We start from the raw sequence: 125465 nt of genomic DNA on the forward strand, positions 1-125465 counted from the left end.
CACCGTTACTAGATTTAGAGAACTTAGTCTACTTTTGGTAATGATGTTAAGAATACCCAACAAGCATTTTTTGGCGCCGTTGCCGGGGAAGGTTGATTAATAATCAGGAATAGAATAAAAGATTTTGAGTTATCATTCGCATCACTAATATGATTGAGCTTATCTATTCTCTCATACAGTTTTACCCCGATATTTTTCTATTTTATCTTATGCAGGGGAATGTATGAATAGAAGACATCTTTCAGGAAATTTTGTTGACAATCCCGAAGCATTATTCAAGAAGACGAGAGCAAAGCTCAAGAAAAGATCATCAACACTTCAGCAAGAAGCTTCATCCAATCAAGAAGATCACCGGAACTTGTCTTCAGAGTTCGAGGCCATGGCGAACAAATCAATCCGCGAGTTCTCAGCTCCCACTACGGACAACATCCACACTGGACCTGCTGCAGAGATCGATGGCAACTTTGAGCTCAAACCTGGACTTATCAACATGGTGCAATCCAACCAGTTCTGTGGGAAGGCACATGAAGATGCTAGTGCTCATTTACAACACTTCCTGGAGATTTACAACACATTCACCATATCAGGAGTTTCCAAAGATGCTATACTACTTCGCCTCTTCCCATTCTCACTGTTAGGGAGAGCGAAGCAGTGGTTCAACGCTACAAAGGAGAAGAATACTACGTGGGCACTCTGCTCAACAAACTTCCTGGCAAAGTTCTTTCCCATGGGCAAGACCAATGCTCTCCGTGGGAAGATTACAAGTTTTCAGCAACAAAATGATGAATCTGTTCCAGAAGCATGGGAGCGCTTTCAAGACTACATCCTAGAATGTCCCCATCATGGAATGGAGAGTTGGCTATTGATGCAGATGTTTTATCATAGGCTCGGCAACAGTGCCCGAGAGACCATGGATGCTGCAGCTGGAGGAGCATTCTTATCACTTACTATACCACAAGCCACAGCTCTTGTGGAGAAGATGGCGTCCAATCAAAGCTGGAATGAAGAGAGGACCCAGACACGCAAGAGAGGTGGAGGTAGCATCAGCTGAAGGAGGTAGACATGCTGTCTGCAAAGCTAGACCTGCTCATGAAGAAGCTCGATGATAGAGTTGGAGACAAGAAAGAAGTTATGCACATCTACGACTCTCACATGACTTGTGAGGAGTGTGGAGACACTGGACACTCAGGCAACCACTGCCCTGAGATACTTGAGGATGTGAACTACATCAACAACAACAACTACTACTACAACCATCCTCAACAAAATCAAGGTTGGAATCAACAGAGGCCTAACTACTCAGGTAATTATCAAGGTAACAATTCTTACAACAATAATAATAATTTTCCACCTTTGAGAGAGTTAGTGTCTAATCAAGGAAAGCTAATAGATAACCTATCTAAGAAATTGGTATCTAATGATAAAATGCTAGAAAATATAAATAATAGAATAGATAATTTCTCTACTGCCATCAAGAATCAAATTAGCTTTAATAAAATGATTGAATCTCAGTTAAATCAAATAGCTGCTGCTGTTCCTACTACTAACCCCGGTATACCATCACAAAAGGAAGGATTAGAATCTGCAAATCTTGTAGACATGTTTGATGCAGGTAATTGGAGTAACCCCGTCACTGAATTCTCTACTGACCTTCTGCCGATCAAGAAAGGCGATCCAGGACGCCCCGTCATCCCGATCTCCATCGGCATGGTGGACGTTCCAGAAGCACTCTGCGACTTTGGCTCTAGTGTCAACATTATACCCAGGGTACTCTATGAAAAATTCTTTACATATCCTTTATTAGAGACAACCATGTGTTTGCAGTTTGCAGATCAGACGATAACTTTTCCAAAAGGAATATTGAAGAACCTTTGCATCCGAGTTGGTATCTTATATGCCCCAGCAGACTTCGTAGTGGTAGAGACTGGAAATGATGAGAGACCACCCATCATCTTAGGGAGGCCATTCTTAAACACCACGGGAGCTATCATCTACGCTAGTGCTGCCAAGATCAGTTTCTACGTCAAAGGGAGGAAGGAGACATTTTTCTTCAAGAGCAAGACTACACAAATTCCAGATCAATCCAGACGTGAATCAAGGAAGAGGACCAACAGGAGGAACAGGAACAAGCAAGTATGGACCGAGTCAGCTAAGATGGTCACTGTAGTTCATGGAGGCCAAGATCACCAACTTAAGTCACCGCTTTTGACCAAGAAGGATGACCCAGGAATGCCAAGCATCTACTGCTCCATAAATGGATACAACTTCTACAAGACGACTTGTGACACCGGATCAGGCGTCAACATAATGGCCGCAGTCACCTATCGGCTCTTGTTCGGAACCATGCCACTAAGACCAACATACATTCAACTCCAGATGGCAGATCAGACATTTCGAGAAGTCAAAGGAATAGTAACTGATGTCCCAGTTAAAATAGACGATCACTTTGTCTACACAGACTTTCAAGTTGTTGACATAGAAGAAGACGAGTATGATCCACCCATCATCCTTGGAAGACCGTTCCTCAGCACCGTTAAAGCAATTATCTACATTGGAACTGGAGAAGTCCATATGCACTTCCCCTCAGAGAAGGTACGCCGTTATTTTACTGACCCTAACTATATCGTTGACGAATCTAAGCAGGTCAGAAAGAGACGCAACCGCAACTAGAGGAGGCAGATCATCAAGGACGGATGGGCAGACTATGAAGGAGAAGTTGTAAGGTCAGAAGACGTAGAGTTTAAACAGAATTATCCAGAGGAGATCGAAGCACCAAGTCAGGTGTGGAAAATGAAGATAACTATACATGAAGAGGAGGCGCTGCCAGAAGTACCGACTACGCCACCCAACGAACCTCAGGACGATTGAGAAAATGGAGAGTCCCGTTCGGAGGACTTAAAAACACCGAACGCCTTGCCAAGAGGTAAACTTGGTAGTTATCCTTTCCCTTTCAATTATTTTCAAATAGTTTATTTAGTTAATCATGTTCATGCTATCTTAAAAAGAAAATAAAAATGTGAAAAACAGTAAGCCCCATGTGAGTAGACGAGTGGCATAAAACCCATAAGTACATTCACTGTGGTGACATAAAAATAAAATAAGTATTTCTTTTCTGCTTTATAAAAATGAAAATATAAAAACAGGGAGTAATAATTATTAAGGAGTCTCAACATGATAAAGGCTAGATATTTATGCTAACACTTAATCAGTTCCACAAGCTTTGTTGTCTATTTGAGCTCCATAGAATTTAAGAATCAAGAAGACTGGCAGACGGAGGACATTCTAATCGCTGTCAGAATGCTGCTGACTTTTAAATACACCTCTGCCACCTGCTAGCTACATCAAGAGAAATTACGTCAAAATTCAGCTTGGGGGAGAGCACCCCCATTTATCTCGATAAGTATTTCTATCTATCTTTATACTTATATTATTTTAGAATATAAATACACATAAACTATGGAAAACCAAATAAAGATTTTATGCTTATATATATATATATATATCTTTTGCTTGGTGTGTTTAATAAATAAATAAAGTGGCTATGCTAATCTGTATCTAAATAAAACTCAAGCATGGATATGATGAATAGTTGCTCTGTCTAATTTGCACATTTTAATTTCTCTCTCAAGTTTAGACATAACTGTTATAATTTAAAGCTTGCTCTAGACCTAAACTTGTGGGATGAAAACTTGATCTGAAGTCTAAGTTGTTAACGGATACGATATGGGAAGGTTGGGCTGCTATTTATCTGTTCCTAGAGATGCTAGAATTCTGGAGAATTTTATCTTTAAAAATCTTTAAAATGTTGCATGATGAGTTCCTTTATGATGAGAGTTTAAATTCCTACCACAGCCATATATACATGCTTGCTAGACTTTGAGCCACACATTTACTATTTACTGCTTATGAGCATTGAGTGTGGTCAAGCTGTGTAGACCCTTAGGAGCTTGTCATGTGGTTAAATCAAGATTCACTTGCACGTTCACTCATATATGCTACTTCAACTCCGGAAGTACAATCCACATATATCCATCCATTTCCATCTCCAGAATCACCCAAAAATATTCTACTCCTAATTTGGGAGAGAATAACCAAAAATATTTCTGTTTTCCCTTGTGAAATAAATGCTCAAGTTATCTTGTTACTACCATTTGCTATATTATCTCAAGAGATGAGTGCTCTAATAAAAAAAAAGAAGAAAAAAAAATATATACGAGGAAATAAAAAGGAGCAAGTGCTCGGAACCTCGAAAGAAAAGAAAAAGTGAGACGAGAGGTAAAAATGGACAAGTGTCCGACAGTAGAATTAGGGGTACAAGATACCCACCTGAGAGAAAAGAAAAGAAAAAGAAGAGCATCTCATTCTCCTCACAAAGTTTCAAAAAGCAAGAAAGGTATGTATCCCCTCAAAGAGCAAAAGTAGAATTAGACTTCCACCATTGTTATCACCATCATCACCATACACCATTCATTCGCCACACATGCACATCTTGATTTGGCTTATTGATTTGTTTCTTTGGATCCATGGTTTGACTATGCAATACATGTCTTGTAAGTATGTATACTTTATCTCCCACCTATGAGCTCCAGATATTAAAGCCTTATTAGAGTAGGGTGAGAGAGAAGACAATGTCATTATGCTTCATACCATAAATACCACATATCTTCAGAGAAGGCATATACCATCACTGCCTTGGTAAGGATCCAGAAATACCACAAAAGAGAGATCTGAGAGAGTCATACAAGGAATCTCTGAGTTTTATTTGAAAATCTGCAAAAACCCCAGAGCTATAGCTGATCAAGAATAAGAGACATGGCACTTGGCTAGATTGTTCTATCTTTTAACCACTCAAGACAGAAGTGACAGTTACAAGTCCCACGGTGAAGGTAAAGTAAGTAAGTTTTAAGTCTTGACAGTTTACTCTAACTCAGAGATGAGATCTTATTTAAAAAGCATGTGTACCGTCAATTTTTAAAAATATTGCAACAACTTATGATCCATAGCTGAGTCTATCCTTGCTCAGGGACGAGCAAGAGGTAAGCTTGGGGGAGTTTGTTGACGGTCCTTAAGTATCAAATTTAATTATCAAATAAATAAAGAAAAGGATCCAAATGAAATCAAGATCTAGACTTAGGGTTTTATCTGACAGAATTCCACGAGTTTTGGTGTTTGTCTATTTCTGCAGGGTGTTATCAGGAAATACGGAAGAAAGGCCCACACGTCGGGATTACATGGAGATATTAACGTGCCGCGCAATTATCTTACATCTAGAAGACTCCAGAAGCCACGAGACCGAAGCGGAGGCGAAACGGGGCCAGAGGCAGGGCGCCCGCCCTCCTGCCCTGGGCGCCCGCCCCCTCCCTGAGTCCAATCAGGACTCTGCTTCGTGGGAGATCTCCACCGACCTAAAGGATGAATCTAAACCATACAATCTATGTCGGTTTGATCCAATGGCCCATATTCACTTGGAGGGACTATAAAACCAGACCCCCTGGCCCCTGGAGGAGAGAGCCTCTCAACCCTAATTCATTGTTCTTCAAGGGAGAAGAAGCCTCTGATCAAGATTAGAGCCACCACATCAATTAGATATCTAGATTAGCATAGCTACATAGGATTAGAACTAGAAGGAGTCAATCTTCGATTGGTTTCCGGATCTGTCAAGAGGATTCTTGGTAATTCTCTAATTGTACTTCTAATTGCTTTCTAATTATCTTTGTTCTTCAATATTATGAATATGACTTTGTTCTACTTCAATATATTGCTTATGACTTTGCTCTACTTGCTTATATTCAAGATTATATTGTTCTTAGTTTATCATAGTTATGTACTTGGCTTAGTTAGATTCGATCTATATACATGCTTAGGATCGTATAGCGTTTATCCATCGGATCCATGGGTAAATGATAGATATTGTGTAGGCGTGGTGCTTATACCATATTTATCTGCGATTGTACCCAATATGCCAGATCGTGGGGTGGTTCGTGATAGTGACAGCTTCATTGATTCTTATATAGTCCCCCTCTCGTGTATTGGGCTGGCAGAGCAACATTATTACAGGGGAGTGATTGCTATGTTTCTCATATTCCTTGCTAATATCACTATGCATGGGCGTAGTCTTGTCTCACAATGATTGCTAAGTATGCTTGCACTAACTATGATATGCTAAACTATATAGTTGAGAATAACTTAGGGAATATTCTTGTAGTTCGTTCTAATACCATGCTAATGACTTTCTAGAGTATCTAATTGAGGTGCTTATCATATTTATTATGTGGCTAGATCAGACTAATTATCTTTGTCACTATTATTATTTCATATATCTTTTATGTGACACTTATCCCTGTATGAAGAGTTAGATATAATGTCCTCAATTATACATGTAATGATAGATGCTCAATCTCATATTCTATTCTGTAATCAATAGTGATGATTGCTAATCCCTTCCCAGTGGTAAAAATATAAATAACGATACCTGAAATACTTCCCGATTAAAATGCTACATCGGTATTAATCTGTGCGCTTGCAGATCCCATTCATTATTCATTTAGAAGAGCAATTGCATATTTCAATACCGCGTCTCTTATATCATGCTGGGGATGACAACTTGGCTTAAGTGGTGTGAGGGATAGGTTTGGCATTTTTGGCACCGTTACTAGATTTAGAGAACTTAGTCTACTTTTGGTAATGATGTTAAGAATACCCAACAATGTACCAGATGGGAATGCAACAAAAAAGGTGGCTATCGCTGTTGTCAACCCTATCGACCGAACGAGAACTCCAAGAATCCATAATCGACCAGTACCTGGTGGATATGCTAGTGTCTCGGTTGATAGGGTTGAGAAAGGTTGTGGCAATGTGCCTCTAGACATAGAAGGGGGAGATGGAGAGAAGACCTTAGGTGAAGCTGAGAAGACATTTATTTGTTGGCGCAAGCGCTTCATATTATTCCTCAACATAGGTTTGTGTGTGATTTTACTTCTTATATTATTTATTATGTATTGAAATTAAAAAAAGTTTGCTCACAAAACTTGTAATTGTTTTCTTTGCAGGGACTCCTCCAACCTAAGTCCAGTTCTCTCCCCAGCGTATCATAGTGCTGCGGGAGGTGACAATGCTGGATCTCCTCCAACACCTGCGGCGGCCACACCGACCCCGCCACCGCCTCTACCACGGTCTCCACCTCCTCCACCGAGGTCTCCAACTCCTCCACCGCGTTCTCCAACACCGAAAAGATCGGCCCCACCACCTCCACCGCCTGCACCGCCCTCTCCAAAGAGTGCACGGTCGGTCCCCTCGCCTCCAAAGCGAGGTAGTCAGAAGCGGTCAGCCCAAGAACGACTGAAGTCATCGGTCCCACCTCCAAAGAAGGCTGTTTCAGCAAAGAGAGCTAAGACACCAAAAAAATTACCTTACGAAAAGAGTGAAGAGGAGGTAATTGCTGCATCCAAAGCTGAGGTGAAACAATTTTTTGATAAATTGAAGGAGGATAGAAAAAAACGGCTAAACCTAGAAAAACCGTACTTTTATGTGAAGCCATCGGAAGTGAGGCAGAAGGTGGCGGACCAGCAAAAGAAGCAACGCGAAGCTCAGAAAAAGCCAGCACTTTCGGACTATGAGCGGTCTCTGGTCAAGTCTTCATAGCTTAGAAAGAGAGTAGGAAAGGGGGTCCCACAGCTCGGAGAAGTATCAAAACTGGTGCCCCCTTTGATTGTGCCAAATCAATACGGATCAAATGAAGACTTGATGCCAAAGAAATCCTTAGCGTTGTCTGAGCTAGACTCGCTTGAGCGTTACTTTGGACAGAGCGGTTTAAATATGGAAGAGATTGCCACCATTCATGGATGCCAAACATTTGAAAAAGCTGAGGTAGTTGATCAATGGAGGGCAAGATATGAACCGGGCAGAAGTCTATTCGACCCTCAGCGTTTACATGAGCTCGGCACACAAATGTTTGCAATAAACAAATGGTGCATTGAGGCGTCTAAAAGGGGAGAGAATTGGATTTCTGTTCGTATTAGACAACATCACTACTTTCGTGGAGATGACCTCATATACGTGCAGTTCGAAGAATTGCACCAATTATGTCACCTCGACGCTCTCGACAAATCTCTTGTCAGCTGCTTTTATCTGTAAGTATATTTTTCTTTTTAATATACTTCTAACTTCTTTAATTACATGTATATAATCCTTACACACTTAGGATTTGTATGTATATATACAGACACCAAATGAGAGAGCTCAGAATCAGAAATGACAATAGTATTGGGTTCGTTGACCCTTATATTGTTTTTAAAGCTCCGCAGGCAGTGTGGACAGCAGCTCATGAGACAGAAGTCTGCACCAATCTTATGAGGTTCTTTGTGAACCAAAAAGAAAAACAAAAAATACTCTTCCCCTTCAACTCGAGTGAGTTATATAGTTATTAAGTGCATGCATATTTTATTTTAATAATTATTACTCGAGATAAGTTTTATATAGTTATATATAGGCCTGACTATATATATGTGTAAACAGCTTTCACTGGATACTCATGGTCATTGAAATTCCCAAGAACCAGTTGGTAATCTTTGACTCAATGAGAAAACCACAAGAAAATTATCAACAAATGGTAAACATTATTCAAAGGTACGTAATGTCGATCTCAGCTAGAAGAATATCATAATATGACTCTGTAATTATTAGTTCACGATCCACAATGGATGTGTGTAGGGTTTGGGAAAGATTCATTGACCGTGAACATCTCAGTGGATGTAAAGCGCCGCTTAACATAATACATCCACAAGTAAGTTCTACTAGCTAGCAAACTTTCGCTAACTTTTAGCCTTCTTATTGTCGTGGTCGTGAATATTATATATATCGTACAATGGTGTTTAAGACAAGAAGGGGGAACAATCTATGTGCATATTATGTGTGCAAATTCATGATGGCACAAGTCAATCAAACACCCACAGAGAAGCTCAGAGTACGTTACATGTCTCTTTTCATTATCTCCTGAATTATATTGAATAACTTAGATAACTAATACCTTTTTTATTTATTTCAAATTAAAGACGGAATGGTTGAGGGAAAAGGTCATACAAAAAGACCGAATCAAAGCTATCCAAGAGACGATAGCAGGATTTCTCCGCGAGCAAGTGATCAATCCAAACGGCGAGTTTCACTTCAACGGCAACGAAACTCTTATTCCAAACAACGATGATCATTTGTATCGTTTGTAGACATTGGGAGAAAAAACTCTACGTATATATGTGTTACGAATTTTGTACATATAAAACTATATATATATAAAGCTTTTTACATATCTATTTAATTTTTGATGTGGCCTATTTATTTTATTATAGACAAAGCTTAATGATTAAGCTAAGCCTATAATTTTCATTTATATATGCTTAATATGCGTGTAATATAAATATATTATTGTATCAGCAAAAACATGTATTGAAAAACATATTATTATTATATAAAAACAATAAACAGAACCGAAGAAGTGAACCAAAAAAAAAAAAGAAACCCTTTAACACCGTCCTGCAACGTGGCAGCCCTGGCAGGATACCAACCGGTGTTAAAGGGAGGGGCTTTAGCCCCGGTTCCCTGAATCGGGACTAAAGGGTGGGCCTTTATTTCCGGAAGGGCAGCACCAGCTCGGGAACTGGGGTAACAGGCCGTTCTGGACCGGTGCTAATGCCTAATCCTGCTGCAGTGTTTGATGTATGCATCAGAACCTAAAAGGAGCAAATTAACTAAGACTACTGACGTACATATATAGTATATATATTATCATGGCCAGCATAGGCGCCCTATATACTCAAAAAGATCCTCGACTATACAGAACAAACTTGCAAGATCCAACAACACAAACAAAATAGGATAACAGATTATATATTAGCTGTTCGCAACCGAAGCATTATATTAATTAGTCATTGACAACATATATAGGTGCCATTTGTCAAAAGGCAACTACACATACGTACTCTCAGTGAATTTGGTCCAAGAACATTGCACACATATATGGAATTTTTTGGTACCCCTCCGCGCGCGTAACATAATCATTGATATAAACCATGATATATATGAACGAGCTTAATATTATTTTATACCTAATATAATTGTATGATCGATGCTCTATCCTGCATGTTTTTTCTTCGTGAATGTGCCCTAACACATGCATGTTTCATTAAGAGAAAGATTTGTACAACGTGACTACAAGAAAATCCTCGAACCCTTGCAGCTCATGTTACAGGCCACCAAGAGAGTGGTAAACAAGATTTGTAGGATATTTTCAGGGGACCTACTGCATCAGGTTTTGGTAGTCTCACTGTAGTCTATTAAGTCATCTATATATAGTTTTAGCAGTCAGTTTCAACAGAGAAAGAGAGGAGATCACATGAGAGAATAATGGCTAACAATATGCATGCATGGTCATGAGTAGGTAGTTGCATCCACTACTGAAACCATTTATGAGTAGACACTTAATTGCATGTAGGAGCAGAAGAAGTGGATGATGATGTGCGTGGCGCAATGAGGTGCAAGAGAATTAGTTTAGTGTGGTTTATCTTTATAGGATATATAGATGGGTAAGACCATTGAGACAATCGCGATGGAAGTATTTGCTAGACATGGCTAGAGTTTTAGTAATAGAATTGCTCTCTAGTACCGGTTTGTTTTTTAGTTCTTCTTTAACGCTATGGCACAAAACTTTATTTTTGAGATATCCTAGACTTTTCTTCTGTTTGTAATAACGAACAACCATATGCATTAATCGATGCAGAAGTAGCTAAGATAACAATTTATTCCGTTTTCTAAAAAAAGAGAGTGGTAAACACGAGGGCAGCAGAGTCCATTGTCAAATATATCTTCCATTTTTCATCTCATACCAATATATATACAAAGAAGACCTCACCATGCACATACATATGAATGCGAGAGGAAGAAGTTAGCGGCGAAATCGTCATAGTATATTTTCCCTAGCTAGCTTCTATGAGATACGATGTTTGAAAAGTATAGAATAATGGAAGTAATCCGTTCTATGGTTCGTCCTTTACATGCAAATCTTGTCAAGACTCGGCAAACAGGATCTGAGCTGCCAAACACATCAGATGGAGGCGACAAGCTACGGTTGCTTGCATCAGTCCAAACGAATGGCACGACGAGAACCATCCATGCAGGAGCGGAGTCAATTTTAACCGGTAAAAAACTAAAAGAAGCTACCCTCCTTCCACAAAAGAATATAACTACAACATCCGTGCCGATCAAATTAGCTTAATTTTGACTAAGTTTATATAGTATTATCTTTTACATTTTCAAATAAATTTATTACAAAAATATATTTTATATAGCTAATTTAATGTTACCTATTTTGTATCAAGAATGTTATAGCACCTTTTTACGTAACTTCAGTCAAATTTCAAACGATTTGATTTTTTGATAAACGAGAATTGCATTTTTCCTTGGACGACGGGGCAAGTACGGCAAATGAAAAGAGGAAAAATGAAGGAAGTAAAGTAACAAATCAAACCATGAAACCAAATGCAACTTACTCTGGCTGCAAAAATGCTTGAAGAGAAGAATATGAGGAACTAAGCTACACACTTACCCTCTAATAATATGCATGCGTTATGCTGCTCCCGATCTTTAAACAATGTCAAATTAATTCCTCCCAAATTTCTAATTTAAAAAATAAACATCCTGATCTTTAGCTTCTCCGATCCCTACATACTTACGCCCCTGGAAAAAACCTAAGTAATGTGGTAAACAGTGCTAAGATCGATCCATCCTCCAATTAATAAGTGAATAAAATAAAATAAAGCACGCTACCTTCTTCTGCTCCTAGTACGTGTTGCCGCCACTCACACGATCAATGCAAGTGATGCCATGCATGCGCTATGCTGCGAGCTAGCTAGAGCATACATGTCGATGATCGAGCACCATCTGATCCATGCATGAAGATCGATCATGGCCTCCACGCACTCGTCCACACCACCGGCTGCTCCTTCCATGCCAGGAACACCCCGGCCGCCACGCCGTCGTCTGCACCTGGCTCTCGCAAGGTCCATCCCTCCCGATACCGGCGCAGCAACGACCGCATGTCGTCGGCCACGTCGTCGCTGAACGCCACGGGGGAGAAGCCGGCTGACCGCATGCGCCGCGCCCACGACGCCCCCGTCTCCCGCCTCTCGACGGACTCCGACGCCGGGCAGGACACGAGGTCCACAATGGCACGCCCCGCCGCCCTCTCCAGCGCCAGCCTCTCGTTGCTCGCCTTCGGGAAGCTCTCCTCCAGGGAGTCCATGTACGCCGAGAAGAAGCGGAGGCCCTCGGTGAACACCTTCATGAACGCCGCCTCTGCTTCCTCGGCCGCCGCCGCCGACGACGACGACGACGACTCGTCGGATGCCGCCACGAGGTCGGCGTCCTCCTCCACGACGGTGACCACGCGCGGCTCGAGCCGGCGGAGCGAGGCCACGAACGCGTCGCGCCGCCGCGCGCCTCCCGGCGCGACCCCGCGCAGCGCGTTGACGCAGTTGATCGCGAGCGCCGTGGTGGCGCCGCCCTCGCCCTCGCGGCGGAGGTCGAGGCCGTCGAGGTCGAGCTCCGCGAGGTCCCCCGCGTGGTGCACGGCGCGGAAGGTGAAGGGCACGCCCATGAGGCGCGCGAACTTCTCGAGGCGCTGCGCGATCTCCCGCATGACGCGCTGCGCGGCCGCGGACCCCGGCGCGGCGGTGGGCACCACGGTGGTGATGGACAGGTGAGGCGTGTCGTCCGACGACCTCGTGGCCAGCGCCTCCAGCAGCGTCGGCCACTGCGTGCAGAAGGTGTTGCTCAGGTCCAGGATGTGCAGCCGCGGCGGCTGCTGCTGCTGCGAGGACGACGACGAGGTGGAAGAGGACGCCGCCGCTGCCCCAGCCGCCGACGCCTCGAGGAACGCCTCGAGTATGGCCCCGTTGGCGGCCACGTGACCGAAGGACGCCCATGGGCTCAGCTCCTGGAACCTGAGGGCGGTGCGTCGCGTGGACTCGAACGACGTGTTCCGGTCGGACGCGGCGGCGAGCGTGCGCAGCGTGCGCGGGCCGGAGGTGGTGAGGCGCGCGAAGAGGCCCTGGAGGAAGTAGGACGCCAGCTTCTGGTCCACGTCGCCGTACGGCGACGCCAGCTCGTTGAGCATCCACATGAGCTGCTGCACGCGCTGGCTGTCGCGGGCGGCCACGGCGCGGGCGCACTCCAGCAGCAGCTGCGCGGCCCACCGCCCGGCGGCGCCGCCGCCGCCCGAGGACGACGAGGCGGCGGCGGCGCCCGCGCCGGAGGACGACGCGGGGGAGCTGAAGTCGAGGTCGATATCCACCTGCGGGAACGAGAAGTCTGCCGCCTCGAACAGGTGGCCGCCACCACCGGCGGCGGCGCCGGACGACGTGGACGCGGGCTGCTGGTGCGGTGGCGTGGGCGCGGGAGACGACGAGGGCGGCGGCTGCGCGGGCGGGGCCCCGCGCGGCTGGAAGTGGCGGGACGAGGACGAGGAGGAGAAGTCTTCATCCATGTAAAAGCGGTGGTCGTTGCCGCATTCTTCTTGGTACGGCGCCGCCGCCGGCTGGTGGTGGTGGTGGTGGTGGTCGTAGTAGTAGCCGCCGCCGGAGCCTCCTCCTCCTCCTCCACCGCTGCCGCTGCCGCTGCCACTGCCGGCGGGGTTGTCGTAGTAGTAGCCGGCGGCCTGGCTGCTGCTGTAGTAGGAGTGGGAGTGGGAGTGGGAGTTGGAGTGGTGGTTGTGGGTGTGGTAGGAGGAAGGGGAGGAGCGTGAGCCGGTGGAGGTGGTGCTGCTGCGGGACGTGGTGGAGCGGGAGCTGTAGGGGGACTGGTGGTGGTGCTGGTCCGGCGAGGAGGACGCTGCTCCTGCTGCTGCTTGTTGGTGCTGGTGATGCTGGTGGAGGCTAACCAACCTAAACAGTGTATCCATCTAAACCACCACCGGCGCGCCAGGAGCCAACATGCATATGGGGTGTGGTGGTAGTGGCAGGGTGCAAATGGGCTTGTGCTGTTGTTGCTACACAGTTGGCCCTTCTTGCTACACAAACACACAACAATGGTGGTGGTGGCCTTGTGTGTGTTTGTGGGTTATAACCTGCAAAAAGGAGGAGGGGATTGCTACCATACCATACCACCACCACCACCACTTTTCTTTTTACTATTGCTACTACCACTGTTCTTGGATAGATAGATAAGGTAAAATTTTGGGTGCTTTTTTGTGCGATCGATGAGATGACTGAGGTGCGTGAGGGGAGAAACTAAAGCGCATGCATGCGTGCTTGCTTGCTCATCTTCATCGGATTGGAGGACGGGGGTTCTCTTCTTTCTTGGACCTTTTTATTTACCGGATGATGAGGTGGAGTAGTAGTGGCTCATCAGCTTTTTTTTTTTTACTTATTATCCTGCCTTTAGTTTGGGGGGGGTGTTGATCAGCTTTAATTTGGCCAAGTAAAGGGGGCCGGCTAAAGTGGGCGTGACAGTAGGATCGATTGTGCACAAAAGGCAGGCCGCAGGCGGATGCAGATAGCGACGACTGGATGCATTTGAAAAATTCCCCCCTGGCCCACCCGACAGCCGTGTCTTTATCCCAACACCGTTATTGCATTTGCAAAGAATATAGTACCAGTACACGCACGATTAAAGCTGCCACCGGGAAATTACGGTGCTTATTATTGTTAACAACTGATATATGGGATATGACCGCACGGGTGAAAAGTCACAGGGATTGGCCAATGGGCCAACCACAACGTTCCGTTCAGCTCTGAGTAGACGACAGACAGAGCGAGAGCGAGTGCAAGGGTCAAATGTTGTACATCGTCCTGCAGCTGTTACCTTCCAAGTTCCAACCTACTTCATTGGCCTTATAGAAGAACTGCTCCATTAGGTACACAACAACCTGCCAATTAACACTTGGTCATCAGCAGCTAGCTAGTGCTGTTTTCTACTAACTGCAAACAAGAATAGGAAAATCACTGTATGTCCTCTCCTCTGTACTTAACCATGCATTCCGAGTCCAGATTTGGGACCCACACGTCATTAGGAGAAACTATCCACATTTTCGTTTGTTTCTTTTGCTATATATGTACTTTGATGTGATATGATTTCATGTGATATTTACAACAACATTTGAATAGTGAATATGAAGTTGAGCATGCGACTTTTCAATATACTTTTTCAGATAAAGATAGAACAGCATGTTGGGAAAAGGCATGCCAAGGCGCGTGGGTTGATCTAAGTTTCAGATAATAAATCAATAAAATAAGTGGTCGTTTGAGTTCGCATTCATATGCATCCTCTCTCTTCTTTTGAAAACTTGAAGAATCAATCTATGAAGGATAATAGAGAATCAATGTATGAAGGATGATGATCTTCAAATTGCCTTTCAGATTAGGAAATTAACCATTCAGGATCACTTCGGAATGTACAAATAGAAATAAAACGGTGTAATAGCAAAAACATACTGTAGATAGCACATTACTACATGTTCATATGCATGACTATCGCAATCAGATTCGACAGAGGAAAATTGAAAGTGATGGATTTTCCCTATCAGATTAGTTAAAAGATTATAAATTTTGACTCTTATTGACTTAGTGAAATCCTTTATAAGATAGATTCTAAACAATCCCAAATAAAGAAGGCGTTAACTGAAAAGTTATAGATCTTATCGAGTACTACATATTTAATGGTGACTTTGTCAACACTCAAATCCGATTCGGGAACCTATATTGAATATATGGACATATAAACCATTTCAAATTAATTTAAAAGTTGTTAATTACAAGTTTTAGGTCTCTTTAAACTTTACAATTTTGGTATAAAGTTTATTTTGATTTGACTTAATATGGAAAATAAATGAAAACCTACCCATCATTGTCGATTTTTTGATATAACTGATAATGAGTGATTGCCTATTGTGCAGTAGTGGAAACAAGATATGAATTATAGTTCATACAAATTGAAATGCAGGAATCTTAATTAAATAGTAGGCATTTGGAAGTAATGCAAAGTACAAATCAGAGGTTGGTGCTCATGGTAAAAATCTTCCTGGATGGCTAGGTATGGAGCATATATAGCTCCCCCAAATGCCAAAGAATAGAAGAATAAGCTATACTATAGAAATTTTATTACATTATATAGAAGCATACCCTATGCGTTGCTACAAGGATCGCAAATGAATTTTAGTGGACGGTGGGTGTGTTGTGTTAGTGGATGATATGACGTACTGACAAGGATATGTTACAAGAATAGATATGTGCTATAATTGCATACGGTACTCAGCTGCGGGTGTGAATGACTTGCATGTGGAGATAGAATCCTAACCGGGTTTAGGATTATAAGATGTACAGACACATATATAGATATAGATAAGAAAATACATGCTTTCTATCTTTGCAAGACATTTTATCACCTACTTTGTATAATTATTCCATAATTAATTTTTACCATTTGATTGAAATCCAAACAATTCAAACATAAGGTTTTAAATATCCCACTATAGTTGTCTCTCTATCTCCAGATATAGCTATTTGTAGAGGATTAAGCTATTTGCTCCTATGTACAATTTAGCCTGCTATTAGCTGTTTGAGGAGGGCACCCCCTAAATGGCTTAGCATGTAATTTAAAACACTGGTTCAAAATCATCCTTGCAAGATAGAAAAGGTGGGATAAACTGTAAACGATTTTCCAAAACACTTTGTTGATTCCCTACTTAAAAACATTTTATTTCACTGCTGGAACATTTTGTTTTCTTGATAGGAACATTGCAAATCTGATAGTCGGCTGTCAGTCTTTGGAATGTTTTTATTTCACTGCCAGAAAATACGTCTTTATCTATTTTTTTCTTAGATGGAAATATAAACAGTCAATAGATCAATTACTATAACCAGAATTTTTAGAGATGTATGTAAATAGTTCGTAGAGGCAGATGTTCTAGCGTCTCTAGCAAGCCAGCGTGTATTTAGCCACCTTTAGAAATCAATTTCTAGAGGCAAGCTAGATCTTATAGCCATCTCTAGAGATCGATTTCTAGAGTCAATCCAAATCCATCCACTTCTAAAAATGGTTTTTCCAAGATTTGTAAATCGAGCAAAAAAAAAGTAAAAAGATTGTTTTAACCTGGAAAGTTCCACTATCCATCCGTGTGTTGCAAGGCACAAATTGCATAATTTCCATGCGCGTGCGAACAGGGGGGGGGGGTCAACACAAGGCATCAAATGCACAACCTTTGGTCTCACACGTTACTTCCTTAACCACTATGCCGTAAGGTTATTTGTGACTAAGTATTTGATACATTTTGATTTATTCACTTTAGTGAAAATTTGAAATACATATTTGAGATCCTAAATAAACTCAAATTTAAAATTATAAATTAAATATTTTATTTTTTTGTACTATAACTTTGGTTTAGTTTGTTTTTCTTGTCTTTTCAAAAATTGGAAAAAAATTGTTAACCTTAAAAAAAGAATTTTTAGGCCTTTAATGATTTTAAGTGAAAATGAATCATCAACTACGAACTTTCATATCTCTTCAAGTACTATAACTTTAGTTAGCTCATTTATCCATCTGAGTCACTTTGAAAATTAAAAAAAAAACTGAAAATTTAAAATAGAGTTTCTAAGCTATAAGTAATTTCAAATAAAAAAGTTGTCAACTATAAAATTGTAGATCCCTTATAGTACTTCAGTTTTTCTTTTGGTCTTTTCTTCATCTGAGGGTATTTGAAAATTTTAAAAATACATTTAAAGTTTTAAAAACTTTAAATATATTTTTTGTGCACAAAATAAATTTATATGAAAAACTTGTCAACTACAAAGTTTTTCATACCTATGTCTACTACAACTTTTGATATAAAATTTATATTCATCTAACTTGATTTTAAAAAGTTATGAACTTTGCTATGTGTCACCTATTTTTTAGAGACATGCCAAATTGCCAATGGGCTATAGAAATGGAGATATTTTCTAGAGGCACCTGGAATATATACGTGACATTCTTGCTCTTGGGCCACAGTTGGCCAAATTGCCTAGATGGTACTCTCTCCATTCCATAATAAGGGCGTCCACAACAACAGCACAAAGTTCGCTAGCTACGGAAACAATAAAAAAAACGTGAGTGCAGAAAACGCTACTTGGCATTTCATCTAGACTAGAGACGCTGTAAGTGACATTTTAGGATTTAATTATTTTCCTATTATATGCGGCATTTAAAAAATTGTCCTACAATACATGGCATTTTTGCTCTTGGCCCACCTAGGGTCTGTTTGATCCCCTGCTAAATTTTAGTCAGCTAAAACTATTTTACCTACTCACAAGTTTTTATAAAGTAACATGCATCGTCTTTATGTAACACTAAGGATGTCTTCAATGGTTCTCAAATAGCTAATTTAGGAGAAATTATATTAGCTATCAATGACAATTTACAAATAGCTAACTAGATAAGACATACAGATAAGAATAAATAAACACTTTAGTGGAGAGTTATGTGAGAGAGGTATTTCTAGAAGATCGTGCTAGATTAGTTATTTACAAGTCGCTAGCTATTTGATCTCTCTCCTTGATAGCCAATAGAAGTGCTACTTTTTTTTTAATCATTTTTATACCTCATCTAGCTAGCTATTTGTAAATTGTCATTAAAGATATATTATGACCAATAAAATTTCTTCTAAACTAGCTGTTTAACTGCCATTGCGAATAGCCTAATTTTTCTAGTCTAGAGAATCGTAAAATACGACTTATGGGATGGATGGAGTACATGCATGGGACTCTTTGTTAGCAATGAAAATCTGCAAAGACGAAGAGGAAAAATTAATGTCCAGGTGGACGTTGGAAAATGTCCAGGTGGAGTACATGCGGTCGACGGAGTATGTTTTTCCCGTACGACGATGATGAAATCAACAAATGGCAAATCTGAAGTGAAATTCCCATCAGTGCATGCGCTTGTGCCCAGAATCCAGCTGCTTTATACAAAATCGTATATAACAGCAGGATCAAAATCAGCCGATCCTCCTCAACGTAACGTAACTTTCCCTAGCTAGCTAGTAGACAAAAGAAATCCTTTTTGTACACGCCCTAGTAAAGGTACAACGATGATCTTTTCTTTTTTCAGTAGACGAGACGAGACGAGACCGAGCATGGATTTGGCAGTTTGGGTCTTTTGGGATGACACGGGAAGAGGCATGCATGGTGGCCGGCACGCACGCAGACGCATGAGCAGGAGCCAGGAGGCGTCGAGATCGTCGATGTTGGAGTGGAGATTCCCATTATTCCGAGGCAGCAGTCGGGAGGAGGCATAGCGCGACAAAAGCTGGCGCAGCCCGCGCACGCGGGCGGGGGGGCGTCCAACCCGGTCAGCCCGGGGCATCATCACATTCTTCACCTCCTCGCGCTCGGCCGCCTGCGCCTTTTGTCTGGTGCGGTGCAGGCAGGCGGCTGCCGAGCCGGCCCGGTGCCGGCCGGACTGACAGCGCACTGGAGGATGTTGTTGCCATGCCACCTGCTGCTGCTGCTGCTGATTCTTCTTTGCAGCTCCGGCCGCCTGCTTCCTTCTCGATCGGTCTCTGTTGACCACCCACTCGGCCTCTCGTCTCTGAGCTGATTGCCAGCTCCAACACCAAGGGAATTCAACAAGTAATCTGTACTAGAAAATATGATTTCTATGTCAAATCTTTAACCTTTTTTATTAAAAGGGAAACGATAGGTAACTTTTGGATCCCATCAATTGACCGATCACGAATCAATACATACTACACAGAAACAAGGATGAGTGAAGAGAGCTAATTTTGCTTTTATATATATTGTGCTATTGTGTGTACTACTTTGCGCCGGCTGATGATTTGTTGATCAACATGTGCTTGTTACCAGCTTCTTTGGTGCCTTCCATGGTGGAGGGCATGTTTTTTTTTTTTTTCCTTCTTTAGGCCCATTTGGCTCGCGGAGTCACGAGTTTTTCCTCCAGTCCTAGGTTCATCTCAAGTTCTGAACCATGCATGCTTCAATTCCATGACCTCGTCGAATCCATAGCTACCTCGCCACCACCAAGTTTTGCTTTCACTGTCGTTTAAAATTTAATTTGTTCCACTCAGCACAAGAACCGGGCCCTAACGTAGACGAAGTACGGCGGGTCTATTCCCATTTGTGTTTGGGAGCCGAGAAAAAAAAAAGTACTCTCTCCGTTCCAAATTATAAGTCATTCCAAAAATCTTGGAGAGTCAAAGCATTTTCAAGTTTGACAAAAAATATAGAGAGAAATATAAAAATTTATGTCATAAAATAGGTATATTATGAAAATATAACTAACAAAGAATCTAATGATACTTGGTTGGTACCAAAAATGTTATTATTTTGCTATAAAAATTTGGTCAAACTTGAAAAACTTTGACTCTCCAAGATTCTTAGAACGACTTATAATTTAGGACGGAGGAAGTAGTAATAGTAGTAAAGTAAGCGGCTCGAGCTTCCAATCATGAAGAGAATCTCCAAAGTGGATTTACGCGGGCATCCGGGAATTGGCCACATTCTGTCCATAGCCAAATGATGCTATCCATCCTATTCCTCCAGTCCGTCATCCGGGCCATCGCTAGCGCTAGCAGCCGCTCCTTTCCTTTCCCTTTCCTTTGAATCCAAGCAAGGGCCTGCCTGCTAGCAGCTTCACTGCTGCTTTTACTAGTCTTCTATTGTTTAGTTCGCAAAAATTTTTGTTTTTGGCTACTGTAGCATTTCGTTTTTATTTGACAAACATTGTCCAATCACGGAGTAATTAGGCTCAAAAGGTTCATCTCACAAATTACAGGTAAACTGTGCAGTTAGTTTTTATTTTCGTCTATATTTAATGCTCCATGCATGCGACCAAAGATTCGATGTGACGGGGAATCTTGAAAATTTTTGCAAACTAAACCAGCCCACCCATCGCCATCATCATGTTTTGTCTCGTGCTATGCGCGGAACCATCTGCTTTAACCACTAGTACTACACAATTTCTTTTACGTGGTGTTACCATTTTCTAACCATCTACTAGCTTTAACTAGTACACAATTTCTTTTACGTGGTGTTACCATTTTCTAATTGAAGATGAGCACATCTCCCAACCACCTCCATTGTTCCGAGATAGGTTACCCTCTCAAAGGTCCGTCTCATCCATTAACCATCGATTAACCATGAATAATAATAACTGCATTTGTCAAATCCATTAGCAGAAGTGGTTGTCATTAATGTCTATTAATGGAGACGGTTACCTTATGACGCCAGCCTCTGTTAAGTTTTTAATGGAGGCATACAGGGGCAACCGCCTCCATTAAGTTACAATTAACCGTGACCTATCATTGAAGCCGGTTGCCCTAGCTCACCTCCATTAACGAAAAACGACCACCTCCAATAAAAAAATTGGTTATGCTAACGTACATAATAATTGGTATTGCCCTTCTCTTCGCCCTTTCTCCTTCTCTCTCTCTCTCTCTCTCTCTCTCTCTCTTATTTTTACCAAACATCTAATTTAAATCTGAGATTTTTATGGGTGATAGATGTAGCTACTATAGAAAAGATTAAATTAGTAGATTAATTACTACAATAAAAATAGGGTTTAATTGTAAGAAAGCATGTTATGCAAAGATAAATCTAAAGCTCAACATTTTCTGTAACAACATGGTGATATTAGGGTTCACAATGCATAACAACAACATCAGAAGGCAATGGAACCACATTTTTCATTCTTATACCTTTTTAAGCTATTTATTAACTATTAAACAAACATAAACCTAGTTAAATCAATAACTCAGTCATACATGCTTCATTGAAACTAAAATTGTTATCATAGCTCAACTATACAATTACTAGTCTACCATAAAAATTTCACCACAATTGGAACAAAGGAGTTGGAGTTATGAATGAAATATAGAAACACATAGATCTACAACTACAACAAAAACTTTAAACTAAAGCATGCTATATTATATATTTATTGCATAGATCTACTTATGTTAAGTCTAACAAAATTGTTCTTTTCATTTTTATGATTTTCTATGATTTCATACCAATTTTCAAAGTTTCTGTCAGTTTATGGAAAAAAAGAGCTCAGTGGCCACGTAGGCAGATGAGTCCTATGTGGTCTGTTTTAGATGGTAGCTAAGACAGAGACAAGTTAATGGACCAATGAGTGAAAAAAGGTTATGGACTTAGACGAGAAGTGAGGAAAAGTTTAAGAACCTGACAACGCAATTCAGTTTTACGTTTAAATTAACGTATTTACCATAAATGTCATAGATGTTTGCATGTGGATGGACATATTGCTTACATTTTTTTTAAAAACACTGTTGTTATTTCTAGAATAAATCCAAAACTACAAACACATTCGACAAGTCTAGAAATCAAATACAAGTACTTTCAATATCCAAATGGGTTATACATATACCATACGACCACATTGCTATCCAAATCCAAATGACATATTATAAGCTAATATTTGGATAGCTTAGCCTTAGGTCTTGTTTTATATGAATATGACCAGGCCCGTATATTAGCATGTGCAAAGTGTGTGACTGTCAGGGCCTCTAAAATTATAGGGCCTCTAAATTTACACATTACACTAAGTAGTAAGTAACAATTAATTAATTATACAGTTTACCTGTAATTTATGAGACGAATCTTTTAAGCTAGTTAGTCTATGATTGGATAATATTTGTCAAATACAAATGAAAGTGCTACAGTTTCCATTTTGCAAAATGTTTTGGAACTAAACAAAGCCTAAACTCAAGTTATTGAAGTCCTACATAAGATGTACAATGACACAAGAAAGACTCAATAGGTTGGCAATAATAGCACTTGAAAATGATATCTTAATGATCAAGTATGAAGATATAATTGAAGATTTCATTTCAAAGAATACTAAAAATTATTATTAACGTATATTTGAAGCTTTATAATAAAGTAAAAGTATGCTTTATTATATTATTTTTTAATAAATTTTAGGGCCACATCACGTGTTTTGTTCAGGGTCTTCCAAATCGTAGGTACGGGCCTGATATGACTAATTATTAGCAATCTAATTTTTAGTCCTAGTACATTTAAGCAGGAAGATAACATGAGTTCATTGTCTAGCTAAGCCTTTGACCAGTTATTAGCCAACTAGGTAGCCAACTTCATGTAATTTAGGCTATTTAATAGCACCAACTAATTACTAATAACCTTAGCTGATCCTTATAAGCTCTTAACATAGCCATTTGGATTTCCTCAAGAAAACATAGCCATTTGGCCAGCTCTTGTCTCGACAAATGTTGTTCAATGAATCTAGCTAGGGACCTACTTGGTTATTTGCATGTTCTAGCCTATCTCACATCAATCCAGTGAGGCTCCACTGAGTTAGGTCGGGCATATGCAATAGGTAACTGTTTAGTTGGATTGAAAAAAGATGATGCTCGATTACCTATACAAATATGTTATATGAGATAAAAATATTTACAAAATTATGGCCACAATTATTTTGTGCTAGAGTATTCTTAAAGTCGTTATTTATCTTATTATGCATTAAGGTTCTTTGAAATGCATCAATATTAATTACTTGATACGTATTAAACATACACTAATAACATCATTAGTTAAGTTAAGTAAGCGTATGCATCTAGCGAGTCCGGTTTTAGAGAAATGTTCATCAACGTTCGCTGGTCTGAAAAAGTCATGACTGAAATTATTATTGGCTGATTTATTGTAAAAAAAAAACACTACTGACTGACAGAAAAAGTACAGCGGATAAGAGAAGCGTGAGCATATTCGTTTCTACTTTTTCTGCCGGAGCACGGCATGATTGGTTCCTGTCCCACGAATTATATCCCACGAATTTAGCTAGACATATACAACCAACCAATTACACCGTAGAATGCACAAAATGACAGAAGAAACGTAGTTTGGTAGTACACCGTAGAATACGCAGAAAGGGTAGTTTGGTAATAGTGACGGACACAATAGCTGTGCGTCCAAGTTTAGTAAGGAACTCAGTGTCAACAAAATAGCTGTGCTAGTCAAAGTGTCAAACCCTCCTCGTGTCCTTCCAGGTCCTCCGATTCCGCCTCCGTCCCCCAGGTGCTCGACGGGATGCCGAAGAGAGCATTCAGATACGCCGTGGTCTGTCGCAAAGCTCTCTATCACCAACTAGCTGTCTAGCTCGCTCCATTTCTTTTACCATGTTGATCTGTCTCTCCAGGTTGATGCCTTCACGGATGAGCCGTTCAAGGGCAACTCCGCGGCCGTCTGCCTCTTGGAGGACGACGACGACGCTGGCGCCGCAAGAGACCATCTGGACGAGCGGTGGATGCAGTCGGTGGCAGCAGAGTTCAACACCCCCATCACCGCGTTCCTGGTCCGTTTCGGTGCCGCCGGTGCCGGTACGGATGCTGCAGGGGATGGTGTTACGGCGTTGACTCCCCAGTTCCGTATCCGCTGGTTCACTCCGGTTCGTGAGGTGATTTGTTTCCGTCGCAAATCTTCCACTTTCTTGTCTTAGAGAACCTGCTAACATTGGAATCACGGTGAGCCGTATCACGAGCCACAAAGAACTAATATGGCAGGCATTTCGCTTAGGCACAGAGTTCTAGTTAATCGCAACACTACGCCATATTTATGTTGTCCGATTAGTTTATGATGCTACTCATTGTGCAACACTGAATTGTTGATGGTTCACTTTAGTGTCGTGTGCCAAATTTCAATGTAGCATATTTAGGAAATATAATCCATTCTTTTTGCAAAGGGCGGCCTTCATAAGATGTTATGGATGCGCATATGTTTATTTGCTTCTTTCAAAGAAGAACTTTGTTGATTTCTGACTGATATACGGTATGGTATTTTAGTGTTATAAATAAGTAGGTGTACTGTTGCAACTTTTATCATGCCATTATGTTTCCATGCAACTTCTGATATCCCTTTAGTTGCTTGTAACTACTGAAGAGATTTTCTCACTATGGTCATTTATCCCCTTCAGATAACAGGAAGTGAGGCTTTCTTTTCTTGGCACTTGAATAATTTAAAATTCGAGACCACTTACACAATAATGCTGTAGTTCCTGGTGCCATCTAAAGTTGCATCAAGCATCCACCATAATCCTGTACACCAGTGTTCTTTTCATGAAACAGAATTTCCTTCTGGTACTTCTGTAGAAGCAGTCTTGTTGTTATTATTATATACTCTTGATCTGACGCTATTGGAGAAATCGTATTTGACTTTATTAATTGTGCAGAGTGAACTTTGTGGCCATGGGACGTTAGCTGCTGCGCACTACCTAATCTCATCTGGCCTTGTGGAGTGTGACGCTATAGAGTTTGTGGCAAAATCTGGACGTCTAACAGCTAAGAAAGTTGTTGGGTCGAAGGGTAGAAACAATTTATATTCTCCTGCACAGCATACCTGCTCAAAGTTCTTTGTAGAATTGGATTTTCCTGTTATCCCGGTGGTAAAATGCAATTCTGCAGAGGTGTTTTCGCTTCCTGATACTCTAAATGGTGCTTCTGTCATTAATGAGCTGCAAGCCGTCTCTGCTTTTTCTGATCTCATTGTAATTCCTTTCATCCTTCTCTCCACTAATCCAATCTCCATTTCATTTCATAATCAAAACTCTTGTTTTAACTGCAACCTCTCCAAGTTTATTTCTTTTATTCTAATAGTTGGCTGCACTTTTTGAACTCTTCAGGTGGAAGTTAGTTCATGTGATGAAGTTGAAAATGTTTGTCCTAACGTTGCTGAACTAGTCCAGTGCCCTGTAAGAGGCGTTGCCATTACAGGTCCAGCTCGTGAAGGATCTAGCTATGATTTTGTCACTCGTTTCTTCAGCCCAAAATATGGAATAAATGAGGTAATAATGCAATATAAACATGTGTTCCATCATACTAAGATAATCTCTCTTACAGTTGGTAACAAATCTTCCATCTCTCCTCAAAAGGTATGTTGAAATTAGGAATCTTACATCAACAGTTTCTGGTCAACTGATCCATTAATAACCATATTATCATCCTGAGTTAAACTTAAGTGTTTCATGAATAGCCACAACCATTTTCTCTATCGGCAGTGAGATGTATGAACAAACTCTGTATCAGCATGAGATGTACTCTTGGGGAACGAACTCAGTTCCGAGTTCCCACTTATTAAGTTGCAATGGCATCGCTTCTTCAAAAAAAAGTTGCAATGGCATCAAAGAATCGATGATAACATCTTCCTGCACTGTGTATGCTTTGAAGATTACATAAGGCATTGATGAAAAGGAAAGCTTTTTCGTAACGTCCCATTTTCTCCCTTTTTCTTTGTCAGGACCCGGTCTGTGCTAGCGTACACTGCTCCTTGGCACCTTACTGGGGTCAGAAGCTGGGGAAACATAACATGACAGCTTTCATGGTATTGAGCACAAGCTTTGGAAGTATTTGATCCATTGATAGCATCCTCCAGATTGCAACTTGTCATGATCATATACATCTTGTCTGTACGTTGTCACTTGTCAGGCCTCTCCAAGGAGTGGAACACTATATCTGCAGTGGGATGAGGAAACTCAGAGGGTCCGAATCCGTGGAGAAGCTATAACTGTCATGGTTGGCACACTTCATGCCTAGAGTAAGTTACTTCGTGATTGTTGGCAAAAAGAATGTGTAACTGTGCCCAGGAATAATAGGTACTCTGTTTGGTGGGGAAATGTTTGACTCCCCTGCCCAACAATTGAATCTAGATAATTCAAGGTACAATATGGCCTATCCTGTCCATGCAAGGATATATACTGAATAGAAGGTAATTTTCCTAGAGCTTTATTTTCTTTTGCTTTTGAAATAAATGGCAGGAGTGTTGTCTGATCCATTGGGATGATGGAGTACATAATCAAGTACAACTCTATTTATCAATAGCATAGAAGGTTAAATGGTTCACAACTTCACAATAGTACATTTGTATATGTGTAACTTGGATTTGCCATTTTAGTAACTCGTCCTTCTAAATTGCATGTTGCCTTGTTCATGTCCCTGTATGTATGAAGATGTTTTCCATTGGTAGAGTGACAGCAGATTCTATATATCTCAATCTCATTACTCGTTGCCCTGTTGATGTCCCTGTATGCACGTTGCCTTATTTTCAAAGAGAAGAGGCCTTGTTTTCCAGTATCATGGATAGGCAGTTGGGCCATAAGCAGCATTTGACAGTGTGAAAAAACTTCGACAGGAGCAGAACTACATATAATTCGGAAGTATGGAGGCATCGATGGCTGTTTGCTTCGTGGTGGTCATGATCCTTGAGGTAAATGTGGGTCACATGCACGGCAGGGCGAGATCGGGAGTGCCTTCTCTAAAGAAGAATGGGGAAGGAGAGAAGAACACAAGGTTTTTGGAGGTAGTAGATTAGTTCATCTTTCATCATCCATACTGTCTACACAGCAGCCAAGAGTATATATGAACACAGTTAAAGGCACGCAGGCCCAAACCACAACCGATTCCCTAAAGCTATTACAGGCCCAGGGCCAGGTCGTGACAGCGGTCTGAGAATTTTCTGGCCCAAGCAACTGATCTCAGGCATTCATTTTGCTCTGGATGTGGCCAACGTTGCTGCCTGGCATCTATCAGTATATTCCTCGTGGGTTTGTTGTAAGATATACAGAGGAATTTTAATTCTAGTCCGTTTATATGTATGTTCTTATCAAAACTCTTAGACCTTGGTAGAGCTATATATAGAGAGCTTTATGTTGTAATCACCAATATTCATAGGGATAAAGAATAATCTCTGTATCTAGTGTCATGTCTATTTGTTCTTTATTTTCATATACCGTGTTGATCATGAGAGATAAAGAAGTAAGGGTCCTATCCGTTGACAACATATTTTACAACAGGGCTCTATACGTCCAGGACTTCTTTGGAAGTATGGGCAGAAGGGCTATCAGTCCTTCTAGAAGGATTGTGAGTATTGGAACCCAAACTTATAAATTAATAAATAATATTTTCAGTCGTGGCTTTTCAGACTAGCAAACAGGCTCTCGCTCATATGAGAACTATACATCTAGCTCAGAGCTTCCAATATGCGGTTCTCCCTATGCAATTAGCATGTGAAGAAAACTTGTGTTGCGTCTTAGACTCCTAGTGCCTAGGAGTGAGATTGGAGACAAGTTAGAGTAACTCTAGAAGGGCACCCAAATTACTTTTGATTTGTGTGCTCATCCTATTTTTGTTGGGCTAATATTTTGGTTCCACTCTAGCAGTAGCACTTGAACAAAAGCTCCCTAAATCTTTATCAGAAGATAGTGACATGAGTGACCTCCTCATCATTGGGCAAACCTTTATTCCTCACATCCTCCACACAGACCATGGAGCGGGCGAGCGGTGGGTAGGCATGGTCGGGGAGCTGCGCTCGTGCCAAGAGTGGCAAACTGTTCTCGCGCCACAGCTTGGTGGCACTGCCACCTTTGTCGCCTGTGGCCCCTCTGCCGAGCCACAGCAACACCATGTGGCCCATGAAATGGATGCACCACAATAGAGGGGATTCGCCATAGGAGGGGAAGGAATTGGCCAGGGAGGGGAGGGAGGAAGGGAGCCAACCATGGGATCCACCAGCTGCCGAGCCCTCCATCCCTGTTCTCCATGGATCTAGTCACTAGAGAGGGAGCGGCGCATAGGGAGCCCACATGACGAAGAGGGGTAGGGTTCTCCATCGATGGCTTGCTTTCGTCCCACTAATAGTACATCGTTGTCCGCCTCTAGAATGCCAGCATGGCCTAATGTGATCCCACGGTGACACCAGGTTATGCTAGGGCTAAGATGTTTACAGATGATGGCTCTCTAGTCGCTAGTCGGAATACAGGAGTCGTGGAAGCATCCTCTTCATAGGTGGAGTTGCTGAATGGAGTGAATGGGAGTAAGAGGGTACCAAAGCTAGCCATTATATCACTTTTCTAGCTAGGATTAAATTTTTTGATCCCCATCAAAAATTTTGATCCCTATGAGAGTTAGTTCAAAACTAGCACAACTACACATGAAAAAGTTATATGAACTAGAAATTTCAACCTAGATCAGAAACTCTAATCCTAGAAAATAAATTTATTTTTGTTGTTGAAAATTCATTTAAATTTTCGAACCTAGCAGTTCTAGAAACCTGAAATCCTGACCAGAGTTTTCGAATTCTACAAGGCTTGACCGGAAAGTCAATTGGAATTTCTGACCCCTCGAATAACCAGAATAGCTCACCTAAAACAACGATAACTTTTCACCGCGAACTCTTGTTTCGATGATCTTGAACTCTACGGAAAGCTTATTTATTGGGTTGTCCATCCCAACTAAAAACAAGCTCCATGACCACCATGTGCAAGTGTTGTGACAAGTGTTTCTCAAGTTATCACTTGGGTTTAGTTAGTTTGAGCACTAACACTTGTCAACACACTCAATGCTGCATCCCTCTTGATAGTTCATACTCGAGATCAAAGGTAAAATCTATTTCAATATTTTGAGCTTACATGACTCTTATATGCCATTTTTCATAATATGTATTCACAAGGGTTGCACCAATCTTTGTCTCATTCTTCTTGACCAAATCCACCGTGAGCATATATGTGACTTAAACCATTTCCAACAATATCAAGTCACTTCGTATATATTTGCACGAAATAATATTGAATAGTATACAATAGTTGTATACATATGAGCTTAGACCTCCACTTCAATTCTTCTCTGCCTCTTTGCAAAATATACACACAGACGATGCAATCAATGCAATGTGTTTGTGAGCTAGCTAATTAATTCACTCTCCGGCAGTTGACCCTGATCTCGCCGTCGGTGCCGGTGAGCGGGCTAATGTTGCCCATCTTGACCATGGCCGCGGCGAAGTCGCTCCCCCACTGGTCGGCGCTGGACGCGTAGGTGCTGACCAGGCCGTCCGTCGCGCCGCCGCCGCCGAAGAGCGCCTGGTCGGAGTGGAGCAGGCCGCGCTGGGAGAGCAGGTTGCCGAAGTAGGCGTTGTCGAAGGCGTCCGGCGTGGCGTCGTCGAGCGGCTCGAGCGCGCCGTCGCTGGCGCCGCCGGCCTGCGCGGGGCAGCTTGCCCGCAGCGACGCCGCGTAGGTGGCGTCAATGTCGGTGTCGTTGTAGATCCGCGACCGGATGTTCTTGCACTGCGCCCGGCCGACGGTGTGGGCACCTGCAACGCGTGACGAGGGTAAATTTTATTTTGCCTTATTAGATCCGTATTGAAAAATGTGCAAACATACATACAAAACTATATTTAGATATATGTTTGTTTCAATGCAAATCTGATGGATGACAGAGGGAAAAAATGGCTCCGTGGGCGGTGGAGACACGCAACGCAATCATGCATGGAGATGGAAATCTTGCTCTGCTGTCGCATGCATGCATGCATGATTGCTGCAGGCATGGTGGTAGAAGCAGCTGGTAGTTGGTCTGTCGATCGCGTGATGCTGTGATCGTCTGATCGATGATCATGCACGTAGTACTCGGTAGGTGACGCCTACGCGTCCAAATGTTGTCAGGTTGCGAGCAAAAAGGTGGTGACTTTAGCTTGAACAGAGACCAACAGGACGTCGTGTCGTCGTCCATCACCATGTTGAACTGATACGCGCATGCAAACGAACAATGATGCATCATGCATGTAGCTAGCGTTTTCCTTGCTAGTACGATGTATGCATATATTAAATATGCATATAGATGATGTGCACTGCATGCGGAATCATATGAAGTCGAGATGTGAAGCAGACAATGGCTACCGAGTAAAGGAAAACAGAACAGGGCACAAAATACTGGGGCCTTGTTTAGTTTCGAATTTTTTTTTATTTTCATGATTATAGCATTTTTGTTTTATTTGATAAATATTATCTAATTATAAAGTAACTAGACTTAAAAGATTAATCTCACAATTTACAGTATGCAATTAGTTTTATTTTCGTCTATATTTAGTTCGTCATGCATGTGCTGCAAGATTCGATGTGACGGAAAATCTTGAAAAAAATTTATTTTTAAGGTGAACTAAACAAGGCCTCGTATTCATGCGTGCGTGTGCACGTACCTAGCGGGACGTACTTGATACGTTGAGAGTTGTTTTTAGATGGAACAATTGTATTCTGACTCCGTTATTCATGCCTTGTTTAGTTCATTCTAAAAACTAATTTTTTTTAAGATTCCCCGTCACATCAAATCTTAGAGCACATGCATAAAGCATTAGATATAGATGAAAATAAAAACTAATTGCACAGTTTGCCTGTAAATCACGAGATGAATCTTTTGAGACTTGTTAGTCCATGATTGGATAATATTTGTCAAATAAAAACGAAAATGCTACAGTGCCGAAATCCGAAATCTTTTCGGGACTAAATAAGGCCTCACTAGTGCACAAGACTATATAGCCGTTCAGGTGCTAAGAGTACATACACAGTGCGTAGTAGCTAGCTACTCACTATGTCCTAGTATATATAAGGCATAACTACCTTAATTTGAATTCAAACATGAAGAAATAATTTCATTCTTCCTCGATATTATATCGACGTACGTCTGCAGAATAGTCATTTGGTCGCACGGTGCCTGGCCTGGAATGACGAATGGGTGCCGCGTCGATATCAATTGCCTGTTCATGCATTTTAGTTTATTTTTACTAGCAGGACATACCATGTGCTCGAGCTAGCTAGCTGTGGCTGATCAGCTGCACTGCCGATCGAATGCAGTGTGAAGCAAAGCAAAGATCTATGATGGGACGTGCCATCCGCCATCTTAGTCTGCCTGCTGCGAATGAATCTAGCTATATATGTACTATGCATTGCATGAAGCAGAGAAAAAGGAGGTCGGCCCGATTTCAATCTTCAGTCATGTAACATGTGTCAATGATGCATCATCGATCCTAGCTACCTCGCTCGTGCATGCATGCATGTGAAGTACCTGAGAGGGCAACCATGTCGGTGCTGCTCAAACCCTTGTTGGAGAAAGCGTTGAGAAGGCCGTTGAGGTTGCTGGTAGGTCCGGGCAGGTCGCTGTTGGCCAGGGACGCGCTCGCCGTGGTGGCGTCCCTCCTGCCCAAGGGAACCGACCACGATGGTCCTCCCAGCTGCATCAACACGCTGATCAAATCAACTTTTTCGTCCTCTCTTTTCAGAGAATCACTTTTAAGCTAGCCTGCTCGACCTTTGCTATGATATGATATAAACTAATCATGCATTTCATATTTCTACTTTTGACGTGTGGGAAATAAAGTGGGTCGATCGATCGGAGAGCATCATCTGTGTCTGTTCAGTTCTGTTATATACAGGCTGCTGAGACAGATTCATGCTCGATCATATTTTCCGACTCATCAATTAATTATGTGCAAGTAAAACAGAATTTATCTAAATCAATTCAGTGGAATAATGTAAAACAGTGTAGGCCAAATTACAGAGGTGTGCGTGTGTGCCTTCATTTACACAGTTGATGGATCCATCGAGAGGTGTGGCTTACTTGTGCAACGGAGTCGCGGGCGGCGACGGCAAGGATGTCGGCGCAGGAGACGGTCTGCGGGCACAGCAGCTCCAGCAGCATCTTGATGTTGTCGATCACGTCGAAGCCGCGAAGCGACCCCGCGTTCGGCCCCGCCCCCTTCTCGCCGGTGAAGCTCGCCGTGTCGTCTAGCAGCACCGACGCGTCACAACCCTGTGCCGCCCGGCCGTACGTACGTGCATATACAAACAAAGCCGTAGAGATGAACAACAATAGTTGAAAGTACTACTGTTTGTTGATTTTTTTGTGAGATTCAACAGATAAAGCTCAAACGAACAAGGCCGAGATTTCTGATCACTCAGCTAGCTACTAGCTAGTAATCCACACTTATCATGAACTTCATCTAGCAGCTAGGACGACCGCAGGAGAGACGACGAACCGGTGACAGATATATGGGAGATCGCTGACTTAATTACCTGCACGAAGCAGTCGTGGAAGTGGAGGCGGAGAAGGGAGGCCCCCATGCGGCGGTCCAGGAGCACGGCCGTCGAGACGGCGGTCCGGATGGTGAAGAGGGCGGCGGGGCAGGAGGCGTCGTAGTAGTCCTCCGACGACAGCTGCGCGCTGGCCACCGCGGCGGCGGCCGCCAGTGCAACGATCAAGATCAGCAAGCAGCGGTTAGGGAGAGGCCGCGACGGCGAGAGGCGCTTCTTGCAGGAAGCTGCAGGAGGCATGTCGCAGTCGAGGGGTGTCATGGCATGCACCGTCCAATAATTCTGGTTTGGGAATTGGGAGTAGACTGCAGAGCAGTGCCAGAGGCCAGAGCTTACATTTATAGATATATATAGGCAACAAGGAATATCGGCATTTAGCCTCCTTAGTTAATAGTAATGCATGACATTGTGACATCAGATGGCACCACCCCCTTCTGGTCGACAAAACTCCGTGTATCAATTACGTATAGATCTGTGTTCATATCTAGCATTATAGTGCTGTTGCTTTCTACAAAGGTACTCCCACCATTACAAATTATAAGGTGTTCGCTTTTTTAGATATTTTATATTTAGACATATTGTATATGTATAATCATAAATGTTATAGAAAAGCTAAAATATCTTATAATTTGGAACCAAGGGAGTTATGACCTATACAGATGGTTAAAGAATGAGGCGACATGATTAAAATAAGAGAACAATTGATGAATAGAGGGATTAAATGTCTAAATTTCAAATGAATCTTTAGATAATGGAGGAGATGAACTAACACAGTTGGTTGTTGGTTAGGTTCGTTGTGGTATAAGTTGTCTATCTAGAGCCCTCGACTTGATATGAACAATGAGCATCTCTATCAGCTTGGAAAAGCTCAATCTCCTTTCCCTAGCTATAACTAATGATAATTGGGATTTTTTTTGCGAGAACCAGTTACGGACGCAGACGCTCACATATATATACGAGATTTGGTAGAAAACTAGCTCTAATAAATTTTCTTTCTAAACCCCATTTCTCAATCCCTTGATCTATCAAAAAGAATGGAGAGAAGGAACCAATAACTTCTATCAACTCGCTTTATTCGGTCAAGTACTTGTGACAACCATCGGATCCCCACATCTATGGTCGTCCTCACTACTAGCAGAGAGCCACCCCACGGACAAGAGTGTGGGCCATCCACGTCAGGAAGCCGTTGCGCCAGGTGTTGAGGCTCCTCATGTACAAGCGAGGGAGGGAGGAAGAGAAAACAGCACAGGCGAGCATATGGTGCCAATGCTCCACACGCACGGGCGAGGGAGGAAGAAAGAGAAAATAGGATGTGAGAGCGTTAGGCATGGATGCTCCACACGCATGGGTGAGGGAGGGAGGAAGAGGAAAGAGAGAGAAGAGAAGAGAGAAAGATATTAGTGTGGCTCCCACATGATAAAGGGGACAAGATTTTCATAATCTGTTGTAGAAACTCTCATAACTCTATAACATGTTTTCTCGGTCCCCTACAACAAATTTTAAGGGAATTACTAAAAAAATAAGGGAAAAGAAAAAAAGAGACGTAATGCTTGAAGTGTGCGCTACTTTGTTTAAAGCTGATCTGGTCAGAGATTTCATTTGTAAATTAGAGGTACGTGCACATTGGGAATGGTTTATTGACGAGTCCTTCAACTTCTGAGTTGAATTTTTGAAGCGTCTATCGGTTTCACAAGATCATTTAATTTATCTTTTAATCAATTTTAATATGTACATGATTTGACTATATCTGTATTGTTGGTGGTTCTCCGCAATACTTCATCAGATGAGGCTTGTCGACTAAAAAGAAAAAGAATCCTCCATTGTCCAATTCGTCACCACAATTGCCTCTCATTCTTGGGTGGTTAAGTGGTTTGTCTGGTTGATATATATACACCCCCCCCCCCATAGGCCTTATAGCCTTTGCTCTCTTGCATCTTTGGGCTAACTGCATGAACTACTAGTCTACTACCCAATCTTGCAGGGTGGTTGTCTGGTTGATATATATAGGGTAGTTGATGCACTACAGTGCGAGGAGGTACCGCGCGTGTTAGCAACTAACAGCTCCTCCTTGTAACGCCGGCCATGCTCATGCGTTGCAATCAAGCAAAGACGAGGTGCACCTCGAAATACACTTTGGTACTCTATTAGTGAGTATTTGTATATATATAGTCCATAAGAAATTGAAGATGCCATGCAAGAGGAATGGCACATATATACATTCGGGGAAAATAAAAACCAGCCACCATAGTAGTGTTGAGTCGTTGTAGTAGCGTGTAGTCATGCGCCTCAATAAATACACCCAGCAAATGCACATGCACGAACAGCCGCCAGCCACAAGAGGAAGATGATGAGGATCACATTCCCTATCATGCATGTACATGCGGTGCGTGGTTGTGCTGTTCGTTGTTAGTTGAAATTCAATGCAAGTCTCGCTTCGGCGAGAAGCTATGGAGTGTGCTGCATATCAGCTGCTCCATGATTATATTAATTAGGATCTCTTGAGAGATCGATTTGGACTACAATCCCAAAGGTTACCCAATGAGTGCACTATATATGTTCATTATTAACGCTCATTCTCTTTCGTTGTATGAACATGGTTATTCGTTTTGCTTGGCTTGTTTGGTACAGCTCACAACAGCTTCATGAGCTGTTATGAGCTTTTTTTTACCAAACCCTTATTTCTAGAACAGCTTCATGGATGAAGCCAGTGGCGGAGCCAGAAATTTTACGGAGCCTGGGCGTGACACAACGCCATACTAATACTAAGATCACTTTTAATGTAGAAACTGCATTATTTTTATGTTCATTAATTAGGATATCAACTAAGTAAAAAGATAACATGATACTACAATTAACAGAAAGAATAAAATGGTTTTCTAACAAGAAACCATGCTAGAGAGGACCAATACATGAATAATTTCTTATGAAATAAAAATGATATTATATTCTTTGTGGAATGGAGAGAGTAGTTTCTATATGTAGTGTCTACATAAATTAACAGACAAAGAATTATTTGTCATTTTAAGTATTGTTAGTGTCATAACAAAGCTATGTAAAGTAGAACACATAATAAATATGTAATATACAAGAAAAAAAATTAGACAACCAAAATATTTTAAATTTTAAAGTAAAATAATACTTAGTAAGGATGGTACGTAGCTATTATTACTAAATCCCATCGACTGTTAACTGTTTGAGCTAATGTGTTCAATTTGCATCAACAAAGGAGCCCGGCCACCTGCCCAGGGTGGCCGGGCCTTGGCTCCGCCAGTGGATGAAGTTGTTTTTCTTTTACTCTCACAAAGACATGAGTTGAGATGAAGCTGGAAAAAAGTAGCTTATTACAGATCTCTCCCTCATTTCTCTCTCATCTCTATGCATGGAGTAGTTGGTGAAACTATTTTTCAAACACTTTTTTTTAAAACAGCTCCGCTTCATCTAAAAAGTTGTTTATGAAGCTATTTTTTTTTAAAAAACAGCTTTACTAATGAAGTTGAGTCGCTCACATGCCAAGCTCATCCGTGTATAGTTGTCGTCGTTGTCCAAGTTGTCGATGACTGTGATAAAGACCATTACGCAAGCTAGCTTGTTAAGATCTTTTTTTTTGAACATGGAAAAGTTCTCCATTACTCATAAAACGGTGCCAAATCATTGGCGACCAGGACTCGAGTACAATTTGGGATGCTGTCCACAATCGGACCTTCACCCGGACTCAAACTCGCCCCTAGGGCAGCAAGGCTATCAGCAGCCGAATTACATGAACGGGATGTATGAACTACAGTATAGGAGGTAAAATTACTTTGAAGAAGGGTTTTTAGCTCCCACAAGAGTCGTCCGGCAGAACAGCGATCAACGTCTTGACACCTCAACGCTTGCACGATCGAGCTTGCATCAGTTTCTAGGATGATTTTTTGCATACCGAGATCAGCTGCTCTTTGCAAGGCTTGGAGACAGGCCATTGTCTCAGCATGGAAAGCCTCGCTGACCCTTTCAATTTTGCCATAACCCGATGTGATTACTCCTCCATCCCATTCCCGTATCAGGAAACCCCATCCACCTGATCGATTGCTTGCAGAAAAAGCTCCGTCACAATTGATCTTTAACACATCTTCAGGCGGTGGCGACCATCTCTTGTTATTACCAGCTCTTTTGCCTGAATGGTATTTTTCAGAGATGACCATTCTGTTGCATAGGAGCCAATCAACAGGGCCAACCGGCCACTCTCTCTAGGCGTTTCTCCTTCCCTGATTCCACAACGCTCAGACCACCACAGGTATAACAGGGTTATCACTTGTCTTTGTATTTCTGGTTTCATCTTCAGAATCAGGTCCAAGGCTTCTCTGGCCGATATACATACTGCTAACTCCTCCCGTACTGTCTCGAGTTGCAGACATGTCCAAACACGACGCACCTCCTTGCATTTGAAAAACAGATGTGCTCCATCCTCATCAAATCGCCCACACATGACGCAGCTTGGATTAATCCCCATCCCTCTCCTTCTCAGGTTTGTCCGGAGAGCCAAGCTGTTGTGTCCCAGGCGCCATAAGAAATGAGTCATCTTCTTTGGGCAGTTCAGGTTCCAGATATTTCTCCAGAAAGGATCACTCGCCATCGCGCGAGGCTCCTCCCCTGCTGGTCGCACCCAATCTTATATTTGCCACAAAAACCTTGTATGCTGATCTAACAGTGAACTGCCCATTGTTATTGAAATGCCAAGCCACCAGATCATCCATACCTTCATGAACTGGTATACATAAGATGCATTCTGCGTCTTCCTCCCAAAAGATGTCCCTGACTAAATCTTCATCCCAGCCTCCCGTGCCTGGGTCGATTAGTTCATGGACGTGTGAAATCAGGTTGGAACCTCTTGGAGTAAAAGGCCTACGAGATTCATCCCTTGGTAGCCAGCCATCTTCCCAGATATGAATGTTGGCGCCATTCCCAACACGCCAAATGATACCCTTATTGAGCAGCTGCAGGCCTGAGAGGATACTCCTCCAAGTGTAAGACATATCCCTCTTTGGCTTTGCTTTGAGGACATCGCCATGGGGGAAATATTTTGCTGCTAGCACTCGGGCACACAGCGAGTCAGGGCTGGTCACTAATCTGCCAGTGGATGAAGTTGTTTTTCTTTTACTCTCACAAAGACATGAGTTGAGATGAAGCTGGAAAAAAGTAGCTTATTACAGATCTCTCCCTCATTTCTCTCTCATCTCTATGCATGGAGTAGTTGGTGAAACTATTTTTCAAACACTTTTTTTCAAAACAGCTCCGCTTCATCTAAAAAGTTGTTTATGAAGCTATTTTTTAAAAAAAAACAGCTTTACTAATGAAGTTGAGTCGCTCACATGCCAAGCTCATCCGTGTATAGTTGTCGTCGTTGTCCAAGTTGTCGATGACTGTGATAAAGACCATTACGCAAGCTAGCTTGTTAAGATCTGTTGACTCGGTGGTACGCACAGCGACGCCGACGCAGCAATGCAGCATGCAGGGCAGCATCAGAGCGGAGTGCTATCTGTCGAAAAATCCAAAACCGCAGCACCTGTACGTAGTATGTCATGGTTCAAGCAAGGGTCCACACAACGGTTATTGTCGGAGGCCTTCAGGGGCAGAGACCATGGGCAAAAAGTTGAGACGACGGGGGACACGCCTCAAGAACAAAACTAGTGCTCATCTTGTGGTTTGATGTCTATAAGCATGGTAAACTTTTGAAGAGCAACTATATATAATTTGACTATCTAGTGCTCATCTTGTGGTTTGCTGGAGTGCCTTCTGGATTGACCGGCTCATCATTCCCTCATTAGTTAGCTTTAGAATTTTGAGTGAGGACCACTGCTGCAAAATTGATTTTAAGAAGCAACCTAATTTATTCATTTATTTGTCTATTTATAGAGACAGTCGTCCTTTTAAAAATAATATATTTTTAGAGGCATAAAATCGGTCGGAAGCCTAGCTACCCAACGCTGACCTCGTATATAAGCAATGCTAGGGTTTGGGTTCACCGTTCTATAACCATCTTGTCGAAAGTATTTACTCCGGCAATACGTTCGCATGCAGGGAATCAAAGGGGTAGCACACAAGGCGCATGGATTATATTGGTTCAGGTACATGCTACCCTATGTCCAGTTTGAAGTAGATCTCTTTCTGTTATATGCTCAGTAGAGGAGTTGATGATGATTGCTATATGCGAGATGAAAGTAATAATGGAATTCCGATGGAGGTCCCTACCTGGGGCTGGGTTACAATTTGGATCCGATCATCTAATAGATATGTTTTCCTAGTTTGTTACATAAAAAGTACAAACATATATCATTTGATCATATAGCGTGGATAATGCTAGCTATCAAAGCTTGATAACTTGATCATCACCTCTCCTGCTACACCTGGTGTCTGTGGGCCTCATTCCGCATCGTATTTGGCCCAATTTATAGGCTTGGGCCGGAATACAGGCGATGAGGTATCTCATATATCCAACAGTAGCCCCCATATGACTTAGTGACAAGCTAGCCGATTGACCCCTATCCTTCCCGTACTATGATCTTCCATGATCCTCACGTGCTAAGGGAATCTTGATTAGCTGGTTTTCTCATGTGCCAAGCGTTCTTCAGGTACCAAGCTCTGTTGAGCACTTGATTTACTCGCGCATTGAACATCCTTTGGGTGGCGCAAGTGTTCGAGTAGCTTGTCCTTCTCATGTTGATTGCTCTTTGGGTATCGCGGACCTTTGCGTGATGGATTTATTCATGCAATGGTCACCTCTTGGGTATCAAATTCGGATAGTGGAATCTTTCTTCAGGGACTTTGACTCCCTAGGTACCCATGTGTGCGACCTTTGGTCTGCCATATACTGCATGTCATTAAGTCCTATTAAATATAAGGATGAAATGTGCTAGGAAATCTGAACCGCATCGTCTTTCTCGCTCCTTCTATTATACCCACAACTTTCATGGGTGATCGTGCGAGTCACTGATCTTGATTATTAGTCTCTCCACTCGCATACTCAGGTGAGGCTATGTAAGGCGGGTAAGGGGAGTCTTCAGACACACTCCCCAACTTCTTCCCTTGGCATGAGAGTGAGTAGAGAGAAAACTTTAGTTACTAGTAGTCTTCCATCGCTATGGCGTTCGCCATCCCATGGCGGCTTGTAACATTCCAAAAATTCACATTCAAAAATCACTCGTCTTAAAAAAATTATTTTTAAAATATATTTCAAAAACTATAAATCATTTGAGCTCTATAGTATCTCCATCTAATTCTTTTTCCATCCATTCTAATTAATCCATCTTTAAATATAACCTGCACCGCATGGTATGAGCATCATATGTCCGCTACTTATCCCTCTTGCTCGCTTGCTCTGCCCGATACCCGGCAACGGCGCGTGCGCCGACCCCACCACCATCAGCACCGCAGCGCACTCACGCCCGGCCCCCTCGCCGAGCGCACTCGCTCGCGCGCGCACCGCGCCATGCGGGCCCCACCTCTTGCCTTTTCCCGCGCCTCTTTTGCTGTAAAAAAGATAGCAAGTCGCAACGTACAACTAGGCACCATTTATATTTTTTCGCGCACAAATAATAGCAAGTACCAGCGAGCTTACATGCGAGAAAACATAGCAGTGCACCTACACGAATATATATCTCATGCATACATGCAGGACATGCCACCGACCATTTGCATGCACCTGCATGCAAGGACACGGTGATTAGGCACCGTCCATTTGCATGCAACGTGTATGCAAATGGGACATCGTCCTTCGCATGAAATTAGGCACCGACCATGCGCTACATTAGCATTTTTAATGGCACGCAGCTGAGCGTTTTGGCCTATAAAAAGCCAGCCTCGGGTGCTCACTGTCACCACCCGAGAAACACGTTCACTCACTCGCTCACTCGCTCTCACTTCGCGTATACCGTATACTGCCATACGCACAAGCCGAGCTCGACTGTCGTCGCAAGACGAGGTGAGCAACTCATGAGCATCTTCTTGCTCTTCTCTGTCTTTCTATAGTATTTTTCTGTATTTTTCCATGTATTTGTCTGTACCGGTTCACTGCCAAGAACTCCACGAATAGAACCATGACATACAGAAGAGTTCTAATGACCCCTGCTAATTTCTCTCTAACCATGCATGTGTGGGCCAAGCATTAACTCCAAATAGTACATGCATGCATGCAACATGCACTACCAGCCAAACAAATGCCCACGTGAAGCATCCATTCTTTAATCATCGTTAGCCTTTTTCGCATGATTAAATTCCGGCCATTTCACAAATGCCACATGCTAACTCTGATTTTAATAATTCTTTTTCCTAAATTCATCTAAAATCATGATCTACCTCCCATATTAATTTCATGATTTTTGGAGCTCATTTGAATTTATATGATTATTTATCTGTGCCTATTGTCTGTGTCGTTCGTCGCGTATTTTAGTTGACGGAGTGAACGAGCTGGAAAACGAGAACGTTGGAGACGAGTACCGCGAGTTTGACGCCGAGGACCCGGACTGTCAGCAGGAGTTTGCCGAGGACGCCGACGGAGGCAAGTCCAACCGATCCCCTTTGATGCATATTGATCCTATTTTTAAACACAACCCGTAGAAGCTGTTTTAAATATTGCATGTACGATATATGTACGAAGTATTTTCGCTGCTCAGTTAAAACCTGTTGAATAACCATCCTTGAATTGATATTACCCGGTAATTGTCTTGTTCGAACCTAGGAACAAATAATATGCTATGACAGAAATATTATTATTTAGAATGCTTAGGACTTGTTACTCATCCTGGATACTCATCGCTATATTTTCTCAAATATAATGATTTTAAAAGTAAAAGGTGTTAGTGGTGAAAATAAATTGTGGGTATTGTGAAAAGGGTAATGAACAAGTTATAGATGTGATCACTATAGAGATGGGGCGGATGGGATCCCTGTTGAGGGATGCCTTGGTGTTGTGGCTTATACCTTGCGAGGTTAAGCGTGAAGATATCCACCTTGTCTCGTTAAGGACTGAGTTGATGATTCATCTTGCCTAACTCATTTATCGTACAACCACTCGTCTTGCATGGGAAAGGCTTAGTCTAAATCCCTCTAGTTAGTATGGCAATCACCTGGAGGCAGGTGTGCAATGGGACACTAAGTGATGTATGTGAAATTGTGGAAATATATGAAAAGAGCTTTGTGAATTATTGTGGTATCATGAGATGTGGCCTTAGTGTTCCCGTGGTGAGCGCCATTACTTAGCTATGGAGGGTAATGACTTTGATGGATCTGTGCTTGCACGACGGTGTAAGTTATGTTATCCTACTTGTGGGAAAAGTGTACAACCTCTGCAGAGTGTAAATCTATCTGGATAGCCGTGTCCGCGGTCTCGGACGGGTTATGGTTTGGTTTCAACAACTAAATGGGATGGTATGAGTGAAAACATGTGAGTGAGTGTGATTTTGGAAATAAATGGTTGACTGCCATTGTGTTGTGGGAACAAGGGTTCAACAACACTTAAAATTGTGATCAAACCCCCATTTTCAGAAATACTATCATATGTGGAAAAAGAGGTCTTTTACAACAGTATTTGTGAAATAAAACCTTGCATGTGTAAAAAGATAGCGTTATGCAAATAAAACTAAGCCTCATCCTTGATTTATCCATATGCATATATACTGTTATCCCCTTCCGTAGGGTAAGGTTGGATTTGCTGAGTACTTTGTACTCACCCTTGCTTTATTAAACAGAGGAAGATCCGGACTTTGATCCCGAAGTGGCGTTCGAGTAAGGTTGTGTCTGCACCCAACTAAGCCTGTGGCATTGGGACTCGTCAGATGTTCGATGGCGATATCGTTTGTTTATGGGTCCTTTGGACCGGTGTTGTATTTTGGTGTCTTATTATTATAGTGTGCCTTCCTTGTCCACGCTTTCCGAGACTACTGCGCTGAAACTTATCTGATGTAATAAATGTGTTACTAGCCTCCTGGGACTAGTATTGTATCACATTTGAGTTCCTGGTTTACCAGGGGCGCTTCAGGTGGTATCAGAGCCGTAGTTGGTTGTAGGACGCGACCTTAGGCTTTTCTGGACCAGTATTTTACTAAAGAAACATATTTTACAAAAGTTCTTACCCTCTTCCCTCTATTTGAAAAAAAATATTTACTCTCATCTATGCTCTCAGATGGCAGAAGGAGTTTGGACTAGCAGTTACTGTCTAAGTGTAGAAGGCTTTCCCAAGCTCTTGTATGCTACCATGCAGAAACTTGGAATCAAGGATCGCCCAGAATATGAAGGCAGAGAATATGAAGAACATGAGACCGAGCGGTGTGAAGTTACCGTCTATATTGGGAAAAGCGAGGACTTCCCTAACATAGCCGAAGCTTGGAGTATGACTGCGACCGGATTTTGGTTTGCAGATACATATCAAGCCGTCGCCCGCAAAGCCTTGAGGTACCTATGCCAGATCTACGAGAAGCCCATCACCCGTACACCCATGAGGTTCTTTCCACCCGACGAAAAAGACCGACCAGTTTGGAGGACCCGCATGGAGCTCTTGCAAGGACGTTACTCACTTGAAGATGACCCAACTGTGGTATTCATGACCACATACATACTTGCTCTAGATAAGCAATATGATGAGCAGGTCTCAGAGTTAAGGAAGTGCATCCATCGTGCGGAGGAAGCCGAGATCATAGTTAGAAAGCTCCATGTGCAGCTCGCGGAAGCTCAGGCCCAAGCAGCTGTAGCCGAGAGTCGTGAAACTGCCATTGCTGAAGTCTTGAAGGCAGCTGAAGACCGCCATGCTCAGAAGTTGAAGGATGCCTACCTTATCACTAGGATCAAAAGAAGGATGTTAGCAGAGGAAGACCAAGAGCCCATAGTCCTAAAAGGTATCCCAATCATGTCCCTAAAAACCAAAAGAAAGATGGACATAGAAGGGCCATCAGCTCCCCCACCCACAGAAGCCTCTCATGAAGCTTTAGAGTTGGAACCCAGTAAGGAAGAAGGATTTCCCCTCCTCACCCAGCCACCACCAAAAGAAGACGGTGACCCACCTCTTAGTCCAAAAGAAGAACCACAAATGCCGGAAGCATGATCCTCCTCAACACTAAGGGAATGAAGTCGTTCTGTCCGAAGAAGTTGAAAAATAGTAGCACCTAATTCCTCCTTATGTCTTGGGGAAGTGGAGTTTACTTCACTTTTGTTCAACCCCCAAAGTAGATGAATCGTATTGTAGTACGCTTATTTCCTCCATTACTACGTTGTAAACAGCCCTCTTATTCAAAATATATATTTGTGCTTGTTGGTTGTGCTAAATAATTGAGTGCTCTATGTTGTTCCCTTACGGGATAGCAAGTCTTAAAACTTGCACCTTTTTAAAATATAACGCCTTAACAAAAAAACAACATCACTCAATAGATCTAACCCTTATCTAATGCTTTCTCATCTTAACCAACAGATGCCTCCCAAACCAGCTACCCGCTCTCAACCAAGTGGTCGTGCAGCTAGTAGACAAAGCCAAAATCCAAATGGAAGTCAAGCCAATGCAAATGTTGACGGTATTCATGAAGATGAAGTGAGTCAGACTAGGAACCATAATGAAGAAGATGACTTGCCCCCTCCTCCAGTAATTGACTTAGCACAAGTCATGGCAACTCAGACTCGCCTTCTGGAGACCTTGGCTCAAGGCATGAACCGCCCTAGGAAAAACCGTGGAGTCGGAGTCCAAGACAAGATGACTGAGTTCATGAGGCTTAAGCCACCCACCTTTACTGGATCTGACAACCCCATGGAAGCAGATGATTGGCTTAAGGTGATTGAAAGGAAGTTGGACACAATCCACTGCGATGGAAGGGATAGAGTTCTGCTAGCATCTCATCAGCTGACAGGAATTGCCCTTTCTTGGTGGGAAGCCTATAGTGGAGCTGTGGACAATGCCAACACGATCACATGGGAGGAATTTGTGGATGAATTTCGCCGGTACCACATTCCAGATGGGATCATGAAGCTGAAGGCTGATGAATTTCGCAACTTGAAGCAAGGAAATAAAACCCTGAGCGAATACATCTTCCAATTCACTGAGTTGTCTCGCTATGCCCCAGAATTGGTCAACACTGATGCCAAGAAGGAGACAAAGTTCATAGAAGGATTGACCTGTGAGCTCAGAACCCTCATGACTCCACAGATCTATCCAGACTTCAACACTTTGATGAACGGGACCATTCTGACCGATGTGGCCAAGACTGAAGAAAGGAAAGAGAACAAGCGCAAGTTTCTGGAGCGCAAGGGTCAAGATGGTGCTAGATCCCAGAGGCTGAAAACCTTTAGCCAACCAAGCCAGCGGACTCAAGCCCCAATGCAGTTTCGCTCTCCTCCTAGTGTCTCCAATAACCAAATGCAGTCATCATATCAGCCCAAGACAACCTATCAGAATCAAACTTATGGCAAGACTCAACAGAACAGCACTGGTCAAGTCACAAACAATGTTAGGACTTGCTTTAATTGCCATGAGACTGGACACTACATTGCCAACTGTCCCTACAAGAACAACCCACCAGCAGTGTCCACTCAGTCCCACACTATTAATGGACCAAGACCTGCAGTGTCTGGAGTCAACCGTGGTTTCCCTCGCAACAATAGCAACACCAACAATAATAGCCAGATGATGAAGCAACCTCAATAATCCTATGGTAGAGCCCGTGTCAACCATATTCATGCTCAGGATGCTCAGACTGCTTCAGGAGTGGTACTTGGTGAGTTCTTAGTCAATTCAGTACTTGCAATAGTATTATTTGATTCTGGAGCATCATATTCATTCATATCATCAAGTTTTGTTGGGAAGCATCAAATACCCACAGTACTACTAAAGTTACCCCTAATAACCCGAACGCCTGGGTCTGACATCAAATGTCATCTAGGTTGTTCAAATGTAAGGATCATTCTAAGTGGGGTAGTTTTCTTAGCAGACTTAGTAGTGCTCAAGTCCAAAGGAATAGATGTTATCCTTGGAATGGATTGGTTAACCAGACACAATGGAATTATTAGTTGTGCAACCAAGGAAGTATCATTAGTTAACCATGAAGGGATTAAAGTGAAATGCCAAACCCGAGGGTCTAAAGTTAATCCAATGGTCTTCAACTTGGATGCAAGGACCATAGAGGAAGTACCAATAGTGCAAGAATACCCTGATGTATTCCCTGAGGAACTACCTGGAATGCCACCAGACAGGGATATAGAGTTCATCATTGATCTTATCCCCGGGACAGCCCCCATAGCCAAGAGACCTTACAGAATGGCTCCGGCAGAGTTAGCTGAACTAAAAGAGCAGCTAAGAGAATTGCAGCAGAAAGGATATATTAGACCTAGTTCTTCACCATGGGGAGCCCCAGTCTTGTTTGTGAAGAAGAAAGATGGAAGTATGAGGATGTGTGTGGATTATAGGTCTCTAAATGAAGTCACCATCAAGAATAAGTATCCCCTGCCAAGGATAAATGACTTTTTTGATCAGCTTAAAGGAGCCAAGTATTTCTCAAAGATTGATTTGAGATCAGGTTATCACCAACTCAAGATCACGAATAGTGATGTCCCCAAGACAGCGTTTGTAACCAGATATGGACAATATGAGTTTACAGTGATGTCTTTTGGGTTAACCAATGCCCCTGCCTATTTCATGAACCTCATGAATGAGGTATTCATGGAAGAGTTAGATAAGTTTATTGTAGTCTTCATTGATGACATACTTATCTACTCTAAGAGTGCTGAAGAACATGGGCAACACTTGAGAGTAGTGTTGGAAAAGCTAAGAAGACACAAGTTGTATGCTAAATTCAGCAAGTGTGAATTTTGGCTTGAGAAGGTTGCATTTCTAGGTCATATCTTGACAGCTGAAGGAGTTGGAGTTGACCCTGAGAAAGTAGAAGCTGTCTCCCATTGGCAGCAACCCACCAATGTGAGTGAGGTTAGAAGTTTTCTTGGATTAGCTGGATATTATCGAAGGTTTATAGAAGGATTTTCCAAGATAGCCAGACCCATGACAGAGCTTCTTAGAAAGGATAAGAAATTCACTTGGACAGAATCATGTGAGAAGAGTTTCCAAGAGTTGAAGAAGAGACTGACAACATCACCAGTGTTAACTTTGCCAAACATTCACCAAGATTTCATCATATACTGTGATGCCTCAAGACAAGGTTTAGGATGTGCTCTCATGCAAGGAGGAAAAGTGGTTGCTTATGCATCCCATCAGCTTAGACCTCATGAGCAAAATTACCCTACCCATGATTTGGAGTTAGCAGCTATAGTACATGCTCTCAAGATTTGGAGACACTACCTCATTGGAAACAAGTGTGAAATCTACACTGATCACAAGAGTTTGAAGTACATCTTCACACAGTCAGACTTGAACCTAAGGCAAAGAAGATGGTTAGAATTAATCAAGGACTATAACCTTGAGATTCATTACCACCCAGGAAAGGCCAACGTGGTAGCAGATGCCCTAAGCAGAAGGTCATATGGTCAGCAGTTGGTGCCTAAGAACACTCACCTACAAGAAGAGATAGCACAGTTGAACATGCATATAGTACGTCAACCTCAAAATGGCAGTCTGATGGTGCAGCCAACTCTTGTGGAAGAAATCAAACAGACACAACATAAGGATAAGGATCTGATGAAGATTCGTGAGCAAACTGGAGAAAATAAAGCTCCATACTTTAGAGTGGATAACAAAGGAGTATTGTGGTATAAAAATAGGATTTGTGTGCCCAAAGAGGGAAAGTTTCAAGAATTAATCCTTGATGAAGCTCATAACTCAGCTTATTCTATCCACCCTAGTGCCACCAAGATGTACATGGACTTAAAAGAAAGATATTGGTGGAATGGCATGAAAGCTGATGTGGCACGATTTGTTGCACAATGTGATGTATGCCAAAGGGTTAAAGCAGAGCATCAGAAACCAGAAGGCTTGCTCCAGCCATTGCCTATTCCTGTTTGGAAATGGGATGAGATAGGCATGGATTTTGTGAATGGATTACCCAAAACTCTGAAAGGAAATGATTCAATATGGGTAATAGTGGACCGCCTTACCAAGGTTGCTCACTTCATACCTGTGCGCACCAAATATAGTGGAGACAAGTTAGCCCAGCTATATGTGGATAACATAGTCAAATTGCATGGTGTGCCAAGTAGGATTGTATCTGACCGAGGTACCCAATTTACCTCTAAGTTCTGGAAAAGTTTGCATGAAGCTATGGGAACCAAGCTAGATTTTAGCTCAGCTTATCATCCTCAAACAGATGGTCAGACTGAAAGAATATATCAGATTATGGAAGATATGCTAAGAGCATGTGTGCTCACATATGGTAAAGATTGGGAGAAAAGCCTAACTTATGCAGAGTTCTCCTATAATAACAGTTACCAAGCTAGTTTGGGCATGTCACCTTTTGAGGCCCTATATGGAAGAAAATGTAGAACCTCATTGATGTGGTCAGAAGTTGGAGAACGAACCTTGCTTGGACCAGCCCTTATAAAAGAAGCAGAAGATCGTGTAGCTGAAATCAGAGAAAAATTAAAAGAGGCACAATCACGTCAAAAGAGCTATTCTGATAAAAGAAGGAGAGAGTTAAGTTTTGCAGTTGGAGATTTTGTGTATGTCAAAGTCTCTCCTATTCGAGGAACTCGAAGGTTCCAAGTTAGAGGCAAGCTAGCACCACGGTATATTGGACCATATCAAGTATTACAGAGGATTGGAGCTGTAGCCTATCGTGTTCGGCTACCTGAAGAAATGTCAGATATACACAATGTGTTTCATGTCTCCCAATTGAAGAAATGTCTCAGAGTACCAGAGGAACAAATATCGCCAGATACACTTGATTTACAAGATGACCTAAGATATCAAGAAGTGCCAATAAAAATCCTAGATACAGTCACCAAGCAAACTCGAACGACAACAGTCCGAATTTGTCGTGTTCAATGGAGTAGACACACTGAAGCGGAAGCAACATGGGAAAGAGAAGATGCCCTGAGAAAAGAGTTTCCTCACCTGTTTAGAACCCAGCCGAATCTCGAGGACGAGATTCCTTTTAAGTGGGGTAGGTTTGTAACATCCTAAAAATTCACATTCAAAAATCACTCGTCTTAAAAAAATTATTTTCAAAATATATTTCAAAAACTATAAATCATTTGAGATCTATAGTATCTCCATCTAATTCTTTTTCCATCCATTCTAATTAATCCATCTTTAAATATAACCTGCACCGCATGGCATGAGCATCATATGTCCGCTACTTATCCCTCTTGCTCGCTCGCTCTGCCCGATACCCGGCAACGGCGCGTGCGCCGACCCCACCACCATCAGCACCGCAGCGCACTCACGCCCGGCCCCCTCGCCGAGTGCACTCGCTCGCGCGCGCACCGCGGCATGCGGGCCCCACCTCTTGCCTTTTCCCGCGCCTCTTTTGCTGTACAAAAAGATAGCAAGTCGCAACGTACAACTAGGCACCATTTATATTTTTTCGCGCACAAATAATAGCAAGTACCAGCAAGCTTACATGCGAGAAAACATAGCAGTGCACCTACACGAATATATATCTCATGCATGCATGCAGGACATGCCACCGACCATTTGCATGCACCTGCATGCAAGTACACGGTGATTAGGCACCGTCCATTTGCATGCAACGTGCATGCAAATGGGACATCGTCCTTCGCATGAAATTAGGCACCGACCATGCGCTACAGTAGCATTTTTAATGGCACGCAGCTGAGCGCTTTGGCCTATAAAAAGCCAGCCTCGGGTGCTCACTCTCACCACCCGAGAAACACGTTCACTCACTCGCTCACTCGCTCTCACTTCGCGTATACCGTATACGGCCATACGCACAAGCCGAGCTCGACTGTCGTCGCAAGACGAGGTGAGCAGCTCATGAGCATCTTCTTGCTCTTCTCTGTCTTTCTATAGTATTTTTCTGTATTTTTCCATGTATTTGTCTGTACCGGTTCACTGCCAAGAACTCCACGAATAGAACCATGACATACAGAAAAGTTCTAATGACCCCTGCTAATTTCTCTCTAACCATGCATGTGTGGGCCAAGCATTAACTCCAAATAGTACATGCATGCATGCAACATGCACTACCAGCCAAACAAATGCCCACGTGAAGCATCCATTCCTTAATCATCGTTAGCCTTTTTCGCATGATTAAATTCCGGCCATTTCACAAATGCCACATGCTAACTCTGATTTTAATAATTCTTTTTCCTAAATTCATCTAAAATCATGATCTACCTCCCATATTAATTTCATGATTTTTGGAGCTCATTTGAATTTATATAATTATTTATCTGTGCCTATTGTCTGTGTCGTTCGTCGCGTATTTTAGTTGACGGAGTGAAAGAGCTGGAAAACGAGAACGTTGGAGACGAGTACCGCGAGTTTGACGCCGAGGACCCGGACTGTCAGCAGGAGTTTGCCGAGGACGCCGACGGAGGCAAGTCCAACCGATCCCCTTTGATGCATATTGATCCTATTTTTAAACACAACCCGTAGAAGCTGTTTTAAATATTGCATGTACGATATATGTACGAAGTATTTTCGCTGCTTAGTTAAAACCTGTTGAATAACCATCCTTAATTGATATTACCCGGTAATTGTCTTGTTCGAACCTAGGAACAAATAATATGCTATGACAGAAATATTATTATTTAGAATGCTTAGGACTTGTTACTCATCCTAGATACTCATCGCTATATTTTCTCAAATATAATGATTTTAAAAGTAAAAGGTGTGAGTGGTGAAAATAAATTGTGGGTATTGTGAAAAGGGTAATGAACAAGTTATAGATGTGATCACTATAGAGATGGGGCGGATGGGATCCCTGTTGAGGGATGCCTTGGGGTTGTGGCTTATACCTTGCGAGGTTAAGCGTGAAGATATCCGCCTTGTCTCGATTAAGGACTGAGTTGATGATTCATCTTGCCTAACTCATTTATCGTACAACCACTCGCCTTGCATGGAAAAGGCTTAGTCTAAATCCCTCTAGTTAGTATGGCAATCACCTCACTACTAGGGAAGTGCTAATCAATGACGCTATACTTTCGTCATCGAAGACTCAAAAATCGTCACGGAAGTTCATCCATGCTTAAAAACAGAGATGTCATCAGGCAATGGCACCTCTCCATCACTACCATCAGCACGGTTAAATCTAGTGTCAATATCCTCCATATACCTAAAACAAAAAGTCAAGGTGTCACTTGCCATATATGCATTAGCAATTGATCCTTCCGGCCTACCCCTGTTGCTTACGAAATTCTTCAAAGTGCCTAGTCGCCTTTCTATTGGGTACATCCATCCATACTGAACAGGTCCTCTAAGCAGTGCCTCATCAGGAAGATGGACGGCTAAGTGCACCATGACATCAAAGAAGGCAGGTGGAAAGATCTTCTCAAGCTTGCATAGGATCAATGGAATTTCTTCTTTCAGCCGTTTCACAACATCAATCCGTAGATTTCTACTGCATAGTTCCCTGAAGAAGGTCCCGAGCTCTACAATTGCTTCATATACATCCTTCCTCACCAGTCCTCTTAGGCCAGCAGGTATGATTCTTTGTAGTAGTATGTGGCAAGAGTGTGTTTTTAGCTTTCCCTGGATCTTCGAACCATCTTCACTTATGTACCTTGCTAGGTTAGCCGCATATCCATCAGGAAACTTGATACCTCTGAGAAACTTGAGGAACGCGATTTTCTGTTCCTTCCCCAAGACATACGGAGCGGGTGGAGCAATGACTGAGTTTCCATGCTGCCGCAAGTGCAATTCAGGCCTTATGCCCATATCAAACAAATCTAGCCTAGCATTTGTTGTGTCCTTGGTCTTGCCCTGAACATTGAGTAATGTGCCAAGAATATTTTCACATATGTTTTTTTCTATGTGCATCACATCAAGATTATGTGGAAGCTTCAAATGTTGCCAATATGGCAGACTCCACAAACCAACTTTGCGGCTATAAATCCTTGGACCTTCATTACGCTTCCTTTTATTTCTAGTAATGTCAGGATGCTTCCCTGGCCTGACATCTTTCACCTTCTCTAGCTCCTCTAGTACCTCCTCCAAAGTGAACTTGCCTGGCTCCTCTTTGTTTTCACGCTTACCATCGAAAGCCAAGGTTCTCCGCCATGCATGCCCCCGAAAAAGGTAACGACGATGTCCAATGTAACAAATCTTGTTCCTTATTGCCTGAGACAACGGATCCTTGTCGCAATGAATACATGCATAGTACCCTTTTGTTGTTCGCCCTGATAATGTGCTCAGCGCTGGATAATCATGTATACACCACAACACGGCAGCACGAAGGTCAAACTTCTTACCAGTACATGCATCCAAGGTGCTGACACCCTCCCATAGACTGATCAGGTCTTCAATTAGGGGCTGAAGGAACACATCAAAATCCTTCCCTGGAGATTTTGGACCTGGGATGAGTAATGCCATAAAGCAGTTTGCTGGATTCACACATTCCCATGGTGGGAGATTTAGTGGTGTCAGAAGCACAGGCCACATACTATACTGGGTACTCATGTTACCAAATGGATTGAATCCATCGGTAGCTAACGCAAGCCTCAGGTTCCTCGGGTCATCTGCAAAGTTTTTGTGCCTTTTGTCGAAATCCTTCCATGCTTCCCCATCAGCTGGATGACTCATTACATTGTCGACTGGTGTCCTCTTTTTCTTGTGCCATTGTGTTTCCTCAGAAGTTCGCTTTGAAGCAAAAATTCTTTTCAACCTTGGCACAAGTGGAAAATGCCTCAATACCTTGTGTGGAACCCTCTTCGTCCCAGTTTCATCTTTCCATCTAGATGCCTTGCATACTGGACACACATTGTCTTTAGCATACTTTTTTCGAAACAACACACAATTGTTCGGGCACACATCAATATTTTCACATCCGAGGCCCAATTCTTTAAGATATTTCTTGGCTTCGTCATAGGAACTTGGCAACTCACTCTGAGGGTATCCTTCTGACAAAAACTTGATCATTGCAGAAAATGCTGTATTGCCAATTCGATAACGAGACTTGATATACAACATCCTCACCAAAAAAGAAAATTTTGAGTGGCTAGATCCCGGGCTAAGTGACTTCTTCGCATCTTCAATGACTCTTTCAAACCTCGGCTGTTCTCCATCTGCCTCTGCCGCAGCATACAACTCTCCTATCATCTCTGGTACTCCGTGATCCTCATCATAGTCATCATCAGCCGCATCCACATGTATCGCAAAGTCTTGAATTCCTTCAACCTCCTGCTCAAAATTCTCAACCACTTCAGTATCCACGGACTCCCCATGATGGATCCACCTGGTGTACGTAGCCGACATTCCATTAATGTGTATATGGTCACTTGCATCACCTTGAGACTGCATTTTTTGATTTAGACACCTGCTGCACGGGCAAAGTATCTGGCTGTCTTTGGGGTACCTTTCACCAATGAATTTCATAAACTCTTCAACTCCTTTCACATATGCCGGTGTCAATGGTGTCCCAAAAATCCATCTTCTGTCCATCTGTTTTCACAGTACAATAAATATTGCTCTCATTCCTTAAAATTCTATTAATAAATTCAACAAAATTCAAAAACAAATCAAAGACATGCATATATGTAAAAAAAATTAATAAAAAAATCAAACCTTGTACTCTCGGCGATCCTCTGCTCGCGCGCCACGCGCAGCTCTGCTCGTCGCCGCCGCTGCTCTATCCCACGAGTCGGTCGACCGATGGACTGACAATGATGGTGTTGGCGTGGACGCACGAACAAGAAGATGGCGTGCCAGATCGGTACTGGCCAGCGACCTCGATGGCTCACGGTGATCGCCGGTACAGTCGGGCTCCGATCAGTACTGGCCAGCGACCGTGATGGCTCACGGTGATCACTTGGCCTCCAATCCGTACAGTGTGATCCACGGTGATCCTAGTAGGAGCACTCGATCGGCCTCCAGGAGAAGAATTACGGCGATCCCAGTACGAACGCTCTAACCGGAGAACGTTTACAACGGCGGCACAAGACCTAGGCGCAGCTTTGGCTACCGGACCAGACGACACGCACGTACGGCCCATCAAGTTTCGATCGACAAAGGAAAATGAATATGACATCGTACTCTACGTAGAAATAAAAAATCATGCATACCATTTACACAAATGGCTGGGCGTTCCAGTGGTAACGCCTTATCCCTGTTAACCTGAGTGTCCTGGGTTCGATTCCCCCTGCCTGCGTATTATTTTTGCAAAAATAAAGAGAGGGTCAAGCTAGCCCAGCGTGCCACGACAGCTGCTGGGAACGCATCGCCTGGGAACCGCTGGTGGGCCACGGCGCCACGTCCTCGTCATGGGTCCCGCTGGTGTGACAACTCCACCACGTCCTTCAGGTGGGACCCGCTGGTGGGACCACGACTCGAGGTGGTACCCGCTGGTGGGACCACGACTCGAGGTGGTACAGGAGCCAAACAATCAATGACGATTTAGTTTTGTTGTTGTATGACGATCCTTTTCATTTCGTCATTATTCTTTGTGCCAAAGCTACGTCACTTGTTACTAATGACGAACCTGAACATTTCGTCATAGAATGCTCTCAATTGGTGACGAAAGTATTGATCGTCACTACTGCATCGTCACAGATTAGCACATTTCTAGTAGTGCCTGGAGGCAGGTGTGCAACGGGACACTAAGTGATGTATATGAAATTGTGGAAATATATGAAAAGAGCTTTGTGAATTATTGTGGTATCATGAGATGTGGCCTTAGTGTTCCCGTGGTGAGCGCCATTACTTAGCTATGGAGGGTAATGACTTTGATGGATCTGTGCTTGCACGACGGTGTAAGTTATGTTATCCTACTTGTGGGAAAAGTGTACAACCTCTACAGAGTGTAAATCTATCTGGATAGTCGTATCCGCGGTCTCGGACGGGTTATGGTTTGGTTTCAACAACTAGATGGGATGGTATGAGTGCAAACATGTGAGTGAGTGTGATTTTGGAAATAAATGGTTGACTGCCATTGTGTTGTGGGAACAAGGGTTCAACAACACTTAAAATTGTGATCAAACCCCTATTTTCAGAAATACTATCATATGTGGAAAAAGAGGTCTTTTACAACAGTATTTGTGAAATGAAACCTTGCATGTGTAAAAAGATAGCGTTATGCAAATAAAACTAAGCCCCATCCTTGATTTATCCATATGCATATATACTGTTATCCCCTTCCGTAGGGTAAGGTTGGATTTGCTGAGTACTTTGTACTCACCCTTGCTTTATTAAACAGAGAAAGATCCGGACTTCGATCCCGAAGTGGCGTTCGAGTAAGGTCGTGTCTGCACCCAACTAAGCCTGTGGCATTGGGACTCGTCAGATGTTCGATGGCGATATCGTTTGTTTATGGGTCCTTTGGACCGGTGTTGTATTTTGGTGTCTTATTATTATAGCGTGCCTTCCTTGTCCACGCTTTCCGAGACTACTGCGCTGAAACTTATCTGATGTAATAAATGTGTTACTAGCCTCCTGGGACTAGTATTGTATCGCATTTGAGTTCCTGGATTACCAGGGGCGCTTCACGGCTCCAATGCCGCAGGGAGAAGGCCTTCAAGATCAGCTTCCACAGGCGCCTAGGCATGGTTATGGTTGTGTGTCTCGTGTCTTAGTGGAAGTTTCGCAATGACAAAGGGAAACATCGCTATGCAACCGTGATCATAACTTATGGGATGGAACCATATGGTGACTAGACGTAGCTGAGGGGTGACGAAGTTCCACTGAAATTATTAACACCAAAGCACCTATGGTGGCCCTAAACAAGTGGGGCCGCCTATGATGTTCTGTGACAAGTGGTTTTCAAGATATCAAAAATATGCTTTGTGTAGCCTGTCTTGATTTAGCGGCTTGGACGTCAGCCGTCAGGCCAACATCGGGTATTTTCTGTGGTGAGGAGGAATCAGCAAGGAGGATGTCTCCCCGTGGATCTGCTTCTATGTATCACTACTCTTAGGGGATGTTAGTGGAAGTTTCGCGAGGATGCTCCCTACCTAGATTCTCTAATCCATGGCTCTGCCTTTATTGGGGTCGGGGAATAGTGCTCATAATAAGGATGCTAGATGATCTTGTCTAAACATCACTTCTCAATTTATATCCAAATGGTACCTCTTGCAATCGATTGATTTTTTTTAGGTGACAAACTTTTATCACTTCTTTTCCTATTTTAAAGTATAGATGGAGGGTAGAACTACGTAGAAAAGGTTGCAGTAACCGTATTAACAATAGATCATGCTGCCACATATAGTACAATAATTTCAAGACGACAAATTTGTTCTCTAATAAAGAACATCCAAGGAATAAAACTTAAGGTGTGTAGAAGTTTACCAGAAGCATTCATTCTTTCGCTCTTTTACAATAGAGAAGATAGATAGATAGGCAGGTAGGTAGATAGATTAACTAATAGATTGATTTTTTAAGAAAAATATGGATAAATAGATAGATCTTGAGCTTATCGGTCAGAATCAGTACTATTTTTCCGACATAGAATGATGTTTTTCTCTTATAATAAATCAGCATCAATATCAGCAACTATGGCAAAAAACATTATCTTAGATAGATAGATAGATAGATAGATAGATAGATAGATAGATAGATAGATATAGACTTTAGGTATAGTAGACTTTGGAGATATAACTATATAAGGTTTTGATGTTGTAATCTTTCTCTTCACTTAACTGATAAGCCACGGCTGAAAGTGTTCGCTGATTTCTAACCAAATTGAACGAGATTGGCAGGCCCGTTCCAGCGAGAGGGCGAGTAGCGTCAGCCACGATTTGCACGCTGCTGAACCGCTGGTACTGGCAGGTGTCTATTCCTGTGGCGGGACGGACGACTCCCTCGTCGACAAGGAAAGGAAAACGAGGGGGAAAGAGAAAGACAAACAAGCCAGAAAAGTCTCCTCTCCCCTGCTCCGTTCGTCCGCCCCTCACCGTCGTCGCCCAATCTCACATGGCTCGGCGTCTCCACGGCCAATCCGATTCCAACCTCACCGACGGCGCGCGCCTCCGTTTCTCCACCTCCAACTCCAGCTCCAGCTCTTCCTCCCGGTTCCTCCTCGCCGCCCCCGCCGACGACGCCTCCCTCTGTCGGATCCACCGCTGACCGGGCCGCTCCGTCTGCGCCGGCCTGATCACCGGCTGGTTCTTGGCCTCTTCGCTTCCTGCGCCGCCTAGACGTCGCCATGGGCAAGAGTACGCATCGCCCCTTCCATTTCTTGATCGGTTGATTGTTTGTTGTTTGGCTGCTGATTTCTGAGTGATTTGGTGTCATTTGTTTTAGGTAAGAGGAACAAGGGCGGTCGAAGTGGCGGTGGTGCCGATGACCAGCTTGACGGTGGCAGCGATGCCGATAGCGTGACCTCTATGTCGACTGCGCTGTCTGACCTTCAGCTCGCGCAGGCCACCGAGCATGTTAGCTCGCAGGAATTCGTTCTTGACAACTACATTGACGCTCTCTACGAGAAGAGGTGGGTGGTCTTATTCCTTATCTAGCTCCTTGGTCGTTGCTATGGCTGTCTGTTAGTCAGTGTATCTTCGCCTCTTCGGTTTGGGCCAGTAGTTGATTGTTTGGTTGTGCAGACTGTTAATGTTCATGCTTGCTTGGTTATCAACTTATTCATGTTGTTGCCAAAACATCAAAGGATGCATAACAACTTATTCGTACAATACATTTCTCCTGGCACTAATTCCATACATTGCCTAGTTTTTCAGTCGACACACTCCTAACAATGTGTGTTAGGGGGGAGAGAACATCTTTTACTACCTTGCTACCATTAGTATATTTTCTCTTTGTTTTCGTGCCAAGTTCTCTTGCGCGAAATTCAGTAGTGTGTGGCAAGGTTTGAAGTCATTTGAGTATTACATTTATACATGCTCGAATAGGCCTCATGCAACTATCTAGCTGTACCTTACATCTATGCTTCACAATTATGGAAATACCTTTTATTTTGTATAGATGTCATGAATTGTCAGGATATGTGACCACATATCGAGTACATATAATATTTCACATTTGATGTAAATTTTAAGTTAATGTATTTTCTTGCCCATTAAACTTGATCGTCTATGCTGATTCAAGAATAGTGCAAGTTGCATCTTTCCTTGCCTTTAAACTTGATCCTTGATCCTGGTCCATAAATGGTGGAAATGCATATGCATGCTTTCTATATATGTTATGCTTAGAATATTTTAACGGGTAAACATACTACAATTCCTTTCCCTTGTAATAGCCAACTATATTTTTCATTGTAGCAAATCGAATAACTTCATGTCACATTTACTCAACTTGTTGGCTGCAATCTGATGTTAATCTTGATGTATCCTTGAAAGTTGATAGTACAGAACCAAAGCTTGATACTGCTATTCTTTATTGATACTGCATATCTCTACAGTTTGCTTACATGCTCAGAGATGTTGAACCTGATCTAGCCCTTGCCATATTTATTTAAGATTGATGAACCAATATCCATTGACCATTACATCAATGGTCCCTAGAGTAAATGCACCAAAGTAGGAAGAAGAGAACTTTCCAGAGTTCTATTTGTTGCTTAGTGCTAAAAGTTTCATTTGATCTCGTCTCTCTGGTGATTTTTCTTTCAATTCTCCACAACCTACATTAATTTAACAAGGCACTTCTTGAAAATAATAAAAAACTCTTTCAGTGTTGGTATCATCATAAAGACTTGCTTCTGGACTTTCTTTTTGCAATACTGATCTGATGTTGATGAGAATTTACCAATTGGTCGTGTGAATGACCAATTGACATTACTAACTGTTTTTTTTCACTGTAACATACATACATGACTGTTGCAGGGGATCCACAAGAGAGAAAGCACTGGGCGCTCTTATCGATGCTTTTGAAAGTTTTGTGCTTCTTGGTTTAGTGGAAAACAAGTAAGTTAATATGATTCTTTAATGATGCCTTCTTAGTAGTGTATATAAATAGACCTGTGAACAGATGGGATATATTATGACCTGTGCACCCATAGGTGTGTAACTTGTAACCTCAGCAATGCAGTTATGGTCTTTTAAAAAAAAATAGTGAGCTTACATATGCATGTATGAGTGGACAGGATCATAGTTTGCTAGGGAAATGGGATCCTTCTTTGTGTTAGCTCTTAATTGATGGGTTCTTTTTCCTCTTTAAAGATATGTCACCCTATTGAGCCAGTTCACCAATTCAATTAAAAAAGGATCTACAAAGGAGGTGTGTCTGGCTTGTCGCTGCATTGGTTAGTATTCTTCTTCAGTCATTTTTGCTGCAGCAGAATATGTGATATGCTCATATTGTTCCGTTTCCCTTTTTTTTCTACCTGCAAGGCTTACTGTCAATTACACTAGGTGCGGGAAGTAGTTCGCACGAAATAATGGATGAGTCACATCAACAGCTTTTGAGAGTTCTCCAAACTTGGCCTGATGCACCAAAAATGATCTCTGTATGTTGCAATTTTCACTGTTTTTCTGTGTGGTTCTAGCAAATTTATTTGCGCTTCAGTCTAGTTAAGTTAAATCGAATGATTGTAGGCACTTGATTGCTTAGCAGTTGTCACATTTGTTGGTGCAACTGATCTTTCTGAAACCCAGCTATCTCTGAAAGCCATCTGGGATGTGATCCATCCAAAATCAGGATCAAATGTAAGGCTGACCGACCTCCATTTTTATGTTGTATAGTATTAAAAAGAAAGTATGGCATCCAGTTAATTTTAAGCTTAATTATTTTAGGTGTGGTTTACAGGTTGGCATTGTCAGAAAACCGAAGCCTCCTTTGTTAGCAGCCGCCGTATCTGCATGGGCATTTCTTTTAACAACTGTTGGTTCATCTAGAAGAAATACTGATTCTTGGAAAGAGTTAGTGAAAGCTCTCTCAATCACTGTTCTCTGTTATATGTCAAATTGCTCATGAAACTATATGTTCTTCTTCTGCATGTAGGCCAATTACATTTCTCTGTAGCCTTCTTGAAGCAGAGGATCGTGCTGTGCGGATTGCTGCTGGTGAAGCATTAGCTCTGTGTTTTGAGCTAAAACTGCTGGATGTTTCCTCTAGTTATGAAGCTGATGTTGACATTGACACTAGAGAGACCAGTGGTTCTAAACATCAACTTTTCTTGAATATGCAAGCATTGAAGGCCAAAATATCTGGTCTAGTCTATAGTCTCTCCATGGAGGCTGGGGGCAGAGGTGCTGACAAGAAAAATCTTAATGATCAGAGAGACTTGTTCCAACGAATCTCAGATTTTATTAAGGTCTAGGTTTATTTATTTTTCTCTCCTTGAATTCTTCTATCTCGGAATATCCCGATCTGAATGCTCTTTCTCCAGAGTGGTGAGTGCCCTGAAGAATCACTTAGGATTTCAGGCAAGAATGGCATTTTAAGAGTTACAACATGGCGTGAATCAATACAGGTGCCGATTTGTTGCATTGATTTCATAAACTGCTGTGCTCCAAATTTGTAAATTTTCTGAGATTTGTTCATTGCTTAGTTGAACTATATGAGGCGGTTTCTTGGGCGAGGATTCCTGAAGCATTCACAGGTTACTATAAGCAGAACCATGCATGTATTGATTTATCTGTGAAATATTGTATTTTGGTAATAATAGTGTTAAAGCTTCTCTTTGTCTGCGCAGGATAATGATTTGCTGCATGAGATCTTTGACATCAAAATTGATCGTACTGAAAACATGTCAACCACTAAAAAGGTAACCTTCTCATAGCTTGGATGGCCTTGCCCCCTTCTGCATATAAAGAGATTAGTTTGTTATGGTGGTGTTATTCCACACCTTGAGTATTATTGAACTAAAAGATCGGGATTACTGTCAGTTCGGAAATAATTTTCAGTGATGGTCATCAATAACGATTACTTATGACATTAAGTGATTTTCAGTTTTCTAGTTTTCTAGTGTGTTTGATAATTACTGCTGAAACATATGATTGAAGTATTATCTAGATGAAGTAGTGTTGGATTTGATATTCCCTTTTCCTAATTTGTTTAATAAGTTGTGCTGCCATGAACACTAATCACCAGTATTGGGCATATTATATTGTATTATTTCTAAGTTGAGTGAAAAAACAATCACCGGTAAGATAGGCATCAAGACACATGGTCATAACTATAATTCTCTAAAGAATATGTTTGCGTTCAGAAAATGTTTAGATCCGAAGAAGAGAAAGGAAGAGCTCTGAAGTTGAATAAAGAGCGTCGTCTAGCTCAGGTAAGCTGGACTTTAAAGAGCACCCCCTTGCATTTTGGTTGACCTAACTCAGCAAATGCTAAATATGGATGTTCTCCATCGTTTTTCCTTTCCTTTGGGTCTTTTAGCTGGATTATCGTAGTTTGACAAGGATTTGAAATTATTGTTGAACCCAAAATCTTTATTGAAAATTACGTAACATCTTTGATTATCCTCTTGTGTCGTAGTGTCAGAATGTGAGCATATCTTTCGTCTATCATATTCTATGATGGTGAAATCAGATTATATTAACTCTCAGTTGTATCTTTCTGCACACTGCGCAGGAGAGGAAACAGAATATCTTGAACGAGCAATATGGATAGAACCTACCCAGAATACCAGAGTTTTTGTATAGTCGAACTGTTACCAGATAGCGAGTGCTGTGTATATGACGGTATCGATGCAATGTCACAATGGTGAGGTGTATTGCCCGGTATTGATGGGTAAGTAGAATACAGTTTCATACCGAGGAACATGTACAGCGTCATGTTTGAAATTGCTTGCTCCAAACATTGAGTATTATAGAAAGGATCATGTCCGTTGTGCTGTATAGAATTTTCTCTGCTTGTGCAAAGGAGATCTTGAGTTTAGTTAATCACAATTGTACAGATCCATCCGGCTTGTGGATGTTCGTATAGCGTGGAATATGTTGTTTGTCAAAGAGTTGTTGTTTATGAACAATAGAGCCATTTTTTATGAACGTGAGTCCATTTTTCCCCCCTTCAGCAACGCCTGACAGGCTAGGCTATACCTACAGCGGCCCAAAGCGTTGCATCTCTTGGGCCGGCACAGAAAAGAGACTCCTGCATCAAGAAACAAATAGTCCAGGATAGCCGCCGTACTAGTCACGCAACGCACGAGGGTGGCAGCACCCCTTATGCGTGCCTCATGTGTGCGCGGCATGCTGCACGCAGCTATAACAAATACTTTGTTATGGACCATGAGTGTGTCGTTGCTAAGTTAAGCAAGCATGTGACTTATATACTTAATATTTTTTTCTTTCCGAAACCATGTAATTCCTCTATACTCGAAAAAAAAATCGTTTTGAACAGCGACACAGTCTCCAAAGCATAACTTTAACTTTTTATTTTCATAAAAATATTATAAAAGTATTTTTCAAGCCAAATCTATTCATATAGTTTTTATATTTTTAAACTCAACAACTTAAAAGTTATTCATGATTTATATTCGTAATGTTTGACCCAAACTTTATCTAAAACAACTTCTTTTTCGAGTGCGGAAGGAATACTACACAATCTAAGTCCCTTTGCGCGATTTTGCATTTAGCAAGAAAATTAGGAATCGCGCTACCTCCATATGGATTCCTGGCTGACCTATTTCTCTCTGGTCAGGGCACAACTGTGCGATAATTGGCTAGCCATATATTCGTTGAGGGGGTGGTCCGCCTGGTACAAGTTGAGGCTGGAGGAAGGAATCATGCGGCTAGAGAAACAAGATCAAGTTCACCAATTATGGCGTGACTGTGTCCCAATCAGAGCCAAATAACAGGCTAGCCGGGAGCTCACTTGGAGAGTACATGGTTTCGAAACCGAAAAGAGAGCTAGCCCATATATTACATGCTTGCTCAAATTAGCAATCCAAGTCCCTTTGCACGAGTTTTTTGCATTCAGCAAGGAAGTTAGGAGAGCACTAGGAGTATCTCCATATGAACTCCCAGTCCCGAGCGGCTGGCATGCAGCACGGAGCTACAACAAACTCTTTAATGCATGTTTAAATAAGAGTGTCATTGCTAAGTTGAGTAAGCATGTGACATATGTGCTTAGCAATTTTTTTTCCTCTCTTCTTTTTTTTTGGTCTTTTCAAATATACATATCAATGCGAAACTGCTTTGAGATGTGTGTTTGCACATTTCTCAAAGCGAATCTAATGGGTGGGAGAGTGAGGGCATATGTCCTTAAGGGTAAAAAAACCGCCTCCCAGCCCCGGCCTGTTTCGCTCCGATGATCGATCGGAGCACGCGGCGCAATAATTGGCGAACTCTTGTTCCTGTGGCCCCATGCATGATTCCTCACTCTAGTTCGGCCGGCCTCAACTTGCACTCCTAGGCCTTGTTTAGTTCACTCCTATGGATGTGTTTGGTTCGTTTTCTATATAAGTCTGGCTAGCAAAACTAAGCTAGGCTAACTTTAGCTTGTTCTAATTAGGTCAATTCATAGTTGTTTGGTTGTGTGCATTGTACTAGCCTGGCTAGCATTGGGTGTGTTTGGTTGTTTATCTTGTTTTGTAAAGATTTACCTCTTCTCTCTTCTGGTATGGTTACCGGCTCTCACATATTTTATCAAACACCACCACAACTGACTAGTCACCACCGATGAGAGAGGACTAGCAGCGAAAGAGAACGGGAGTGGAGACCAGGAGGTGACGGGAATGAACCGCGGAGCCAGCTGGAGCCTGGCTCTAGAAGAAACACCAACCTGGTGTTTCTACTTGGGCCTGGCCCTGGTGGCCAGATAGAGCCTGGCTCTAGGGGCTGACCATGTAACTAAACACCTCAAATCTGGCTCATTCAAGCAAAAAACCAAATTTAGAGCCCAACCAAACACACTCTATATTGCTGTCCCCTCAGGCCCTGTTTAGATACACCCAAAAACCCAAAAATTTACAAGATTCCCTGTCACATCGAATCTTGCGGCACATGCATGAAGTAGTAAATATAGATAAAAAGAATAACTAATTGCACAGTTTACCTGTAAATCACGAGACGAATCTTTTAAGCCTAGTTACTCCATATTTAGATAATGTTTGTCAAATAAAAACGAAAATGCTACAGTGTCAAAATCCAAAAACTTTTTGCATCTAAACAAGCCCTCAGCAATCTATCAAGATCTAGCTTTCACTGCTCAGCGTGCGCTCTAGCTAGCTAGGTCTCGCCCCGCTGTGCCCATTCTAGTCTCCTCCCCTCGCACAACCAATGATCCAATCCAAGGGCCACCCGGCCGGATGCACCCGCGCAAGTGCTCTTGCTTAACTCTTGTGTGCGTGTGATCTGTGAGAGATTTTGCAAAAAAAAAACTAAAAAGGTGCACACGACCCTAGCTCCAACAAGATGGCGATGGCGATTGCAATGATGCCGGCCGGCGTCTGCGCGGGCTCGGCAATAATGCCTCGTGCCACGCCCCACATGTACACACACTTCTCCTTTTTGCACGCGGTAAGTAGTGTAGTTTGTTGTAGAGAGGGCAGTGGGAGGACGTACGTAGGCTCATCGTGTACGTCCGTCCGTCCGTGCTACCGTGACAGTACCTTGTTTAGTTCTAAAAAAAAATTTGGATTTCGTTATTGTGGCATTTTCATTTTTATTTGACAAATATTATTCAATCATGAACTAACTAGGATCAAAAGATTCGTCTCGCGATTTACAGATAAACTGTGTAATTAGTTTTTGTTTTCGTCTATATTTAATGCTTCATGCATGTGCCGCAAGATTCGATGTGACGGAAAATCTTGAAATCTTTTTGGATTTCGGGGTGAACTAAACAATCCAAAAAGTTTTTAGATTTTGACACTGTAGCACTTTCATTTTTATTTGACAAATATTGTCCAATCATAGAGTAACTGGGCTTAAAAGATTTATTTCGTAATTTACAGATAAATTGTGTAATTAGCTATTTTTTTTTATTTATATTTAATACTTCATGCATATGTGACAAGATTCGATATGACGGGAAATCTTGTAAAGTTTTGAATTTTGGTACATCTAAACAAGGCCTAGAGCTTCTGGATCACACAGCTACTGCTAGGTCATGTCGTACTCGTATGGCACAGGATTCGTGTGCGTCCATTCCGTCGATCGAGTAGGTGCATGTGCTGCTGAACCGGCCCCGGTGGCTGTTCAGGTGTCAACTGAATACCTAGGTACTATAGCTAGCAACGATACCGTTGCCTTTTCATAGGCAAAAATTTGGAGAGAGATTAATGTCATATACATTTATTAGGGCGTCATGTCAGCAAAATTGTACTTTTTGTATGAAACGAAGAGAAGAGAGAAGGAAGCCGCGGGCGTTTCCCACGCGGTGAAACGGGATGAAATCCCCACTGAGGACTAAATCGTTTCACCATCTTGCATGTGATCCAATCATTTTACAGTAATTAAATGCTTTGCCCAGCCTAGGAAACGTTAAGGTGAAACTCATGCATTGTAGAGGTTGTTTCATTATTTGTTTCATTGATGCCCTGTCAGCGAATTTGTTTTGGAAACAGTGCATTGAAACGGGCCACTGAGACTGGCCTAACCACGCTTGCTGCTAGTTTCTCTAGCTACTCTTGGATTAAAGGATTTTCATAGGAAACTCAAAGGAAATGAAAACGCTGGAAAGCGGGAAACAAGTATCGCCGTTGGAGAACAAAGGAAAACAATCTTTCCTTTCTTCCGGAACACTGTGCCTCCTTCACGATTTCACGGGAAAGGAAAACTCCAGTCTAATAATATCTTTGGTTTCTGCGTATTCCTTTGCGAAGTCCCGAGGCGAGCACACCAATAAACACACGGATGGGGTGCATTTACCATCAGAAAAGAGCCACCAATAATCTTTTGTAGTTTGATTCTTTGATTGTGCTAAGGGCGTTCCGAAGTGTTGTGTCCAAATACTCTTTCACATCGTGTTTCTATGTTTTTTCTTCACTCTGTTTTGCTAGGATGCCTATATCACTTTTCTTTGTATTTTCCTGTTCCTATGTTTTATATTGAGTAAAGTCCAACATCGGTCTCTAAACTTGTACTGCCGTGTCATTCTAGTCTCTAAACTCGTAAATTGACCGTTTAGGTCCTCGAACTTTTTCGTCTGTGTTATCTCGGTCTCTAAACTTAGAAATCACCCGTTTATATCCTCAAATTTGTTCAATTGTGTTATCTCGGCCCGTAAACTTGGTTTTCAGTCCCATCTAGTTCAAACATAGCTATCTAAAAACTCTATATCAAAAAATAATTCATAACTTTTCATATGAACTCGAATGAAGACAAACTTTATACCAAAGTTGTATCCCTCAACGTGATGTATAACTTTGTAGTTGAAATTTTTTTATTGAAGTCATTTATAGTATCATAAAATTTAATTTTAAATTTAAAAATCTATAAACTTATAAAAATCTTTTGGGACCCTAAATGATTTTAATTTAAAAACTTGTCAAGTACAAAGTTATAGATCACGTTGTTGACTATAACTCTGATATAAAGTTTATCTTCATTTGAGTTCATATGAAAACGTTATGAGTTATTTTTCGATATAAAGTTTTTAGATCTGCCTTGTTTTGACCCAGATGAGACTTAAAAACAAGTTTAGTGATCGGGATGACACAATTAAACAAGTTTGAGGATCTATATGAGAGATTTTCAAGTTTAGGGACCAAGATGACATAGTTGAACAAGTTTAGATACCTAAACGGTCGTTTTTCGAGTTTAGGGACCGGAATGACACACCCGAACAAGTTTAGGGACCGGTGATGGACTTTACTGAGTAAAGTCCAATATTTCTTTGTTCCAAGCCAGATTTCATCTTCCCTTGTTAGACGTCATTTTTTTGGCGAGGGGGCGTCAGATATTGATTACGCCAAAATTTGCATGTGTACAACGGGTTTAGAAAAATACGAGCACCCCTATCATGTCTATGATTTAAACCCATATAAACATGTTTTCTCAAACCAACTGCATTATTCTTAGTTAATTCTATATTCTATTTGTTATATTACTTTTGCTCTCTTCTCACCTAAAAGGAAAGAAAGAAAGAAAAAGAACTTTTGCTGTTATTATTATAATTATAAAAAAGAGTCTGTCATGGATAGATGGATGGACGCGAATAGCGCCCATATGTTTCCACAAAACTGAGACGTTTTCAAGTCTGGATCGATTAATAAAGCGCACCATGGTGGCCTAGCTAGCTATATAGAAAATGATGTGCATAGGATTTTCCCTAGATTTAACACGGCCACTTTATTGGTCAGAAAGAAAGAAAAGCCTCGAGCCTCCCTAGTATTTGCCGGTAGAGCTTAGCTTAGTCTTTAGGCGTTGAAAAATCTCCATCGAGAAAAAAGATGCGCTCTACACTGGCCAAGCAAAGAGCCGGTTGATAATATAACTACTGAATTCGATAATTTTTAAGATTCCACCAAAGTGTACGCACGATCTAGCCACGCCATCCGAAAAAAAACTTGCCGTACGTACGAACATCTGGCGTTATTCCTTCAAAGTGTTTCGTTGTTAGTTTTCGAGGAGTTGACTATTTTTAAATTTTACCAAATATATATAGGAAAAAATTAATATTTATAGTACATAATCAATATCAGTAGATAGATCTATAAATCCGTTTTTTATATAATTTTTTTTAAAGATATAAATGTTGCTAACGTCTTGTTCGGCTAGCTGAAAATTTGACAGATGCTGATGCAAATTTGTTATGAGAAAAAAATATTTTATAGCTAAAAGGTAATGCTAAAAGGGAACATGTATAATTTCCATAAATCTAGAAAGTTTGACCAGCAATATCATAGACATACTTGTTTTGGAACAGAAGGAAAATAGCTCTTTCTAAGATCAGTCCTATATACACGCAAGGTCTTGTTTAGATTAAACACTTTTTGGATTTAGGAATTGTAGCATTTTTGTTTGTATTTTACAATTATTGTCTAACTAAGGACTAACTAAACTCAAAAGATTCGTCTCTCAAATTACAGGCAAATTGTGTAATTAGTTATTCTTTTTATCTATATCTAGTGCTTCATACGTACATGTACCACAAGGTTTGATGTGATAGAGAATCTTAAAAAGCTTTTGAATTTTAGGTGTAACTAAATAAGAGCTAAATTGGTCGGACGAGTATATGTATAATTGTACATATAAATCAATAAAGCAAGGTCATCCACATTCCATCTGTATACTTCCTTTGTTCCTAGAAGCTTTTAACTTTTAGAGCTGTCTTAAGTCAAACTTTTAAAACTCTAACTAAATTTCTAAAAAAATACTGAGATTTATATTACCAAATTAATACAATTATATTTATTATATAATATATTTTTATAAGATACTTATTTTATGTTAAAGATATTGCTGTTTTTTATAAAGTTGATTAATTTTTTTTAAAAAAAAATAACTGACATGGATTCTAAGGCCTTGTTTAGATGTGAAAACTTTTTAGATTTCGCTATTGTATCACTTTCGTTTGTTTGTAACAAATATTATCCAATCATGGACTAACTAGGATCAAAAGATTTGTCTCGTCATTTACAGCTAAACTGTGTAATTAGTTTTTATTTTCGTCTATATTAAATGTTTCATGCATGTGCTGAAAGATTCGATGTGACGGAAAATCTTGAAAATTTTTTAGTTTTTGGGGTGAACTAAACAAGCCCTAAGAGTTAAAGCTTGAGAGAGGGAGTATGTTCAGGATGGAATGGATTACGGATCAGGTGCAACAAAATTCGTAGTCCAGTGAAAGATAAGGTTCGGCGGCCAGACGCCGCTAAACGTCAGTGCGCGCACCGCACCTACGGCACCAGCAGGCACCGCCCACCAGCTGATGAGAAGATCGATCGCCGTCACATCCGCGCGGGATCCAGCCGATTGCGATGCGATGCGATGCGATGCGACCCAACGCAACGTACGCAGAATATGAACAAGGCGGCAGAGGGCGTCCAGCTGCAAACTGCAGCGCACAGGGAAAATTCTTGTATGCGGCAGCAGCAGAAAAGGACGAGATGCCCTCGCAAGTTGCGGCTGGGCTCAAAATATTCCCAAGGGGCAAGCAAAAGGCAGGCTGCATGCAGGCCTTGAAAATTCTCGGAAAATCAATCCGATCGGGAGGGTTTACGTGCAAGAAACAACCACCCGGCGACGGAGAGGGTGCTCTCTCATTTTTTTTTTCCATTTAGTTTATTAAATTAGACTAGCGAAAACGTATCCATTTGAAGCACAATCTTCATCCTTGGAGGGGTGTGGCAAGAGGAGCAAAGAGCCTTGTTTAGTTCCCACCTAATAAAATTCATCTATCACACCGAATTTTTGGATACATGCATAAAATATTAAACATAGATAAAAAATAAAATAATTACACAGTTTGGTTAAAAATCACGAGACGAATCTTTTAAGCCTAGTTAGTCCATGACTAGCCTTAAGTGCTACAGTAACCTATATGTGCTAATAATAGATTAATTAGGCTTAATAAATTCGTCTTGTAGTTTCTAAGCGAGTTATGTAATTAATTTTTTATTAGTAATTGAATACTCATTCCGACATCCTACCAAATAATTAATGTGCCACCAAAAAAAATTGTACTCCAACTAAACGACGCCTAACTTATATTATATGTTAGGGATGTAAAAGAAAGCCGTAAAAGTTGGAGGAGGGCTTTGCTCTGCTTACATGATTCAGTGCATCCAGGAGTTGGGATGAGGCTATTTGTTCGGAGCACCTATTATAACTAGAGCCTGATTTGTCCAACTTTTCCTTCAGGTTTTGTTTAGTTCATGAAGAAAAAAGTTTCTAGGGCACTGTAGCATATTTATAACTATAGTAATTAGTATCCGATCATAGACTAAATAGACTTAAAAGATTTATCTCATAAAATACATACAAAATGTATAATTAGTTATTTTTTTTAATCTAATGCTCCATGCATGTGTCTAATTAAACACTGGATGTGATGGGGGAAAAAGTTTTTGGGTAACAACTAAACAAAACCTTAGTAATACTCTGGCAAATGAATTCGCACGTTGCAATGGAATCTGGTACGAATTAAACTATGTATTGTTATTACTAGATGTGAATTGTTCTAAAGCAGCATGGGTTATGATTGTAGGTTACATATGAGATACGCAGGACGTGACCAATACATATTGAAATCGGACTCTCAGCACTATAGGAGAGTTCTAACTCATATGAATACATGTTATAAGTCCGGATCAAATATGAGACACAGAGAATGTTAGTATAGTTTGAGAAGTAAAAAAAGCAAATCGAAACAAATTAACTCTCTATTGTCCAGTATTTAGAAGGAGGTGTGATAAAAAATTGAGAGAAAATTTACTTCTTTAATATAATTAATTAGATATATATTAGTATCAAACATAAAGAGTACAGATATAGATATAGATATAAATATAGATATAGATATAGATATAGATATAGATATAGATATAGATATAGATATAGATATAGATATATTACTTTATTCGTGAGCAAGCACACGCTCTAAACTGTATGCAGCCATATAACTTGGTACAATTCATCTTTGAAACTTCGTTTGGTGCTAGCCATAGATAAAATGTAACAAGAATCGACTATAGTTAGTTGGTTCTACGTGTTAATGAATTCTCAATTAAAAAAACCGTGTTGATGAATTAAGAAAGTACTCCCTTCATCCCAAATTGTAAGTTATTCTAAGAATCTTGGAGAGTCAAAGCATCTAAAGTTTAACCAAAATTATAGAAAAAATTATTAATGTTTTGTGGCGTGGAATAGATATATTATGAAAATATAAGTACTAAAGAACCTAATGATATTTAGTTGATATCATAAATGTTATTATCCTACCATATAAATTTGGTAAAACTTGAAATGCTTTGACTCTCCGAGATTCTTAGAATGACTTAATTTTGGATGGAGGGAGTACAAGAAGAGCCTCATATGAGCTTATCTGCTTTATCTTACAACCATTCAAAAATGTTTTTCTTTCATAAAAAACCAGCAAACAGGCTGTGCGTGGTAAATATAATATACGTGTTGGCAGCCGGACCATAATAATATACTAGGATCGAGTAAACCAAAAATTAAACAAACCCATCATTGTTCTTCTAGAATGCTAGGTAGACATCTTTTTTTCGAAGAAGAAGACATCTATGTTTGAGTTAGAGCAAGGCTAATGGTTTAGCCCACTGCCGGCTGAGAGAAGTTGCCATGTCACTTACAGCTGATCATACAGTTAACCTGTATAGTGAGCCGGCTGGAAGGTATACTATAATAAAAATACAAGCATTTAATGTCAACATGTAGAAGCCCATGTACATGTGATCAGCTGTGATCGATATCTCTGTAGCCATTCACCAAACAATAATAATATGACGGAGACAGGTGCATAAATGAAAAATACTAAGTCAAGACATGACTGTATACTGAAATGAGATCCACAGAACTTCAGAGATTTTTTTTCTCCAACTAGTGAAACAACATCAACCAGGCCATACTAAATAAGTTCATTAACTAGCATATAGATAAGTTCAAGCAAGAGTTCGCTAGCACATAGATCATTAACTAAAAACAATACTAAATAAGTTCATTTGCATACAAACCATTAACTAAAAACATTAGTAAATAAGTTCACTGGCACACAGGCCATTAATTAAAAACACTAGTAAATAAGTTCACTGGCACACATGCCATTATTTATTGATGATCTAGACGACGGAGATAGAAGCAACTTCGGTAGAATGGAGCAGCCACACATTTGCATCAAGTGACAACACTGCAAGCATAATAGTGTCAAAGTTAAATATATGGGTCCTGAAAATTAGCTAGAAAAGTTCAAGTTTATGGACAAGTGTGGATCAAATACGTTCAAGACAACATGTTCAGAATTTTAGAGTGGATACCTGCAAGTAGCATATGCAGCATTCAGTAATCAGTACACCATGCCCAGTCTTGATTCCTGAAAAATACATGTAAGACATCATGTTAGTTCTCACTATGAAGGGAAAAACAACAGAAACATGCAGGTTTCACAATTCTACCATGACTAGTTACGTTGCCTATTTCCGAACTTGCGCCAAATGTGCTCAATGAGATCATTTTTAAGCTGGGTATGCTGTGGACGATCTCGGATAGCAGCTTTTCTACGCATGACATCAGCAAAGCGTGGATTACGACTAGTGTTCACTTCAGGAGGTAGAGCAAAGGATGCCCCTGGATTCTCATTCAAGTCAATATGAATTTTAACATCCTCTCTTTCATCTTCCACTATCATATTGTGGAGAATCACACAAGCTAGCATGATCCTTCCAATACTCTTTCTCTTCCATAGGCGTGCAGGACGACGAACAATGGAAAAACGGGACTGCAACACCCCAAAAGCACGCTCCACATCTTTCCTTGCCCCTTCTTGATGCTCAGCAAATAACTGATGCTTCTCTGTTTGGGGAAGTGTTATTGACTTCATGAAGGCTGCCCATTCTGGATATATACCATCAGTAAGGTAATAACCAGTTCTATACTCATTGCCATTGACTGAAAACTGAACTTGAGGGGCTTCTCCTTTTAAGGCATCAAGAAAAAGTGGGGATTGGTTCAACACATTAAGGTCATTGTTTGACCCAGCAACTCCAAAGAATGCATGCCAAATATGAAGGTCATGGGAAGCAACGGCTTCTAGGATTATAGTTGAAACTCCATAATCACCACGGGTGAATTGCCCCCTCCAAGCTAAAGGACAATTCTCCCAACGCCAATGCATGCAATCTATGCTACCTAGCATTCTAGGAAAACCACGAGACTCGTTAGCCTGGAGTAATCTCTCAACATCCTCACGTGTGGGGCGTCGCAAGTACTCCCCACCAAACACCTCAACCACCCCTCGTGCAAACTTGTCCAAGCACTGTAATGCAGTGGACTTCCCAATCTTCAAGTACTCATCAAGAGCATCTGCAGGACTGCCATAAGCCAGCATGCGCATGGCTGCTGTACACTTCTGAAGTGGTGAGAGCCCTATTCGACCAGCACAATCTGCCCTATAAGTAAAATAGGGATTCCACTGACCAAGGGCATCCACAATTCTTAGGAAGAGACGCCTATTCATACGAAATCTAGTACGGAACATACTCTCGGGGTAGAGTGGTTCTTCAGCAAAGTAGTCCGCTACAAGACGCTCATGGGCACCTGCATGATCTCTCTGAATGCTCTTTCTAGGACCATATTGTCGCTGAGGTACCCCACCCGAGAAGGCAGCCTTGAACTTCATTGCAAGACTCCTAGCAAAGGAGTCGAGGATGCTCTGCTCGGCAACATGCTTTTCGAGGATTTTGGACGGGGCTAGCTATCAGAATCATCTGAGTATGAGTATGAATCTGACATGGTTGGGGCTGAGTAGGAAGATCAGAGAGCATGAGGGAAACTCAGTTTTGCAGCCAGAATAGAAAGATGAGGGGATTATATAGAGTGTTCTGATCAGAGAGCATGAGGAGGGAAATTAAGTGCAGCACATAATTCGGTATTCCATATTTTCAGCATAGACTACATTAAGTGCAGCACAAAATTCAGTATTCCATATTTTCAGCATAGACTACATTAAGTGCAGCACATAATTCAGTATTCCATATTTTCAGCATAGACTACATTAAGTGCAGCACAAAATTCAGTATTCCATATTTTCAGCATAGACTACATTAAGTGCAGCACATAATTCAGTATTCCATATTTTCAGCATAGACTACATTAAGTGCAGCACATAATTCAGTATTCCATATTTTCAGCATAGACTACATTAAGTGTAGCATATAAATCAGTAATCCATATTTTCAGCATAGACTACATTAAGTGCAGCACATAATTCAATGATCCACATTTTTAGCATAGCAAAACATTCAGTAAATTAAACTTGTTTCAGTATAGTAATCATTTAATATAATAAATGGACTGTAAGGAATACCTTAGTCATTTTTTTTAAATAAGCTCTCCCTCAGGCACCTCAATGCCAACACATGCTCGGCTTTCACATCTTCATCCATTCCAGTTGTGTCTTGTGTCAGTAACGATCGATATGTTTCTAGCATAACTGCCTCCTTGTTTTCTTTTGCTGCAAGGTGAGCAAGCCTCCGAGATTCAAGCTTCTCACTAGACACACGCCTCTGTGTTTCTAACATCTCTGTACGCCCTTCATTTGCAGCTTTTTGAGCATCTAAAAAGCTGTGAAGCTCATCTTCGATATCTATTATAGAAGGCTGGTCCTTTTCTTTTTCTTGCGCAGCTCTTTAGCTTTCTTGCCCCCCATTGGTCGTTCATCTGTAATATCATCCAGAGAGAACTGCTGCCCCACTTCCTCATCAACACTAAACTTTCTCTTCTCTGGCTCTAGATCTTTAAGGCGTTCCAAATAGGCTTCCCATTTTGGTTCCTTGGAAAGAACTTCCCAACAATGCCTATACGCAAATGGACCATCTTTTTTGTGATCTTCTTCGTAACTTGCCAATGCATTCTTCATTACATCATCTTCTGATTCACCACTACCCCACATAGAATTAGCCTCCTTCCAATTACCACAAAACCAACCAACCCTTAGCTTAATTCTCCACCAATGATCCTTTACTTGCTTAGCTGATCTGACTCGATTTTTTGGGACGGTTTTGTTAAAACCTTCAGTAACATCATTCCAGTACTGATCATTCTTCTTATAATTGGCTTGGATGGGATCATTTGAATTCATCAGCCAAGCACTAACCTGTAACATTATCAATAGATGTCAATTGATGTATGTGCTAGCAATGTAACGCATAATGCCTTTTAATTAAAAAAAACACTCACCAATTTAAGATCTTCCTCTTTTGTCCATGTCAAGCGCTCATATGAAATATAAGCCATCTAATTACAGAGCAAAATAGACTAGTACAAAATTAAATAACTAAGAATATTTAAAAGGGCCACAAAACAATATTTATCAAGAATGGATCACGTACCATACTAGCACATCAGAATCTTCTTGACTGTCAGCCGTAGGCCAAGAATGCCTTGAGCCACCAATACCAGCAACAGCAGGTGTCCACCAAGCCTCTTGAGTTGACGAACCAGCCATGTCTGGTTGCTGAGCTGATGAACCTGCCATGCCTGGTTGCTGTATGCCGCCACTGAACCAATATGGCGCGGATGAAGGAGGCAAACACTGTGGCGAGCGAGGCGGACACCACATGCCGGGTCTGAACATGGAAGGGATGGATGCTGGTTGAACGGGCAGGGTGCCTGGGGCGCTAATAGGCTGAACCACCGGCCGAGGAATCTCCATAGGTGCCGGCGCAGAGGTTCTCTTCGATTTCTTACTCATCTCGCACAGGCAACGACGGCGGACGGTCAGTGTGGTGTCTAGGGTTTGGGAGAGAGGTCGATTGGGGAGGATTGAGGCTTAAATCGCTCGATTTGGCGCGCAAACAACCAATCTGGCGCGCGATGAAGCAATTTGGCGGGAGAGCACATCGATTTCGCGCCGAGAGAGATGGTGTGGAGCACGGGATCAGGAAGGGGAGAGACAGGAGAGCGAAGCGTCGGCTTCTCGCCGATAGCGAGCTGGGAGACGACTGCAAGAAATAAATTTTTTCTCGGACCATGAGCTGCAGGCGGGCGAGATGGGAAACGCTCGCTCCGTAATCTCTCTCCGACGTGGCCTTTTTCCGTGTCGATGTGGAGTTCTCCCAGCCGGCTAAAAATCGTTATTATACTTGCTCTTACAGGCGCCTAACGGTGACTAGGAGATGTAAATCTATATATGGTCTCCTCTTACTTCTTAGGCAAGCTGTGAAAACGAAGTTATATTAGTGTTTCCTACACTGTCCTGAACCCACCCGCCAGTTTAGTACGTACACATTACCATCCAAACTAACGTTATAGCTGCGATCGCCAATGCGCTCGGTGGAAGCCCTGATGATGAATGGGTTTGATTGGATAATTGGATTGTACTCCAGCTTTACAGGTCGATGAGATTGAGCCAGAGCCGTCCAGGTGGCGAGTACCAAGCACACACAGCTTGTATGTCTAGATGACATAACAAGCACAGCATACTGTAGTAAAAGTTTAAAATTAATCTCCCCACCTCTCCTCCTATCCTTAGGTAGCGCCGGAGGAATGATATTTACCATGCAGATGCAGCGGGCACGCAACATTACATTACACAGCTAATTTCAGTCGCAACAAAGAGGTAGAGGCAAAAGATTACAGCGTTTGCCATGTGTCGACCACCAATTAGGACAGGCATCTGGCGAGACTGATGAGAGAAGAGATGAGAGCGGAGGGGAAAACAAATACGGTGCGAAGTTCCGTTGTAAGACCAGTTTGAATAGAAATTTTATACACTTGTATTTTGAAAAGAAGAGTTTCATCTTCGTAAAATTTTTTGGTTTTCAGGGCGAACGTATCAAACTTTATTAAGACTGTATAAACTCCGCAGCGGAAGAGAAAGGGGGACGTCGCAATCAGCGGGCATTTGAGGGCGAGCACGAATCCGCGGCCACCACAAAGGGTCCACGGCGCGCTGAGTCAGACGCACCGGTGCTGGCCCGACACGCGAATCCACGCCCCCGTCTCTGTCCGTCGGCATCCGCACCCACGCAAAAAAGCAGGCTGCAGGCCCCATCATCCGTCGTGGGGGTGGGGGCAGAAGCGGCAAACCGCGCGCCCACCACGCGCCGATCGGACGAGGCGAACGCGCGGCGCGGCGCCCCGGGACGCGCCCGCCCCGCCCCGCAGGGCCAGGAGCAGGAGCAGGCGCAGGCGCAGGCGCAGGAGGATGCGATCCGATGCGATCCGATCCGACGGCCCGCGGGTGCCCGACCGGCCGCGGAGACACGGAGCCGTCCCCGCCCGCCCGCGCACCCCAGGACTCTGGAACTTCCCTCGCATCGCACGACACACACACACACCTCCCCCGGTCACCACACACACCTGGCGGGCCCCCTCACTCTCTGACCCTGGTCCAAGCCCCCTCGGGTTACCTAACCAACCATGGTTGTCCTCGTTCGTTCCGGCTCCTTCAGCCTCTCCAAGGGCCACAACGCCGTGCCCTGCCTATATATCTCCTTCCCCGGCAGCGAACCAGCCGTTCTCTTCGTTCCGGCCGGTTTCGCAGTGCCAGCGGAGAGAGAGGGAGATCTTCATCCTCTTCTAGCCTACTAGTAGCTACTAGTAGTGAGTCGTAGGAGTGCTAGCTACTAGGACTGACAGACTCTACCGGCGAGTGTATGAGCTTTTTGGTAGTGCCAAGAGATCGAGCAGGAGGAGGAGCCGCCGGGACGACGGTAGTAGTATCAGTATGAGCTGCAACGGGTGCCGGGTGCTGCGCAAGGGCTGCAGCGAGGCCTGCGTGCTGCGCCCCTGCCTCCAGTGGATCGACGCCGCCGACGCGCAGGGCCACGCCACCGTCTTCGTCGCCAAGTTCTTCGGCCGCGCGGGCCTCCTCTCCTTCATCTCCGCCGTCCCGGACGCGCAGCGCCCTGGTACGCACGCGCTTCCGCTTCCGCTTCCGTTCCCTCCCGTCGCTTGTCCTTCTCCTTCTCCCCCCCATGCATGCATGCTTACCGTTACCGGGTCTTGCTGCTGATGGGACCTCGCTCGCTCCATCGCAGCCTTGTTCCAGTCGCTGCTGTACGAGGCGGCGGGGCGGACCATCAACCCGGTGCACGGCGCGGTGGGGCTGCTCGGCACGGGGAACTGGCACCTCTGCCAGGCCGCCGTCGACACCGTGCTGCGCGGCGGCGCCATCGGCCCGCTGCCGGAGCTCGGCATCACCGGGAGCGCCGGCGACCTCTACGGGCCCCCCGGCGCCGGGACCGGGCACGGCGGCGGCGGCGGCAAGCGCGCCGGCGGCTGGTCCACTTTCTCCACGGCGAAGCGGGTGCGGAAGGCCGCTGCTACTGGGGCGCCGCCGCCGCCGCCCGCGGCGGAGCCGGAGGCGTCGTGCGACCTAGGGCTGTGCCTACTCAGCCCCGGGTCCCCGCCGCCGCCTGCGGGGGACAGGAGGGCTCCCTTCATGCGGCCGGGCACGCCGTCCATCACCTCGGACGACGACTCCGTCACCACCACCACCACCACCACCACCACCGGCGGCGGCGGCGACAGGGAGCCGGTGCTGCTCAACCTTTTTGCCTGATCGTCGAGGCCGCCGATAGATGGATCGACGTGTGATGCATGTCAGGACGGCGGGCGGTTTCTTTCTTGACCACCGTGTGATGTTTGTCCGTCAGGACGATCTATCTATCCCGGCGGTCAGGTGTTTTTCTCTTGTCGTCGCCGGCGACCGGCGACCGGCGACGGCAACGGCGAGGCCAATTTTTTTTCCCCCTTCGTTTATTAGATTTTTGTTGTGTAGTAGCAGCAGTAGAAAAGAAACTACTAGTAGCAGCCGGCCTGGAAGCCCCGTTTGCGTGTGGGCGAGATGAGAGCGCCGGTGGCCACCCCCACCCCAGTAACTATTTTTTTTTCTCTTCCCTGATTGAACAACTTTATAATATAAATAAATATAAAAAGTGGAGCTCCATTTTTTCCGTTCGTGCTCTCCATCTCATCTTGAGCTTCGGTGGGGGTCGATCGAGTGTGTGCGTATAATTGGGTTTGTGCGCGTGCATGTGTGTGGTTTACTGTTGTGATCGACTTGATAATTGATGATGACGTTACAACGTTTTAGGCCCCCGTTACGACAAACGAACAGTGACGTCACGAACGTTAGGCCTGCATTGCATGTCTGTGCAGCAGATGGTGATTGGTGACGACACGGACTGATCGACCCAACGGCAAACCGGCAACCGTGCCCTCGATCGCGTTTGCGCCCGAGGCATCTTGGAGCACGGGCACGGTGCCCCGAGTCTCGCGGGTACGGAGTTGACGAGGGATCAACGCGGTCGCGGCGGGGCGGGGCGGGGGGCGCCTCGTCCGCCGCGCGCGGCATTGGAGCCGGCGCTGCCGTGCGCCCGCCCGTGCCCTGACGAGGAAAGAGAGACGTACGAGGACGGGCAGTGGCCGACATGCAAGGATGCTCCAAAGACCATTGTGTACCCGCTCGTACAAGGACAAAAAAAGCGGGCACGTCACACGAGGCGCCATCATCTGTGTAATGTCACCGTGTGGACATTGGACGGACGGGAGGGAGGGCGTGGGGAGAACGGCGGTCGGATTACTTCTGCTATTTTTGCATTAATTGGCTCATCTAGCGTAGGAGTACTTACCTACGGGGAAATCTTGTTTATACTCGTACAAAGGAGTAACTGGAATCTATAGTGCAACTACACATCTACAATCGTCAACGTTGTGGTAGTTGAGTATTTTGCTATTATTACCCAATGAAACAGTGGTGGAGCTCAAATAAAAATTTACGTGGGGTGGCCGGATCACAAACACAACTTTTTTAACGATATCACAACGACACACATCAATAGCAAATCTATGGCAAATTTAAACATGAGTTGATGATGATACCTCTCGTTTCATCAAGATAGTAGTTCATTAATTCAGCAAAGACCCACCAAACAAGAAAAAAAGCAAAAGTGTACAAATTAAAGACCAGATTTCAACATTTCAGGAGCTAAGAAACTTGTACAGTAAATTTGAAGATCTCAGTCTCGGCCTACTCCTCCCTCTCGCTCTCCTTCGGCTTCTCCCCGGCCACACCCACGTTCATGCCCAGCGCCCATCTCCCTCACCAAATCCACCTATATCAAAGATTCAGAGCAGCCTGCAGGCTGTAGGAGCGCTAGAGCGGCGAGCGAGTGCCACGCAGCTCGAAGCCAGTGGGTTGGGCGGGTGTAGCAAACGGTGTGACGTGGGGTGAGTGGACGGAACTCGGACCTCCGACTGCGAGTGTGCCGATGTGCTGTGGACCATGGAGGGACTGAGCGCGGTTGTGAGTATGAATGGACCATGAATAGGAGTCGAGCAGGACTAAAGGTTTGGGCCACTTCCACTTGAGCTAGCTAGGCTTATTGGTTCTATTTTTCTTCCCTGCTCAATTTTTCTTTGCTTGGCTGCTGCTCACATCGCCGCAGACGCTGAACGCCGCCGCTCCATTGCTGGTCGCTTGGCCAGAGGGAAGGACGACAAAGGAGGTACTAATGCCTGCTCTTGATTCTGTGAAATGGTGCTATCATGATTTTGAAAGTTATACTAAATATTGACTAAAATTATATAAAATACTAACATAAATATCATTAGATTAATTATTAAACATATTTTTTTAGTAAAATTATTAACAACATACTCAATGTAAATAATATTCATTACAAAATTTTGTTAATCAAGTTTATTTTTGTGAATTAAATTTAAACTAGTTTGACTGGTACAAATTCTATAGTTGTATTCATTACACGATGACATTGCTGCGGTTTCTAAGGCCTTGTTCAGTTGGCAATTTTTTTGGTTTTAGGTATTGTAGTATTTTCTTAATATTTTATATATATTCTGTAATATTATATATATATGCTGTAATATTTTATATATATGCTGTAATATTTTAATATTAATTAGGTCGAATAAAAGATATGGAGAGAGAGAGAGAGAGCCGCAGGCCATTTGCAAGTTGCAAGGCGACGCCGCGGCACGCAGGGCGCGAAAGGCTCTTGTGGTGTGGGGTGTGGTGTGGCGCACTGGCGCGGCGCACGGCCGGACAAAAAGGACGCGGAGATGAGGAAGGGCCCCGGGCCTGTCCCGTCACCAGAGGGCGCGCACCGCAACTTGTACCTGACGGTGCCGAGTGGGGTCGGCCTTTGGTACGCTCCGCTCCGCCCCGTGCGTGTCGGTGAAACCGTGAAAGCGTTTCGCAGTATGGAGGAGGAAGTTTCGTGGCGTCCCCCCGCGGTTCGGGAGGTGGGGTCCCGCCGTGCGGCGCGGCCCTCCGCCGCAGCCAAGGGATGGGATGGGATGGGATGGGACGCCATCCGGCATCCTCCGGTGTTCGCTTTTTTGTCGCCCGCTCCTCTCGGCCGGTAGCTCCCGTGGACGAGTAGAAGAACTGTGCTACCGCACCAAAACAAGTGGACGCCCATTCGCTTCATATCTGCAGGCTCCTGTTCCGCTGTTCCCTGATACGACTGACGCACGTCTACGTCCACATCTACGTCTACTACTCCGTATATATATATACAACGACTGCCTTGTCCTAGTGGTAGTATGTACGTACGTACACTGAGACGTGAGTTCCGTCCAACAAATATCAAGCCCTGTTTTCGTAATGACGGACTGCCGGGTGTTGCTCATTTATTGGTCAGATTTAAGACCTCAGCACTGGCCGCACTTCTAGCATTTAAAATTTATCTTAAAATAAATTTAATTCTATCTAGTTTTAATAGCCTTTTTTTTATTTTCTTTACTTCTAAATTACAATCATTACACGTTGAAATAGTTTTATGATAGAAGGTACACGTAATTTCCGTGTTGCATTGTTCTTCTCTAAAGATTCCAGAAGTGTACTCTTCTTTTTTTTTGAATGGATGCAGTGGTAGACTTTTTTTCTTTTTTTTTACGTAATGGAAACGAAAGTTTCGGCTTCGCCATTTCTCTAAGAGAAAAGAATCAGACTAATTATTACAAACACACATCAAAAAAATAAAAACAAGGAACCACTCCTAATGTCTAAGAGAATCTCCTCCGATGAGAAGCAAATAGAAACATGGTACTAGCTATACTCTAAAAATCTGCATGCCTCTATAATAGAAGTCTTGTGCTGATCCAAGCGCTGCAATTGAGTACAAAATCAGAGTATATACTAGTAAAACTTATGAACGAAATTATAATCTGAGTTGTAGATTGTAATCATGTATTGGATCCCTAAATTATACTAGTGGATAGATTATTTTTTGTTAGAGTGGAAAGGACCAATTGTGCTCTTGCATGCGGTGAAGAGGACCCCTTAAGGAATCTAACAGAAATTTCTCCGGTTCAAGTAAGGTGTTCTCCTACGCACAGGCCTGTTTGTTTGTTTTGCTGAATTTTGATTTGTACTAATGTTGATGCTAAAGTATTATGAGGAAAAATACTATTTCTAACAGGACGATTGTTTTTAGAGTGCGTTGGTTGCCCTCAGAATGAAAACGGGTCTTACTTACGAGATGACTTTTTTAAACCTAGATACTCTATAATTGAAAAAAAGTATTATATTGTCAAAATCTAAAAATATTTTAGAGGCCCTCGCACTCCAGCAAGCGCTCTCCTAAAACCTGTCGTCGTCATCAGGTCCTGTCCGGGCCGGGAAACACACAGCACTCCCCCGTGCTGCCGTGCGGTGCGACCTGGCGATTCACGTGTGCCTGCCGAGGCCGCCGGCTTCTGGCGCCGAAGTTGCTGACCAGTGGCCACTGGAGCTCGCGATGGGTCGACCTCGACCAGTCCGCGGGGCCGCTGTCACCGTACGGCTGGGCAGCAGTGACGTGGTCTCGTCCCATTCGGCCCCTGGACGCTGGAGGCCCAGGTGCCCCTGCGAACGAGGCCGCGTCACGTTTTCACGTGGGCGGGAATCGCCGCTGCTGCTGCAGGCTGCGGTGGGTGGCGAGGCCGTCTGCCAACTGATGTCCCCGGGGAGCGTGCACGCGTCGGCGTCTCGGGCCATGTGCCGGCACGTGAAGAGGGTGCCGACGCAGCGTGCGGGGTCGGCCTCGCCTTCCTGTGTCCTCCGCCTTCCTCTTCCAAGGAACGACGTTGCTGCTGAGCGCTGTTCGTTGGGATTTGGGCCTTGTTTTTTTTTTAAAAAAAAAACTTTGCAAAATACGAACCTCAAGCAGTTTCTCCATCCTGATTATTGCCACACATTCCCCTCCAAGTTTTTTTAGTGTAACACCTTAAAATTTACTCCTTTTGAAATATAGATACAATTATTTAATTTTGTATTTTTGTGCTCATGAAAATATAGGAAAAATAATATTTTTCATTAAATTGAAATTTATCATAAGGCTTAGCAATATTATTATGCATACATGCTGGTGCATATGTTTTGATGTGATGCTTGTTGCTCCTTTATGTGTTGATAGTAAGAAAAATATTTAAAATACGTTTAGTAGATCGATCTTCCTTATTCGGCACGTATTTATCTTTTATCTACAACCAAATTCCTTGTTTCTAAGCTCAAATTTTTATTAGGACCTTTCTAAAATATTTTCTTTGTCACTCAAAGCATTTCTTTTAGTTCCTCGTCCATCAAGCACTCTCTACAAATTTTTCGGGAATTTTTCAGCTTCTGTTCTCACTTTTCTGTAAGCATGATCTAATTTTTTAGATGCTCCAAACAATCTTCTCATGAGCTCCAAAAGCTTTATTCAGGTTCCCCATGTTCTATAATATCTTCGAGAATTTTTTCTGAATTTTCGAAGCTCTCGGAGTATTTTTCATGGCTTAAATCATAATTCTGGACTTTTCTAGGATTATTTTATTCGCCAAATTAATTAATTTCGAAAATAATAAAATCTTTTATTTTATCTCACGCTCAAGCCCATGATCTCAATGGTCAATGTCTTTATTTACTAATGGGCTTTAATAACTAATTAGGCCTATTAGTAAAGATGAATGTTGCAAATTAATTAGGACCATATCGCTAGTTGACGTGGAGGTGGAGAGTTTTTCTCCCTATATATTTGTACCAACCCCTTAGTCAAAGCACATCAAAGACTATCATATGGGAAACCTCTAATTTGAGAATTTCTAAGGTAGTAAAATAAAATTTATATTTTCTTGTCTACAACGTGATCGCCATCGCCCCGCCTATACACGACATCTACGAACGTCGGCTGCTCCGGCGTTGCTGTAGCTCCAAGAAAGCGTCACTGCCGGTGAACCTACTCCCTGTCCACCAACGTAACCCCAATCACTTTATCTTTCAGTTTGAAAAATACAAACAGCTCGGTTTTAGATTAAAAATACGTTTTCACTATTTACAGAATTGCCACTGACTTTATTTTGGCCATAAAATATTTATTTTAACTCCGATTTGACCCATTCAAATTGTGTTAGGTTCGTTTTAATGAGCTCTACATGTTAGTAATATTGTTTTCTCAGTTTGAAACTTTTTATTTTCGTGACCCTAATTAATTAATTACTTTTCTATATAAAATCTTAGAAAATTCATAACTTCTCCGTTGTAGCTCCGATTTTCGTCATCTTTACGTCTATGATATCGTAGCGCTGCGTAGAATCTTTTTATGAACTCTCTATACTGTTTTTATATGATTGGTGTACTGTTCTAATTGTAGTCTTGTTTGCTTCGTGTATGTTTGTCTTCGATTGTTATGTGTTGGTGATCGATGATCGAGTTTAGACGGTGAGCAATCTGTGGTGAACAAGAGTGCTTCAGTGATCAAGATCAGAGCCTTGACAACTAGTAAGACCAGCAGGATCAAGTATAGCATTTGTACTAAGGCAAGTATAGCATTTGGATTTTATTTCTGTGGCCATGATCCTGTGACTAGATTAATGTTAAGTAATAAATGATAAAAATGACTTTTTAGCCAATTGATGATTTATCTGTAAGTGATAACCGGGACAACAATGCAACCATGAGAGCTCTAATGGCTCTGGCTTTAGCTCAGTATGGAGACCTTTTCTAGCTTGTTAGAGGTTATCCGAAAGGGCGGAGGGGCTGAACCGTTTTGGGTATAGTGCGAGCCCCTGTCCTTATGTGTATAGGCTGCACGTCAATGTGCCATTTGGAAGGGGGGTATCTATATCTGCGCGCAAAGGAAACCTTGCGGCCCTAACATGTTAGACGAACTTTTGAAAGGCTTCATAGTGATCCCTGCCGACCTTCCTTGGAAGTGGGTTAAGGCTGATCACCTCGGGCGAAAGGGTAAATTATGACTCATTGGTAAAGATGTGCAACCTCTGCAGAGTGTTAAAAACTGGTATACTAGCCGTGCTCACGGTCAAGAGCGGCCTTGGGGATTCTTGCATCAACGATGATGATTCTTGTGTGTTATATATGTTCATTATTTATTACTTAATGCTCTACATTATTTATGTCACATTAATCATGAGATTGTGGGAGCTATACAATCTAGTTGCTATACTTGTGGAGTTCGACATGGACTCACTCTTGCTATTTCCTCCAAACCTCAGGAGAAGTTTAGGCATGTGATCAACCAGTCAGTTGGATCCTGTAGAGAGAAGTTAATACCCGAAGTTAGAGTTGTCTATCCGCTGTTTGCTATCAAAGGTTATCCTTTTTATACTAAGTACGTTATATTTGTGCATTGTCTTTTGATATTACACCTTATTTGTAGCTATATGTGAGATTTGGCTTTTAAAACTCACATATAGTGTATATCTGGTTTTGTCCTTAAAATCGGGTATTACATTTAGATAAATTTTGAGCAAGCATATAATATATTAAACTGGAACATACATCAGTTCTTGACTTTTTTTTTTGAGCCAACAGGTTTTCTTAAACTTGGGAGGAGGTGCCATTTAGGTCTAAAGTTCTACTTTTGATTTCTGAGTCACTAAATTTGTCCTAGGCTCCAGCACACTAATTCAAATAGGTTTTGAACCGCTCCACACGCTAACGTGATATGCTGACTCAACACTGACGTGAATATGGCATGTTAGGCATAGTACTTAAACTTGCACAACAGTGTTATCTACTCTCTCCGCCCCAAAACAAATGCATACCTCACTTCTCAGCGAGTCAAACTTTTAAAGTTTCACCAAATTTATACAAAGTTATGGCTATAACAAATATCACTAGATTGTGCATGAAGTATGCTTTCATAGAAATTACTTCTCGAAAAACGAGATGTGCTTTTATTTTGGAACAGAGGGATTAAGCCCCAAAATTTTAAAATTTCATATCTACACTACAAGAGATTGGGCCTTCTATGACAATTTTCACATGACAAAACACCTTTTAGTCATGAAAGTGATGCGTTTATGACAATTTTTCTTTGGATGACAAGCGTATGTGATAAAGTTATGATTTAGTCATAAACAATAGTCACCATGTGCCTTTCTTACTCTTTATGACAACAGTTAATGACAAAACTGATAAAATGTGATGGTCATAAATTAGAAATCATTTCAAATTTGATGAGATATGATTGTCATGAATTAAAAATAATTTCAAATATATATTTTGGCACAATAAATGGTGAGATGTGAAGTTGATATATATTTAAAATTATTTTAAAAAGTATTTTGGCACAGCCACGCCTAGATGAATTGGGACCCTTGATGAGATATGATTGTCATGAATCAAAAAACATTTCAAATATATATATTTTCGCACAAAAAATGGTGAGATGTGAAGTTGATATATATTTAAAATTATTTTAAAAAGTATTTTGGCACAGCCACGCCTAGGTGAATTGGGACCCACCTACATATGGTAAATATTAAGGTTTATATTAACAAACAATTAAATTTAAAAATTTAGCATAAGTTGTGGCTATGGGAATTGAACCCACGCCAAGGAGAAAAATAATATCTCCAACAACTCCTTAAAATTCACTTGGTATATCTTGAGTTATAGCAACTTGGTATTTTGTTTGGCAAGAAGAAAAAAGATGTGTCTCCAACAAATTAGTATTTTCACTTGGTAAAATTGAAAAAATAGGCCCACCTCTCTCCAAACCGGTACTAGGCCTTGGACTCACGTGAAAATTGGCTGCGCGGCGTCCGATCTCGCGTGCGTGGCCGCTGCCGCCGGTCGAGCGCGACGCTACTTCGGCCGGCCATCACCTCCTCCTGGATGTCGGCAAGGCACTCTGGCCGGCCATCACCTCCTCATCGATCGACGTGGTTCACAACTAGTATACTCCGGTTTGGACCAGAACTTCACCGGTTTACAGAAAACTTTCTACTAGCGCACATAAAACTTTCCACTGCTAAACAAGAAACTTTCCACCGGTATACAAGAAACTTTCTAATAGCGCACAAGAGGGTTTCGGTCTACAGAAAACTTTCTACTAGCGCACAAGAAACTTTCTATTAGCGCACTGGGAACTTCTCTCGCGCGCGCGGGACATGGCCGTCGAAGCCGAAAACCGCGATACGCGTGCGGACTCGGTGTTTACCAAGTTGGGAAATATACCAAGTGAATTTAAAGAGTTGTTGGAGAGGTGTTTTTTGTGTTTTTGTCAAAATAATAAGAATACCAAGTGGATTTGAAGAGTTGTTGGAGATGCTCTAAAGAATGGATATCCCACCGAGCTAGCCTTCTGTTGTTGTCAATATTTTGATTTGTTTCTCTTTTGTTAATTGGTCAACTTGGAGAGACAAGGCACACCCTGATACGCACTCCGGAGCGGATGTCATGCCTCTGTCCGTCCACAGTAGGAGTCCGACGCCGCCGCCCATCGCCCAAACTCGCCTGCTGAATCGGTATGCCACACATATATATATGCAAACCTAACCCTAAAATCACTCCCCATTCCAAAATCGACCGCCGCCGCCACTCCTCTCCTTTCTGTTGCCCCTCCAACGAAAAAGAAGATGCCGCTGGGGAAGAGGATGAGAAGACCATCAATGGAAGTCCGAGGTACTTCTCGGCCATTCATCTGTAAGGTTACGGGGTGTAGGGTTCTGGATATGGCCGGGGGCGGATCTGCACGGTTGCAGGCCGACAGCCTCATGACCATGTCTCCCTTCGGTCTCTGCTGATCTTCTCTGGTTTCTTCAATCTCGTATTTTTCTAATCTGTATTTGTAGCTCAGTAGTAGTAGACTGTAGTCTTGTTCTTCTAGACTACCAAATCTTCTATTCAATTAGGTTGGAAATTAAAATAGAATCAAGGATTAAAATTGCATATTCTTCACAATGGGTAGTTTTTTTTGACTGAACACAATGTGATGTATCATGCTTGTGTAGAGATTAAGTCTCGATTGTAGGAAGGTTCCTGCCTGTGGTGGAGCATGGTCTGAACATCTAGTCAATTTGTATCTAACTCTTGCAAAACAATAGGGCAAATGATTGGAGATCAAACAAATTAACTTGTAGGCTAGCAGTGCTCCAAGGATCTGGGGTGATTTTGATATGAGCAGGTACTGTTGCTGTTTATTTATGTACAACAATAGGAGCAAAGCCTTGCATGCTTTGCTTTTTTTCTCTGAAATGCATTAAGCTATGTTATCAATCCATTTTGTATATCTTTGCTTATGAGATTTAATGCTTCAGATCTATTTTTCAGATAATTAAGATTCAATGCTTTAGATCTAAGACAAAACTAAAGTGAAACTATGCTGATTCAGAAACCAGAATTATATGGCTGAAATTTGGAGTGGGTTGCTTGCCCACTTGACAACATTTTAAGCAGATGTGATTGTTTCAGAACACTAGAATTTTTATTGGACACCATTGATTTCCTGCTTGACAGTTAAATGATTTTCCCATTTGAAACCTTTTCCTGGACACTAATTGGGATTTCTCGGTTACACTACTCATTGTGTACTGTAGTATTGAAGTTTTATTCTAAAGAATGATACACTGAATGTTAAGCTATATTGCTTTTAATAATTGAATATGTGCAATAGTATAGAATTAGAATTTCAGAGCTTTAAGTTAGTAGTGTATCAACCTGATTGTTCTCATTTTTGCCTGATTAGCTATGTTACTAATGCTACACAATCGTTTCATGTCTAGGAATAACGTGCGAAGAGCAATCTCATTTTGTTTTATACATTTCGGAAGCAAGAAAAATACAAAGGTATAGAGCAAACTTTGACCTCCTATTTTTTAACAGTACTGGAATCAAATGAACTTATATAAGTTTTTTAACTAAAAGTTCTGATTGCTAGGTATTAGACTTAGAGATGGTGTGTTCATTTCTTAATTTTGACACCATGTTCTTTGCAGGTTGTTGGACTCATTTTAGTGATTTGTGAAGTGTGGTGTGACTGACTGGAGTCCAACACCATGTTTTCATCCTTTTGGCATCATAGGAGTAGTGTGCTATTTCTATTAGTGATATAGTGATCTATCCTATTGTTGCAGTGTCTGGAAATAGTGTTGCTACTGCTGTTGGTGAGCTGCTGCTAACTAGAACTTGCCATGCTGCTGCTTTTGCTATGACTGGATGACCAAAACTTACGCTGCCATGGTGCTGCTGTTGTTGTAGTGACTGAAGTATGTCTACTTCTTTTAATTTGATGGATGTATGTTTGGTATGGCTGGTAATTGATGGATTTAATGGATGGATGTATGAACCATTGTATGGTTGTTGATTTATTGAACTATTGTATGGTTGTGTGAACCATTAGTTGAAGAAAGTGATCTACTGGCTACTGCTGTTGTGTTGATTTATGATGATTCTTTATATGGTCTTGGGTTGTAATATTAGATGTAAACTGGGTTGTAGTATTGAATGCAAACTGGACTGGAATGTTACTGGGCTTATGTTGAAAAAATAAATAAGTTGTTACTAAGTGGGCCAAAATTGGCTGGCTAGCCCATGGGCTAAATAGGCCTATTTGAAATATAATTGTAAAACCAGCCCACGCTTTAATTGGGCTGAATTTATTTTTATGACAAATATTTTTGTCATACTATTTGTGCCACGTCATATGCCATGTCAGCTCCTTGGACACTTGTCATCATCTCGTCTAACGTATTATGACAAATATAGTGACAAATACTATTGTCATAATCTGATGACAATGCGTGCAATTGTCACTAGTAATGACAAATGGGTCTGTTGGTCACAATAGGGGGATTGTGACCCACCTTCTATGACTACAACCATATGGTCACTGCAGTGTCATAGAAGGGGTATAGTGACATGAAAAATACTGTATTTGTCATAATTAGTTAGTCATAGAAGGTCTAAGGTCTTGTAGTGCTAGATAGGTATCTAAACTTGCTAAAGAGGCCATATGATGTACCTAAACTTGCTGGACAATGCTATTTAGATCCCTAATTTCAAAATTGCACATCTGGTCCCCAAACTTACTAGCCGATCCACACAAGGTTCAAATTACGTTTGTTTGTGGCTGCTAACAACTATGCACATGGCATGTAGATCTCATATGTCTCCCTCTAGGCTTTACTAGACCCAACAACTTATATGGAGATAGCATATATCTGTTATATGACCGGTGTCACGTATGAATGTCGGGCCCGACCCGGTGGCTAGGCTTGCCGACGCCCAGGGGCCTAGATGCGCAGATTGGGCACTATTAGATTTTTTATTTTTTTAATTATATGATCTTGATTGGCTTGTAATAGAAGGGATAAATACCCCCTTGATAGATTGGAATTAAGAAAGGAAGGCAACATTTGTTGCCCGGCCTCAAGGGCCACCAACGTGACCTCCATCTTCCTCACGTGCCCACCCACGCTCAGCATCGTCGCCACCGCTCGCGACCACCACGGCTCTAGCTTCGCGTGTTCCTCGTCCTCGTCCCCCAGTCTCCTATCCCTATGCTCTTCATAGCCGCGGTAAGATCAAGTACCCTATCAATAGCGCTCTCCTTTCTTGCTGAATGCAAACTCGCGCAAAAGGGACTTAGATTGTGCACATAGTTTCAAAAAAAAAGAAAAAATTGCTAAAGGATCTTGATTGACTTGTAATAGGAGGGATAAATACCCCTTTGATAATTGGAATTAAGAAAGAAAGGCAATATTTGTTGCCTGGCCTCATGGGCCACCAACGTGACCTCCATCTCCCTCGTGTGCACATCCACGCTCGTTGTCGCCGCCACGGTTCATGGCCACCACGGCTCTAGCTCGCCGTGTTTCTCATCCTCGTCCCCTGGTTCCTACGCTCTTTATAGCCGCGGTGGGGTTAAGGATTCTATCAATAGCGCTCTTCTAACTTTCTAGGCGAATGCAAACTCGTGCAAAAAAGACTTATATTGTGTATGTAGTTTTGAAAAGAGAAAAAAAAGGAGAGGAACAAAATTGCTAAGCATATATGTCACACGCTTGATCAACTTAGCAATGAAACACTCATTTTTTTCCTTAAAGAGGTTGTAAATTGCTCCGTGTAACATGCCGCGCACACTGTGCCACGGCGGCACGAGACACCCCTAAGGCTTTGTTTGAATGTTGTCGGATTCACCTCAATCCACATATGTTGGAGTGGATTGGGGTGGAATTTGGTTCAAGTTTCACTCCTTCCACCCCAATATATGTAGATTGATGCCAATCCGACTACATCCAAACAAGACCTAAGCGTCGCTCCCGCTGCTCATGAAGTTGCGCGTGTCATTTGACATGCCTCACACATGGCTCTCATCTCTTTTGATAAGGACCTGACACTTAACTAAATGAGGGACTTGTTCGGCGGCCATCCTGATCTATTGTTGGTTGATTGGTGCGGAGTCTCCTTTCCGCCCCATAGATGCAACGTTAGCCACCCCCAAAAAATAATTAAAAAAAGCGACGGATTGGGCCTCCGTATGTACTAGGTAGCCCAGCCCGTCAAGTGTTGCTGAAGAAAAAACACACTATGGATTCACGTTAAAAAACAATGGCTGAATGCCTGAATTGTACACAATCAACAACTTTCATGAGCTTGAGACTGGAGAAGGCCTCTAGTATGTTATTGACAAACATTATATTCGACGCTATACGAGCATCCATGACCCGGATGGATCTGTAGAATTGTAATTGACTAAACTCAACGTCCATAAAAAAGTCATTTTCTAAAGTTGTCCTAAATCAAAAATTTTAAACTTTAACCAACTTTTTAGAAAAAAAATGCTAAGATTTATGGTATCAAATTAGTATCATTAGATTCATTATAGAATATATTTTTATATGTCTGCAAATTTTAAATTTTAAGAATTGATTCTTTCGAAGAAGTATATATATATCTCCGCGCCTCACGCCCTGCGACTCGTCACTTGCTCCTGCAGTCCTGCCGGCTGCCGCCCTCTCCTCCCACCCCGCACCTGCCATTGATGATGACCCTGACAAACGATCTCGATCTGACCTGCGAGGCTGCGATGGACACCGAAGGTGGCGGTGGCAACCCCAATCACGCCACGGCCGTGCCAGTGGTCATCGTCTCAGATCCGACTGCGGCTGGTGTCAAAATCATCCATTCGTGGGTAAGGCGAACTCATCCATTCGTCAGTACTAAATAACCTCCGTTGGCCACCATGATCAGCGTACGAGGAGCACCTTCAGGTAAGTTTCAGATCCCCTAGTATTCTGGTGGTGGCGACGTCTCCTGGTGGCACACGCCTGCTAGGAACGCCCTAAGCCATCGGCCCCCATGGTTTGCTTGCTTTTCTAGATCTCGCTTATTTAATTGGTCTAGTATCACTATTTGCTGCCGCAAGATTTGAAGCTGAAACGATTCAGTTCGCCATTATCCAGGCAAATTCAGGACTGTCGCTACTAGTGCTGCACATGGGGATGGGACACTAGTATGATTTTAGATTCATACATTTTCTTTGGATACAGATGGTTATTTCATTCATATATTTGCGTTGGGATTCCATCAAGTTGTCGTGCTTACAGTTTTGGGCTTATTGATTTTTTCTTCACAGATATTAGACCAATGAGGTATGTTCCCAAATTCCCAAAAGGAGCAATGAGGTATATCTTAAGTACTGATTATTCACATGTGCTTGAATTTATCTCTTACCCAGTATACTCAAATTGTACAACCTACATTATCGAGCCTTTCAATTTCTCGTAACCGTGTAAAATTGTACTTTTGTTAGAGTAACCAGTTTCTGAAAACAACTTGACATCAATTGTGGTAACTACATATTGTAATTATCATCCCGAGTCATCTGAATTCTCGCAATTTTTTAGTAGATTTGACTCTTCATTGTAGTAACTACTCTTTGTCAAAAATGTTTGATTCAAAATTTCAGAACTATTTTAGAGTACAATTTTATGAATTATCATACAAAATTCATGGTAAATTTGACTCCCTGTTATAGTAGTTGGCCCTGTTAGAAACCACTAGATGCAAAATTGTGGTAACTCCACATCCTAAATACTATATCATGCTATTTATATTACTATTTCATGATAAAATCTTGTAATTTGTAACTAGTATCATTATAGTAATTTGTTTCTTAGAATAATTTCATGCTAATTTATGGTAATTGTCACTGCTAAGTGTCATATTAAGCCATTCAAGTTATCAAAAATATTTCCTACTCCAGTGACCAGTTACTATAACAATATAATTAGTTATGGTAATTCTCCCTCCAAATGCCTACAAAAAATATTTACTTAGTGCCAGTTAACTAATGATAGGTTTTCTTGGAGTAGATAGTTTTTCATACATATGTTTAACAAGAAGTCTTTGTAAATTTCTTATATCATTTACGGATGTTCCTTTCATGGTGATTTTTTTTGGAGATGGGATCTCCTTCGTCAATTGCAATGGAGAAGATCTCAACTCTAGTGAGGGTGTAGTGAGGATGCATGCACGTTGCAGGAAATGTGCCTCGATCAGTTCAGATTGTCTCAGCTGCTCTTCCACATATCGGCAAGGTCATTGGCAGTTGGATCAGGGCGGCGGCGGATCCTCGCTGGTGTGCATTATGTGGATTCTCCAACCCCGCCGGTTGCAGTGGCGCCCTTTCCCCGACCGATGGTGGCGTCCATGATCCGTGTACGACGAGCACCTTCAGGTTAGTTTCGGATCCCCTTCTATTCCCCAGAAAGCAAATTCTTTTGCAATATGGTTTTGCATTCAGATTTTCTTTTTGTCTCAGTGATCAACTACAGGAATCTTGGTGCTCGATTTCTATCCTCACCAATTGCTTGTTCTGCGTCTATCATGATCCTGTATACATTCCTGATCTGGTTTGCCCTTTCCCTTCGGCCAGCCCCATGTGGCGTCGTTGCGACTGTCCATTACGAACTGGGATGATCTGTTTTTTTTTCTTGCCCTCGATGTAGTAATCTGTTGCATATGTTCCTTTTCCTCGTTTGTTTGTGGATGAAACTAAATCATTCTGTTTGTAAGAAAAATCTAGATGTAGTCTAAACTATTTTTCACCCTTCTTGTAGTCTGAAATTATTTAGTCTTGGTTATCTATTCTCCAATAGAGCTCGTGAAACCAAATGTGTGAATGATATCAAAATTTATTAAATGGATGGATTCATATTAGTGAACTGTCATAAATTTGTTTCTAGGAAATCATACATGAAACTATTTGAAAAAGCATCGTTATTCATATAAATTACAGTTACTATAAGAGACATGTCATTATAGTAATTGACTGATGCCCAACTTTGGTAATTTCCATTCTTGTTATTGTCTCGAGCCATTCGATTATCGTAACTACTTCATGCTGGTAAATTAGCCATGTCATTGTACAGATTGACTGATGCCAAACGACGTCAATTCATCAGCAATGGCTGCCACTTGCTGGGCGTGATTTTCTATTGCCGTGACCGTGACTTGTCCAACAAAATGCAGATTGCTAACAAGCCTTCAACTGGTCAATTCATAATTTTATTTCTCATAAATCTCTTGCCTGTTTGTGTTAAAGCAACATATTATTTATATTATTCATATTTTTATGATTTCAGGTAATGAGACTTCTCGATAGCAGCTTGTTACATTACAGAGCAGGAAACAGACATGACCTGATCTCAAACTGATCAATAGTCAAGCACTAGGATGCACATATTGGAGTAGTGTCAGTGTGCTACAGTGCTAGATCGAGAATGTGCAAGAAAAACAATTAAATTTAGATCCTGCAATGTTGAGTAACCTTTTGTGAGGACATATGTTGTTTCACAATGTCTACCAATTGATGTTGTATTTTGCGTACTGTATCAATCTTTGTAAATATTTTTTATTGTAGATTATCGTAAATATTCGTTAATGCAAAATCTCGTAAATATTTCTTAGTGTGTATTCTCATAAATATTTTTTAGTTCAGATTCTCGTAAACATTTATATTATTAGTGCAAATTGCCGTAAATTATTAGTGTGTATTCTCGTAAATATTTCTTAGTGTGTATTCTCATATATATACGGCAGCGCTATTCTACACCGTAAGTCAAAACTGAGCAGAAAAAATACTGAGCAATACTGAACAACGTTCAGTATCATCCAGTCATACACCCAGGACCACGAAATACTGAATAATATTGAAACCTGGGTACTGAACAATACTGAATTTTGTTCAATATAACACTTTGGTGTAGAATAGTATTCTACACCTAGAGTGTAGAATAACACTTATATATATATATATATATATATATATATATATATATATATATATATATATGGTAAATTTTTTCTACTCCCTAGGAGTAGTTACTCCTTCCTAGTAACCATGCACTGCCCACGCTGCCACTCTTAGCGGGTTGTGAACGAGTAAACCCAATAAATCCACGCGTATACCAGTATTCCACCAAATAAATGATTTTTTAATCATTATTTCTCCGCTCGACTCGCTAGATGATAGGTCCGACTTCCGTTCGAATTCATTCCTCTCCGTGACATGTGCTTCCAGAGGCCAACCGTATCTGGAGACGGCGATTCCTCTCGAGCGGCGGCGGCGCTTCCACCCAGCGTCGGTGCTCACCCCACAGCCTCTTCCTTGAGTGTTGGCTGGCCTCGCGTGGCCGAGGGGCCTGGTCGCGGCAGTCTCTGACCCGTTCCACCGCACCAGCGGCACCCTACCCCGTTCCACGGTGGCGTCGAACCCTACCCGTTCCCCCACTACGGCGCACGACACGATGTACCGGCTGACCGTTTCTTCAACGACGACGATGCCATCTCTAGTTCTTCAGCAGCCATGGATCTTGTGTGGAGTGGCGTTCGGTGGAGGGCAGCATCACCGGCCTCACCGTCGATGTTCCAGATCGTTGTTGCAGTCTAGTATGTTAAGCACACCTCCTCCTGTAAAGATGGGATTCATATTCTAGCATTAATTTGGGAACAGCCGCACCTCTCATCGGCGAGAACGCCGAGCAGACGTTCGGCGGCGGCCGCACGGGCGCGTACGCCTCTACACCTCTGCCTTGCATATATACTCATATCTTGATTCTATTTATCTGATCTTAATACAAATCACCATCACGCAGTGCAGCGCCTCTCTTTCCTTAGGTTTCATCGCCGGATTGCACAACATTGTGACTGGCCGGAGACGAGTTGAAGCCAAGCAACCACAAGATGGAGACTATGCATGGCAGCAACTAGTCAGAGAACAAGACTATGAAAATTCCCTCTCAGCGGCAAGCAAAAATTGGGAACAAATAAGGTGTATGTTAGAAATCGAGTCACTGAATCGCTCACAATGTACTCAAGAACACAGGTATTTGGACAGAGAGATGGGAGAAGAGTGGTCTTTGTATTCCTTTGTTTCTATTTTCTGATGTGTATTACATGAAAGTGACCCTCTATTTATAGGGGACAAAGAGAATGGGTACAAAGGTTTTACAGTATTTGAACACTTGAAATTCCTCTCCTCCTTCATTAATTTGGCCACCATTCAAAGTCTATGTTCACATATTGTTTTTGACTTTGATTTTCAACACTCCCCCTTGGCCAAATTTATGCTATGTGTATGCCTCGTTAAAAACTCCCCCCAAAAACCCCGTGGGAAAAAAGGGTAGGAGAAAAGAGTACATCACACGCATCGCTTTATGCTGCACCTGTTGCCTCGTTAAAAACTTTGCATGAGAAAACCCACTGGGAAAAACTCATCAAGGAAAAAAGAGTACAACAGTTGATGTTCAGGTCGGTCTTCAGTACCGACTCGTGATCTTCGGGACCACGGTCATAGATTATGTCTTTGGGGCTGGTCTCCCCCTAAACCCTACAACTCTCTAAGCCGCCTCATACCAATTCCATGGATGCACTTATAGAAGCTAGAGGCGGGTAGAGATTTTGTGAAAAGATCTGCGAGGTTATCGCACGATTTTGCTTGCAGGATATTTATCTCCCCGCTCTTCTGGAGCTCATGGGGATAAAAGAACTTCGGAGCAATATGCTTTGTGAGATTGCTCTTGACATAACCCATATGCATCTGTGCGACACAAGCTGCATTATCCTCATAGATAATGGTGGGGGTATCAGTGACGTTCAAACCACATGACTTCTGGATGTGATTAATCATTCGTCGCAACCAAACACACTCTCGTGCAGCCTCATACAGAGCTATTATCTCTGAGTGGTTGGTCGATGTGGCAACTAGGGTCTGCTTTACATACCGCCAGGAGATGGCTGCACCACCACAGAGAAAGACAAAACCAGTCTGTGATCTAGCATTATGCGGGTCAGACATATAGCCAGCATCCACATATCTCACCATGGTTGGAGCTTGGTTCTTCGGGAACCATAGACCAAGGTCTTGTGTACCTTGTAGGTACCTCAAGATGGTTTTGACACCAACCCAATGTCTCCTGGTTGGGGCAGCACTGTATCTTGCCAACAGGTTTACTGCAAACGCAATGTCAGGTCTAGTGCAGTTTGCAAGGTACATTAGTGCTCCAATGGCGCTTAAGTATGGAACTTCAGGTCCCAATACTTCCTCATCATCGCCCTTTGGTCTAAATGGGTCCTTATCCGCTTCCAGGGATCAGACCACCATGGGGGTCTTAAGAGGGTTGCACTTGCTCATATTGAATTTTTCAAGTACCCTCTTAGTATAAGTGGACTGGTGTACAAACACTCCTTCAGGGAGGTGTTCGAGCTGCAGGCCCAAACAAAACTTGGTCTTGCCCAAGTCTTTCATCTCAAACTCTGCCTTGAGGTAAGCCATTGCTTCCTCAATGTCCCTTGTAGTCCCGATGATATTCAAATCATCGACATAAACGGAGATGATACAAAATCCATCATTGGATTTCTTTATGAAAACACAGGGACAATCATCATTATTGATGTAACCTCTCTGCAGGAGAAAGTTACTCAATCGGTTGAACCACATCCTTCCAGATTGTTTCAACCCATACAACGACCGCTGCAGGCGGACGCTGAACATGTTGGGGTTTTGATTCGGTCCAGGGATCTTGAGTCCTTCAGGGACTCTCATGTATATTTCCGAATCAAGTGACCCATACAAGTATGCGGTCACAACATCCATCAACTGCATTTTCAAATTTAAGTTAGCTGCCATAGATATAAGGTATCAGAACGTTATGCCACTCATAACAGGAGAGTAAGTCTCATCATAATCGATGCCGGGTCTCTGCGTGAACCCTTGTGCCACTAGTCTCGCTTTGTATCTTACCACCTCGCCATGTTCATTCCTCTTCCGGAGGAAGACCCATTTGCATCCTACAGGGATGACCTTTGGAGGTGTTGGGACTGTAGGCCCAAAGACCTCTCTTTGGCAAAGCGAGCGCAACTCAGCCTCAATTGCTGCCTTCCATTTATCCGAGTCCGAGCGCTTCCGGCACTCTATCATGGACTTTGGTTCTGGATCCGGATCCATTGAGTCAGCAATTTTTGAGGCAAAATTTATGTCGACAATAGTGGTCTTTCTATGATATGACTCTCCTGATTCCACATAGTTAGTGGCGATCTCCTCATGATCGTCCTCCCACTCATCGTGATTTCCCGTAACGATTGAGTTGGGGCGTTCCGATCTTCCAATGCGATGATGTGCGCGCGACGCATTGGGATTTCCATCTTCAGAATGGTGTCCTTCAGGGACTTCCTCAACTTCAGGTTGAGTTGCCACTTCTGGGGCATTCTCGACTTCGGGTCGAGCTTCTTCAACTGATTCATCGAGTGGTGCAAGTGTCTCAGACCGTCGCCTCTGCGGACGTCTCCGCGGGACCTTGTCTTGAGCACCCGGAGGTCTCCCCCTCTTCCTAGGATTAGGGGAGACTGTAGAGTTGGTAGCCTTCAGGGGTACCTGAACTCTCTCCGGCGCATTTACTGCAGGTATATGCGACCTTGTCACCCTTTTGTGATCAGTGAAGGCATCTGGCAGCTCATTTGCAAGACCTTGCAAATGAATAATTCTCTGAACTTCCAGTTCAGATTCACTAGTGCGTGGGTCTAAGGATTGCATCCCCGATGCATTCCATTCAATTTTCCGGCATTCTTCTGGATGCCTATCTCTCCCTAATGCTGGGAAATGGTCTTCATCGAAGACACAATCAGCGTACCGAGCCGTATGAAGATCCCCAGTCATAGGCTCTAAATATTTGATTATGGACGGAGTCACATAACCAACATATATCCCCAACTTCCGGTGGGGTCCCATTGCGGTACGCTGGGGTGGTGGTATTGGCACGTACACTGCGCAGCCAAATATTCGCAGATGGGAAATACTTGGTTCTTTCCCACGCACTAACTGTAAGGGGGATGTATCATGGTATGCAGTTGGCCTGAGTTGTATTAGTGCTGCAGCATGCAACACCGCATGGCCCCAACAACTGGTTGGCAGCTTACAATTCTGCAGTAAAGGCCTGCAATCCACTTGATCCTCTTGATCAGGGACTCAGCTAGACCATTTTGTGTGTGGACATGTGGTACTGAATGCTCTACCTTAATGCCTAGGGCTAAGCAATAATCATCAAAAGCTTTCGACCTGAACTCACCAGCATTATCCATCCGAATGGACTGGATGCGGTTATCAGGGAAACTTGCTTTTAGCCTGATTATCTGGGCAATGAGCTTGGAGAAAGCATGGTTCCTAGTGGACAACAGGTCCACATGGCTCCATCTGGTATGCATCAATCAGTACCTGAATGGGCCCGACAGGGGCTGGATAGGTCCACATATGTCACCTTGTATCCTTTGCAGGAACACAGGTGACTCATCTCTAATCTTCAGGAGGGATGGTCTAGTGATTAGCTTCCCTTTTGCACATGCGGTGCAAATAAAATCTTCAGGATTTGGGAAGCCTCTAACATCATGGCCAGCAGAATTGTTGATGATTCTTTTCATCATTCCCAACCCAGGATGACCTAAGCGGTCATGCCATATTCGAAACGATTCTGTGTCTCTGAATATGGTCTTCATCGCAACATACTCATCTGTGGGCTTTATGTACGTGTAGTACAAACCCGTTGGCGATGAAGGGAACCTTTCCACCACTCGCTTTTGGTACCCGTCGAATTTAGTGATCAGCAGGTATTCAGCACCTTGCTCGATCTTGGTTTCTACATGGAAACCATTCGCACGGACATCTTTGAAGCTCAAAAGCGTGCGCTTTGAGTCGGGATACAACAGTGCATCCTTTACAAAGATTTGAGTACCCATAGGGAGAACTAGTGTGGCACTTCCAGTGCCCACAATATGAGCATTGCTTCCGGCAATGGTCATAATATTTCCACCTTTCTTTGTTAATGTTTGGAAATATCTAGTATCCCGTAGTATCGTATTGGTGGTACCACTGTCCACAAGACAGAGTTCCACTTCCGCCATCGGGTCCCACAGATTATGTTAAATACCATAAAGTAAAAACAGAATTTAACATGCATTATCATAAAGACAACATTACATAATTCCTGGAAAAATATTACAACAGCTTGGACCATCTACTACATTACAAATGCTCTTCTGGAGCATACATGACCAAACTAGTACATGTGGGCATCGCTAACATGACTCTTTGGAGATTACTGCAGGTCTCCAAATATATCAAAGTCATCAAGAAGGTTGTCCTCACTCTCGTCCATTCGGACGCCTCCACTTGCATTGACGACCCCGTCGTCGCGCTTCCCAGGCCGAGCTTCAGGCTCGGTGAGGAAGTGGGACTCATGTTGACCTTTACTCTTGTTTTTGCTCTGTTGGTAAAGGTCAACGAGGTGTTTCGGGGTGCGGCAATTACGGGACCAATGCCCCTTTGCTCCGCATCTATAGCAATCGCCTTGCTCTTCCCCACTATGGTCACCTCTTTCCTTCTTGGGATCGAACCTACCCTTGGGCTTTCCCTTTCCTTTGACCTTGAACATGGCACCCTTCTTCCCCTTCCACTTTCCCCTTCCACGGCTCCTTTTGCGGTTGCGAGAACTCTCAGCAACATTAGCATGTGCTTCAAGCACAGCTATGGAACCAGTAGGCCGGGCAGAATGATTGTTCATGAGAACTTCATTTTGTTGCTCGGCAACAGATAGTACTTCACTCAACTCAGAATACTTGGTGTACCTTGAGTTTCTATACTGTTGTTGAAGTACTATGTTGCCGGGGTGGAAGGTGGACAAGGTCTTCTCGATCATATCAGCGTCAGTGATCTTCTGGCCACATAGACGCAGTTTGGTCACAATCCTGTGCAAGGCGGAGTTGTACGCAGCCACAGACTTGAAGTCTTGGAAGCGTAGGTTGATCCAGTCTTGTTGTGCTCTCGGGAGCACAATGGTCAGCTGCTGGCTGAAGCGGTCCTTCAGGGACTGCCACAAGACTAGCGGGTCCTTCTCCGTCATGTATTCGCACTTCAAGTCAGGATGAAGGTGGTGTCGCAGGTAACGCAACGCCTTAGCCTTGTCCTGCTTTGTGCGCTCATCCTTGCCAGCTTCAGGCTGGACAATGGTATGATCGAGGCCCATGCCATCGAGTCTGATCTCGATGTCGGTCGCCCAAGTGAGGTAGTTGCCGCCATCCACGGCGAGCATCTCGAAATCCCTCTTTGCGATGTCCGATATGCCTGCACAATGAATGCAGAGGATTAGCAGATGTCGGTGCGTAATCTTCAGGATTACGACTTAATATAGTCTTCAGGACTATATAATTTTCACAGGTGTAATCTTCAGGATTACTTTGCAATTAAATGTAAAGTATTGCAATGTAGTAAATATATGGAATTAAATGCAATAAATAATTGTAGAAAAAATAAATAACAGCAAAATAACAATAGATAAGTAAATATGGCGGGCTTCGGGCCACATATGATTTACGGACTTCGGGCCGTATATTTTTGTATTATAGTGGGCTTCGGGCCACTATTTTTGCGCAATTAATAATATGCGCTGTCCATTTTAATGGACTGCTGGGCCAAATTCATCCATCATGGGCTAAATATATCGGTCCAATGACGGTGGCCGTCCATCACGATGGACGGCTCAGATTTGTCCAGAGTTCATATAAATAGGGTGGGTGAAAAACCCTAACCTATTTTCTCTTCTTCCATTTCTCTCTCTCTCCCTTATCTTATCTTCTTCTTCAGGAAGCACGCAGGAGAAAATGGCCATGGAGCTGGGGGGCTCGCGCCCGCGCCTGGCTGGGGGGGGGGCGCCCTCGCCCTGCCTGCCCGCGCTAGCTCGCGCCTGGCCGGGGTCGCACCCGCGCCCGCGCCTGCGCCTGGCCGCGCCCGCGTCGGGGTCGGTGGCCGGGGCCGCGCCGTGCCCGCGCCGCGTTCGCGCCGGCCGCGCCGGGGCTGGTGGCCACGCCGCGCCGGGCCGCGCCGCGCCTGGCTGCGCCCGCGTCGGGGCCGGTGGCCGGGGCCGCACCCGCGCCAGTCGGTGGCCGGGTCGCGCCCGCGCCTGGCTGCGCCGCGCCGCCCCGCGCCCGCCGCGCCGTGCCGAGGCCGGGTCGCGCCCGCGCCGTGCCTAGGCCGGGTCGCGCCCGCGCCTGGCCGCGCCGAGCCCGCGCCGGAGCAGCGCTGTTCGTCGGACCGTTTTACTCGTCTACGGTAATGTCCCGATCTGCTCGCCTTCTGGGCGGCAGCGATTTGGTTTGCACACGCATCTTCAGGATGGTGGCATGCTGTTCGTGCTAGTGGATCTGCTTGTGTGTCTTTCATGAACAGGATGATTGAGATTCAAGCGAATCGATTTCTCACCTTCTTACCCTTAGCTCGGTAGAACTCGTGCTGATAACGTGTTAGAAATCGAGTCACTGAATCGCTCACAATGCACTCAAGAACACAGATATTTGGACAGAGAGATGGAAGAAGAGTGGTCTTTGTATTCCTTTGTTTCTATTTTCTGATGTGTATTACAAGCATGAAAGTGACCCTCTATTTTAGGGACAAAGAGAATGGGTACAAAGGTTTTACAGTATTTGAACACTTGAAATTCCTCTCCTCCTTCATTAATTTTGCCACCATTCAAAGTTTATGTTCACATACTGTTTTTGACTTTGATTTTCAACAGTGTACTAACAAAAGTATGCACGAATACTCTATTTTGAAAATTATGTACCGATACTCCATTCTGAAAATTATGTACATATGTACGTATACCACATTCTGAGAAGTATGTATGTTGCACTCCGAAAAAATGTACATATACTCCATTCTTAAAAGTACGTACATATACTCCATTCTTAAAAGTACGTACATATACTCCATACTAACATATATACTTCAGTTAAAAAAAGTATATTCATACTATAAATGAGGCACTTCTATAGGCATACTAGTTTTTTTATTAAAGTACACACAATGACACAAGTATACACGCTCCTTCCATTGGTATATCGACATACTCTAATAAAAAGGTATGAACGCATACTACCTAGTATGTATGTACACATACTATATTTGTCTTAGTGTATATGAACATACTCTCTAAGAAAAAGTACGTACGTTCACATATGACTTTCGATCTAGAGTCCTGAAGCCGTAAGTATGAAACGTGCAAACGTACCTACGTATACAACAAACCCAGTGTCAATCTGATCCGATTTTATCTAGACATCCAGAAAATACAAATACATATCTTGTACATCCACCGCAAGTCTAAATGGGTCACGTTTCCCGACCCGTTAAGCATCGTGTGAATTGCCGGAAGCTCCCTGGTGCCTATACTCTCGGTGGGAGTAATTACTCCCGGTAGTATAAAACATGCACATATATATATATATATATATCCTATATATTCAGTAGCCAGCTATAAAATAAGTTATTTTATAGCCACATTTATGATAATTTTATATACTACTTTACGATAATATATATACATGTTTACGATAGTTGGGTTACTTACCGTACAATAAACCACTTAGACTTAGTAAAGAGTTACTATAATCTCGTAAATTAACGTAGTAATTGTCGTAACTCAAAGTAGCTAGAATTAGTTATTTTGTAGTCAGCTGCAGTGTAATAGTTCTATACACACTTGCTCAAAAGGCCATACGATGTACTTAAACTTGCTCGATAATGCTATTTAGATCTCTAATTTCAAAACTGCACATCTGGTCTCCAAACTTACTAGCCAAACTACATAAGGTTCAAATATGTTTGTTTGCGATAAACCATCTGCGTGGCTGCTACTATGCACCTGGCATGTGGATCCTATATCCCTCTTAGCTTTACTAGAGCCAACAACTTAGGGCTTGTTTAGTTCATCCAAAAACCAAATCTTTTTAAGATTTCCCGTCACATCGAATCTTGCGACACATGTATATGGAGTATTAAATATAAATAAAAATAAAAAATAATTGCACAGTTTATATGTAAATCACGAGATGAATCTTTTAAATCTAGTTACTCCATGATTGGATAATGTTTGTCAAATAAAAACGAAAGTGCTACAGTTCCGAAACCGAAAAATTTTCGGAACTAAACAAAGCCTTAGTTGTTTTTGAGTTGTTTTTTTTCAAAGACGCCGAACGCTACTAGTTATGACTTTGCGCCTGGAGACGTTACACACTGTAAATGAGAGGTGCCTTGAAAACACTAACAGATGGCCGAGAGAGAGAGAGAGAGAGAGAGTTTACACGCTGAAATAGTAAGGAACTCACAAGGGACACCACCTCCTCTTGTGCCAAAAGCACTAAACTGGAAAATTGCACTACAGCATATTTGACACTTCTCAAGTGTTTTCTATGCCAAATGGCCAACACTTATGTTCTTGTTCATAATAATTAGGAAAAACCCCAAGGGCCACAGACAAATTGACAAAGAATCCCCAAAATCAGCTGCTAGAAAATAAACCTCTTGCGGGCCGGAAATGTTGCACTTTGGTTAAGAAAACATTGGCTATTATTATTTTAGAAAATTCTAAATAAAACGACTAACCATCAGCCATTAAAGAGCATTCAAAAAAAATGCTAGAGATCTAGTTGTCGTTGAGTTTAAAAAGACTTTTGTGTCAAAATTTATTTACCAGCCTTTCTCAATCTACCTGCCCAAGCTTTGGTGGTCAATTTTTTTTTCAAACATAGTATGATATTGCTAATGCACACAATGGTGTTTCACTGCCGACAAACATGTTGCCTACAATTAAAAGAGACTAAGAGAGAACCATTAATTTCTAAAATAAATTTTAAAAAATACAACTAACCCGCATAAGTCAAAGACTTGAACCTAAGGTGAATAATAGTGTCAACCACAGGTAACCTAACCAGCGAACTAGGTTTCATTTGTACCTTGGACCGAATAAGAAGTAGTATAAGATTTGGTGTAAAAAAAATAGTGCTAGTAGATCTCTAACCCAGAGTCGGCTCAAATTCATTGAGTCTTTGTGCCTAGGCACAAGTTCGGCTCGTTAGTAGCGTACTAGCGTGTGCCTGGCCGAGAGGGTATAGTGAAATTTCACCGTAGCTTCAGATGAGTATAGCAGCAGGTTTCATCCACGGATGGAAAAAGACTGAAGAAATAGCACAGAAGATCGAGAAGAGAAGTATCTGCAGTGGCATAAGAATCGAGTGGTTGGTACCAAGAATACAGTGAGACCCGGAACTACCCTACCGTGCCAAATTCAGACACTTGTGGATCCAGGGAGGAGGCTGCGGCAGCCCTTCCTGCTCCAGACGACGCTGCCCAACGCTGCCAGCACTAGTAGGCTGCTGGCCCGGCAGCACCGACCCGATCAGAGACGGAGGAGGCAGCCGGCGGACCCCGCCGCAGTCGTCGGGGCTGCCGGACTCCGTCGACGACGACGAGAAGCTCGTCCTCGAGTCCACGCTGGACGACGCCTCCTTCTTGGCCGCCACCGCCGCCTTCTTCGTGCCGGCAGCCGCCCCCGCGCCGAAACACCCTAGAGCCAGCGTCAGCTCCAGCTCGCTCTCTTGGAGAACGAGCGGAGGAGGGGCCTTGTTATTATTCCCCTGGCCCTGCTGCTGCCGCGAGTAGGCGTCGTCCGGCCACGACCTGCTCGAGCCGGCGTCGTTCTCCGCGGCGCGGCGCCTCTCGTCGTCGTCCTCGAGTTTGCATCGTCGGGCGGCGGCGGGCGGCATTGCCATTGTTGCCTCGTTCGCCGCGTCTTTGGCCGTCAGGAGCTGCTGGACCCGGTACAGCCGGTGCAGCTCTTGAACCTGAAGATATATGCATATATACATGGACGCATCAGCATAGCTTGTTTTAAGGGAGTTGAGAAAAACAATTGAGGAGGCTGATGTTGTGTGTGTTCTTGATTAATTTTGGTGCTCCAAAAGCTGCTTCTTAATTAATTACCTGTTGCCTGAACGTCTCTTCTTGCTTCAGCATGGCCATCTTCATATGCTCCTTCTCGTACTGCTTCAGATGATATCTTGACATCTTCTCGCTGTCGCCGACCAAATTAAAAGAGCGTAGCTTGGTCGTCGTAGCCACACAAGCTGCAAAATTGAAATCATGAGATTGAGATGCGTGGAAGGACAAAAAGCAAACCATGAAACTGAGATCATGCTCTACTTACGAGAAGTGGCGAAGGATAGACGACGACGACGACGACGACGACGACCTCTCACTTGGATGCTAGCTTATCGGGATCGAGGAACCTTGGGACGCTAGCTTTTCTGTGTAGGAGTAGGAGGAGGGTAGTAGGGTTAGGGGGCACTTAGCTTTCTGAACACTCTACGACCTGCTATTTTAAAGGCACAGCACAGAGGGGGATGCAGTTTGGATTGGTCACTGCAGTTTGAAGCATCTGCGAGCGGCTAGCTGGGGATCGATCGGAGGAAGGAATGATATGCTCGCTCCCACGGCCCACCACAAAAATTTGCGAGCAAAGGACGACAGATCGACTAGAAAAGCAGGGAACATAGAAACCCCCACTTGCTATAAATATGTGCATCCATGTATCAATCCACAAATAGATTTATGGGGGGGCACTGCTAGCACTACTAGTTCTAAAAGAATCAGCAGCTAGCGGAGAGACATGCAGGCACAGCTAAAGTGGCCAGGGCAGTTTCACATGTGTGCATGCCTGCCTGCCCGGCCTGGAATCATGCTCCTAACTTGTTGACATCACACACCTCCACTCAGGAATATAGAAATGGTACGGACGCCCTTTTGATTTCCCAATCTTGTTGAATTGTCATCCCCAGATCAGTTCAGTTATATCCTCTTCTGGATCTGTGGATCTTGTGGGCATCGATCAGTGTCATAGTCTGGAAAATGACCAAACTAATTTATCATGTCTATTGGGTTTAGAATTAGAAATAATATGAGTTCATGAACTGCTGATGTATAGGTTGCAACCTTATAGAATATATAAGAGCAACTTCAACAGCTTGGTTGTTCTTGTTGTAAAGGCTATTTTAGAATTTGCAAAGCAAAAAGTAGGCTCTAACCGATGTACTATCTGGTTTTGTAAAAAAGAAAGTTGGTTATGTCTTGATTTCGGTGGCCATATATAGCCAACCACTGAGAGCATCTCCAAGAAATTAGGTAAAATTATATTCTAAAATACAAGATTTAGCCATTGTGTAAAATAAAAAACCCACTCAATGCATAGAATTCTACAACAGCCTTTGTATAGGATAGCTAGTGAGGACGACATGCTATATATGACAAGCGAAAATTTAGGACTAGCAAACTTGCTATTTTAGCAAACCAGATAGCACACCTGTTGGACTTTAATTTTTGCTTTAAAAATGTAAGAGCAACTCCAACAGATATGCTATCCATATTATCTAAGCTATTTTTACATTTTTAGCAAACTGGTAGTGATGATCAATACATCATCGCCGGATAAAACGTTGCATCGACGGTGATGATCAAGACATCATCGCTGGATCATGTGATGCAGTGGAGGTGATGTTCAAGACATCACTACTGAATCAAACGCTGCCTATTGGGTGATGATCAAGACATCACCATCGGATCAAATGACACACTATTGGTGATGAGCTCTTCATCACCACCGGATCATATGCTGGACCGGCATTAATCATCATTTCATCACCGCTAGATCATTCTCCTGACCGGCGGTGATGAAGATGATATCTCTGCTAGATCATTTGCGGATTCAATGGTGATAATTTGACGAATGTCGGTGAAAACCGACGACGAAGGAGGTCCTAGAATCGGCGGTGATAAGCAATCTGTAGTAGTGTTTATTTTGACAATAACAAATGTTGGTGATTTAGATGCAAATCTAGGATATTCATATGTACTTGTGCCATAATAATGGGATAATAGCTACGGTAAATTTGGATGCAAATTTTGGGGTTACATCAATAAACTGCTTCACTTCATTTTTCATAAAATGCAAGATAGATGAAATTTCAAGGGGTTATTTTAGATTATGTACCATAATATCAAAGACAATACTCCATCTGTCCTATAATACAATGTATTCTAAAAAGTTTAAGACAACTAATGGGAACAATCAAATAACGCATGTACCCGTAAATTATTCCTAATATAGAGTTTCTCTTCTGATCATGGCTTTCTTTTTAACAAAGCTTGCCAAATTGAAACACTGTAATTATGTAGAACGTATTGTATTTCAATACAAATTTTAGAAGTCATAATGCACTCTATTTTAGGACGAAGGGAGTAATTTGGATGCAAATTTAAGGAGTTACGTTAGACTCATAATGGTAGATGTGAATAATTTAGATAAAATTTAAGGGACCTTTTAGACTGCCTTTCTAATTGCAAAGGTGAATTGTTTAGAGGTAAATTAGATTGGATTAGCTAGATGCCTATTATTGTTAATGATAATTAAGTCTGTTGAAGTGAGGACCGAAAGTTTCTTTATTTTTTAGAATGTTGTAAAATTATATATTTTCTAGGGGTGTCTCGGAATTTAAGGGTGTTCTGCTAGGAGTATCAGCCTTCAATTATGATAGTATAAATAACGAACACAAATGTGTTATCATGTCAACCTAAAGTATTTTTAGATTAGCTTATGATGTTTTAGATACTAATAGTATACCTAATTGGATATTAAAAGAGTGGCTCGGTTCACATGGCTATTATATTAGGATAGATACCGCCGCTAGCTTCCTAAAGTTTGCATCACCTTTCCTTGCATTGTTCGCTTTTAATTAATTTTGTGCATCCATCTCCTTTCTCATCAACCGGAATTATTTGTGACCCGACACCGGCATTGCTCCCACAACTCCCCAAGAAACCCGATCACCGATCGCCACCACGTGAGACAACCAGCAGCCCTAATTAGAAAAGAAGAAAAACGAGGGAAGCACTACCTAGTGTCACCGCCATGGATGTGAGGAAAGGCCCTTTGCATTGGGTGATGAGATGAGATTGAGAATGAATGATGGGGATGGAGATTTGGACCCACCCCCCACCCCAGCGTGCCGCGTGCATCATGGATGGAATGAATTAAGAGCAAGGTTAATAATATAATAATACAATCGGCTGCTGGCTATATGGATCTTTAATTACAACCTACCTCTTATTCTACTCATACAGTAATTAGCTCTTCAATATTTATATGACCCACTTATTTTCTCGCAAAGTTTCTTGATTTTCGTGTCTAAATCAGTTGTAAATTTATAACTTGCTTCTCCTCTCTCTCTCTCTCCCTCAGCATTCAGTCTCATATTATTATACTTGCTCAAATAACATTCAAAATAATGGAGCGGACGGGATTGCTAAATGGATGTGTGCATATGCTCTCTGCCTTGGAGGGATGTAGGTTTGCCCGGACAACTCATGCATTAACATCCAAGCCGGGGAATCTGGAGACAATGGCATGATTTGGGGGGATGTGGCGGCATGTGCCCCATGATCTGATACTCCCCTCCTCATTGAGCACCCACACATGAGCAGATGAGCTGGAGCTGTCCCTCCGCCGTGTTTCGGTGATGTATTGCTGTAGAGTCGGTGTGCTGGAGCAGGTGATGGACATATAGGAAATGATTCACCACCTCTCTACTACTGTGTCATTTGTAGAGGGTGGCATCATCTCATCAATACATGGGCTTGTTTGGATTGGCTAGCTTAGGCCTTGTTTAGTTCGTGAAAAATTTTGGATTTTGTTATTGTAGCACATTCGGTTTTATTTGACAATTATTATTTAATTATAGATTAACTAGGCTCAAAAGATTCTTCTCGTAAATTATAGGTAAACTGTACAATTAGTTATATTTTTTATCTATATTTAATACTTCATACATGTGCCGCAAGATTCGATGTGACGAGAAATCTTGAAAAATTTTGGGAACGGCCTTAGAGCTAGTACCTAGTTTGGAATAAAAGTAAGTCTAATTAACTGGTGTTGACTTAGTTGGGGCTAAAGATTAATTAGAAGCTTGTGCATCCAAACAAGTTCTTGTAAGGCTCTATTTGTTGGATGCATAGGCGGCTAATTGTTAGCCAACTAAAAATTTTAGCCCAAATTAGCTGTAGCCCATCAGAAAAGAAGGATTATAGCATCATCAGAAGCTTCTTTATATCCTTTTCTATGATAGAAAAAGAGATTTTGGCGAAAAAGAATAGTTATATCTTCCAACTATTTCTATCATCCATTACAGATTTCTCGCTAGCAAAAGGAAGAATATAGCTGGCTCACTAGAGTGTCATACAATATTGTCTCATCGTCTGAAAGATTGAGAACACTTCCACTCAAGGAGTCTCTCTCCTTGCATTGGCTCGAACGAAAAACATGCATAAGAGGCAATGACAAGGTGACTAATAATAACCATCAGCACCAGTAATGATGAGAAGCAGGGTGGCTAAAAGGTCCCATGTTTTGTGCACCTTTGTCACTGTTTACTCCAGAGATCAAGCTGGCAAGAGAAAAGAATCTAATAGCACCTTGGAGCCGACCGTCAAAAACCAAAATAATGCCATGGGCCGATTTGCAGGGGCAACATGACAAATGAGCTACATACATACATGTATGTTACTCTGTAGAGACGTGTCATGTCATGTATCGATACACTTAACTTGTGGGTACAAGTACAGCTGGAGTGAACAAGAATCCAAGTCCAATGATTCCCCGGACAGGCAAGGCATGGGTACACGTACACACGGCCCCAACGGCCGAGGTACAAACATGGACGTACTGTGAGTGCTACTCCTGACTAGATCAGCAGGCAGGCAGGCTCATGCATATGTTTGGTACATTCTTTCTGGTGGATCGGATCCAACTACCTAAGTTCGACGACGTGCAAATTAAAATGAACCCAGCAGGCAGGCAGCAGGACACACACCACACATGCATGGATCCAGCCGTGAGAATTTTAATCCCTAGGATACGCATCTTGAAGGCCACCAGGGATAGAGAGGGAGGAGATCTTCCTTTTGGGGACACTGTCCTTGCTGTACCACTGGAACCTGCCTCGGAAAGGGGGCGGTGCTTACCCCCAAAAATTGAGACATCGTGAACCACCGGAGTTGTACATCTAGGCCTTGTTTAATTTTACAAAAATTTTTACATTCCCCATTACATCGAATTTTTAGACGTATGCATGGAGTATTAAATATAGACGAAAATAAAAACTAATTGCATAGTTTGGTTGGAATTGACGAGACGAATCTTTTGAGCCTAGTTAGTCCATAATTAGACAATATTTATCAAATACAAACGAAAGTGCTACAGTGTCGATTTTCCAAAATTTTTCAGAACTAAACAAGGTCCTACTACTCATTGGCTTTTGGATGATTGGGCAGTTGCTGCTGCTAATCATCTAGCTTTTCTGTAGCAAGGTACTCCATACGCAACCTAAACCAACCTGCACACAGTGATTATCTTAATTAGTAAGTTCAGGGCCTCAGACACCATGTGCCATATGCTCCTCTTCCTCCTTTTTATTGTTCTTGTGATGGTGGTGGCCTATAGGGTTTTTCTTTTTGGGCAAATCAAGCGTTTTTTTACAATCAAACTGCAAACAAGGCTACAAGAAGCTAGCGGCCTCAGCCCAAACCAGCAAAAGATGCTAAGAAAGAAGAAGCATATATTGGGCTTGGGTGTATATGTGTGCTGCAAAATTCGCGGATCTTTTGGTGTGGAGAATCTGAAATGAGTTGAAATTGGCAATCGTCTCCTCAACGTCATCCAGAATTGCCTTGAATTGATCTCTGAGCGTTGCTTCCCTTGGTTCTTCCACAGCGCCACCAGTTTCTGGAAATCGGTTTCCAGGACAATGTGTTCAGACGTTCCTTCTGGAACAATTCGGATGCCATCTCGAAGGGCTTCAGCTTGTATAGGTTGATGTGTTGCCGCCGCCAGCTCCGAATCGAAGATCACTACAGGCAGCTGGATACTACCATTCGCCCTGAGAAGCTTGAACTTGTCAGCTACTGTTCCAAGTAATGCTTACTCTCTTGTAGAAAATCTGAAGTCGCATAAACCTTGGTACTAGTAGTAGCTTCTGTTCTGAGAAGTGAGAACCCAGCGTCAGCTAGCACTGCTGTCTGTGAGTGTTGAGCACTGCAGCAGCAATCTTTCCTGCCGTCCGGCAAGAGTGCAAGACCGTCGTCAACACGGACAGGATAAAAGTGGATAACTATCCGCACCAGAGAGACATTGATCCTTCCAAGCTCCGATCCACGCTCGAGTCTGAAACACCTCTTCCTCCCTCCTCTAGTCCTCTGCTTTCGGCAGGCATCATTGCTGCAGCAGCGGAGTGGTCGAGCGGATGGTGGAGCCTTTTTCAGATGAGAGAGCGTACTACGACGGACGGACGAAGCGTAGTAGGCAGGCGTCTCCAATCCAAACTCCAAAGCAGAGGGGACGGGAGCATCAAGCAGAGGCAGACACACGGCAGCGCGGCTGCAGTGGCGCCACTAGTGCTCAGTGCAGGCCGGGCCGCCGCAGGCTTCCGACATCGGTGCACGCGTTGCCGGCCGGTCCGGCTCCGATTCTGGCGAGCCCGCCGAAAGCGGGGAGCACGGGCACACACCGGACAGCAGCTTCCCCTGTGCACTGCAGTGGCAGCAGCTGCAGCTTGTTTGCCTTCGAATTCTCTTCCATTCTCTTTCGGCACGCACAGCACAGGTGGGCAGTGCATCTGCAGCTTTCCTCAGCAGGGCACGCTCAACACAACCACCAGCAAGCTGCGACTGCGACTGCGACTGCGACGGCGACGGCGACGGCGATGCGGCTCCAGTCGCTGTTCCTGTTCTGGTCATGTCAAGTCGGCACTCATGCCGGCATGCCGCGGCCCACGCCCACCGCCACGGATGATATGGGCACCGTGGCAGGACATGCATGCGGTCGCCCTGATGACGAGACTGCAGTGGGGCAGCTTGTTTGCCTTCTTCGTAGGATGTCACTCTGGTTGGGCACTGCATTGTCACCGAACTAGGATGTCACTCTATTGGTAATTTGGATAGTCGTATACTAGTATACAATTTGAGTTTATCCGACGAATTTAACAATCATTCATTAATGTTTTTTTTTCCTTACAACAAATTAGTAAATAGTACTTTTAATTATAACTTTTCAGAGAAATAAATAGACTCAAGGTCTTCAACTCCGGTGAGGTACCGTGTTCGCCGCCGCCGTCGTCCTTACGCATGGTTCTGATCAGTGACCAAGTTTAAGTTGCTCTGATCCTCGCGATCGTTACACGAAGGGGCAAATTGGGCTGCCTCCCGAATTGGGCCTCGCAAAGGCCTTGCCTCAGTTGACCCATTCAGGTCCAATAGCTCGAGGGAGTCAGCTTGGATGAGAGAGATGCTGGCAGGTCCAGATCAGACCAGGGAAACTTGAGAGGAACCATGGTGTCCCTGTTCTAGCGGAGACGACGGTCCAGAATAGCTTGCTGTACCTGCAACTCATGAGATGCCCGAACGGTTTCGCGGATACGGGATACAAATTCAAACATTTTACGCGGATGACAACACAGATACAATCTCATCAATATCCGGCAGATTATAAAAAAAATATCGAAAATTATATTTATATTTATGGTCACCGTGACTGGCTGAGGCCTGAGGCGTCTAGGTGGGACCAAACTAGCATACAGGTGGGACCAAATTATAGCATACTTATTGCAGGAAGCCTAACACAAGTCTAAGGCCTTGTTTAGTTCCCACCAAAATCCAAAAAGTTTTCAAGATTCTCTGTCACATCAAATCTTGCGGTACATGCATGAAGCACCAAATATAGACGAAAACAAAAACTAATTACACAGTTTAGCTATAAATCGCGAGACGAATCTTTTAACCCTACTTAGGGGGTGTTTGGGACTGCTCCACGAACTCTGCTCCATAAACTCCGTCGTGGAGCAGCTCCACAAAAAACTGGAGTTTGTGGAGTACCTCTTTAGGTGCTCTCACAACTCTACCCTTTTTTCTCGAACTGAGTGCGTGGAGCTGAAACCGTTTGGCTAAAAAACGTGGAGCGGAGCTAAAAAACGTGGAGCGGAGCAGTCCCAAACACCCCCTTAGTCTATGATTAGACAATATTTGCTATAAACAAATGAAAGTGTTACGGTAGCGAAATGCAAAAAAATTTGACATCTAAAGAAGGCCTAACACAAGTAGCAGGAAGTGTTGGCCCAAGGCCAAAGCCCATGATTCAGCGGACGGAGGAAGAAAACAGCACGGGCCGAATGTGTTGGTCAGGTTTAATTATTTTGTATTCGCCAGCACATTTTCTTTTTTTTTTATTTTTTGGTATGACTTTTGTATGTATGTACTCAAAAGATATTGTCTTAGGTATGCATAAACTATGTAAGCTATGACAATGTAACTTAACTTTTAAAAAACATGAGTTTTGTAATTTGCTTCTACATTATAATCATGTTGTAATTAGGACTCATAGAGTGGTCAAATGACTGTAGCAGATGTTGTATATATAGATGTTGCTTTTACTCAATATCCAGAGAAATATTCGTAATAGACATTATCCATGACCAGAGGCGGAGCCTGAGAAACAAATTAGGGGGTCCGAGATAAAGAAAATTTATGAAAATAGTACCTTAAAATAACTACTTATACTAGTGGCTGAAGTAGGAGTATATATAAAAGCTTCAAACGATAGGGGGCCTTGGCCCTTGCTAGCCCCTTGATTATGCCAATGTCCATGTCCGACTCAACCTGTATTTGATATATATTTATTCGTATTTGTATCCGAGAAAATCCATATGCATAGTTGTATGACTTCATATCCGTGTCCAAAATCGATTCCGAGTAAAAATATTAAAATAAATATGATGTCAACAGTATACATTCGTATCTAATCTGTTTTCATCTCACTAGTGTTGATGACGAGATAGCCTTTTTCAGTCGTGATACGTGAAAAAAACAGATGAATATGGCAATCAGCCAGCTGCAACTTATAAGCAGATGGATCAATTTTCTCCAATATGGTGAATGGACCAAAGAATCGAAAGTTCAACTTGTTCAATGACTGTGGGGCAAACGACGTCGCAACATACGGTTGAGCCTTCACATATATGGTGCCCCAGAGCGATGTTTGTCCGCTTAGGCTTTCATCTTAGCTTTGAGCGCGTATCAGATGTTGACGCACAATCTTTTGAATCAATTCCCCTTTCCTCCAACCAGTCTTGCAAATCAGTGGATTGACAGGATTGAGCAATACCGATGCCAAGTGACGTGGTTCGTGGCCATATAGAGGATAATAAACGGACTGCAACCAAGAGAAGAGTGAAAAAGATGTATTATTAATATTCAGGTAGTGCCTTCGTTCAAAAACATTCGGCTAGTGCCAACAGTTTACTCTCTCTCTCTCTCTCTCTCTCTCTCTCTCTCTCTCTCTCTCTCTCTCTCTCTCTCTCTCTCTCCCAATAAATTCTGTGCTAGCTATTTGTATTGTTGAAATTAATTGGGCTTGACCCAAGCTTAAATAAATCAAATAAATTTCATAACCCATAATAACCTCTGGTGTAATAAACGATTAATCCTATATGAGAAATTGATAAGAGAATGCTGAGTTAATAGGTGGCAATTTTTTGCACTTGTTGTGAAATGTGAATATAAGAAAGAAAGAAAAAAAAAGCTGGCCATACACTCACATGTGCGTGTGATGCGGATGCGCTTGGACGGATAAGCCATGACATGAGTGGTGTGCTGCTAAAATTTTGCAGCTCCAAGAGACACAATAGCCGAATCTGCTAGCCATTCAGTAGTGTTTTTCTCTCACAAAAAACAGCCAACAGTAGCTATGGCTTATCACCCAAACGATGGTTGGGGGAAATTTGATGGAAGAAAGTAAGTTTTACTCTTTAATATTAGATATAAATATAAAAAATAAGAGAGCACAAAACACACGGTGAAGCTAAAAATGCTAATTGATTTTAAGTAAAATAATACAATATGAATAGTACCTCTACAAAAAGATTGTATTTTGAGTTTGATTTGAGTTAAACTATCATAGTTTAACTATCTTAGAAGTGTACTTTTGATTTTATTTCATTTTGGTTATCGGTGAACAAATAAATAGTAAAATTCTACTCATGTAAGTTGAATTTAGCAAAATACACTTTGAGCTAAGTTGAGTAAATATCCGAATTCGAGACATCCATTTTGTATTCTTTATTTGAAAACATATGAATTCATGTTTGAATTTGAATTAAAATATGGTAAAAAGTGATATTCATATCCAATTTCATACATAATTAGGCTTGATCAGTACTCGTAATCATCTCACAGAGGCAGCTTGTTATTTTTATATAATCATCTAGGAGAGGCAACTTGCTATTTTTATATTAAACAAAATAGGTAAGCTGAAGGCGTGTACATTTGTGGTGTTTGTGGTCTTGATGATAAGGAGTAAAGACTTCAGTTATACGCCATTGTCGAGCGTTCGATGCGTTGGTCTATATAAACTAAGGCCATGTTTGGTTGCTTCTGATTTTTTTTAACACCTATCACATTGAATGTTTGGATACATGTATGTAATACTAAATATAGATTATTTATGAAACTAAAAATATAGCTAAAGAATAATTTGCGAGATGAATCTTTTAATTCTAATTAGTATTTGATTTGACACTAATTACCAAATATAACAAAAATGTTATAGTATTTGTTAAACTTGAAGACCTCCAAGGCTCCAACCAAACACTCTCAAGTCTCAAACTGCAGCTAGCGCAACCAAGTACGTGCAGTAGACACACGCAGCACAAAACCACTCTCAGAGCAAGCAATGGAGTATGTTAAATCCTCCCTTAGGGGCATATGCCCTGCACACCGCGTTATACGCTCATATATGCGTGTGATGCAAATATATTCCAGTCTGAATCCAATGACACAGTGTGTAGGGGCATATACCCTTAAGGGCAACAACAAAAAAAAAAAAAAACCCCGCCTTCGCAGGCAATGGCGGTGAAGGCGTCCACACTAACTAGTGCTATCTTGCGTCGTGCTTCAATAGCAAGCCATGCAAGTTCGACTGTCATGGCTTATCTATGAGTTCAATTATTCTATGTGTTTTCCTATATTGCTACAGTTTATCTGTCTCATTTTTTTGCATCCCCCAATTGTGCGTTAGTTATAGCTCAACATTAACACTTACTTAAGCTCTCAAAAGCTCCATAAATAAATTATAAATATGCATGTACTGCATCAAGATGGCAACAAGTACCTAAATCTGAGTAGCCGACGGATTTTACCTGATAAAGAAGCGGGTATAAGATGAATTTTCTACCCATAGGTACGTTATTGGACAAAATCTTATACCATCGGGTATGCCGGGTACGGGTGTGGGTGTATACTACCCATACCCGCCTACACGCAGGTAAAAAGTACCCACCAAAATAACTAGTCACCCTTGTCATTTTAGCCTATATAGCCTATGAATTTGGTTCAAATCCAACTAAATCCTCCTAGTATGTATATGAATTTGATGTTATTATATGTGTAACTTGCTGGAGGTTTGGAATGATTTATTTTTGTGTGAATGTCATATATTTATATGTAATTCTCGGGTATGCTAGGTGCGGGTTACCCGTCGGTAGAATTTACCTACGCGGGTGCGGGTACGAAAGCATTTTTCTATATGTGTGCTGGTACGGGTAACCCGACAGGTAAAATTTAGACTTCGCGGGTGCAGGTACGGGTGGCCACTACCCGTCGGGTACGTACCCGTTGCCACCTTATATGTACCCGTTGCCATCTTGAGTACTGCATCACCAATCCACCATATATAGTGGTATAGTTTCAGTTAAACTAACTTAGGTTTAACTAAGTTTATAGAAAACAATATAAATATTTATGACTCTAATTAAATAGATATACTCTAAAAATATACTAGTCTAATAATATATATACTATGATAAATATTAAGATATTTAAATTTAATCAAATCTAAGATGCTTTGATGTAATACTATGCTAAATGTATCTTTTTATGGATAGAGGGAGGAAAAATATTAAATATGGAATGTGCAGTAGATAGATAGATAGATAGATAGATAGATAGATAGATAGATAGATAGATAGGTATATGTAGATAGATAGAGTAGATGTATTTTGGGTCCCAAAGAGACCTCCTTCTCCCTGTATCCGTGCACACATACACCTAGGCCTAAAGATTTCCAAACGTGTCGGCACGACACTATACGGCCTAGCACCGCTGGGCGTGACCCACCTGGGCACGACACGGCAGGCACAGTAGATGAAGCGTGTCGTGTCGTGCCGTGTCACCGTGCCGGAAAGCAGGCACTAGCACGACTAGGGATGAAAACGAATCGGATACGGACAGATATTATTACTGATATCATATTTGTTTTCATGTTTTTGGTCGGATTTGGATTCGAATACGGATAATGCCAACAATGTCGGGTAAGATACGATTGGATGTCGACATCATAAATATATGATTTAAGTATTCGGATACGGATACGGTATCAGATATTAAACATTCAGACTCGGATACGGACAGATCTGAACCCCCTCTAAATAAATTTGGTCTTGAATACGGTCGGAAAATATCTCGTACCATTTTCATCCATAAGCACGACCCTAAAATTCCAAGACGGTGCCAAACGTGCCGTGCCAGCACGCCGGGTCAGCGTGCCCCGTGTCGGCCTTGGCACTAAAACTTCACAAGTAACATATATATTCATTCAACTCAAAATTTCACAATGCAAATTTATAACACATGTAAACCACCAGAAAAAAAACAGAAAATAGCATAGAAAAAGCAAAGAATACAGGCAAATTTGGAATTAAAACTAATTAAAGTAGGAGCTGTACAATGGCTGCCTTATTAAAAACTTGTTAGGTAAAACTCACTTTTTGTGAGAAACCCAAAGAGTACAACCAGCTCCTAATAGTTCATAAGTTCATTACATCCATCTAGCCACCAAAATGTTCAAGTCTTAAGCTATTACAAAACCATTACAAAAATGGAGAACTTAATCAACATCAAGATAAAGAGCTTCAAAGGCCTCCTCTAGGTCCTTGTCCTCCACCATGTGTTGTAGTCTTGCTTCAGCATTCTCCCAGTCCTTGATGCAGGTAAGTGCCTCCATAGTCTCAGGGTTCAGCCTCCGACGACACTCTTCGATGATCCTACCAGTAGTGCTAAAGGTAGATTCTGAAGAAATGGTTGACACAGGCACAGTAAAGATATCTTTTGCAAGAACAGAAAGCATAATTTGTGATACTTGTCAATCATGGACTGCACAACTGATCTCAGATGCTCATCATGATGATATTTATGCAGATAAATAGCAATTTTGACAATATGATGGATCATAAGTGGAGAAGTAGGATAGTACACACCAGATAATGCAACAATAGAGTCATAAAACAGTTCTAGAAATTGAAATACCTTGTCGGCCATAGCCCAGTGATCATCAGTTAACAAAAAAGGAAGGACTACATGCAGGTCTAGGGTAATTAGCCTTAATGAAAGTACTGAAAGTACTCTTGTGAGGTAACAATGATTTTAGCATAAGGTAGCTGGAGTTCCACCTAACATTCATGTCCAGTGAGAACTTTCTAGGTCTAACACCGCTAGCATGCAATAACTCTTATATGTAGCGTCTTGAAGTGCTTCTCAAAACCATCCCACACAGCAGAGGTAGAAGGCTGATTGGAGCCTGCCACCTCACTATCGCCACCGTCAGCATCAGGATCGGTGGCACCATCCACGTCGATCGGGACCCTAGCTTAGTCACCGGGAAGGGGATCAGCAGCAGACCGGCCATACAGCTCGTTCATGTCATCAACGATATTGTCCTCCTCTTCATCCCCGATTAACCCGCACATCCGTAGCTCGTCGTTCTGGGTGTGATCAAACTCCCCTTCATCGGCATCGGCTATGCCCGGGGCCATCTCCGCCGTCTCTGGTTCCTCGACGGCTGTATCAAAGAACACAATTAGGGTTAGGCTAGGGTACGAGATTAGGGTTAGGGATTTGGGGCTAGGATTACATTTTGCTTACCTCGAAAGCCGAAGCGCCGGAAATGATGATGAGATGGACCGAATGCACACCTCCGGTACCTCAACGGAAACCGGAGCCTCCTAGAGGTGGCGGCTGCCGGCGACTTTGAGGGACATGGAAGGGAGCAGTTGGAGGATCATGGCTTGAACCGGCAGATCTGATGGAGAAGATTAAGATTGAAGGCAGAGAGGGAGACAAGGAGATGGAAGACGGAACCCACCGGCCCTTACCCGCCGGAGAACACCATGGTCACGGCGGAGCAGGGGGAAGATTTCCAAACGAGCAGGTGAACGGCTGAGACGGCGACGAGAGTGAGGATGGAGTTGGAGACGAGAGCGGCGCGAGGAGGTCGAGTGAGCGAGTCGAGAGCAGAGAGCGGCATGTAGTGAGAGGGCGAAATAACCTAGGGTTAGGGTTGGGGTGGGGAACGGGCGAACGGCTGCAGCGCCGGCTTATATACTATAGCCCCGCCGGTGCCCTGGATCGAACGGCTCCCCTCCCACCTCCCCGATCCAATGGCTATAAGCCGTGTCGGCGCCGTGTCGCCGCCTCAACCCGGGCACGGGCACGGTAACCGGCCAAGCCAGGCCCGGGCATGGCTGAGGTGGGCTAGGGCCGGATTTTTTCGCACCAGGCCCGTGCCAGCCCATTTCAGCCGGGCCGTTTGGAAATCTTTTTCTTGGCCCTTATGCCTTCTTGTTAACACAAGATATCGAAATGTTTATCATTGTATCTAACTCTAATTGCAGCCCTAAAATAAATGTGCACGAATCCTCTCCGATATCGCCATGTACACCTAGGTCGTCGTGCTATCATGTACTCCATCCGTCCCAAAATAAGTGTCGTTTGCGTTTTCCGAGAAATAACTTTAACTAAATATATAATAAAAAATATTAATATTTTAGTACATAATTAGTATCATTGAAAAAATCTTTAAGTCTAGTTTTTTAACAAATTTATTTAGAGACACAAATATTGCTAGTCAAACTTTCTTAATTTTGACTATATTTATAGAAAATATTAATAACATATATAATTTTAAATAAATTTATTATGAAACTAAATTCAACAATATATCTAATGATACTAATAATGTATCATAAATATTAATATATACATACATATATATATATATATATTCAGGCCTTGTTTAGTTACCAAAATTTTTCAAGATTCCCCGTCACATCGAATCTTGCGGCACATACATAAAGCATTAAATATAGACGAAAACAAAAACTAATTACACAGTTTACCTGTAAATCGCGAGACGAATCTTTTGATCCTAATTAGTATATGATTGGATAATATTTGTCACAAACAAACGAAAGTGCTACAGTAGCGAAATCCAAAATTTTTCTCAAACTAAACCAGGCCTCAGTTAATGTTGAGTGAATTGAAACGATAAGGGCAGATAAAAAGGGATAGAGAGAGTATAGTATTAATAAAAGGATATCCAAATAAAGCATTTATTATCAGTATATCTAAATGCTCGCGAATCCTGCATTTGGATATCTGATATCTGCATCATTACGCTTTGCTTTAGTTAGAGCTCTGCATTAATACGTACTTGAGCTCTCAAAAGCTCTAAATACGCACCACCAATCCACCATAGTGTGGCATAGTCTCTGTACCGTTCCTTCCATTGCCCTATCGATCAAAGCCATCAGCGAAACAGTAGCTAGCGATGAACATTGGCGTTATGGCGGCAGCAACAACGACGACGATTTCCTCCACGCTCGCCGTGGTGCTCATCTGTGCCGCGTCCTTGGTGGCAACCGGCGCCGGCGCCGGCGCCGGTGGCCACCATCTCGAGCCCAACGACCTGGTGGCCAAAACGTGCGCCACTGTGACTAGACGCCACTACAGAGGGCCCGGGCTCACCAGACAGTTCTGCGAGTCGGCGCTGCGGTCAGACAAGCGCAGCGCGGCGGCGAGGGACGCACGCGACCTGGCGCTCGTGGCCATGGACCTCGTCCAGAGCGGCGCCGCGGAGGCTGGCGCCAAGGTTGGCGGCGCGCTGCGCTCCGGCGGCGCCGCGGCGAGGTGGAGCAAGTACACGACGCTCCGCCTCCAGTACTGCCGGCAGGACCACGACGACGTGGCGAGCACCGCCCCGAACTGCCGCGCTTTGGTCCGGGAGTACAATCCGCGTGCCGGTGGTGGCCGCCATGGCAGCGGCAACCTGACTCCCTTTGAGTACCTGGAGTGCGCAGGCAGGCTGGTGCACGCGGCAGATGACTGCTGGGTTCACATGCTGGACCAAGATGGTGCGGCGAAGAAGGCGGTGTGGAAGGAGATCGTCGAGGTCGCCAGTCGGGCTAACCTCGCCAAAGCTATGGTCGAGCAAATGGTTGGCGTTGTTGACGACCATGATCATTAGAGCCTTCTACTAATCTATTTGTGGAGCTATAGCTAAAACCATGTAATTTGATAACTTGCTCCTATATATTAGAGTTATATTATAATGACTAAGAGCATCTTCAAGACTTCAACGGTTTAGCAAAATTCGCTTCCCAAATCTTGTTATTTGTCAACTCCCAAAATAATACAGGGAAATATGTCAAAGTTTTAAAAATATGAGAAATTAGAATGTCAACTGTTGAAGAAAATTATTTCTTATTTTGCTAAAAAAAATATGAATAGGAAGTTATTTGCCAAACTATTGGATTGACTTGAAAATATTTAATAATAAGAAAAGGGACAAATCTTTAATAGATTCTCAAAAGGAAAATATCTGGCTATCTACACGCATGTAGACTCTAATCATCATTTATAAAATTAAAATTCAATCTAATTAGCATCTATATTATCCATAACCAAGGTTATGCCCCGAGGCGGCACTGCGCCCTCCGGCTTGCGCTCGGCCGACCGACGCTCGCCGAGTCGCCGGTGAGGTCACACTCACACGCTCGCAGCCCCGTGCACCACTACGCACAGCGCACGCCAACCTGGCTTCGGGACTCGTGGACTAGCCCCGTACGCTGCCTGGCGTGGGAGAAATTGGGCCAACATGCCACTAGTCATATTGGGCCGATCGAGTGGGGAAGAAAAGCTACAAGTCACGTCTGTTGAATTCTTACAGGATACTCGTTTTGGCTTTATTTTCTTTTTTCTCCTACACATAAAAAAATGTATACACATTATACATATATTTTTTCTAGCAAAAGAATTAGATATCTAACTAAATATCCTTGAGAATAAGTGGGCCTGTCCCTTGAGTGATTAAGTGCTTGAGTGGTTGAGTCTAGTATATTGTCAATGTTTGAGGCCTTGTTTAGTTCGTGAGTGAAAAGTTTTTTGATGTCATATCGGATGTTTCATAGGATGTTGGAAGGGGTGTTCGGAAATAAATTAAAAAAAATAATTACATAACTTGCGTAGAAACCGTGAGATGAATTTATTAAGCATAATTAATCTGTCATTAGCACATGTATGTTACTATAGCAATTATGGATAATCATGAATTAATTAGGCTTAGAAGACTTGTCTCACAGTTTCCATGCAAATTGTGTGATTAGTTTTTTTATCTATACTTAATGCTCAATGCATGTTTTTAAACATTAGATGGGACAGGATAAAAAGTGTTTACTTGAATGGCCCGGAGGTTGCCGGTGCAAAGCTCATTGGCTGCACCGACCTGAGCAACCTAAGTAGTGTGCTAAGAAGGGGAGTAGGAAGAAGAGACGGAAGAGTGAGGAGGCATTAAGATTTGGCTGGGCTTTTTATATGAGTGCATTTTCAAACGGCTACATCACAACCATCCAACCCAGATCAACACGTTTGCCCAGGCTTTAGGTTTTTTCCCCCTAGTGGGAGAACTGCCTGGGCCGGCTCGGCCATAACCAAGCCACGGCCTAGCGTTGTGTGTTTTGCAGCGCGTTGGGCTGAGTTGATTTAGGGGGGCCAAAATAAGTTTTCTTATATATCTAAAATTTAAATTCCTTTTGTTATTTGATTTAAGTGCATTATTTAAGTATTTTAATTAAGTCTTGAGCTATTTACTGTTGGTTTCATAAATTTTGAGGTTATTTTTTGTTCATATAACCTTGCTCCCTAAGATTTATATAAAGTTTCACCATGTGCTTTTAAGATGGTCTCTGATTAAATAGAACCAACAAGAAGTTTGATTGGAGATTTTGCTCATGATTAATTTTAACCAATGTTGATTTTGATTATGAGTTATTAGTTTAAAGATGATTTTTTTTGTTTTTTCACCCAACGGTGATGCAAATTGAAGCTCTTAAGCATGTTGTTAGTTCTAACTGAGGTTGGTTTAATTTCATGATTTAAGCTACATCTTTTTTGTGCAATAGACAATTTGAAATATTTTTCGGGTGAGTAATGTTGCAGACTATATATCAACACCATCAAAAACTCCGTGGCATCAACTACACCTTTATACATCAATCAGATCCACCTAATCTATTTTACTTGTATCATTAAGGCTAAAAAAGAGCCACCAAGCGAACCCGGTTTTTGGTGGTTCAAAAATGAACGTTGTTGTATAGGCTCATTCACTCGAAACTATATTTGTGATGCCTTATCACGCTAAGGCATCCACAAGAATGACATATTCAACGTCTCCTCAAAGCAGTCATGGCAAAAATTCTTCAAATAGCTCTAGCGGGCTCCGTGGTATCAAAGGTGGCAGAGGGCTTGAGCCCCCCGCTCCACCATCCTTGGTCCACGATAAGATCAGATCAACATTCGTCGGCTCACCAAAAACAACAACACTCTTTCGAGGTTAGGATACACCTACCTAATAATATAAATAAAAAGTGCAATACATTCTGTTTCAATAGTAAGCCGTGCAGGTTGATTGCCACGCAATATCGGTGAGTTCAAATACTCTAGCATATTTCACAACCTGGTTCTTTTCATAGCTTATTTATGTGTTTTGATATGATGCCGTTCTATCTCTTTCTTATGTCACTGGCGGGTCCTCTCCACGCTGCATGGCCTCCTTGGGCCCTTTAGCAGATGGAGAAATAATTTTTCATTGCCGATATCTGCCGATGAATGGATGCAAAAGTTTGTATCGACTCTCGTCCCCGCTCCTTCATGGTTCAGTTTGCTCTAGTCGACGAACCAGATGAAGTTGGTGACATGTAGGATGATGGCATGATGCATCCGCTTGTTTTCCCCACTAGAGAAGCCCTTAGTGACCAACTAATCAAGAGGTTGATTGATTATGTGTCTAATGCTACAATATTATCCCTGCTAAGTGATTGAGTAACGGAGTGGTTACCCGTTGTTTTCTTAATATATTCGCTGGGGAGCAAAGCTCCACAGTTTTCCCTAAAAAAAAGCTGAGTAGCTAAGTGGTAA

General features: G+C 42.6%; 9 protein-coding genes and 1 long non-coding RNA gene across 23 annotated transcripts; 4 read left to right on the forward strand and 6 right to left on the reverse strand.

The window, feature by feature from the left end:
• LOC8066249 (protein SHORT-ROOT 2) lies at nucleotides 10841–14252 on the reverse strand. Its single transcript, XM_002467610.2, has one exon. It carries the CDS (start codon nucleotides 13943–13945, stop codon nucleotides 11951–11953), a length of 1995 nt encoding a protein of 664 aa, XP_002467655.1. The 5' UTR covers nucleotides 13946–14252; the 3' UTR covers nucleotides 10841–11950.
• LOC8063209 (uncharacterized isomerase PA2770) lies at nucleotides 23889–27781 on the forward strand. Of its 5 annotated transcripts, none has more exons than XR_002451346.1 (8): nucleotides 23889–24125; nucleotides 24205–24462; nucleotides 25234–25548; nucleotides 25684–25845; nucleotides 26298–26381; nucleotides 26486–26594; nucleotides 26707–26765; nucleotides 27189–27781. XR_002451346.1 is itself a non-coding variant. In XM_002465036.2 (6 exons), exons 1-6 carry the CDS (start codon nucleotides 24096–24098, stop codon nucleotides 26591–26593), a joined length of 957 nt encoding a protein of 318 aa, XP_002465081.1. In that variant the 5' UTR covers nucleotides 23890–24095; the 3' UTR covers nucleotides 26594–27781. The 5 variants fall into 5 exon arrangements, 1 of the variants encoding a protein (XP_002465081.1); XR_002451350.1 differs by having other exon boundaries at nucleotides 27195–27781; XR_002451337.1 differs by having other exon boundaries at nucleotides 23890–24125; nucleotides 26486–26765.
• On the reverse strand, nucleotides 29561–33263 carry LOC8066250 (peroxidase 70). Its single transcript, XM_002467611.2, has 4 exons — nucleotides 32893–33263; nucleotides 32438–32629; nucleotides 31886–32051; nucleotides 29561–30140 (listed from the first exon to the last, which is right to left on the reverse strand). Exons 1-4 carry the CDS (start codon nucleotides 33169–33171, stop codon nucleotides 29743–29745), a joined length of 1035 nt encoding a protein of 344 aa, XP_002467656.1. The 5' UTR covers nucleotides 33172–33263; the 3' UTR covers nucleotides 29561–29742.
• On the forward strand, nucleotides 56764–61866 carry LOC8063211 (interferon-related developmental regulator 2). The gene is made up of 13 exons (XM_002465037.2): nucleotides 56764–57132; nucleotides 57221–57407; nucleotides 58753–58833; nucleotides 59089–59171; nucleotides 59260–59375; nucleotides 59464–59574; nucleotides 59675–59787; nucleotides 59870–60182; nucleotides 60258–60341; nucleotides 60420–60470; nucleotides 60564–60635; nucleotides 61080–61148; nucleotides 61451–61866. Exons 1-13 carry the CDS (start codon nucleotides 57123–57125, stop codon nucleotides 61487–61489), a joined length of 1329 nt encoding a protein of 442 aa, XP_002465082.1. The 5' UTR covers nucleotides 56764–57122; the 3' UTR covers nucleotides 61490–61866.
• LOC110431906 lies at nucleotides 71440–74099 on the reverse strand. The gene is made up of 3 exons (XR_002449374.1): nucleotides 73811–74099; nucleotides 71763–71818; nucleotides 71440–71635 (listed from the first exon to the last, which is right to left on the reverse strand). It is a non-coding gene; the product is annotated as an uncharacterized LOC110431906 (long non-coding RNA).
• On the reverse strand, nucleotides 71906–73160 carry LOC8066251. The gene has a single exon (XM_021451697.1). It carries the CDS (start codon nucleotides 73121–73123, stop codon nucleotides 71906–71908), a length of 1218 nt encoding a protein of 405 aa, XP_021307372.1. The 5' UTR covers nucleotides 73124–73160.
• Nucleotides 76916–78408, forward strand: LOC8063213 (LOB domain-containing protein 37). The gene is made up of 2 exons (XM_002465038.2): nucleotides 76916–77357; nucleotides 77487–78408. The coding sequence occupies exons 1-2, from the start codon at nucleotides 77174–77176 to the stop codon at nucleotides 78008–78010; spliced, it is 708 nt and encodes a 235-aa protein (XP_002465083.1). The 5' UTR covers nucleotides 76916–77173; the 3' UTR covers nucleotides 78011–78408.
• Nucleotides 91654–94653, forward strand: LOC110432865. 10 transcript variants are annotated; one of them, XM_021453871.1, is made up of 7 exons: nucleotides 91659–92044; nucleotides 92146–92195; nucleotides 92319–92367; nucleotides 93148–93422; nucleotides 93507–93579; nucleotides 94117–94238; nucleotides 94330–94653. In XM_021453871.1, exons 4-7 carry the CDS (start codon nucleotides 93230–93232, stop codon nucleotides 94347–94349), a joined length of 408 nt encoding a protein of 135 aa, XP_021309546.1. In that variant the 5' UTR covers nucleotides 91659–92044; nucleotides 92146–92195; nucleotides 92319–92367; nucleotides 93148–93229; the 3' UTR covers nucleotides 94350–94653. The 10 variants fall into 10 exon arrangements, 9 of the variants coding, with proteins under 9 accessions (XP_021309565.1, XP_021309574.1, XP_021309577.1 ...); XM_021453877.1 differs by having other exon boundaries at nucleotides 91659–91953; XM_021453899.1 differs by having other exon boundaries at nucleotides 91656–92195; nucleotides 93227–93422.
• On the reverse strand, nucleotides 100333–101325 carry LOC8066252. The gene has a single exon (XM_002467615.2). It carries the CDS (start codon nucleotides 101323–101325, stop codon nucleotides 100333–100335), a length of 993 nt encoding a protein of 330 aa, XP_002467660.2.
• On the reverse strand, nucleotides 105179–106783 carry LOC8063214. Its single transcript, XM_002467616.2, has 3 exons — nucleotides 106273–106783; nucleotides 106050–106192; nucleotides 105179–105910 (listed from the first exon to the last, which is right to left on the reverse strand). Exons 2-3 carry the CDS (start codon nucleotides 106131–106133, stop codon nucleotides 105341–105343), a joined length of 654 nt encoding a protein of 217 aa, XP_002467661.1. The 5' UTR covers nucleotides 106134–106192; nucleotides 106273–106783; the 3' UTR covers nucleotides 105179–105340.

The sequence above is a fragment of the Sorghum bicolor genome, chromosome 1 (genome assembly GCF_000003195.3).
Source record: "Sorghum bicolor cultivar BTx623 chromosome 1, Sorghum_bicolor_NCBIv3, whole genome shotgun sequence".
NCBI lineage: Eukaryota > Viridiplantae > Streptophyta > Magnoliopsida > Poales > Poaceae > Sorghum > Sorghum bicolor.

What these genes read in the sequence shown, in the direction of transcription:
- LOC8066249 (XM_002467610.2), bottom strand. Translation starts at nt 13,945, where the DNA reads ATGGATACACTGTTTAGGTTGGTTAGCCTCCACCAGCATCACCAGCAC.
- LOC8063209 (XM_002465036.2), top strand. Translation starts at nt 24,096, where the DNA reads ATGCCGAAGAGAGCATTCAGATACGCCGTG. An exon ending in GAGCATTCAGATACGCCGTG is followed by an intron (nt 24,126 to 24,204) that starts GTCTGTCGCAAA and finishes CTGTCTCTCCAG; the next exon opens with GTTGATGCCTTCACGGATGA. An exon ending in CAAAATATGGAATAAATGAG is followed by an intron (nt 25,846 to 26,297) that starts GTAATAATGCAA and finishes TTTCTTTGTCAG; the next exon opens with GACCCGGTCTGTGCTAGCGT.
- LOC8066250 (XM_002467611.2), bottom strand. Translation starts at nt 33,171, where the DNA reads ATGACACCCCTCGACTGCGACATGCCTCCTGCAGCTTCCTGCAAGAAG. An exon ending in TCCACGACTGCTTCGTGCAG is followed by an intron (nt 32,630 to 32,892) that starts GTAATTAAGTCA and finishes CGGGCGGCACAG; the next exon opens with GGTTGTGACGCGTCGGTGCT. An exon ending in CCCGCGACTCCGTTGCACAA is followed by an intron (nt 32,052 to 32,437) that starts GTAAGCCACACC and finishes GTGTTGATGCAG; the next exon opens with CTGGGAGGACCATCGTGGTC.
- LOC8063211 (XM_002465037.2), top strand. An exon ending in CTTGGTTTAGTGGAAAACAA is followed by an intron (nt 58,834 to 59,088) that starts GTAAGTTAATAT and finishes TCCTCTTTAAAG; the next exon opens with ATATGTCACCCTATTGAGCC. An exon ending in CATGGCGTGAATCAATACAG is followed by an intron (nt 60,342 to 60,419) that starts GTGCCGATTTGT and finishes TTCATTGCTTAG; the next exon opens with TTGAACTATATGAGGCGGTT.
- LOC8066251 (XM_021451697.1), bottom strand. Translation starts at nt 73,123, where the DNA reads ATGAAGTTCAAGGCTGCCTTCTCGGGTGGGGTACCTCAGCGACAATAT.
- LOC8063213 (XM_002465038.2), top strand. Translation starts at nt 77,174, where the DNA reads ATGAGCTGCAACGGGTGCCGGGTGCTGCGCAAGGGCTGCAGCGAGGCC. An exon ending in CCCGGACGCGCAGCGCCCTG is followed by an intron (nt 77,358 to 77,486) that starts GTACGCACGCGC and finishes GCTCCATCGCAG; the next exon opens with CCTTGTTCCAGTCGCTGCTG.
- LOC110432865 (XM_021453890.1), top strand. Translation starts at nt 93,230, where the DNA reads ATGTGCCTCGATCAGTTCAGATTGTCTCAGCTGCTCTTCCACATATCG. An exon ending in TGTACGACGAGCACCTTCAG is followed by an intron (nt 93,423 to 93,506) that starts GTTAGTTTCGGA and finishes TTTTTGTCTCAG; the next exon opens with TGATCAACTACAGGAATCTT. An exon ending in TCTGCGTCTATCATGATCCT is followed by an intron (nt 93,580 to 94,116) that starts GTATACATTCCT and finishes GTCATTGTACAG; the next exon opens with ATTGACTGATGCCAAACGAC.
- LOC8066252 (XM_002467615.2), bottom strand. Translation starts at nt 101,325, where the DNA reads ATGCTCGCCGTGGATGGCGGCAACTACCTCACTTGGGCGACCGACATC.
- LOC8063214 (XM_002467616.2), bottom strand. Translation starts at nt 106,133, where the DNA reads ATGTCAAGATATCATCTGAAGCAGTACGAGAAGGAGCATATGAAGATG. An exon ending in AAGAGACGTTCAGGCAACAG is followed by an intron (nt 105,911 to 106,049) that starts GTAATTAATTAA and finishes ATATATCTTCAG; the next exon opens with GTTCAAGAGCTGCACCGGCT.